The sequence below is a fragment of the Mustela lutreola genome, chromosome 4 (genome assembly GCF_030435805.1).
Source record: "Mustela lutreola isolate mMusLut2 chromosome 4, mMusLut2.pri, whole genome shotgun sequence".
NCBI lineage: Eukaryota > Metazoa > Chordata > Mammalia > Carnivora > Mustelidae > Mustela > Mustela lutreola.
Window position 1 is genome coordinate 168,078,040 of NC_081293.1, and position 144,179 is coordinate 168,222,218.

General features: G+C 36.8%; 1 long non-coding RNA gene across 8 annotated transcripts; it reads left to right on the forward strand.

Moving 5' to 3' along the window:
- The first annotated feature begins 38,733 nt into the window (after positions 1 to 38,733).
- LOC131830430 (uncharacterized) lies at positions 38,734 to 105,262 on the forward strand. Of its 8 annotated transcripts, XR_009353156.1 has the most exons (9): positions 38,734 to 38,891; positions 42,100 to 42,150; positions 46,469 to 46,542; positions 50,116 to 50,211; positions 53,206 to 53,320; positions 56,804 to 56,933; positions 58,949 to 59,016; positions 87,890 to 88,031; positions 105,013 to 105,262. It is a non-coding gene; the product is annotated as an uncharacterized LOC131830430 (long non-coding RNA). The 8 variants fall into 8 exon arrangements; XR_009353157.1 differs by lacking the exons at positions 58,949 to 59,016; positions 87,890 to 88,031; positions 105,013 to 105,262 and adding an exon at positions 46,857 to 46,901 and having other exon boundaries at positions 56,804 to 57,572; XR_009353155.1 differs by lacking the exons at positions 58,949 to 59,016; positions 87,890 to 88,031; positions 105,013 to 105,262 and adding an exon at positions 51,566 to 51,669 and having other exon boundaries at positions 56,804 to 57,572.
- The last annotated feature ends 38,917 nt before the right edge of the window (positions 105,263 to 144,179 follow it).

Below are 144,179 nucleotides of genomic sequence, written 5' to 3' on the forward strand. Positions count from 1 at the left end.
TTTCTTAATTCAGGCCACTGTCTTATTTGTATCTTTCCAAGCTTCCTAAATGTTCTCATCACTTCCCTTCTTCATGCTCCACAGTCATGTCTTTCAGCTTGCTATCAGCTGCATCTTACTAAAATGTAAATCAGATTGTATCACGCTCTGCATTTTCAACTCTCCAATTTATTTCCCATACACTCTGAACAAAATGAAATGTTCTTACCTTGGCTTACTGGACCACATATGCTTTTATCTTCATGGCTAGATCTTCAGCCAAAATCCCTATCATGATGTTTTTTGCTTATTCTGTATGCTGTAACTGTACAAATCTCCCTGCTGTTCACTGAACAAAGCAAGGTCACTTCCATCTCAGGGCCTTTGCACTTGCTATTCCCTCAGGTTTGACTGTTCTTTTTTAAGATAATCACATAGAATGTCCCCACACTTCATCAAATGTCTGCTCAAGTGTCACTTACTCAGAGAGGTTATTTCTGAGAACTCTGTCTGAAGTAGGACTACCTCCATTATCTGCATCCACTTACCCTGCTTTATTTTCTTCTTTGTAGCACTGCTCACTGTTTGACATTACATTATGGATCTATTCTTCTAATTTTTACATTTTTCCACTAGAATATAAGTTTAATATGAATGAAGATTTTATTTTCTCATCCATAAAATTGTTTTGATGAAGGACCAATAATTATATAATGAGTCTGAAAGAAAATTATTCCTGAATGTTTAAAAATTAAATAGTGTTATAGAAAAATCAAATACAATATCACAGAAAATTTTCTTCAGGCCCTATAGAGAATGGCTTCCCCAGACAGGAAGGTGAGTGGAAGCTTCTACCGGTTTCCAGATTCCCAATGAGCTTCTGTCAGTTTTGGAAGAATTACGTGTTTGGAGTACACATTATAAACCACTAGTGCCTTCAGCTTATTTTTTTCTATGGATCTGTGAGAATTTAAATGATATAACATGGTGAAATAGTGTTTTGCATTTTTGAAACTGTAGTTCCTTAATTTTATTTTACAACAAATACCCCTTTTTAAAGACATATCATTTTGCAGAAGCTTATTCAGCTCAAGTGTGCTTGCTTGCCTTTTCTCTCCACGTTTCTCTCGTCTCTCTTCACAATAGCCTTTTTTGAAATCTTGAGATATAAGGAGATAATGGGCTTGAAAAAAATTAATGTTTTTATTCATAATCTAGATCACTATTCAGAGGTTTTCCTGTGGGGCACAGTGGCCTATGCCAACCACCTCTCCAGCCCCAAGTTAATGAAGGGAAATGTTCTCTCAATGTTCACTCTACTTTCATTTAAGAGCTTTAAATATTCCTCCCAAACATATAAACACATTTTTATAGTATATTTCTGAAATCTATTCTCTGAAATATTCATTAACAGACTTCCTGAAATATTCTCAAGTAATCCTGAGGTCTTCTAAAACTAATCACTAAAATGTTTGGCCTCTTAGCAATAATAGCAGTAGCAGCAAACACTGGCTTAAATATAGAATTCAACAGTATGTTGAATCTCAGACAGAAATAGAGAAAGGAATACCAAGCAAAAATGTTTCTCATTTTCACTGTTGCCTCAATAATCATTAAGTGTGATTATAAATAACCACAGTGTTGGCTGCATTCTCCAAGCTCTGGAGATCTGGAAATACTGTCCCTACTTTCACTCTTAGAGCTACGCAGTTCATATCCTTCCAAAGAGTTTCTTGGAGTGACCCAGATCTTACTTCCCATGCCCTTTTCTGGCCACGGCTCTCTGCACGCAAGGGTGCTGGCTAGATTTTACCTCAGAGGAAACAAAGAAATTGCTCCTCAGCCTCTTCTTCATTTCCTATGAGAAATCCAATGACAGACAGTATTTCATGGTTCTAGTAGCTTTACTGAAGTGCTAAGAAGTTATAGGAGTCGCTGTATTAAAAACGTTGCCTTCCAGACCCCACACTCCTGTATGTGAGCCCTCAGACAGAGCAACTGGTGAGTGAGAAGTCCACCCTTTTCCTTCCTATTCTCAGAGAAAGCACCCTCTCTAGGCTCTACTGACCACTCGAGCACAACCTAAAATTCCAAAATTGTTTCTCCTTATTGTTGCGCATAACTGGAGACTTCCATTACTTGCGTACTTGATAATTTTCCCAGTAGAATAAGAGATACAAAATAATGCTAAGTTTTTGCTCACTACTGAAAATATACACCACAAACATCCTTTCCTCATCACCATCATCCTACAACTTTCTAATGCTATTTGTAGATGACCAGCCAGTTTTTCTTGGCTGTGTCTATTTTCAATTTATCGGCCAGTTCAGTCCAAAGCAGTCATGCATTCCCCTCTCTGTGTGGTAATTTTCTGTGGGAGGTCAGGTAGTTTATTCATTGGAAAGAAAAAGTACTCTGAGAATACCATTCGTGTGCTCAGTTCTCTCTTGCTTACTGTTAGTAATTTAGAAAATTAGTAGCTGAAGACTGGGAGCCATAGCATGCAGACATAGTTTCACTCTTTTTGGAGTGTTCTTTCCTTCTCTCATGTGCCTGGAAAGATGGTATATACTCTTTACTATTCCGTTAATGGGTAAATATTTCTATAAATGGCTTTATGATACTTAGAAGTACAACTGGCTTCTTTATGTTCTTTTGGTTTAACATCTCTCTCCTCATCCAAGAGACAGCTCCTTGAGAACCAGGATTGTATCTTTAATTATACAGACTCAGATTCTCATACGATAGTCTCAGTCAATATTCAGGCAGTGGCTAAAGGAGTAACAACAGTATTCAACACATCATACAGACTAATTGAGGGCTACATATGAAAATGAAGGTGAATACTGCATGTACTTGAAGAAAGTTTCATTAGAAAAGACTCTAGAATTGAGCATTAAAGACTACATTAAGATGGAGGAAACTTCCAGGGCATTCTGGGAAAATAAATATACATGGATGCATAGGTAGAAATTGGAGTATCATGTGGGATATTAAGGAGATGGAATCAATTTGGTCAAAGACCTATTTTGGATAGTTTCAACAGATTCAGACATTTAGATGAGATAAATTATCCAGATCCCTAAGTCGGTAGCAAAAATATTTGGACTTAATGTTGTAGGCAATAAAGAACTGGTAATATTATGATTCAATTCTTGCATCCCTGTCCTTTTCTCAGCCAGGAGTAGGACTATCTTGAAAAACCTAACTTTATTCTTTATTTTGACTCTAACTAGTAGCAGAAATGGCTACAATCACCAGATGATAAAGAATTGGGAACATTGCTCATTCAAGTCTGCTCACTAGTGCTTTTCTTGCAGTAAGAATCTGAATGCCTGGTCTCTGGACCTGTCCGCCTGACCTGATTCCATCCATCCCCTGCCTCTTCTGCTCTTGTCTACATAGACTCCTAGCCCAGAAGAATAGGGGCTTGAAGTCCAATAGGAAAGCCATAAAAGTACTCGAAATGAGATAGAGAAAGCTTAGATTATATTCCTGTTACTGGGAGGAAATAATAGCTGGCTAAGAGAGACAACTGAATGGAAGAACAGACAAGACTTAATGATATCACTTAGGACATTTGTGAAAAGAAAACTGATGGTGTAACTGGTAGAGATAGTAGAGTGAGGACCAGTTTGAAGTGGGTAGGAGAGAATGACGAGTTAGAGTTTGCAGATGTTCAGTTAATGGTGACTCCAAGAGGAGCTCAGTATAACACAATCAATTGAAATAGAAATTTCTCAAGAGAGAAAAAGTGCAGAAGAGAGACTTAAAGTCCAGGAGGGAGGACATATACTTCTATAGAGATGATGACAAGGTTATGAGAAAAGATGAGCATTCTGTGAGAGAATGTAGTTGCAGGAAAACAGGGAACCCATTTTGGTATTTTTAAAAAACACTTTATTTACTTATTTGCGAGAGAGAGAGAGAGTATGGGAGAGAGTGAGACCAGGAGAGAGTGAGACCAGGAGAGAGAGAGGGAGACCGGGAGAGAGAGAGAGGGCGAGAGAGAGAGCAAGAGAGAGAGACAGGGGGTGAGAGAGAGAGACAGAGGGCAAGAGAGAGAGAGAGAAAGAGAGAGAGGGCGAGGGAGAGACAAAGAGAGCGAGCGAGAGAGAGAGGGATAGAGAGACAGAGGGTGAAAGAGAGAGAGAGGGCGAGAGAGAGAGAGAGAGACAGAAGGTGAGAGAGAGAGAGACAGAGGGCAAGAGAGAGAGACAGAAGGCGCGCGAGAGAGACAGAAGGTGAGAGAGAGACAAGGCAAGAGAGAGACAGAGACAGAGGGTGAGAGACAGAGACGAGAGAGAGACTGAGACCAAGTGGGGTGAGAGGCAGAGGGAGAAGCAGACAGCGAGCCCTATGTGGAGGCTCAAATCCTGTATTCCAGGATCATGACCTGACACTTAACCAACTGAGCCACCCAGGTGCCCCCATTTTGGTTTTTTATTATCTAATACATCATTGATTCTAAACAGAAGTCAATCAACTCCATATTGATTCTCTTAATGGAAAACTATTCTCTGAAAGGTAATTATAGGAAAAACACTGAGGCAGAGACTAGGTAGTCCTAGGCACTATGAAAAAGAAGAAAATCAGTCCCTATTGGTAGAGATCTTAATACAGAAACAGTAAGTACCAATCACTTTTGCATCCCCGTGACACTGAAAATAAGCTATGTTCTATACACAGACATCTGCCCCCAACCTGAATGCATCTGGGGATAAGTGAAAACAATAAGAGGAAGAATATATTTCTGGAAATAAATTTCCACAAAAATATTCCTTCTTATTGCCATGGGACTAAGGTTTTGCATACCAGTGGGGAAAGAACAGATAGCCAGGAGACAATCTGTACGATTTTCTAAGACCAAGAAATCTGCAGGCTTGAGCCACAAAGAGTTTGCTGTCTCAATATCCCGTGAGTAAGGTCTCTTTGCTAAGGCTGGTGGCAACACACTTTGCAAGCTTTTCTTGAGAGTGTAGTAAAAATGGTAGGGATACTGATATTGCTGGAGGCAAAGGGCCAAGACTGCCACACTGCGCCTGCGCTTCAAGGAACGCTCTCATGTGGTCGACGTAAGCCACCTCGTTCATGGAATAGAATGTATGCCAATCCACATAACCCAAACTATTTGTAAGTGAATGACGCTTGTGGGCTATATATACTCACAGGGAGATGGAAAAGAAATTTGATAGAATGTCTCCTAATAAAGAATCCAAAGCTCTAGGAATAGCTCATTGTTGGAAACGTCACCTAGTGGAATAAATGTAGTATTTATTTCATTTCATAAGCATGAAATTCTCCACGATGAACACCAAGTTCTGCTTCTGGAAACTGCATTGTAGACACATACAAATTCCAATCGAAATCACAGATTTTTTTTTTTTTTTAATAAGGAGAGATAAACTGGACTCTTCCCAGTCACAAATGGTAGGAAGCAACAGATCAGACTGCCCCAAGAACAAACCTTTCATAACACGAACGGAGCGACCAGGAATGAATAACTACTCTTCATTATGGCCACAGTCTTTGGGGGTTTGACTGTAAAAAGGCATGATGAAGGAAAGGAAATTGTTCTGAAAGTATTTAATTTGTGTATGCTTTTAATTATCAGCCATCACCATATGATTGATTTTCAAATGCAAAGACAATTTCCATTTCCTAACTTCTATAGAATTGTGAAAGACAGAGGAATTATAAGTAGGTGACTCCTAGCCTCACGCTTTTTAACCACCGAGAAACTGAATCAAAGTAGTAAGAAAAAAAGTGGTACATGGAACCTAAATACACAGAAAGGCCTATTTCTTTCATTTCTAAGGCGAACCAGGTAAAATGTTGCTGAAAGGTTGAAGATTAATGCAATGGGAAGATGTTGATTTCTGATCCGTCTCACACTGATGACTTCCATTTTTCTCAAAGATTCTCCTAATAAAGACACCAACTACTGCTAATAAAATATCATTATAAAATATGTAATACACACCTAAGAGTTCATAAAACATGTAAACATGATCTATGAAATAATAACTCAGTGAGTTCTTGTGTACCTATCAAGTGGCTTAAAAAATTGACGATGAGCTTCCAGTTTCCTTTCCTTATGTAAAGGGATTGGAAGTTTTACTTTATCCTCACAAGTTAAAAACAAACAGAAAAATCAACAACTCTCCTCTTAGATCTAGAAGAGAAACGAGATCACAGGGCAAACCACTGCCTCCAGAATTTGAGTGCCATAGAAGTCGGCACAGAGAATTAAAACTTACCGGAGTAGAGACTCACAAGCTAAAACCTCTTAGGAAACCAGCAGAAACCAGGGTCTGGGTGAGAAAGTCAGAGATGCATCAGCTAAAAACTCCAGAGGAAACCCATCATAGAAGGATCCCCTCACTTTTGCGAGTTTCACATCTGTGAACTTGACCAGGTTTTACAGTAAACACTGGAGGAAAATTCCTCCGGGCTTTCAATAGGACAGAGGGAAAGGAGCCATCTTGAAACACTGCAGAGCAAGCTGTTCTTACCTCTGTTCCTAGGGTCTGCCCTCAGGAGAAATCACTTCGCCAAAGCCTAACCAGCTGGGGCTTTATCAGAGTCTAAGTGACCCGGGGGAAGAAGCAGATCCAACTCCAGCCAACGGTAACCTTTCAAGTGGGGGAAGGGAAACACCCAACTCCAGCTAGTCTAACCTTCTTGTCCTGCTTCAGGGGGAGAAAAAAAAAATTGACAAACACTTATTTAGTTTACAGAAGCACAGGCTTCCTCAAAGACCCAGAACAGCCAAAACAGTATCGCAGGAGAAGAATAAATGCGAAGGGCTGATACTACTAGAGTTCAAGACTTTCTACAAAGTTGTCGTGATCAAGACATATATTCTTAGAATGAGTTGAGGATGGGTCCCTCTCCCCACCCCCCCGCCCGAAGAGTTATTAGGTGACTGACATGATCTCTTCTTTGCAAGTCTGGTATGCCTTTTTAAATTGTTGGTGGGAGTGCAAAATGGAACAACTCTACTGGAAGGCACATTGAAGTAGCTAAAAATCTATACCACGTGCATATTTATGCTTTGCTTCAGCAATCCCCTGCTAGAAATTTATTCCTAAAATATACTTCTAGGGGCTCTTGGGTGACTCCATTTGTTAAATGTCTGCGTTCGGCTCAGGTCATGATCCTGGGGTCCTGGGATTAAGCCCTGAGTCAGGCTACCTGCTCAGCGGGGAGTCTGCTTTTCCCTCTATCTTTGCCCCTTCCCCTACTCATGTGTTTTCTCTCTCTCTCAAATAAAATCTCAACACACACATACACACAAACACACTTCTATAAATCACAATGGCATATGTACAAGATTATATGTACAGCAAAATATTGGAAACAATATAAATTCCCACCCACAGGTGACTAATTGGATAAATTATGCTATATCCACACGTCTGTGTTGCTATGTGAACATAGTCCATTGTTTCTAATTACTGCATGATTCTCACCAACCTATCTATTCCTGCTTTAAAGGATAGATGCCCAGATAGCAGCCAATTTCTCATCACAACTAATAATGCTGGAAGCAGGCCTGGTGTTGAAATATTTACAGCTGGCACATCCCAGTGCTTGTCCAGTCACTGCAGTCACCAGTCTTAGCACTGGGGCAGGTTCCCAGAAACCTGGTTTGGTTCACCAAGCAATATGGGGATATCTCAACATTTTAAAACCAAGTGTGGGGGTGCCTGGGTGGCTCAGTCAGTTAAGAGACGACAATTAATTTTGGCTCAGGAATGATCTCAGGGTCATGACACTGAGTGGTGTGGGCGGCTCTATGCAGGGCGTGGAGTCTGCTAAGGATTCTCTCTCTCCCTTTTCCTTCTCCTCTGCCCTCACCCCATTGCTCTCTCTCTTTCTAAAACAAAACAAAACAAAAAACACACACAACAATAACAAACCAAACAAAAACAAGTGTGCCATTGTGGTACGTGATGGCCGATTAGTAGTTTTAACTCTGAGGAAGATCCTTGTGCACATCCCTGCTGGGGAGACTTTTTGGAGATCTAAAATCTGGAGTGGGCTTGGGACTTAGGGTGTGCTCTCTGGAGTGTCTGGACCAGTCGACACACCCCCTGGTGGTGGCTTGTGTTCTATCCCCACATTCTTTTCAGTGCCTGGGAGTTTAGAAAGTGTCAAGTCTATCCTCTGGTTCTGGTTACATGTCTCTACTTTTTTTTTTTTTTTTTTTTTTTTTTTTTTAAGATTTTATTTATTTATTTGACAGAGAGAGAGAGAGAGATCACAAATAGGCAGAGAAGCAGCCAGAGACAGAGGGGAAGCACGCTCCCTGCTGAGCAGAGAGCCCGATGCGGGGCTCGATCCCAGGACCCTGAGATCATGACCTGAGCTGAAGGCAGAGGCTTTAACCCACTGAGCCACCCAGGTGCCCCTACATGTCTCTACTTTTTAATAATCTTGAGCATCCTCTGGGTTTCATTTTCTGCAAATTGCTCCTTCCCTTTGCTCCTTTTCCTATTAAAATTTTTGTGTTCTTTGTTGATTGTCAGAAATTTCTTATAATCTGGGTATTGCTACTCCATTGTTTTTAATATGACAAATATTTTCTCCTCTGTCACCTTTCCAACTTACTATGTTGTTCACTGAAGATAAATCTTGAATTTTTCTGGATTTAAATAACATATTCTTTTTTGAACCCTCTTATTTATAGTTTTGTAATTTCTGTCTCTCCACATACACTCAAGACACAGAGTAGCTGCTTAGATTTTTCTCCCAGGTTTTGAGGCATGTGGTATAAGAATGTTTGATTCTTCTTTTACAAAATATCTACTTTGGAACAAAGTGTTAACCCACAAAATGTCTCAAAAATTCTTGGCTTAGTTAATGGTCATAATCTGTTTCCAACATTTTATTATGAAAATTTTCAAATATATGGAAAAAGTGAAGTAATTATTACAATGAATATCCATAAGCCCATGGCTGCCCAAGAAATGTAAACATTTTTGCAGTACTTGTTTTGGTTCTATCCACATTTTCACTACTGAGTATATGTGAAGATTTCTTAGAATCCCTTTTTCTCTATTGAGTATCTCCCACTAAGGATATAGATTCAGAGCATTGTTTAAATGCCACTTTGAAGAATCTTTTTTCTTTGCCTCGTTGTGGTCATCTTGCCAGTTTGACATACAATGAGGATTTTATTTGTCTCAATTTGTTTTCAGTTTTTAGGTTTGTGTATGGTTTAGGAGTCAAAGCAATGTAACACAATTTATGAGTGAAGTCTGCTATCATTCCTGTCCTCTCCACCCTGTCACCTCTCTTCCTTATAAGTGTCAACTTTTTATTACATTCTGTATATATATGTTTTCAATTTTTAACCCAAAAGTGTCATAATCTGCTCATTGTTCTGTACTTTCTTTCCCTCTATAATAATAACAGATATCACCCCAATATCAGTATATAGAAATCTTTTCCGTTCTTTCTAAAATAATGCTCACATAATACTATACTGTGTCCTTGGAGCATAGTTTTTTTTGTTATGTTTTGTTTTTTTTTAAACAGGACAACTATTAATGGACATTTGTATTATCTCAAATTTTGTTTAATATGTGTAGAGGTAGACAGAGCCAATTTATTTCTTTGGGATGGCATTTCCTGGTCTACTGATACATATAATCATTCAAGATATTGCCAGTTATACAGAAGTTGTAACTATGTGCACTCTGACCAGCAATGTATAACAGTTACTGATTCCCCATAGCCTCACTGTCAAACTTTTGGAGTTTTGCCAATCTGATGGGTGAGAAATTATATCTCATTGTAGTTTTAATTGGTGTTTCTCTTATTACAAATGAGGATGATTATCTTTTCATATATTTAACAGTTCATAACTTTTGGGAACCACCTTTCATATGCTGAGCCTCTATGGTAGAGGAGGGCCTCATTAGGTTAAGTGAATCTGCATATCCTATTCTTTTTGCTACAATGATCGGCTCAGAGATGGTCACTTCGCACGTCTGGAACCAATAAAGTCAAGACTAGAACAGCATTGTGCTTTTTCTTGCAGATGGTAGAATTGATTCCTATTTCATTTATATTCTTTGTCACATGGGAGCAAAATTATTACTTCATCTTATATTGTCAAAAACATTTATGTAATAAGTAAGTTATTGTATTTAAGTATATATGTAATTGTTGCATTCCTTAATGAGTTTAAACTACATGGGAATCAAGCAAGTATATGAAATGTAAAGACTGACCAGAGCAAGGAAATAAATTACTTTGTGTGTGTGGTTTTGTTTAGGTTTTTATTCTAGATGATGGTCTCTGTTAGAGTGATTTAGAATATTATACTTTTTATCACAGGGGGTTTATTTTGGGGAAAAAAATGACTTCTGCTGAATCTCTCCTGTGAAATCTAAGATTAAACATCCAGACATGGTTTAATTCACCCTTCAGTGATAATCAGTTTAAAGAACATTGAATATTTACTTAAAAGAAATAAAAATGTATCCTTCTTGAAAATAGAAAATTTGGGGCACCTGGGTGGCTCAGTGGATTACGCCTCTGCCTTTGGCTTGCATCATGATCTCAAGGTCCTGGGATCGAGCCCCGCATCGGGCTCTCTGGTCTGCGGGGAGCCTGCTTCTCCCTCTTTCTCTGCCTGCCTCTCTGCCTACTTGTGATCTCTCTCTCTCTGTTAAATAAATAAATAAAATCTTTAAAAAAAAAAAAAAACAGAAAATTTTACAAAATCCTTAATATATTTGGCATGGATATCCACTCTTGTTGATCATTGTCCTTCATATCAGTTTCTGTCATATATAAATGAAATGATGCATGCAAAATGTAGGCTTTTTGATATAAAGTGAATTAGGCATTCTGGAAAAACCTTAAATCCAGCAAAATTGTACTTACAGAAAAGGGAGGAGAGGAGTCAGCCACTCAAAATTCAGGCATCTCTGTTGCCAGATCGCTGACAAAGCACAGTAAAAAGTGATAAGACATTAATATAACTTAACGGATATATCCGTGTCCAATACACTGAAGAAATAACAGCCATGGGGACTTTTATGCGGGCAGTATCCTTCAGCTTATTTTGTATTTAGCTGTGCTACCTGTGGTGTAAAATAGTCACGTGCCCCCCCAAAGTCACATATGAACTAACTTATGTTAATATCATTTTCCTATTTACTGACCCACCTTTGAACTAATCTGCGTCACAGAAGCCCATTTTACATGGCAACAATTTACTTAAACCCTCTGAAACAAAATAATCACTCAACTGTTAAAGCTTCTATTTTTCTCATCATCCCTATCATCATTACAAATATGTACCATTTTGATCGTTTATTGTTTACTAAATGTTAAATTGCATATATCTAAGAGGTTTCCAGAACACGGTGCCATAAGGCCAGCTGAAGTTAGTACACTAAAATATTATTACAATCCCTATTATTGTCATTATTACCATCATTAACTTACATTTAGGACTCTGGGAAGAGCTTGGCTTCCTGAAGAAAACTTAAACATGAAGACGAATACAGTTCCTTTCGTTCAGTTTCACCAAACTTTCAAAAGCTTACCAAATGCTCGGTGTCGTCATATTTCTAAACACAGAGTATCTATCTTGACGCCAACATTTCCAATGCAAATCTTATGAGAGAAAAACTTCAGTATATTTAGTAAGTTTAACCTTCTGAGACACGCTTCAAGGATGTATCTAGTTCTGTCAACTCAAGCTAAATTATAAGTGGTCTTACACCTAGAAAAACATACATGTAATAAATGTCTTCACTCCCCCTCTCTGTTTTTTAAAGACTGTAAACATTTCTTTTTTTCTGAACATAAAGAAATGAAAGACTCGTACTTTTCCTCTGGGAGCTTATAGACTGGAAGGGGAGATATGATTTCTATACCATGTGAGGAATGTTGTGATAGAAATACTACGCGGTGCCCTGAGATGAGAGGTGGGGAGGGTATAAGCCTACTAGAGCAGGACGCAGCAGAAGCACTCACTAGGAAAGTGGGTGACAGAAGGAAAAGGTAGAGAAGGACGGGAGTCTAGGAGGCTACCCTAGGCAAAAGGAGAGGCGTGCATGATGTAGCTGGATGCTAGTTCCACGCAGATCTAACATGAAATAAAAAGGAGAGAGGACCAGTAAGTGATGAAATATAAGACGTAAAATGAGATCATCAAAGACCTTTTGTGCTAAGCAGTTTTGAATTTATCCTAACAGATTTTAGGCAGAGGGATGATATGCTGATAAGATCCCTCTGGCAGGTATGTGGAAAATGGATTTTGGGTGAGAGACAGAGTCTGAGAATTTGTAGCATTTTATTTCTGTTGCCATTATGTAGCTGTTAGTGACTGATAATCTATGTAAACGAATAGCATTTATATTGCTTTTATTAGGCATATTGGTTATGGAAGTAGCCATCTCTTTCTAGACCCATCTCCCTGAGGGAGGCTGTCTTACTCATCTTTAGAGGAATAATGACAACCATTCAATAATCACATTCTATTCTCTAGATAATGTGTTAAAGGACTTTAAAAATTTCATCTCAAAGAATCCTTGCAATGATATCAGTAGGTATGATTTGCCCATTTTTTTTCTTTCCAATGAGGAAACTGAGTTTCAGAAAAATTAAGAAAATAAATAAAAGTGTTTTGTATCAGTCAGGTTCCCGGCAGGAAACAGACCACACACAAAGCAGGTAACTGAGGAGAGTTGAATAAAGAGACTATTTACAAAGGAGAGAGCAGGGTTAAAGGAATCAAGGGACAGACGCTGAGCGCCCCGAGGTTAGCCATGGTCGAAGCAGCTGGTCCCCCAGTCCTGAAGTGGCAAAGGCCTGTGTATTTACAGGAACCCGCAGTGAGGCTCTCTAGTTGTAAGAGACAACCACCTGACAGGAGGTGAGGCTTTCAGGAGAGAAATGAACTCAACCATGAAGAATAAATTCTCTGAACGCATTCTTCTTTCTCCCATTAGCCTCCAGCCAATGTCACCCAGAGGGCAAGTGAGTCCACTAACCTCCAAGGCAAGGGAGTCTCTAAACGGAGTTCCCAGAGCCCAATCATTATACTCCGCCAGCGCAGAGCAGAGCAAAGAAGACGGAGAATGTGTCCATATGAACAATGGGGAAATGTGCAACCCAAGATCAAGAACAGGACTCTTGCCCAAAGCCCATGCACTTTCAAGGTTTCCCAAGGTCTTGACAAGTGTTCAGAACAAGTGCTTGTCACTAAACAACGACTAGGTGTCTGCATTCATGCCTAGCTCCTTCATCTCTTCTGGCTCCTTATTCAAATGTCTCCTTGTCTGTAAACTCTACTCCTGGCCACTGCAATAAGCACGGCAACCTCACCCATATTCAAGAACTCCCCATTCCCTTTCCATGTTCATATGTTTCCATAAATCTTCTTATTCTCTTACTAGTATATTTCACTAATTGATGGTTTTCTTATGTATCACCCACTCTTTCCACAACTAAAACGTAACCCCTCTGAAAGCAGAGAGCTTTCTCTGTTTTGTTCACTCCAGTAGCTAGAGTAGTGCCTGCTACCTAGTAAACACTGAGCGATAAAATAAATGAATAAATGAATTAATAGATGAATCACATGAATCGAACACCACCAAATACTTCAGAAAACATCAACAGTTTTGGTGGACAGGATTTTAAATGTGGTTCATTGTCTATTCCCTGAAAACTGGATTTGTATTCTTATATGGCATTCTATTCCCACCAAGCCCAATGGGTCAGCTCATTCATATGGACATTAACTAATGCCTCAGCGAAAGACAGAGCACAGTATACTCTTCTACCTCATGGTTACTATTTTTGATTGAAATGTTGCTCATCACTGCTAGTATTTCAAGTCATTGGAAAGCTCCATGCCTGGACTTTCACAAAAAAAAATCATAGAATTATGACTGAATATTTCAAACTGTGTCTTTAAGTTGTTACTCATAAAATATCATGTTTTCTTGGGGCACCTGGGTGGCTCAGTGGGTTAAAGCCTCTGCTTTCAGCTCAGGTCATGATCCCAGGGTCCTGGGATCAAGCCCAGCATCCGGCTCTCTGCTCAGCAGGGAGCCTGCTTCCTCCTCCCTCTCTGCCTGCCTCTCTGCCTACTTGTGATCTCTGTCTGTCAAATAAATAAATAAAATATTAAAAAAAATCATGTTTTCTCACTGCTTTTCTCTTCTTCTGCAATTTCTCCTGTTTTCTTAATTTTTTTATCGTTAGCATTTTTTCAAGTTGCAAGAAACCGAGCGGGGTTCCAGTTGCCACAGGCCTGGGGAATTGTGCTCAGCTTACCTCTCTTAGAAGCACCGGATGCCGCGCAGGAGGCACAGAACCCCACGGAGGTCCATCCCATCTTTCAGCTTGCAGCAGCTTGCAACAGGGCATCTTGCTTTCCTTTCAAAATCTAACTTCATTTGCTTCCTCTAGGTGGTATTTCCATTTATTCTTCTTAAGGAAAACTTTCTTTCTGTTGATGTATAACATACGTACAGTTAAGCGAGCAGCTCAAGGAAATTTACAAGAAAACATGCCCAGATGACCACCATCCTTATAACAATAAGGAATAGGATTAGGACTCCAGAAGCATTATTTTGTCCATCCCAGTAAACATCCTTTCAAAGGTGAGCAACCTTCTGGTCTATGAATACAGATTAATTACTTTATAGTCAGATGGGTTGAGATATAAGCTACATACCAAAAATTCATCCTTTTCAGGTATAACCAGAAATCAGCTTTGTCTGTTTTTGAACTTTATATAATTCAAATCATATCCTATGCAGCCTTTAGTGTCTGGCCTTTTTCAGTTAATGTTAGGTTTGTGAAATTCATCCATGTCATTTTGTGTAGCCATAGTCACTGGGTTTTTATTGCCGTATAATGTTCCATTTCACAAACATATCTATCCTATTGGTAATGGAATTGGTAGTTTCCAGATATGGGCTATTATGAGTAATACTTCTATAACCATTTTTATACATGTCTTTTGAAACATTGTATACATTTCAGCTAATAAATGTCAAGGACTGGAATTTCTGAACATAAACTAGGCATACATTCAGCTTTAGTAGATACAACCAATGAATGTTCTAAAGAGGTATTAGCAATGTATATTCTCATTGGTTGCCCCACTTTTCTACCAACACTTACATTATGATTATTGGAGCACCGGGTGATGCATGGAAGTGTTGAATCACTATATTGGACACTTGAAACTGATATAACACTGTATGTTAGCTAATTGGAATTAAAATAAAAACCTGAATAAAAGAAAGAAATCAACATGTGTAGAAGCATTAAAAAAATATTAGCCATTCAGGTGGCACCTCATTCTGGTTTTAATTTGCATTTCACTGGTAAGTACTAAAATTAGTCTTATTTGCCATTTGGGTAACTTTTCTTAAGTGCTTGCCCTTGTCTTTTGTATATTTAAAAAATTGAATTGACTGCCTTATTATTGATTTATAGCAGTTCTTTATTAATCCTTAATATAGAGCTTTTGTGTACACAAATTCATATATATATACACACAATATAGTGTGTATATGTACATATGTGTGCGTGCCTATATATGCACATATGAGTATGTTTACATATGCATATACACACATACATATTCTCAGTATGTAAAAATTTTTACAAACTAACTCCATTTGTAGCAGCAAGTCTACCACAGACAGAAGCAGAATTGCTTTTCCATTTTTCTGTCGTAGCTATTCTGCATAATTTCTTCTCTGTTGCCTAAATATTATACTACATTTAATGTATGTATATCCTCCATTCAATGACCTCGTGACAGATTGTATTTTCCAAAGATAGCTGTTAAAATATCTCCCATTCCACATAATCTTCTTTTTTTTTTTTTTTTTAGAATATTTTATTCATTATTTAAGAGAAAGAGCATGCACACAAGATGGAGGGGCAGAGGGGCAAGCAGATGCTGAGCAGAGAGCCCGATGCAGGGCTCGATCCCAGGACCCTGAGATCATGACCCCAGCCAAAGGCAGCTGTTTAACTGACTGAGCCACCCAGGTGCCACTCCACATAATCTTCTTCTAATATGACTTTGCCACTCCACTCACTGAGAAACAGAATCTTTGTTTCCTCCCTTTAAACCTGTCCAGATTCCAGACTGCTATGTCATGTCCAAGGCTAAGTTAGGAAAGTGTTCACCTATTTCTCTTTGAATGTTCGCTCTTGAACTCCAGCCACTGTTCTGCAAGGAAGCCTAAACAAGCCTATGCTGAGAGGCTACCTGCAGTCCACATGATGGTGTTCTGGCTGACAACCCAGCTGAGTTCCCAGCTGACAGCAAGCATGACCACGGGCCATGAGAATGAAGATGCTTCTAGATGCTTCTAACCTCTTGCAGCTCTGTTGCTCTCAGCTTTCTTATCTTTCTATCTGGAATGGTAGGCACTGTAGAACAGAGAAAACCTACTCCTTCTGTGACTATTCAAATTCCAGACCTCATAATTCATAAGCATAATAAAATGGTTGTTTTATGACACTAAGTATTGGGATGATTTATTACATAGCAATAGGAACTGAAAAAAAAACCTTCTCTAATGCTTTGCACTTAAAAGTAGTCAAGGAGAATCTATATAGTATGACTAATATTTAGATACAAGTTAATTTTCTTTCTGTATTTCCACTTACTCTTCTCTCTCATTCCTCCGCATGACTGGTTTCTTAGAGCAGAAGCTTAACAACAATGTCTGTTCTCCATCCAGTCAGTTATGGTCAGTGGAGTATTATCTCAGAGACCGTTGTTCTCAGAAGAGAGCTGTGGGAATGCCTTGTGACAATTAAACCTTCATGGACTGTCTATCACAAAACACGCACCTGTATTTATTAAAACATAAAAGTTTGTTAGATAACTTGAAAATAAAATTCAAAATTGGAGGTTAGAGGTAGACTAACTCTTGGCACTAGTAGACCCTGACATGTAGGTCAATGGCAGACTACCAGTTATAACAAATAGAGCCCAAATGTATACCAGTACAAACACAATGGACATTTACTGCAGGCTAATGTAACTATTTTGGTGAGTAAATAGGTCAAAGCATGGTTCCCTTCCACGCAGTCATTCAGGGGCCTAGACTGTTAGAGGCCCAAAAGTTTTCAACACGTCTTTCAAACTGGAAGTCAAGACTGTGGGGAATGACGTGAAGGGAGGATTTTATGGGCCAGATATGGGTCTGAAAGTGGCACACATTACTTCTGGTTGCATTCTGCTGGTTAGAACTCAATATTATGAACTTACTTAACTGCAAGGGAAACTGTAGCATAGTTATATACCCAGGAAAAAGCAAAGAACCTGGACTTTGGTGAGCAGCCAAAAATCTCTTTCTCAAACACAAATAATGCATTAAAATTAAATTTGGTATATTTATTAATAGTGATGATTTAGGAAACAAGAATAGAATCAAGTGCTACACAGCAACTATTCTGTTGTTTTCCTTCTTATATTTGCTCTATGACAACATTGGCAAAAGTCTGGACTGATTCCACTCCTAACTACACCCTTTCCAGGATGTGAAACTGAGAACATTTCTTTAATCAGAGTCTCTCATAGCATAGGAAGATAATTCAAAATGTGATCACAATAAAGAAAGGCATAGGTACTCAACTTGAATGGTCATTCTCTGGTTGACTAGTTAGCTAAGGGATTATACCGACATGACATTTTATCTCTTTCTCCACTGCATTTTTTTTTTTTTTTTTTTTTTTTGTGGATTGGGGGGGAAAAAACCCTCTATATATTTCTCTTCTGTCCTTGTGCTATATTCAAACCCTTCATCACTGAGATGATTTGAGTTGAATGATATGTATGACCACAAATCAGCACAAGGCATATCTGTATTGGCTGGAAAAAAAAGTGCAGAAATTTCTAAATACTGATTCATGGCAAAGTAAAACAATCTGGTGACTTATTTTTAAAGTTAGATGTTTTCTGTTTTTTTTAATGAAAATGCTTATAGAAATATAATAATATATAAATATACATATTATATATATATAGATATTTATATATAGGTAATTGCAAACCATATGCATTTAAACCATATAAATGTGCATTTAAAAGCATAACCTAAATACACAAACAAGAATTTACAGATGTATGATATACTCCCAAAGTTTTAAAATAATTTCCTATAAAAACCAAAATTTGTAAACTAGTGGCATCTAAAAAGCAAATTACCAAAAGGGCTCACCCTGGGCATGTTCAAGCCTTTGCCTCATTTTTAATATCATGTACTTAACCTTCCATGGAATTTAATTACTCAGTAATTTGGAATCCAAATTTTATTGTTGTACTTATTTTTATTTTTACGTTTTTTAAAGATTTTATATATTTGAGAGAGAGAGAGAGACGGAGAGTCAGAGAGTGCACACGCAGGGGGAGGGGCAGAGGAAAAAGGAAAGAGAATCTCAAGCAGACTCAACACTGAGCACGGAGCCTGACATGGGGCTCTATCCAAGACCCTAAGATCGAGAGTCGGATGCTTGACTGACTGAGCCACCCAGGTGCCCCTGGAATTCAATTTTTAAAACTTTTATCCAGAACATCACTGACAGGAAAAATACCACATTCACATCTCTTTAGTAACATCGTTTTCATTCTGTTGTAAGAAATACTGATGTTTAACAAAAGTAATGCCAAGTTACGTTGCTGATTCAATTTTATTCAAATTTATTGTGGTTATTGGGTTTTGGGGGTAAAGAAAAAGGAAAGATATACACTGTATTACTTGCTGCAACTCTGAAATTTAAGTAGAATTTTTAAAAATAAAAATCTCTAGTTTTCAAATACTCTGTATATAGTATTTATCTTGAATGGAATTATCTCTTTAATTGATGTCAAGGACAACTATTAAAGTTAGAAATATTAGAAGATTCTCTTGGTTTGAGAATGTTTAAAGCGCCTTTTTACCTTTGAGCAAAGTAACTGCGTGTTGAATAAAAATCACATTTTGAATGTCTGAATGATGCTGAATTCTTTGCAGCTGAGTTCAAATCTGAAACCACCACACAAATTACCTTTGGTTTTAAAGTTAGCTAAATTCAGAGCTCCTGATGCATATTTTAATAATACAATGTTGTGACCTTAACGAGGACTGCATTTGTCTTTAAGTCCACATGATAGTGAAAGCTTAATATTAAAAAAAAAAAAAAAAAAAAACTTTTGTCTAGCAAAAGTGATTTGAAGATGTTTTGCTCCATGCATGTGAACTCAGCAGGTGATTCTTGCCTATCTTTGATGTCAAACAGCACAAAACTTCAGTGAGTAGTGGCTTCAGAAATGCAACAGACATAGCTGAGTCTTCATATGAAGCTCATGCTTGAACTACATCAGAAGAACTGACATCTATTATGGTGAGCAAAGACAAGTGTTTGAAAAGAGATTCAAACGGAAGTGTCAGAATTTACAGTGCATAGTTTTATATAAGTTGATTTTAACCAAGCATAGCTCTATGAACTCTGCAGGATAGAAAAGAAATTTCAAAAGGCAGAGAAATTGTTGTCATCTAAGGGCATGGAATGTTTTAATAGCTTAAGGAAGAACATTTCTGTAAGGTTATGTGGTGATCCATTTACTTTGACTGAGTAATAAGGCTTGTCATTGTGATAGTGCAGTTTTTAACCCTTAGAACAATGGAAATGTACGTGAGCCGGGAGCAGGAAGGGCCACTTAAAAACTCAGAAGAAACTTGTGGTCCATTTTAAAGTTTCAGTGTCTAGTCAGAGAGACTTACTAAAAATTTTCTGAATATCATCAAGCCATGAAAGAGAATACAAACAAGAAGCAACAAACAAAAACCCCTTTTAGACCTAGTGGGTTACATATTTGCCTTAAAAGAAAGAAGGCAGAGGTAATTCCGTGGTGTTTCTACATTAGTACTTTTCAAAAGAAAACAAACATTAGATGTTTGTTCTGTTTCTTCATGGGTGCTTACTTGTATTCCCGACAACACACTGGCTTTGCACACATTATTATTATTATTTTGTTAAGTCTATGTTTGTGTTTGTGAGTGTTAAGTGTGCCTTGTAAGTTGCAGGGAGGGAGTGGGATAAATGTTTGAGATCACAACTGGAGAAAAGCTTGTTTGAAATTGTGTCCTAAGGGCTTAATCACAGCAGTCCTCTGAAACTCTCCCTAAGGGGTCTAGTGTCACAAACTAACTTAATTGTTTTCTGAGCAGTGCTTCCCCACCCCGCACCCAAACAGACTCAAACAAGAGCAAAACTCCTTCGCAAAAGCACAAAACCACAATTCCTGTGCAGCAATTTCCAGCTTGTAATCAACATTTAGCAGTGTGAGATCTACCTCTTCTTAACCTACAATTAGCACAATTAATGCACCACATGTCAAACCACTTGTTTAGTTATTATATTCTAATGTTTGCTTTTAACAACAAATTTCCCTCCCTAGATTAGCTGCTAATGCTTCCTCCAAGGACAAACAATCTGGCTAGTCAAATTCAAATTTGTCACTCCCTTGAGCACCACATCTCAGTTCTCTGAGATTTAATTACTGAATTTATTACATTGCATTTAAGCAAATACTTTCTCCCTTCTAAAATAGTCTAGACCTTTGGAAGGGAAAGAGTAGCAGATGCCACATGTTGTGCTGGGCCAGGCAGACTATGGACATACCACGGAGCCCATAGCCCTTTCTTTCATATTATTATAAGATTTAGTTAATGCAAATTAAGCAACTAGAAAGTATGTTTAGCAAAAGTTCATTAAACATATGCTTTCTCCAAAGCATGGGCGTTAGTGCTGTGGGGAACAACAACAACAAAAAATGCTATACTAATAACAAAATAACCACCATTCATTGAACCGTAACTGAATTAACTGCTAGCCTGTTAATATTTGTGTATTTCCTCCATAGCACTTATGAAATACAGAGCAATTATGTTTGTTTCTTTACTTATTTAATGTCTCCCTTCTCTCATTTATGAACTCCCAGGAAGCCTGGGACCTTACAAGGTCCTTACTGCTCTATCTCTAATACCTAGCAGAATGCCTGTTCCATAATGGCTGGGTGGTCCAAACATTTTGTAGAATAAATTAACAAATGTGCTAAGTGCTTTCTATGCATTATTTCATTTAATTTTCACAATTATTATTATTATTGCAGTTTTATAGATGTGGAAGTGGAGACTTAGATGAATTAAGTAGGATTGTTGGACGTATAAACCAAACACAGGTCTGCTAACTCCAGTGCCCAAGATGGCAACCATTTCCCAGTGTTGCCGATCCCGCAAATACTAGGTTTCTGTTGCTGGAAGATGATATGTAATGAATGATGCCAGGAATTATAATCAGAGAGTAAGAGATGTACATAAATAAATCACAGAAGAGAGACCACAAATGGCAATAATAGGAGGACAAATACCAATCTGTGAGTGAAGTGAAGGTTAATTTTAACTAAAAGATGAGAATCTAGGTAAGTTTACTGGAAAGGCATAATTGATTTCATATATTTTGTTTTGTAGTTTAAAATCATCCATTTGGTTCTTTTAAAATAATTCTTTATAATTTAATTCATTGGCAGACATATTTTTCTTCATGTTCTCAAATAGCATTACAATAGCTGACTTAAAAATCTGGCCTGCCAATTTCAACATGTAAATGGTCTCAAGCTCAATCTTTGTGGATTTCTTTTCTTTTGAGAAGGGGCCCTATTTTCCTGTTCTTCCTATCTGAGCAATTCTGTATTATATCCTGGACACTGTGAAGGTTGTTTTGAAGACTAAATTTGATGATACTCCCCTGAAAAGTACTGACATATTTTTGTCTGTTTTTGCACACAATTAACCTGGTTGGATTCAAACAGCAGACTCAGACTCTTGGCAGCCACTCACGGTTCCTTTCCTCAGACTCAGCTTCTTCATCCCACCCAGTAAATGAGTTGTTTGTGGCTTAGTCAAAGACTAGAGCAGAGTCAACACAGAGAATTTGGAGTTCCTATTCTCTGGCTCTCTTCTTTCTGGGTTCCTTCTTTCTTTTGAGTGACCATGGTTTCCCTGAATTCTCTATCCTGGTTCTTCAAACCATACAGACTGTAGGTCTTCTCTCAGAATTTTGACACCTACCAATTTTGGTGCAGACTGCAGCCTCTTCTTTGGCTGGAACCTATAAAAATAAAAACTCACCAGGTGCTATTTCCTTTCACCAAGTGTCAATCTCAGAGTCTTCCTGCTTTTGGTTTTTGGTGTACATATTTGTTGACAGTGAAGAGCTCGTATCTACAGGAGGGTTGGTTTGAAAGCTCACTTGGCCTTCAGTGGCAGCAGAGCCTCTTGGAATAGTAAGATTTAAATGACCTTGATGACCCTGACAAAAATCGGGCTGCGGACGGGGTGCCTCAGAGGACTTCTCTACCAAAGGCATTCTTTGTACAATGTTGGTGAGAACAGTCAAGACATGTTGAGTTTGCAGCACTGGAAACAGCCATTGTGGGAACTTGGTTCTTTAAGTGGCTGTGAAAGAGAATGTGAGGATACCTGACAGGTAAGTCAGTTCGATGGGAATGGGAGGATGAGAAATTACTTTGCGGATGCCAGGTAAACTTTTGGTAATGGGGAGCTCTTAAAGGTTCTAGAGAGACAATCCCATGTATCTGGGAGACCCAATGCAGGGGAGGGCTACCGTGGAGCAGATGAACATGGCGGTGTTGGCTCTGTAGTCAAGGAAAGCCGCCAGGAAGTTACTGCAGGAACCTAGAGAAAAGGCCCAAGTTGAGGCAGTTGCAGCATATATCCATCTGAACTGAGCAAATATAATTAAGTTTGGAGTATCTTTCCATACATATGCTCTCAAATAGTGAAAGAGATATCTAAAATGAAATCTTGTCAACATGGGAATCTACTGGTAAGAATATTTTGATTGATATTAAAGTGGTTATAAAACATTTATGAATCATGATTTTAACTTGTAACTGAAAAACACTAAACTCCTATGCAAATTTAAACATTAAATGTACTTAATTGTCAATTAATGGAGTGAGAGTGTGAAGAAACTGACATTTATAAATTGCTTACTACTTGCCAGGCACATTATCAACTTCAGTATCTACTGGATCACCTGAGAAATAGTTATTTCTTTTTCCATTTTACAGATGTGGAAATTGAGAAGCATAATAATTAAAAGTAACTCTTCCAGGGTCACACAGTGAGTAAGTAGACGATATTGTGTTATTTAAGCCCAGGTCTACCTGATTCTAGTGTTTATTCTATTTTTAGCACAATTCTACTTTTTAAAGCGAATGGTGAAAGTAGCAGACAAGCTCTAACTCATGTTTTGGGCAACAACTTCCAGATTTTTTCTTCTTCAGTGTCCTCTGACAAATTACAAAGGTATTATTTCAATAATAGTTATAAATTCCTTAACAGCACAACACAAGGAGATGGTTCTTAGTAACAGTTGTTTAAGCCTTCTTTTTCCCCATGAAAGAAAATTATTAGAATGAGTTCCTAATGGACTAAAATGTGAAGGGACAAACATCTTGATTAACATTAAAAAAAAAATAACATTTAAAAAGTGATCTTTATCCAGATAACTTACTTGTTTTGATTTTTTTTTCTTTCTTTATGAGTTAACACAGGGACAACAAAGGCTCCCCTGGGGAAAAGATAGCAAATTTTTTAGGATAAGATTTTTGTTTTTGTTTTTGCTTTTTGATAATGACCTTTAAAAAAAAAATAGTACAGTTGACACATCATGTTACATTTAGGTGTACTACTTAATGATCTGACAAGTTTACACATTATGCTATGTTCACCACAAGAATAGCTTCCATCTGTCCCATTCCATCACCAGTAGAGTATCACCATTACAGTATCATCTGCTTTTCATTCCCAGGACTTACTCATTCCACAACTCATTCCCATGACTTACTCATTCCACAACTGGAGGCCTATACCTCCCTCTCCCCTTCACCCATTCTGCTCAAACTCCTACCCCCTCAATGGCAACCGTCAGTTTGTTCTTTGTATTTACAGTTCTGATTCTGCTTTTTGTTCATTTATTCTTTTTTTTTAACATTTCATTCATGAGTGGAGTCATATTTGTCAATATCCATCTGATTTATTTCACTTAGCCTAAAGCCCTCTTGTGCCTCCATTTTGTCTCCAATTGGCACGATCTCATCAGACAAGTGTTTCGAGTTCTTGAGGGCAAGTATTTTTAAGGTTATCTTTCCATACGGAGAATAAGAGAAATCACTTAGTTCTTCATAAAGCCTTCAGATACTATATGTCTCTGAATGATCCTTAAAGACATATCCCCAATTTAACCATATGCTCCCTTGTAATGATTTCAATATTTGGTTGCTGACATTTTTTGTACCTGACACTCTCCCAGGCAACTGGATGTATTAAGGCGGGTGGGAGGCAGGAGACATAGACAGCACTATGATTTTTCTACAACAGAAGACACCAGGAGCATGGGGAAGAAATGTCACTATGTCTTAGAAAGTCCTGACTAAAGAAGGTGGCTTTGATTATTATTAACTACTTTCCAAATTTTGGGTTGCTCTATATTATTTTTTAGTGAAACTCTGCTAGAGACTAAAACTGGAAACTCTGGCCATTTTCTTATGGCGATTTATTACAATTATCTGTATTATTTGGGAAAGGAATCACAGGAACTAATTCAGATTTTTAGTTAGTTAATACTAGCAGCACACATAATCCATGAAACAACGAGTCCCAGAAAAATCAGGTCATGGTAGAGCTGAGGAGGTTAGGTGGACGTAAAACAGTGTACTATAAAGAGCTAGCTGAGGAAACACTTGTGAAGGTCACTTTGATGTGGATCCTGGGCACTTGAGAAGATAGAATCATTGATAGAGGAAAGACTGGTCAAGAACTGAGCATAACTTCTAGCTCATGGCTGGGATTTCTGTCTTTATCCCCAAATGATCTTACTTACCTGTGAGCAATTCTGTGGGCTATTCTGTTTTACAAATTAAGCTCTACAGATTAACCACAGACGGGGCTCAAATTTAAGAAAAATGCTGGAGATTTCACACTCATAATTATAAATATAAATATGCCATCTTCACAGTTTTAGAAAGATTCCTCTAGGCTCCTGGGAGTAATAGCATGTCAGTGTTCAGTTTCCACAAGAGTTAGGTAAGTAACTTTGTGAAAGTGGCTCTCTGAGTTTATGGAAAATAGTAATATATATTGACTCAAGCACACTAGGTATTTTTTTTTTTAACTTGCCTTTTTCTTTTAAGAAGAGCAAGTGAAAATTTACTTAGAGCCATTTTTTTGTTCTCTTTTAAAGAAATAACTATATAATTTGAGCATACTATATTCGTAAAGAAATATTTGGGGCTATTATGATATTAAGCTCATCTTGAAACTTGAGAGTTTTCTCCTTCCAGCTTAAATGGGTGCTTAACACTTGGATCAACAAATGCTCTTCTCTAGTTGTGCTCCTGCGAGACATTGCATTACACGTTGCATTATAATGTGACGCGACAATACCAGCCACCTTCACCAACTTAATGAGGACCTACCTTATGCCTGGCCCATACGAGAGTCATAAGATAGATGAACCAATTTAATGCTCATAAGAAAGCTTTACTCTCTCCTTTCTTTCATTGTTGAGGAAACCTATGTTCGGGGAAGTTAGATGAACTGTCTAAAATCATACAGCAGGAAGGAGACCTATGTATCTGTCTTCCTAATTCTTAGACTCCCTTCCTAAAGTATTAATAACGGAGACCATTCAAACTGACTGGTCACCAGAGTACTCAGGTGTTCCAGATGGGAGTACGGAAAGCATGTGACAACTCACATGATCTCCAGGATGAATCTGTTGAAAGGTATCCCTATTCCATGCAGAGTACATAAGAAGAGGTCATGTGAGCCAGTCTCTGTGGGGCTTCCATAGAAAAAATAAAAATCAGACTTCTTTGTCCAGTGATGCAAATAAAGCTTACTTTCCTGGAAATAGATTTTAGTTTAATACAGTTTTTTTTTTTTTTTCCCAGAAATTGGATTGGATATACTCAATACCTGTGATTTCTTTTTACATATTTATTTATTTATCTATTTATTTATTTGACAGACAGAAATCACAAGTAGGCAGAGAGGCAGGCAGAGAGAGGAGGAAGCAGGCTCCCTGCTGAACAGAGAGCCCAATGCGGGGCTCAATCCTAGGACCCTGGGATCATGACCTGAGCCAAAGGCAGAGGCTTAACCCACTGAGCCACCCAGGTGCCCCTGTGACTTCTTACTCTCTGAAAACACCATATACATTGGAACTTGTCTAAGCAATTCAATAAAACTGGTTAGAGAACTTGCTGCCTTCAAAGGAAAGAAGAAACAAATTATTTGGATGCTAGCAAGCACTACATTTATATAGATCTATAAAACTGATGGTTATATTTACTAAATAGTCCAATATAAAAGCTAAAGACATTTTGACCAAATGCCTGATAACTTTATTATAGGAAACGTATATTCAATACAAGCTAATATACTCCTTCCAAAATTTTATGAAGTGATGACTAAAAACATTCTCAATTTGTAACTGTTTGAAAGCCCCATTTAGTCATAGAACCCCTCCTTTCCCCCAAAACAGATAACTGCTATATACAGCAGATATCTAATATATAAAACATACACAAATGGAGCCTCTGAAATGTGAAATGGCAAATGTCTTTAGGCCAATCTGAGACACTGATGCAAAACCTTGAGATAGAACAAATGAAAAATTTTTTAAAATTTATTTTTTTCATTATTTTAGAGACAGAGAGAGAGAGAGAGAACACACACATGCATAGGTGGGGGGCAGAGGGAGAGGGAGACAGAATCTCAAGCAGACTCCCCCCCTGAGCCCAGGACTCCATCCCAGAACCCTGAGATCATGACCTGAGCTGATATCAAGAGTCAGATGTTTAACCACCCAGACACCCCATAGGAGGAAGTTTTAAACAAATAAGACTTTTTATTAATAATAGCAAGAAGATGAGTTTTTTTAAAAGACAAAACAAAACAAAATACAACCAAGAAAGGTCAAGATAAAAGTAAAATTTACTTGCTAATGGATTAAAACTTATTTTCAATTATAACTTTAAAATTTCTAACAGCGGCTTAACATAATTTTTAAATTTATGCTTGTGCAGTAAGGACAGGCTTAATTTAATTAGGCTGTCTTAGCACTACACTTAGATCTGCCCACAACAGTAGATAATATTCTTATATGTAAAGAGAATCTGTGTGATGCATTTGGTACCCAACCAAGTGGAAAAGGACCTTGATTTAAAAACTTGGAAGCCAAATGTGTTCTCTATCAAAATTAGAAGCTACGGTTCTGATATATTATTGGGTCATTTCACCAGCAGTGGACCACAGACACAAGCTTTATTAAAAAATAGTGGCATGTTTTAAATGTCCATTAATATATGTTTAATTATAATGGAATGTCCATAAAAGTCCATGTGACATCTACGCAAAGATCAAAACAATCAATTTTAATCAGCATTAACTTAATGGATACAGAGTGAATTAGAAAGAAAGGGATGTCCCAAAGGAAATAAATAATACATAGGGAAAGCTTGAATATAAGTAATAATAGTGGGTTTATTGTTAAAGGAACTAAGAAAATTCTGATTTCATATAGATATGAATTAATTAATAATTATTCTCAGTGTATATTCTTAACAGTTGCCAAAAATTCCAATTCACTGAAGTACATGAAAAGAGAATGTACATTCATTCACTTGTTTATTCATTAACCTAGCAAATATTTACTCAACATTTGTTAGGTAGCAGACATAATAGTAAAATACGCCACCTAGCCACAAGTTGCTCATAGACAGATCAGAGAGGAATATAATTGCATAAATATAATTCAGTGTAAATAGGAACTATTATAATAAGAGTTATGTACACAAAGAAGAGAAGAGTCAGAGAAAATCCTTAATGGGTGCCCTTAAGAATGTGTGGTAATTTATAGGTATAAAAAAGAAGATTACTCCAGAAGGGAAGGGGACTGTGTGCAGCGTCTTGGGGTATGGAAGAACAGAGTTTCCTCAGGGAACTCTGCATTGTCCATATTAAATGAAGAGTAAGGTTTGGGTGGACACTGCAGGGGACGAGGTTAGCTGGAGGCAAAAAGCAGAAGTTTTTAAAGCTGAGACAAGAAATTTGGACTTCCAGACCCTGGGAAGAACAGAAGAGTTCAAAGAAGGTAACATTAATATCTTTTACCTTTTTCTAAGACCATGATGTTTACATAGGAAGTAAATATCAGAGAGGTTCAGATACAAAGACAGAGAACCCCTTACAGAAAGCTAAAAAAAAAAAAAACCCAGAGGATGAGATCATCATACCACCCCCCCCCCCGCCCCCCGCCAAGACAGCTGCAGGGGAGCACCAGTCAAGGGTGGAATTGACAGAGTAAACACTGACTTGAGGCTGGGCTGTGGGGAGGGACTTGAAGGGGTTGGACTGTCCAATGACTCCCATGATTTTTACTTGGTAACTTGTTAGATCAAGGTATCTTTGACTCAAATAACAAATACAAGGAAATAAAGGTCCGGGAGGGAATAATGAGTTCAGTGCTGTACCTGTTGAAACTGATGTGCCTCCAAGTTATACATGAAAAGATCTCAGACATCAGTTGCATATACAGAAAGGTAAGGCTCAGAAGAAAAGGGCAGTATCAGAGTTTTTGCATTAATCAAATTATGTCCATGGTTTGAAATGTTTGATCAGTATACATATCTATCTGTTAGGCTGTAGTGTTTCGGATGTGTAAATTATGCCACCATGGACAAAGTTGAAAGGAGCACCTGTGGCAAGTTTCAGAGCAGAGAGCTACAAATGTGGCAATCAGAAGTTTGAGGCAAAATACACCTGAGCTCAGTGGGCATGGACAAATGGTTCTTTAGCTCAGTGTTCTCAGAGAAGCCAACCTAATATGTCTGAAAAAATAAAAAAATATATCAAATCAGAGATTAGCCATTATCATTCACATACCTGTTCCTTTATTCTCATTGTCTGGGTACTATCTCAGATGCTAGGAAAATCGCAACAAACAAGGTGGAGAAAGTCCCAGGCTTCATGGAGCTTAGAGTGGTCAAAACTCACCATGAACACACAGAAATAAATAGCATAATTCCAGAGAGTAATCCACATAATGAAGAAAAAGAAGGCAGGAGGAAGAAACAGTGTGAAAAGTGACATTTAAAAAGGGGTGGACAGAGACGAATTCTTTGTTGAAGGGAAGGGAACAGGGAGTCATGGAAAACCCTATGAGTGTCATTATATTTAAACAAAATGCATTTTTTTTCTCCAAGGAATCCCAGCAGAGGACACAAAAGATGAGACATAGTCCTGATGTCTATCTCTGATCCTTGTCTTAGCTTCGTCATGTTTCTCTATATGTGAAAAAGATGCAGGGTAGAATCCATGAAGTTTGGGAGGGAGGGAACTAAGGTATTGTATTTCGGGAAACAGCTTGACGAATAATTTTTAAACTAGTCTTCACTTCAGAATGAAGAAACATTTTGTTCGCTTAATGTATTTTTTTGTAAAAAAAAAAAAAAAATACACACACACACACACAGAGACACATACATTCATTTGAAGGCCAGTGAGCTCCTTGCTGTAGCTCAGACCAGAGGAGTCTTATGGAAATAAGTTTTACACTCAAGAAAATTGGAGTTTACTCAGGAAATACCGCTAGCGTCTTAATGAAAGTGCCATGCGTGCCCCTTCTGAAATTTAACACATGGAATGAACCTTTCCACATCTGTAGCAAATGCAGACTTTGCTGCCTTAAGCGCTTGGCATTTTCAGATAAAAAAGAATCAATGTCATTATACAGTATCTCTCTAGAGCATCGTAATTATTCTGCATGCATACAATATTTATTTAAAACTTAAAATTAAACTTCAAGAGGTGGTCATTTGAAAGCTGGCAGTCAGTGAACGGATCCTGTATTCATGAAAAAGAGAATATTTCTTCTAAAAGTTGAGAAATAGATCAAAACGGTCTTTCCAGTAACTGGCACTTTAGTCATATAGATGCTTTTTATGTGTCAGATTTATTAATCAAGAAGGTCCATGGGAACGAGAGAAGGAAATCTGGAGGATGTGACTGTCGGGTTTTGATATGTCAGGTATAATTTTGTAGCTGTGATTTTTGGATTGCAGTACACATGCAGCATTGTACTGATGTTTGTGTATCTCTTTATCCTCATCATTTGCGATGACTGGAAAAGAAGATAAGGCGGAGATGTTTTGATACAGGATTGAAACTTGAAACTACAGTCCTTCAATTTGAACAGTATTCCTGTTTCATCTTTCTTTTCATGTTACCTTTTTAACTTTTGCCACTGATGTAAAAGGAAAAAAAAAAAAGAAAATTTGAAAAGATGCCAGGTGTTGGTTCTTATCTGGGTGAAGGATCACAGAAGTACAGGATAAAATACAGTTTGTAGTTTGTCCCAGCAGCAGACTTATGAAGATCAAACACTTGTCAACAACAACTGTTTGTCTTCCTCTGGCCGTCACAGAATTATTAAGACGGTGACAGCTCTTCATAGTTGGTACGTTTGGCCAAGATTGTAGTGTCTAATGTTCCAATTAGTTGAACAGGATGCATTCTGCTGTGATGAATACAGTCTTCCTTAATTGCTTTTGGCTGCTTCCTGAAATAAAAGGGGCTCGTTGTGTTACAAATGCGCTGGTCACTGTGAAATTTGGAATGGTATGCTCCCTTTTAAGTTGTCAAAAATAACACGGAGCAGGTATCTCCAAAAGCTGAGGTAGAGCAGTTTATTTTTATGATGTTTGAACTGAGAAGGCAACAAAACTGTCCACAAAGTAAAAGAACCACGCCAAACTTTTCTTTGGTTATTATTTTATTCGGCCTGCCAAATCACCGGTTTGATGTTTTTCTCTATTGGATATCACGAATATGCCAAATGCATGTGTGTTACTTCTGTTTTATACTGTATCATGCAATTCTTGGTGAAAATTCTTATTTGCCATAAAATCTGACTGTTTTTACACAGACTTACTTTTTTTTTTTTCTTTTTGACTCCTGCGGACATCAGTCCATACCAAATGTCTAACAGTCTTTGTCCATATTTGACTCAGATTATTTCTGGGAAGTTTATCTTCCTGAAGTCTAGAGCCAACAGTGCCTTTCAGCATTTGTAGGAATGGTGTTTTGCAGCCATTCTTTTTGTTGTTTTTAGGATTATTTATTTATTTATTAGAGAGAGAGAGAAAGAGTACAAGCAAGCAGGGGAAGGAAGATGGGGGATGGAGGGTGGGGGGTGGGGTCAGAGATAAAGGGAGGAGAGCCGACTCTGGCTGAGCGAGGAGCCTGACATGAAACTTGATCCCAGGACCCTGAGATCATGACCTGAGACAAAAGCAGACACTTCACCACCCAGATATCCCCTTTGCAGCAATTCCTGAAGCCCCTTTCAGGTTAGCCTCTCTTAGCCTTAATTGCTCTCAGTGGCTACAGGAGGTCCTAGAGAGCCTGAGGGGCTGGTAGAAATTTTGTTACCATGTGGGGAAAGAGAAACAGTTATCAAAAACGAGGAAGGAAATTTGAACAAGAAAGCCTTGAGTAGAGATTAGAAGCCCTAAGATATAAAGACAGAAAGTTTTAGATGAAAAATATACTCCTCTAATACCTTCAGGGATTTTATGTGTGGTTTTAATTCTTACAGTGAAATCTGTACCTCCTGTATGCCAAACAAAATCACTGGAGAAAACCAAGCTGAAAAATAAAATTATGTGCATATAAATAAAATGACATCTTATTTATAAAGAGCACTTTAGAAATAGTGGCCTAATCTATGCACCTTATTGTAACTGCAAATAAGTCTGAATTTGCCCGGAGGGTTCACTCCCAGATATTAAAAAAAACAAAAACAAACAAACAAAAAAACCCAACAAAAAACCCCCACAAAAGAACCAGTCCAAAGATCAAGGTCACCACTACACTACTTAACCTGAACAGTTTGACTGATGTGGAGAAAACTCAGCACAATCTTCTCAACCTCCTTCTTCCAATTAGTATTAATGAGTATGTGTTCAACTTTCTGAAATACATGAATATAGGGCTAAAAAGGCTTATGTCACAATCCAACAGTCCTTACTACAGCCCTTAGTTTCTCTGCTCTATAAAGACAACCACTTTCAATGCCATTAACATGTTTCTCCTTGGTATGGTACTTCTACGGTATTCATAGAGATGTGTCATATATATGTCCATAAGTGTCATTTATATCTTATGTATCCTATATATGACATATATATTCTGGGATTCATAGATATATATCCCCATATATCACATGTATATCCATTTCTTAATTTAACAATTATAGAAATAATATATTGACTTTTTGTTCTGGAAGTATAGAATTTACCTCTCTTATGCTTCCCATCACTTGCTCTCCCCAGTCTCTAGATAGAGTTAAATTATAATTTTCTGGTTAAGGTAATAGTGTTTATATAAATATAAACTATTTATTGTTATGTAAATAGTTTTCACTCTGGGATAACAATTCTTTCCTAATAAAGCTTTTCTCCCCCTGAAATTAATATTCTCTCATTATTTCCTTGTTTGTTTTTCTCTATTTTTTATTTATATTTCCTATGAAGTAGTTTTCAAAATAAACCTATTAAAATAAATACCCCAAAATATGTCAAAGGGCTATTAACACCTTTTTTTTCTTTTGGAGAGAGTAAGAGAGTGAGCAAGAGAGCACAAACAGGGGGATTGGCAGGCAGAGGGAACAGCAAGCTCACCGCTGAGCAAGGAGCCCACTGTGGGACTTGATCCCAGGACCCCAGGAGCAGGACCCCTGAGCCGAAGGCAGATGCTCAACTAACTGAGCCACCCAGCCATCCCTAACATTTTTTTTTATTTAATGTTGAAACACAGTTTTAAGCAGTTTCCCCATCCCCACACCAGTTCTCTGTCTCTTGCTCTATTCGATATTCTTTCTAGGTGTGTAGAGCCGACATAGTGGTCCTTACCTCTGAAAGTCTCCAGTTCTTGAAACCTGGATTCCTGGATCTTCATTAGTGGTGCTTTTTTTTTTTTTTTTTTCTTCTTCTCTTGTATTTTTAAAGCAAATCTTCTAGTATCTTCCTAAAAAAGAGTGCACAGGAAACACATTTAATTTAGATATTGAATATCTGGTGACTCCTTTATTCTACTGTCATACATGACTGATTAACTTTAAAATCACTTTATAATGAAATTTTATAGGCACCGAACCACAGTCTTCTGGAACTCAGGGTTGCTCTTAAAAATTCGAATATAATTTCTTGCTCCTACGTATTTCTCCACAACTTGCTTCTGCTCTTTCAGGAATTCTTAGAATCTTTATCCACCCTTTTGTTTCGGAAAGTTCGTAACAATCTGCTTTGGTGAGAATCCTTCTCCATTGTGCTTGGCCTTCAGTAGGCCCTTTCCATGTGGAGACGTATGACCTTCCGTTCTGTGAAATGCTTCTGAACTGATTTTTGATAATTTTGTCGCCTCTGTTTTCTTAGTTCTTTATTTCTGGATTTTGTAGCTTTTCAGTTCTCTACTTCCTCTTCTGTAGTGTTTGTCTTCTCCCCGACCCCCAACCCCCGCTGGGACACTTCCTTCCTTGACACTATCTTTTATATCTTTTGAGAATTTTCTTTTTTTCTGTAATCACATTTTAAATTCTAAGTGTTATTCTTTGCTTTCTGATTAGTCCTTATTATTATTACAACCTGTTTCTTTTAGGTACATTATCTTCTCTCATTGATCAGGATAATAATGGTCACTTACACAATGTTTTAAGTTTTCTTTTGTGCTTTATGTTGCCTCTGTTTTTTTCTATTCTATTTGTGTCACTCTGTATTTTAATATTTTCCTCAAATATTTGGTCTTTCTTGACTGTTCATTCAAATTTGGGAGTGAGACATGTTTATACATTGAAAAAGGAAAACTGGATAACATCTCTTGGTGTGTAGGAAAAATTTTGACATGGATATTTATGTGATGGGAACTTTAAATGTCAGAGTCTATGTTTTTTTCCACCAGGGTTCTTAATTTTCTGCAGAGGAGAGTCCTGTATACCTCCTGGGGGGGTGTGGGTGGGAGGGCTGTGAGGGCGCAGGACTGGTGTGGGCGCCATACAATGGGCGGCCAGGGGAAGGCAGCTGGGGTGTCTTGTCAGGCATCATGTGCATCTCCCTGGCCTCTCCCACATTATCTTTACCCTTTAAAGTGCCTGATGTGCTGGACTTTGTAACATTTCCGGTGCCTTTTTTTTCCCCCTTAGAGACTCAAGGTCTGGTCTTTGAGGAGAACGTCAATAAGGAAGAACTAGCCCGGAGGTATGTGGCAGGTGTCACCTTGTTCTCTGAACACTGATGCAAGCCCAGTTTTCATATTTCCTTGCCTGATGTTAGGCTTCAAATCTTTGGTAAGCACTTTATTAGGTAAAAGGTTTCACTTGTCTCCAAAGTTATACTTTTTTCATAAGATAATTTGAATTGCATTTTGAGGTAAAACTTTACTGAAAGCTTTAGAGCTGACCAGGTGCATTAAACTAAATACTTTCCCTTCATCTACTAATTTTGTAATTTTGTTAAAGAAAGGAGGACTTTAGTGTTTTGAGTGACTTTTTCTCCCTATAAAATCCCATGCTGCTTATTGTTCTTGTTTCTATTATCCCATAGAAGCTGTAGGGGTCTTTTCTTTTTCTGCCCCAGGGACCTCACATTAGACTTGCCCAATTGTAATTATCACGGCAAATCTCTTTGTTCTGACAAATAAAACTTACATGTTTTATTTTATCCCATTTTCTGGAGCTACCTAGTTCAGCCTAAATTTTCAAAATTAATCACCAGTCTTTTTGAATCTTGGGAGTGTATTTCTTTAGACCCTGTAACGTGTATAGTGTAAGACCATTTAGAGTTATATTAATTTTTTCTTAGAAATAGTATTCAAGTAATCATGCAGAGAAAAAAAAAAAGTGAAAATGACCATTTGTATCAACTGAGGACCTCAAGGAAAGTTGTGTTGTTAAAGCGTTGAGAAATAGGAGCTACAAAGGAAAATTCGAGGAAAGGAACTTGGATTATTTAGCCAAGAGAAAGGTCTAACAGTATCTACAGTTCAAGAACAGTATGGTAAAATAATCACCTGCTGTTCTCTACATCTAAAGAAAGCAGAAGAAAAGGAATTAGACTTATAGTAAAATGTGGAAATTGTGAAACTTTGTAAGATGCACCAACTCTGTCTTTCACCAACACTCTCATAAAAAGGAATAAACTTACAAAGTAAGGCCAACTGGGTACTCAGATTTAGAAGGTATGGGTCTGAACAATCCCTTCAACTAACTCATTGTTTAGGACCCTAAGACTCCCCCCCATCAAAGGTATAGAGACTTCCATTTATTCAGAAGTATCAAATTTAGAATAAAGGATAAAGGAGACCAATGAATTCAGCTGGCTTGGTAAAAGTATTTAATTAATGTTCCTCTCCATTTTATAGTAACACAAGAAAAAAAAAAAACAAGGAAACAAAATAAAGAAGATATGTGTGTGTGCATGTGTGTGTGTGTGTTGGACCCACTATGTGAGGGACCCCTCAGAAGGCAGAACACAGATTATGCAGGTTCAGAGACCCCAGCATTATGTGTGTCTTATCTTCTTGAGAATGCTTATTTAATTCAGTGACTTTTGAAGGAAAATCCCTGGGCATGCTCATGACCCTGGTATGCAGTCTAGCTCCCATGCATGCCAGAGGGCTCCTTCTGTAACTGCTTTTCCACAAACACAGAACTGTTTGGTTCCACCAGCATACAACATACAAAATAACTGTGTGCAGAGCAAAGGATGACTTGACTTTCTAAGTGTCCCTTACACGTGGTTATCCCTCAAATACAATACTAAGGCTATATGGTTTTTTTACTTAGCTTTTCCCCCTTGACCTTCCTTCTTTTTTTTTCCTTTTTTCAATCCAATTTTTTGTTTTGAATTTTGGCTACCTTATAGAACCAGGAAACACTGGATATAGCCTGGATTTTTTTTTAAATTTTATTCATTTATTTGACACAGAGAGAGATCAAGATCACAAGTAGGCAGAGAGGTAAGCAGAAAGAGAGGGGGAAGCAGGCTCCCCGCTGAGCAGGGAGCCCAATGTGGGGCTCCATCCCAGGACTCTGAGATCATGACCCGAGCTGAAGGCAGAGGCTTAACCCACTGAGCCACCCAGGTGCCCTTAGCCTGGATTTTTAAAATAGTAAGAACTTACTAATATATATTAGTGTGCTAATATATATACTAATATATATTAATATTTAAAATATTACTATTTTAAAATAGTAAGAACTTACTAATATATATTATTATATATAATAATATATATACTAATTAGTATATATATACACACACACACATATATAGGGATGAGATACATGTATACATACACAAAAAGATGGATGATAGATCTGTGTCTTGAGCTGTCCATTTATATATTAGAAGCTGTCTCATGGGGATAAGCATTTGTATTGTCACACTTGGTGATCAGTTCTAACCACTACTTATTCTAATAATAAATAGATTTGTCCCTGAGGGAGATTGTCTTGAGGTTGGTTCAGGGCAAATGTGTCATTTTTAGCTTACTGATCTTTAAGGAGAAATGTAGGACCTAGTGCTGAAGGCTGGATATGACATGGAAACTGGACCTCCAGCGGGCTGCAGTTACTGGGGGTGGCCTGGGAATTGAGCCCTGAAGAGAAGAATACACACATTTCTTAAAAAGAGCCTGGGGGTGGAAGGTAGCAGAACATACATACACACACAAACACACACACACACACACACACACACACACACACACACACAAGTGTATGTTCTTCCAACTCCAAAATCCTATAATTTCACAATTATAATTCTCTATCAATGTTCAAATATTCTGTGACAATTTGACACACTGTTAATTTAATTCTATGTTTAAACCTGATACAGAAGATCCTTCTCAATCACTAAATACTTCCCTCAATAAACAAGCCACATGGGATCTCCCTAGAAATATATATTACATATCTGTTGACTAGTCAAGGGGATGGACTTGTAAATGCTGCAGTGGAAAGCCAAAAGCTATTAACCATCTCCTTGTCCCCTTTCCTCTTGCAGAGTACACCCTGGAAAGCTTCCTTTGAGGTTTCTCACCATCTTGGGCAGTCAGGAGAGGCCACATGGCAGATTTCTGCACCAGAAAGGATAAATGGAAACTTGGGTCCAGTCCTTCCCTTCTTCATGCTCAGAGGGCAGAGCTAGGGAAGGAAGAACTTGTACCACAAAGTGCAATGACAAAGGAAAGCCTGTGGGACGAGGACAATGGAGCGTGCCGGTCAATACGAGTCTCACGATGGCCCTTGCTGAGTTGCTGGGCGAGGCCTGGACGCCCTCCCCTTGGGCTTCTTGGATATGGTGTGTGAAACTTTTAAATAAGCCAGGAAAGCAGGGGTTCAGAGTGCTCTATTATTTTGGCTGAGCACCCATCTCAGCTGCAAGAGGTTACGCAATACAGTGAGTCAGAGTTAAATAATTTCAGGAAGACCCTGGGTAAGCAATGTTATATGGCTTTTTGTTTCTTTGCTCTTCCAGCACTGATAACTCTTCCTAGGGTGGATAAAGTAGGGAAGGTTTCTCAATGTGTTTGGCCATATACTTCCTACTTCTACTTTTTTTTTTAGCAGCTTGATTGAGATACAACTCAATGCTACATGAATTCACCCATTAAAGTGTACAGATCAGTGGTTTTGTTAAGTTCAGAGAGGTGTACAACCGTCACCATTTATCGATTTTTAGAATATTCTACTGTCCCTAAAAGAAACCCAAGAACTCCTCTGTTTTCTCAGCATCCTAAAGAAGGCATTTACAGAATGTACTTTAATTTCGTGGCAAATAATTCTATTTTTACAGAGGTATGCACTTTAAAAAATGCGCACTGTCTTTTAAGTTTGGCAATGTGAACTTGGCAAGAAATATAATTAAGCCAATATCTAAATTTATACCTTTGGTATCCTCACATCTATCACAAAGTAGGACCAAAACGAATTCCACTGCCACAGATTAGATAGAGTCGTTATATAAAAGATGAGACTCTGATTTCTAAGCATTTGCCTATTGGGATGTAATTAGATTAGTATTAAATGGAGTCAAAGCACATTCAAAAAGAGATTCAGATAAGAGGATGGATGACCTGTTCTCATTCTCTCTCTCTCTCTCTCTCTCTCTCTCTCTCCCTGTATGTGTGTGTGTGTGTATGGTTTCTTTTATGAGTAGTTCCCCAAGCAGATTTGTGAAGAGAAGGTTCCTTTTGGCTCTCCTCTTTCACACTCCACTAGGATACAGCTGCTATAACAAACACATCCAGAACCCAGAGGCTGAGGAAGAACAGCCCTGAGAGGGGCAGGCAAGCAGAAGGTTTCACACCTCCTGCTGTCAAGAGTCAGCCAGACCCACTGGTTTCTTCCACTGTTGTGCTCTGCTGTGGCCTGGGGTGGTGTCCTTAAAACCGGCTGTTATGAATAGAACTGTGTCCCTCCCAAAATTTCTATGTTGAAGCTCTAATCCCAAATGTGACTGTATTTGGAGGTAGGGCCTAGAAAGAGGTCATAAAGATTCAGTGAGGTCATAAGAGTGGGGCCTTAATCCCACAGGATTGGGGGCCTTGCACAAGGAGGAAGAGATAGCAGAGGTCCCTCTCCACGTGTGCACCAAGGGAAGGCCACGTGAAGACACAGTGAGACGGCACCATCTATAAGCCAGGAGAGGCCTCACCAGAAACCAAGCCTCATGGCCCCTAGATCTCAGATTTCTACTTGCAGAGCTGGTAAGAAAATCTATATCTGTGATGTAAGCTACCCATACTGTGGTATTTTGTTATGGTGGCCTTAGCTGACTAACACCCTAGATAGCTAGCACCATTCTCAATCTTGTACACAGGAAGGAGAAAAGAGACATACTGGAAAATAAGCAACTTCCTTTTAAGGATATGATATAGAAATTGCAAATATTATCTCTTCTAACTTCTCCTTGTCCAGAATTTAGACACATGGACACGCCTAGCCATAAGGAAGGTTAGAAAATATCTAATGGTTTACCTTGCTTCTTGCTAAAACTCTGTGTGTGTGTATGTGTGTGTGTTAGTTTATTTAAAAGGCAGGAGGGGGAAATGTACACTGGGGGCCTAGGCCTAGTAGTCTCTGCAACAAACAATCTTCCTCCCAATTTTAGCATCTCTTTCATAGGTGTCTCTTAGTGACTCATAAGCTTCCCAACTTTGTAGAACTCTCCTGTAGACAGTTCCTTATATTCTGAACTTTGATATTTGATCCAGCTCTTCAAAGTTTTTTGCCATCCTGTTTCTCTCTCTTTTTTTTTTTTTTTTAAGATTTTATTTATTTGACAGAGATCACAAGTAGGCAGAGAATCAGGCAGAGAGAGAGAGTAGGAAGCAGGCTCCCCGCTGAGCAGAGAGCCCTATGCGGGGCTCGATCTCAGGACCCTGAGATCATGACCTGAGCGGAAGGCAGAGGCTTAAGCCACTGAGCCACCCAGGTGCCCCATTGCCATCCTGTTGCATTCCTCAGCTCTATATTCTTAGTGCTGAACTTACTGGTTTATACTAAAATATTAATAGATGATAAATTAGTGGCTACTGGGTAATAATTCTCCCAAATAACTTATTTTATTTTTAATATAAACCTTTAGGAATTGCTAAATCTTGACCTAAATTGGTAAAAATCTACATGAATCATGGAGATAGGTAAGGAAGAAATGTGGGGCCATTGTTTTCAGTCTCACTGAGATACTGCAGAAGTTGTTGCCTAGACTTAGGATTTACTCCTTCAAGATAACACAATGACTAACATCTTCAAGTCTTAATATTTTTTAACCAATTGTCCCCTTCCCCCTCCCATTTATTCTGTTGAGAGGAGCCTTCCTCTTGCACACTTGCATCTATCCCACATTCAGAAAGACTCCATGACATCAACAGATGGTCTAGAGACAGAAAGAACTGCATGCTCTAAGGAGAGATCTAAGAGAAAGCCCACTTACGACCCGGCCAGGGCATCTTCCTTTAGTAAGAAAGATGTGTTGGCTACGTACTATGCCAAGGTGCGGGGGGTACCTAGAGCCATGAGCGAGACAGATCTGGATCCATTTTCACGGTGCTTAGAGATTTGCAAAGACTATAATAATGGGCTAATTTGTGTCTCTGCATCCAGAAGAAATGAACTCCTGTCTCTAGCAAGTTGTGCTGTTGAGAGTAAAAGGGGGAGAACCCAGAACACTAGAATGGATACATGTGCTTTCTCTATCTCTGTGCCCAGGTTGCTCCTCTTCAAAGGCTGCTTTCTGTGTCCTATCAGTGACCATACCCACGTCCAGGGGAACACTAACAACACTGCCCTGATGTCAGATACCCTCAGCCTGTGTTGGCTTCCTGCCTGCTTGTCGTGCTTTGTGATTCTTTGTAGTCCACTCTAGTGGACAAGTGAAAACATGTAGCATGTAGCAGATGCGAATGAGGAGAGGATCTTCAGAACCGATAATCCTTAATTAAAAGCATAACACTCTCTAGATTTACGTCTCAGGACCACATAACACATAAAGTATTTTGATAATGAAATTCAGCTGGTACTCTCTCTCTATAATGGCTCTTCTTGGATAGAAGCCAAATGGATTAAAGTTGTACCAAATTTGATCCTGTACCAGGAGGTATTATCATTAAGCTTTAATATATACAATTCAGCTTATGCATTTCTACCAGGAGAGCCAAAATTAATTTAATTTTATGAGGGTCAAGGGACAACTGCCGTGTGTGCATGTGAGGGGGCTCAGGATGGGGTTTGGCTTCCTCATCATAGAGCATGTCAGCAGTGATGATGTTCAGGTTTCCTAATCCGCTGAGAAGAGGGGCAGGAAGGCGTGAGTGAGGGCACGGGACAATTGGGCTCCGCCAAAGCTCCTCACAGCTGATCCTTCCCACAGCAGCCTTGTCTGGGGGCCAGCACATTTTTGTGTAAATGGACAAACAATAAATACTTTAGGTTTTGTGCACGTAAGAACCCCATTACAACTACTCAATGGGGCCTCTGTAATGAGAAAAGACTTATGGACAAAATATGAAAGAATGAATGACTCTGGATATGTGCCAAGAAAACTGGATTTATGTACATGGGAACTGCAATTTTAGGTAACATTAGTATGTCATAAAACAATCTTCCTTTGATTTTTATTTTCAACCATTTATAAATGTACAAACATCTTTGCGCATAGGGCAAAGCCAAACCCTGGCCTGGTTCTCACTCAAGGAGAAACTACTGAGTGTCTGCATGTGCCACGCAGTGTTCTCAGAGCAAGGATCTCTGCAGCAAACAGAAAACTTCCCTGCCTGCACAGAGCTTACATTCTACATTTGTCCCCTGCCATCGCTTATCATCCGGGAAAAAGTTAACTATAGTGATGATGGGTATGGGTGCAAGTCCCAGACCCTGTTACAGAACATCAGGGCCACACCCACACAGGGCCCTGACTTCAATGGCAAGCATGTTCTTTGTACAGACCTTTATGATAATCCTTCTCGCATTACATTACATGTCATTTATTCCTCATCCCTAGCACAGTGTCTGGCACAGAAGAGACATTTAGTACTACATTTAAAGGAAACCAATGTGCTAGTAGCATTATTTTATGTACTAAAGAGAAAAACTGTTGCAAATTAACTGTAAGATGGTCATCTTGGAGAGAGGCACCCACGTTTCAGAGATGTTAAAATGTGAAAGAAAGAAATGTGATACACTCTATGGAACAGGGCAAATGTTTCCTAGCTAAATTGTTCTCTATCCCAATTCATTCTGAACATGTAGAATAGAAATTTATAAGGAGGCGCAGGAAGAGTCAAAATCCTCACCTTGGGTGGCCCTGCGGAAACAGTCACGTGACCGCGGTCCGCCTGCACTCCTGTGACCCTTTGCATCTGTGTGCTGAAGATGCTCCCTCCCTCCCTAAAGGCTTCCTTGCTCTCCCTGCAGGTTCCTGGGCTGCCTCTGGAGTAGCCTTGCCTCCTTCTTGCCAGTCTGGTGGTGAGTGGTGCAGAAATGTTTTAATTAATGGTGAACTTCTCCAAGTTGAAGTGCAAACAATTACAGCTCAATTTTACTTTCGGCCTCATTTTCGGCATTTCCATTCTCTCCTCCCTCCCCATTAGATGATTCCGTTTCACAGTCTGTAAAGCTGGCTAATGGCTCTGCTTGCAGAAGAGAGGGCATTGTTTCTCTCTCCTGCAATTAAAAGCTGCTGAGCGACAAAGCCAGAACTCTGGGGCTCACTCAACATTGCTAGGGGAGTCCTTCCAAAAGGTGGACACCGCACACTTCTCTAGTTGGGGCATGATTTCTTTTTCCAAGAAGGGATCACGTCTTCTCCAGAACAACTGTTTGCACACAAGACTCCAAGAAAGTTCATAGCACACATCACAAGTACATCTGATACGTAAGTGAAGTGATCTGTAGCACTGCTAATTAGACCTAAATTCTTGATTTACTATTTATAAAACAAAATTGATTATTACTTCATCAACAACATTTAAAGCATCATTAAGAGAGGTCTGCTCCAGCAGCCTCAGGTTAAATTTTTTAACAAGCACTTTAGTTGCTAATCTGTGTTATTGCCAACATATGTAAACTTCCTAATGCTAATTGCATTCAGCTGTGAATCAAACAATGTCTAATTCTCTTCAGGATTAATTATGCACATGTGCTGCCTGCATTCCTAAACATGGTTCTCATAAATAATAAGAGATATATCTAAGCAGATGGGATTTTTCCAACTAAATGATCTGTTTATCATGAATAAAACAAATGACACATTCTAGACTTCAAATGCAGAGTCACCGCAACTTCACATATTTTTAGCATTAATAATTACCCCCACAATTGTTTGTGTGAACACAGTTTTGAACAATTGAGCAGCAAACCATGTTTGCTCACAAGCTATATTTATCTCTTACCACACTGAAAAATTTTTTTGAACTGAGAACTGGGAACAGAGTAGTTATTTCATGTGCTGACTGGGTAAAGATAATTGTACACTGTAAAGATTCAACTTCTGTGATCCCTAGGGAGTTATTTTTAAATGGACTTTGTAATTAAACTGATAAAATGTTATACGGTCTTCTTACTTTAGAGAACAGAACATGTTTGTGGGCATCTTTTCTAGCGTTGTAATTTCTAGAATCATTTCAATAGTTCCATTCAATTCTTTGTTCCTGCAACAAAGATAATTTTGAAAGAAAATGTACTTGTATAAAAAAGAAAAGAAACATAGGAAAATGTATAGAACTGTTGCTAATCTATTCTATTTCTATGGGGTTTTATTCACTTGTGTAGTGTACCCATAGTATTTTCATAGTAATATGAGCCAAAGTTGAATTGGCATGCATTGGCATTCCAGAAAAAATAAAAGTATTTTCCTTTGAGGAGGGAAATCTGTAACAGCTTTTTCTAAGTGTAGTTGAAAACTTAATACCAAGTCCATGACTGTCTCCCTTCCTCTCTATCCTTTTTATCCCTTAGTGACCAAAATTTATCTGCCTTGTCCATGACCATTTTTCCTGGATTTTGCTAGGTAGCTAAGCTAGTTGATATACTAGTTGATTTATTATTTAAACTACAGCTCTAAAGAGTACATAAGTGTATATAAACCTTAGGATACAAAGAGACCTGAGTTTGAATCCTGTTTCTACTACCTAACAGCACTGTGAACTTACAAGTTATTTAGCTTCACTATGAAATTTATTTTCTTCACCTCTGAAAGATGACAGCACCTCCCTTTTGGTTCATGTGAGGATTTACGGAACCTTCACTGTTCCTGTGCATAGCTGGTAGAAGATGCTCAGCTAACAGGAATTCTTTCCCTTTTTCTTGTCTTAATTCTCTCTCAGCAGTCACATCCAGAGCCTTCACAAAAAGGAGACACATGGAACTTTCAGTGGAAGATAGACCTAGCAGGAACAGAATTTTCTGGAACTTCTCAACCTCACCTAAGTCCATCGTTTACTTCCATGGTCTATCAAAAAAAAATCATTTCTTGTCCTAAATTATATAATTCTTACTTAGCTTAATCACAGTACATGCACTCCTTAAAAGCACAGACTTTGTGATTATACCAGTGCAATAATATAACCCTGCCGTGGTTTTCACAGGAACACTTAAAAACATGACCTATGTGATGTAGTCATAAATTAAAACATTGGAGCAAATATTAATTCAAGCTGGCAAACCTGGTAGCTTAGGTTATTTAACTGGGGCAGTGACTATTTCAAGCTCTTCTGATGGCCCATTTTTGGCTAAGCAATCAGCCAAGGCCCTCCCTTCTAGTTTTGTGAAGAAATCCTAGGATTCTGGTCTCATGTTGCTGGTTAGTAGGTGATGGTGTGAATGTGGTTAACGGCAGACGTAGAATGTGGAGGGAAGTATTCTCTGGCACAAACTGCTGTTTCTCAAACATTTCAAGGGCAGACATTCTCGCCTCTTCCCTTTACATCCATGGAACAGCCCTGGAACCCACCTCTCACCTCTATCCAAGTGAGGTGTAATCTTGCCCTCATTCAACATTTGACTCACCTCGATTAGGTGGATACCGCTCAGATTCTTCAAGTATCGGAAAAGGTTTTTTCCTTCTTTAATCAAATTTTTAGATTGAGAATTCAATTGGACACTAGAAAATCAGAACTAAAAGCAAAGGCAAAATAAAACAAAACAAACAAAACTCTGGACTTGGTCCTGCCAATAACTTCCTTTGTCTGCGGATAGTCTCAGTACAATTCGTGTTTCTGTTACACGATAACTGAGGTATTTTCGATACTGAGACATAAAAGCACAATTATATCCAACAGCTGCATTTCCCAAGCCAGGAAAGTAGGTATTTGAGATGGTTTCCCATCAAGTTAAAACTGAAATGGTTACTGGGACGCCTGGGTGGCTCAGTTGGTTAAGCCGCTGCCTTTGGCTCAGGTCATGATCCCAGGGTCCTGGGATCGAGTCCCATATCCGGCTCCTTGCTCAGTGAGGAGCCTGCTTCTCTCTCTGCCTCTGCCTGCAACTCTGCCTGCTTGTGCTCTCTCTCTCTCTGACAAATAAATAAATAAATAAATAAAATCTTAAAAAACAAACAGATGGTTATTGAATTTCACCTTGCCTCAGTCTCCTCATCTGTAAAGAGGAGACAAAAATAGTAAATCTCTTTTAAGATCCTTTGAGGATTAAATAAAATAATAAAATGCTTAGAACAATGCCTAGCAGTAAGTGCTTAATACTTGTTTTCTTCTATTGTTGTCATTAAGAACTTATAAATTCAACCAACCCAAACTCTCCAACACATTTTTGGCCTTAATATGACTTTCTTATTAATCATGAATTTGAGTAAATAATCTACGAAGTAAATGATGCACGGGGATTTAAAAATGTCTGTCTATCCTTAAAACTGACAAGCATCCAAAAATACAAAAGGAAGAAAAGGAATAAAACACTGGATTAATGCAGGAAATGGTGTGATTGGAAATTCTGGTGGCTGCACAATGTATCTGCCCAGGGCACTGAGCCCGAGGGTGTTTTTATGGTTTTTTTTTCCCCCTTCACTTTTCTCTGGGCTCAGGCCCACATGTAAATGCAAGCATCACTCCATTCTCCTCCCCATTAGTGTCTTTCCAGACTTGATAAGGATATTCATGCTGTTCCCAAGGGTTTAATAATTGCCAAAAGATGCATTAAATGATAACACTGATTGTGGAGTACTTTAAGTCACTAAATTCTCTTTCTAACAATTAATTTCATATCCTTCCAAAAACAATTTTAACTGCTTGGCATGCAGCTTATGGTACTTAATATTATACTGACATTTAAACAAGTCTAAATTTGCTAGTTTCATTAACCAGCTTTACGCTAAAATTTATTTGATTTCTAAAACGTACGTTTGGCAACGAATGCGCTATCTCATATAATGTAAAGGGTACTTGGGTAGGAGGCTGCCGTCCAAACATGTTCAACTGCTTGCTAATGGATGCTAAAGAAATTTCCCCTGTTCAGTGTCAAAATTTTAAGTCTGGGGACTTGAAAGTGAAGTGAACTTAGATGAATAAACAAACTCATTTCTATATAGTTTATTTGAAATATAAAAAGGAAGAGCAGAGAAAATTGCCTGTACACCTTCAGCTTTCACTATCAAAAATATTACCCCACTGGTCATAGATATTACTAAATTTTTACACATCAGGTCCCAGCTTAAAAATAACAAGGCTAAAATGAAACATAACAAGGAAAATTATCATCAGTGTAATCTGTCATCAGATAAATACATATTTTCTTTTATCTTCATAATTGGACTTTATCCTCTGATTTCTAGGGCTCCTTCTGGTTTAGAAGTGAACCATTCCTAGTTCTTCTAAGATTTTTGAATTTGCATATACATTTATTCTGGTGAGTTACCAATAATTAGTTACCCTAATTATTCTAAATACTTAATTAGAAAGATGAAAAATATCATCACAAGGCTACATTATGACTTTTGTGGGCCCTAGGAAATTTTGTCTTCCTGGGTGCCTTCCTCCATTAAAAATATTGTATGAAAAATTATATTTTACAGTTGCACTTGTATAAAGCTGAATATATTAAGATCATGTGTTAAAATATTTTCTTCTACTTAAAAGTTTATTTTAAAATTCTTATTTAATTTTCTTTAAATTTTTATTCTTAACCATTTTTGTTAATTTTTATTTTTAACAATTTCACAGACCCTGTAAATTATCGTGGGTTCTAGCCACTGTCTATTCTAATGAGTAAGTTGGCCCTGATTCATCTACTCGACTTGGTGTATCTGCAGGCTCCCAAAGTCATCTAGGGTGGTGTTTTCTCAAATTTTAATCAGTACAAAAATCAGAGAAATGTTAAAATGCAGGTTCTGATTCAGTAAGTATGTAGTGCGGCATGAGCTTCTACCTCTCTGACAAGTTCCCAGGTTATGCTAAGGCTGCTGTTCTGTGGACCACACTGTGGTTCACACTCTATTACATATATATTATATAGAATTATAATCCCCATACCCAGACCCATACTTGTATCTGAATCTGTATCTGGAAGCAGATATGCCAATATATTAGCAGGAATCATTTATTTATGGTGGAAATCTAGAGGATATCTAGTATAATCTGTGTAGTTCACTGTTCATCAATCCTCTTCACTGAGCATGTGTCAATTTTCTAAATAAAATATTTTTTATCTTAGATGGTTAGAAATAATATATACTACAAATATATCCATGAAAAAAGGCAACATACACCAGTCAAGGTACAATACACAAAATGTCATTTTGATTGTCGTGTAAGAAGAGATGGGGAAAATAAAACCTGGCTATTAAGGAAGTAAAATGATATTTCAATATGAAAGTATACTTAATAGAACTCAGAGTTTTGCATTTTTTACAGTGAAAGACAATTAAGTTTTAAAAACATATTCTTTTAACAGACTATATTATTCTCCAGATTTTTTATTTATCTTTTCATCTATGTGACCAATACATTCTAAACACTTACTGTGTAATTGCTAAATCTTGCTTTTTAGTGAGTGAATAAATACATAAAAAGTCCATTTACTCTAATATTCTTAGCAATGTGCAACATAATCAATAATGAGCAAATCCAAGAAAATGGCTGAAAATTCAGAGACTATTACACAGGTTGTTATCATAACTTGAAAGACACCTACCACGCTATTCATTCCAATTCTTAAATATCATTGGCACTTAAACGTTAAAAAATTTGCCTTTGGGGATCTACAACACTACCCAAAAGTTTACTTTTACAATTTTTTTAGAAGTTAAAACATTGCTCATGAAATATGTTAAGTTTATCTGAATAACATAAAGTAGTATTACTTCACTTTTTCCATGAAATCTTAATGGACATTCTTTTTATCACCTTAATTTATTATAAAGTAGTGATTTTTTTTCTTTCAAAATCTCATATTTTAACTTATAGTATGTGAACATTTTTTTCTAAGTCTTTTTCTAATCATCCATCAGGCTCTAATAGTTATAAATGCTAGCTTAAATCCAAATGATGTGAACAGAAAAGAAAATAAAAATCCATAGTTTGAGATTGGACAAATATATTTTGCTTGGCAGTCAAGATCTCATATAACTGAATAATACAGTATGTCATCGCAACATAACAAATACAGTATATATGTATATATATATAATCTTTGAAGTTTTAATGTTCTCTTTGTGCTATACCTTTTAAAATTTTATTTATAACCAGTATATGACATATAAACAATGGAAAGCTTTCAAAGTTGAATTCATTACAGGTATTAAATGCACCCATAATTATACCTTTCTCCATTCACTTGAGGTGACCTGTTATTTGGCACTTTTTGGATGGAAATATTCTTATTCAATTCATGGAATGTTTTCAACTATATTAGTGCAGTATGTAGTAACTGCCTTATCCAGACATATAATTCTTACAGAAATACTGGAATGGAACTCCATGAAATTAATATTCTGTGTTTCCCCTGCAGACCCTTAGAAAGAGGAATTTTATATGATTTTTGCAGAAACCTGATATAAGCCTGTATAACTTAAGGATCACATTCAGGTTATTTCCCATAATTACTTAGCACCAGGCCAACACCCTGTATACAATGCCATATTTATTTTAGGTGAACTATAGTTTTGAGGTTTTATAATTTCTTTGCGTAATGTGTATATTTAGAAAATATATACATACGGTTGACAGACGTTATAACTATCCCTGCTATACAATAGAGCCATTGAGCCTTTGTCTCTGATTCATATAAACATGATCTTATGAACTGTTTTAAACTTCAGGAAACAGATTACTTTATCCCGTATGCCAAATTTTAAAATTTTTATGGTGATATGTATATATACAATATTTATACATGTTAAAGAGATTCATAATTGCCTATGTAAGTCTGTCTAAATTAATTTATTCATGTATTTCCCCTGAAAGGCTTCACAACTGGTCCTTTGGTGGTGAGAAACATGATGTCATGGAGAACCAGTGACCTAACTACTAAGTAGAGTCGCTTCTAGAAAACTAAATCATTTAGGGATGCAGTGATATTTGTAATTATGTAAAATATGAAATATAAAAAGAACATATGAAACATCTATGTGACTTAGGAAGCACAGTAAGAAAAGATCCTCACGATTCTACCACACAATCTAAGAACTAGAGTTACTAAAGGTGTTTCATCTGTTCCTATTTTCCCATTCCTTTTCCTCTAGAGGAATCAGAGGAGGTAATCGCTACATTGAATTTTGTGTTTACCAAATCCTTTTAAAACTAGTTTCATCACAACAAAATGTGTTATTTAGATTTGGCTGCTATGGAGTTTTACAAAAATGATGTACTACGTGATCATTAGTTTTCAATGTTCTAGAGAAGGGACTGGCCACCTACAGCCATGGGCCAAATCTGACCACGAGTCAGATGTATTTTATGCAATGTCCAATTTTTCCACAATGGCAGGAAGACCTGGCAGAGTACCTGGTGTGCCTTACTGTCTGAAACAAAGCCTCCAATAATCACTTCAATTATCAGAGATTAGTAATTGGAAGATTACATCACAAATCTCTGAAGGACTAAAAATTCCTCCTAAATTTTAAAGGACTAAAATCAATTTGTTTCAAACTTATTATCTTAGTCAGCTAGAGCTGCCATAACAAAATTCAAAAGACTGCTTGGCTTAAACAACAAACGGTTATTACCTTCTAGTTTTGGAGGCTAGAAGTCCAAGATCAAGGTGCCAGCATGGTTGGCTTCTGTTAAAAGCTCTCTTCCTGACTTGTAGATGCCTGCTTTCTTGCTGTTCCTCACCTGGTGGCAGATGAGGGAGGAAGGAAAGCAGGGAGGGAGGAAGAATGAGAAAGGGAGAAAGGCAAGCAGGGAGGTAGAGGAAGAAAGTGGGAAGGGGAGGAGGGAGAGAGAGAGGGTGAAGGGTGACCTTTGTTTCTCTTTTCATTAGGGCACTAAGCTCCTCGTGAGGACCCCAGCCTCAAGACCTCATCTAAACCTAGTTACCTCCCAAAGGCCTTATTTCCAAAACTCATAATATTTGGGGGTAAGAGCTTCAATATATGAATTTGGGGGAAAATAATTCAGCCCATGGCACTTATGTTTGAATTTTATATTTTAAATTCAATATGTGTGTGTGTGTGTAATATATGAATATACATATATAATTATAATGACAATATAATTATATATTTATAATAATAATTATGATAATGACAATAATGACCATTGACAAAGCAATGGAGTATTTCTGAACTTCCGTGGCTGGTTTTCTCCCTTTGAACATATAGAACTGCAAATCAACACACCCAATTTCATGAAGCATTTCTCAGAATACTGAAGTCATGACTGACTCTGCTATGGTTGAGCAGATGCAATCTTTTAAAATACAGCTGTTGGTGTTGTGTATTTTTGTTTCATGCAAAAGCAGAACCAACTACACTCAGGATCACATAGTTTTGTTATGAGTCACCTAACCTATCCCCCTTCACAGTCTTTTTATCACTCCATTCCTCACCTTCTCTACTAAGTACTTAAGATTTCCTAAAATAACAACTCTTTTTCTGAAACACCCTCTAAATTCATAAATTCTTTCCTCTGTTCATTCAGTTTCCTTTGACCAAGTCATTCGTTTCATAGTATATATTCCAGAAACACTAAAAGCTATATGTTGTATAAACATGTTTTATTTGCCTTTTTCAACTATAAATTCACCTTGTTATCTTTCTCCAACGTGCAATTTAATAGATTAATTGCTGGGCCTCACTCCCAGAATTTCTTATGCAGAAGGTCTGAGGTGGAACCTAAACATTTGTGTTTCTAGTAAGTTCCCAGGTGATGCTAATGTTGCTGGTCTGGGGACCACACTTCAAGAGCTACTAATTAAAATATTTTTAGCCTTTCCAAAATCCAAATGATGTCCTTGGAATAATCCAAGTCATGGAAAACTAAACGAGATTATTTTGACTGGTATGTAGGCTTAGGACAGCAGGCCATACTGAAACATTTTTTTAAAAAGTCTGGGAGAACCTGTCTTTAGATTTATTGTAAAGATGCTGGGCACACATGGTTCACATTAATTGGCTTCTTTTATACCTTGGCACATTGTTAACTATCCTACACGTGTTCTTTCTGCACGTGAAAACCCTCATTTTTCTGCATGTGAAAAAATTCATTTTTGAATTGTGTGTTGAGTAACTGACCATATTTCTGTCTTTGGGTTGATTCTTAGGAAGCCCAGAGGCAAATGCATAGCCAATTTCTAATAAATCATGTGAGGAATTAAATTATTTGTGCATTAATTTTATACTTGGCTCTACCTTCTATTATTTATTCTGATTTTTCCTTCCCCCCATCAACCTCCTCTTATTTTTATGTTTTTCCTTTTTGTATTCTTATAGGGTTGCTTATTTTGGAAGAGAAGAATGATAAAGGTTATGAAATTAGCAACCAGCTTAGCCATCAAACAGATAAATGCAGGACAACCCAGATGATGTCAAAATTAGTAAGATGAGGTTCAAATAAATTCCACTGAGTATAACATAGAGAATTTGGGGATCTATTGCATTTTCCCTGGAGTGTTACCCTTATTACTTGGTTAGAGTCCCACTATTCTTCAACAGTGAGGTTTGCAGTATTTCATTGCTAATTGAGGTTTACCTTGAGTTTCACAGAGTATAAACTGGGATTGCTTTCCAGGAGAGCACAACCCACCAGGTCCAGGATTCTCTCTTTTGCAAGGAAATGGAGGTGGGGAAGTACCTCATAAATCTAAGTGATTGTGCTTCCTGTTATACATCTGGAATGTTGTATTTATTATTGTATAGAAAACTAAAAAAAAAAAAAAAGGTGGAGTAGTATTCACGGTAGATTATTTTTACTTGTTCCACTATACCGTGTTTAATTAGTGGGGGGTGGGGGGAACGCTGCCAAAGCAAATGAGGAGGGGCTTGTTTTCTGGTGTTGTTGTTCAAGGTCTTCTTGCTCACGTGTCAGTGAAATAGTCCCCATATATGGCTGCAATCTTGTTGATTCTTTTAAACAAACATTAAGTCAGACAGAGGGAAATCATTTCCATATTTCATGCAGAAAATACATATGTTTTCTATCAAAATTTTGGGAGATTTTTTTGTTTAATTGAGGAGATTAATTTACTAGCATGTTTCATGTTTCTCTACACTGTAATTTGTTTTTAATTACACATGAATACCATATGTAGTTCATTGACACTCTTTATTAATTCTTGAAAGTAAATTTACTCACCACTCATGTCACTTGTATCATGGGGTGTGTGTTCCTTGTTAAGTGATTCCTTTCTAATTTCTAAATAATTAGCTAATTAAGGGCACGATCCTAGGGTTCTTAGGCAAGGATAACACCCACTGGCTTGAAGACAGCAGGATTTGCTTTTATTGTGGATCACAGTGCTGAGTATCCTTATCGTGTTGTTTTTTCTAATTAAAGTCATATTCATATTTGCAAATGTTCACCTGTGAAAATAAACTTGTTAAACAAGCTTCTGGGTTTCTGTATTGCGAAGGTGGTTAAGTCACTGATGGTAGATGCTGGAGAATCTCAGTGGATTCTAGTTAGCACCACTGATCAACACTGCACTGTATCTAAAACCCGGGCTAGCCACCTTGCAAACATCTGTAGCTGATCATAGGAACGCAATAAATCAGACTAAACATCCTAACCCAGGGACACTAACCTTACTACTGCAAATAAAAATGATAATGATGATAATAGCTTATAGTTTTCTAGCACTTACTATATGTCAGACACCGTTACATATATTATGTAAAACTCAGTTAATCATCACCAAAAACTGTTGGAGTTTGTATATGTCCCAATAAGAGCCGTTTAATAAGATCATTATTTAAAAGACATCACATTTCTGCAAATAACAGAGAAGTATTTAAATGCACAAGAAATACCAACATTGACCTACCAGAGTATGTTTGACTCTGACCTGTTCTTTGACATAGAATTTGAAAAGGAATGGTGTGATTCCTTCATCTATCACAATTTATTTTATTAGTTGGTGAGATTTTCGTGGGAAGAACACCTAATGCTGCATTGGGCCGAGTGAACCAACTGTCCATCAAGTCTAATGGGAGAACATTTCCCCTAGTTCAGCTGGGCTGATACAGAAGGTGAGATTCTCTGTGTTTATTTCCTGTGTGCTTTTAAAGTGGAAAAGAACCACCGGGCTATTTAACTTTCTATTCCATACTCTATATTACTCCCATCCTTTACTGAATTCAAGCTATCGCTGCTTCTCATTTAAATCAGTATGTTAACGTGGGAGCTGGTTCACTTTGTCTCTGGCCTTCCACCTTTCCTGTTACTCCTTACCAGGAGTCTTTCCACAGCACTTCTCTGAGCAAGCAGCCTCCTGACAGGAGAACCCCAGGTAAACCCCATAGTTTCCAATAAAAGACACAAGGCATTGGCGAGGCATTATAATGCCTTTGCAGCATGGCATGATTTTGATCTCCCACCCCTTACTTACCTTTTCACACTTGCCCCCCACTTGCGTGGGTGCTGTTCTGACAGCCGTTTACACTGGGCCTTACAGAAGCACTGAGTACGTGCTGGACAGCCATCTCCTTCACTTTGCTTCTGCTCTTACTCTGCCTGGTGTTCCTCCTCTTCCTCCCATTAATATAGAATGAGATGCTACCAACTCCATGTCTAAACCTCATCACCTCCTCCAGGATGTCCTTCCTGACTATCATCATTAGTAAAACTCCTGTTGCTCTAGGCTTCAATTCACGTCTCCCAGGACTTATTCTGATCTGTCACATAATTATTTTTTTACATGAACGACTCACTGTCGGATTAGGAATTCTTTAAAAACAGTAATTGCCCCCGACTGTGCATCTCCCCCACCACCACCCTTGTATGTATGTACATCTCACATGCCTGTGCTTGGCCGGGCAGCACTCTGCAGCTACTGGAGGCCACAGGACCATGTGTAGGTGAGCAGAGTTGTTCTTCCATGTGAACAGTATCTTTATTTTATCTTTGTATATCTTTTATCTTTAATTTGCCTTTACTTGTAACAGTGCTTACATAGTATATTAATAGGAATGCATCATTCTGCTTTTAGATTAATAGCCATCCCTCAATCAAATGTAACTTCTTTAACATAGAGTTCTTGTCTTTTTCATCACTTATTTGTCCTGGGTACTCCGCATCCAGAGGGGCTACAGAGCACCTCCGGAGCCAGACTGTCTGGCTTCGCATCTCCACTCTGCCTGCACCTAATGCTGTAGCCCTGGGCAAGTCAGTTCACCTCTCTGACTTTCAGAGGACGTCTGTAGAATGAGGAAAGTGACCATGTCCAACCTCGCCAGGTTGTTGTGAGGCTTAAATATTATGTGTACAATGGCTAGGGTCATGCCTTGCCCCAAGCAGGCCCTTGAGACCTGTCCTTGGTTCTTGTCGTGCTGGGGGTGCCTTTCCCATCTCTCCTGGACCCCACATGCTCCCACACATTTCCCCTGGCCTTGGGTCCCTCATGGTCCAAAGGTAATAGAGACTCTCCTGAAGGTCTGACTAGAAGCTCCCAGAAGACAATTCCTGATCAGTTCTAGAGGAAATGCCTCTTGCGTTAAATAGATTCCTGCCAATGTTCAAAAGGGCTTCTTCTTCTAATTATTTCTTTAACTACCTCTGTCCCATCTGACTATATTCCTTCTGCGTTGCTCAGGCAAACTCTAAGAAGAGCCTGAGCAAACAGGTAGGCCTTTCAACTTGTACCCTGAATGCACAACTAAATCCAGAGCTAATGAAGTTCATTCAGATTAAAAGCACTTCATATGCCTACGACAGCTCTTTATATAATGCAGTTAGGGGTAGAAAATTCATGGTATTTCATGCCTACTTATATGCTTTTCATGTGAAAAGATACAGTATAATAAAAGTCGAGGATTACTCATGTTAATTTATTATATTTTGCTGATATAGTCACATCAAGGGCTTAAGGAATATACTTCCACAGCAGTACAAATGAAGGAAGGATGGTTTAAGACATGGTGCATAAATGCTCTCCTTCTTGCCGCTTTTAATGACACTTCATTTAGAAATACACCCTCTTTCATATGGCTAACACTATTTTCAAAGTAGACTTCTTTAGGAAAAGACACTATAAAATGCATTGAGCTGATTGTTTAGTAAAAAATTTGAGAAAATTATCCTCATATAAACGTACTGAAATGTAACAAAAAATGAAAGGCAGATGCCCCATAATTATCCTCAGTGTTAATTTTTAGAAGAAATCTATTGTATATACCAATTTAGTTTACTTAACACATTTTATATGACATGTAAATAAAAAGAACTTTATTTAATCTTAATTGGGTGGGTTTGGTGCCTTTGGAATTATAATTGGAGCAAATTACATTTAAATAAAACAAAAACATTTTGTACTCTCTTTCCACTAAAAAAAAAAAAAATCTTGGAAATATCTTTGATATGAATCAACAAACAAAATAGTGAGCACCTACCTACACAAAACACTAAGTTGGGGTGGGGTGGGAGTTGGAACAGAACCAATTCCCAGGGAATCAGTAATCAAATTAGACATCTTGTAAATTCACATACACATATCAACGTAAGTAACTGTGTAAGTCAGTATGCAATGCAGTCTAAGTTAAGAGCGCAGATAATAAGTGCTAGAAGAATTCAGAGGAGGAAAAATACTGCAGTGGGCGTGAAACACTTGGCAGTCTTCAGAGATGAGGTACTATTTCAGTTGACAATAGATTATATTTAATAAGCAGAGAAAAGGGAAAGGATGTATCTGATCAAAAGGTGCAATGGGCAGAGGAAGACTGAGTAGGAAGCAAATGAACTTTAAGGTGCATGGGTCCCTCTCCAAATCTGTACTCTATGTTGTATTCATAATTTCCCCCCCTCCCTCCTTCTGATCCTTCTTAAAGATCTCCCAAGTTGCATGAACTTTAGACCTCTGTTTATTTGATAAAGAACCAAAGTTGATGGGGAAAAATGATTTCCTGTTAGGACAATAAATGGACTAGTCTTCATTTAGCAGAAGGTCCTTGATCAAAGTGGCCCAGGGCAATGACTAGAAGTCTCTAGACTGTTTATTTCCCCTCAAAATTCATCTGTTGAAACCTAATCCCCAATGTGATAGTATTTGGAGGTGAAGGGTTGGAAAGTGATTAAGTAATAAGGGTGGAGCTCTCATGAATGTAATTAGTGCCCTTAAATATAGGAGAGATCATAGGGATCTCCTTTCTCCTTTTTACCACATGTGGACACAGTGAAAGGAGTCATCCATCAATGAGGAAGCAGATTCTCAGTAGACACCAAAACCATCTGTGCCTTCATCTTGCTCATTATACCTTCAGAATCACGAGACATAAATTTGTTATTTATAAACTATCCACTCTGTGGTATTCTGTTGTAACAGCCCAAGATGACTAAAGTCAATAGGTTAGGACCAAACTGCTTAAGTCATTCCTTTTCACACTAAATACTAAAATACTAAGTCACTTGAAAATTTATCCAGTGTGCAAAGGGAAACCACCAAAAGATTTTAAAAGAATGAATATTAATTGAGCTCTTAAAATATATATCAAAGACTGACCATCATGAATCTCTTATAGGCTGTGTCAAGGTTGTAATGGAAGTAAGTGGTGGTGCTGGGACTCTAGAACACATCCTCTGACTCTATGTAACATCGTCTCCCTATCCATGCAACAGAGGAGTGGGAAGAATCTGGCAGTGACAGCCAAAGTAAGATGAGTGTGAGAAGAAGAAGGAAGAAGGGAAAATGAGGAAGTAGAAGAACAGATCACCAGAGATGGGAATCTAAAGAACTGAATGCTATGAAGTGTCAAAGCCTTTCCTATTGTCTGGGGAGCAATGAAATAGGCAAAAGAAATAACCACTCTGGGTTAAAGACACCAAAATCACAGGGGAAAAAAAAAGTTTAAATCTTAGTTATACTGAAAATATCTTCTTGATTTCTTAATTTTTAACTACAGAAGATGCGGTGGTCTCTTTTTAATAATAGACTACTATATCCAATTCTCATTAGATACTTCTTGTACTTGTAATTACTTTTGAACATGTTTTACTAGATTATAACCTGTGGAGGGCAGGGTCTGTGGCTGCATTAGCAGAACTAAATACCTTGCTATAAGTGTTATTATTTACTTGTTAATGTTAATACTCACTGAAAACATATACACACACTTCTGTGCATGGCCAATCCCATTATAGTCATTTTGATCTCTCAAGAATGGCTTTCTTTTGGGGCACCTGGGTGGCTCAGTGGGTTAAAGCCTCTGGCTTCTGCTCCAGTCATGATCCCAGATTCCTGCGACAAAGCCCTGCATCAGGCTCTCTGCTCAGCAGGGAGCGTGCTTCCCCCCTCCCTCTCTGCTTGCCTCTCTGCCTGCTTGTGATCTCTGTCAAATAAATAAATAAAATTAAAAAAAAAAAAAAAGAAAGGCTTTCTTTTCCAAAATCATTTTTGCAATATAAAGGTATTGAGGAAGAAGACAGTGGCTTTAGAGTCAGTCAACAATCAGGCCAAATGATTTTAGAAAAGAGAAGCATACGGAATATGCTAAAGAGAAGCTACCTGGCAATCACATGACTGAGAGCCGTCAAATGGGACCTTCAGTGCTTTGGAAAGTTTTGTCAAAAAGACTAACTCATGATTTTTAAACAATTTCTTTGGTCTCCAATCTTTCATCTTGTAGGAAGATGATCTTTATCATACTGAGTATATCGTCCCCCTTTTGAATATTATGTATTGGTTCTTGGCAACTAAGAATCTTTTTTTTTTTTTTAAGATTTATTTATTTGAGGGGAGGAGTGTGTGAGGGGGGGGGGGGGGAGAGACAGGGAGGGGCAGAGGGAGAAGGTGAGAGAAAATTTAGCAGACTGTGAGGTCAGCACAGAGCCTGATGCGGGGCTGGATCCTACCACCTGAGATCATGGCCTAAGATCATGACCTGAGACAAAACCAGGAGTCAGACGCTTAACCAACTGTGCCACCCTGGTGCCCCTCCACAGCTTAGATTCTAAAGAAGCAGTATAGTAATTATAAGTGAAGGTAGAGTCACACAAAACAGCTGAAATCACAGCTCTATCACTAGCTGTCATAGGCAAGTTTTTTTGTTTTTGTTTTTCTTTAAGTAAGTCTCAGTTTCTCTTTGTCTTTACCTCACTTAAATGGCTATAATGAGAAGTTAACCAAATAAGCAATGGATATGGGCAGAACACAACCAATACTCACAATGTATTAGTATTTGTATCAGTAAAGAGTTTTCAGAGAAAAAGGCCAATAGGAGTGAAGGCGGGAGAGAAGGAGGAAGGAGGAAGCGGGGGAGGGGAAGAAAGGAAGAAAGAGAGGAAAAGAGATTTTAAACAATTGTTTCAAGTCTGAAATTTGCAGGGCGGACCAGCATGCTGGATTATAGGGCAGAAATATAGGCAGCATTATTATGTTATAATCTTGAGGAAGAATTCCAGCATTCTGTCTTCTCTAAGAAACCTATTTTGGTCTTAAGGCCTTCAACAGATTGGATAAGGGCCACCCACATTATGAAAGATAATCACATCCACACACCTTCATAGCAGCATATAGACTAGAGTCTGACCAAACACCTGGGAATTCTAACCTAGCCAAATGACACACAAAATTAACCAAGATGGTATTATTTTACTAAGGAACAAAACTGACTTCCTTATAATTGCTTGAAAATGTATGCTTTCTCTTGCCTGTGTCTCCTTTACAGACCACCTTCTGCTTTATCTGCCCCTACTCCTCTGCATGGCAAACTTATACTAATCTTCCAGGTCTCAGGTAATTTCTTAAATTCTTTGCTCAACTTTCATTATTATTCCACACAGAATCTAGTGCATCTCCTGTGTTCAAACAGTGCTTTGTATAATCCTCTTGAAAGCAAACCATATAAAATTGGATTGTCCCTTTCTGTTTTTATATTCTTGGCACACATTTAGTTAGTATAGAGTAAAAATTTGAAGATTCAAATGAATTTTTCAATTATAGAAAGAAAAGAGGGACGGAAGCAAAGGAAGAACAGGAAGAGTAGAAGGAAAGCAGAAAAGGGTTATTAATTTCTTTCTACAACCTGTTCTTGGACATCATTAGCTGCCTACAATCTTTTTATCCTTCCCATTTGACTCAGAGGATGAAACATGATAAAGTATTTACCTACAAGCTTCTTAAACTTGAGAACAATGTGATATATGATATATATATATATATACACACAACATAAGTACTCCCCAAAAAACTATCACAGAGCTGAAGATTTTGTGGTAGGACCTGAGATTAAGATAAAAACTGACCGAGCCTTTAAATTTTTAAAAACATTTTTTTGTTACTACTTTTCATGAAAAATTAGGTAACTCTAAAATATTTTAGTAGACATCCCATCATGTGTTACATGTCTTTATCATGTTTAATGTGAAAATCAAGCCTGAGCCACCATAACTATCTTTTTGTCAATGCCTTCATGCAGATAATTCCTGGATATCCTACAAGTAAGAGGTCATGAAAACCATTTTCTGGGATGATGTTATTATGTGTCACACGAAAAGACATCACTTATAGGTAGATAATTCATGTTGCTGCCTTCTGAATGGTTGAGTCATCTCAGCCGGTTTATCTCCTGGTCACCTGCTCTGCAATCAGTTTCAAACATGATTTGCTATTGGACCCTTTGTATTGGACCCTATGTAGTTGATTGTTGACACCAGAGAAGTCAAAAAAACTCCTGTATTGTTTCTACTTACAAAAGAGGCGGCACATTATGCAAAACGTGGCCTCTGGCAGTGAGAAAGCTCAGAACACCCTTCATTCCCCATCTGCAGACAAAGGATGGACCAAACACTTTTGGGCTCTATATACTGCAGTATCATCCAAGAAGCACGCTCAGTCTTAGAGAAGAGAGATAAATGAGCCTAATGACTAGTCAATGAACAAGGAGAACTTTTTGTTGTTGCTTTACTTTAAACTTAGAATTAAGCTTTAGCTTCTAGCATTAATTTCATCTCAGTGACCCTATTTCTAAAAACGAAATACTGCTCTCTCTTTAAGTCTTTGTTATTATCTTTGAATTCTGTTGAGGTGAGTTAACAGAATTACGATACGGGGCTGTTATGACAGGAGGTAAATTCTGAGCAGTCACTGAAGACCTTGGAGAAAACAGGACACTGAGGAGTAGGGGTGGAGAGAGAGAATCGGATAGGGAGATTGTTTTCCTCTCTGGGCCCTTGAAACTAGCATCTTTCACACATTACTTTTATTTTCATTTTTCAGTCATCAGCACTTAACCTTGCTTTTCTGAAATGAAGATGTTGTTTTAATTAATGGTTCTGTTAACTGTGGATGGTGTTGTCCTCCTTTAAATGCAATTTTTTCAATTGTCTTAGATATGAGTTTTAGGGTCATTATGAGTTGGAGGGTTTTTTGTTTTGTTTTGTTTTTTTGGTTGGCTGGTTTGGTTTGATTTCATTTTGGGTTTTTCTTTCTCTTGGCTTAGTTCTGATCACAGGACAGTTCTTTATCCTTCTGCTTCCCTAAGCCCATAATTTGCATAAAACCATAATTCGGATACTCTGAATTTTAGCTTCTTTCATGAGCTCAGGGCCCTAGGCATCCCCTTGCTTCAAGCAGTAGAGCTGGAACAGAGGAACTGAGCCCCTACCCCCACTACCAGCTTCTGGCTCAGGGGCCCAAAAGTCATTTATATTCAGCCACACTTTCCAATTTTTCTAGTCCAAGGAAATGTTTGGTTTGTTTTTGAACCAGGCTTTGTGTTGGGGTGTTTTCTTTTTATATTTTATCTTTCACTTTTAAGTGATAAGAGTGGAGGAATGCTTCAAAATAGCTACTGACAGAGCCATTGTGACCAGATGTCCCCAGGGTCCGTACATTATCAAGAGTTCTTTGATATTGAGCCATAGACTGAAAATAGGTTAACTATCCTCTGATGATTCAATGGTTCTCAAATTTTCATATGCCTAAGGGTCACTCAGGTCTTTGTTACAAAGCAGATTCCCAGACTCCATCTCTAGAGATTCTAATTCAATATGGTTGGGTGGGAGGAGGGGAGTGGAGCCTACACTTCTACAGTTTTAATCCACGGAAGTGATTTGGTCTGTTCCAACAGTGGATAATTGATGGATTCTCAGAAACCAATAGCTTGAGTATATTACAATTCCAGCATGAAGAGGGCTGGTTACAGTGGCAGAGAACTCTATTCTTCTGCATTGGACAGCTATCTGTGTGACCCTCCAAGAATCAGGACATCCTGTGAAGAAAGGGAAGAAAGAACACTAATGACTATAGCTCCAATGGGAGCAACAGAGAGGAGCGTAGCCAGCACGTTCAGTCAAATTCTGTGTCGCGTGGTTAACAGAAGGGTATCTTAAATCAGAGATGCAACACAAAGGAAAAATTTTATAGAAGTTTAATGTACTCCTATTTAATATCTTAATATAACTGTAGTAAGAATGTTTGTCTTATATGCTAGAAATGCCCATGAGTATGGAAAAACAGAAAGAGATTACACTACTCAACGATATTCTATGAAATAATCTTTTATGGGGATTAAAATTGGATGGATTAAGGTGTTATATTTATGCTGAAGAGAACTTGACTAATAAGTGGCTTAATGACAGTGATATGAAACAATGAAGAAACAGTACATAACAGGTAGCTGATGAATTCTTCACTATACTGATGTGAAAGTTCCTCACCACCAATAAAATGGCAAAGCCTTTTTATCTATTTGCATGTCAAATTATAAAACGAGTGAGTGACTAGTCTCAGGATCTTCTGGCTTGCAGTGGCTAAATGGCTCCAGGCCCATCTTGTGAAACGTTAGTGCAAAAGAACAGACCTAACCTTGGGAAATGACAATTAGATCATTCTACATGTTTATGTTTGTGTGTGTGTGTGTCCCTCTGCCAAAAGATGTGTCAGAGAGTTCTAAAATTGAACGAGTTATGATAATGCCTTAACAAAACAGACCTTAGTTGCTATAAATGTTCTCTATGCCTTCTGCTCTCCAAATCGTTTTATATATAAATGGAAGAAAAGGCCCCAAACTTACTTGGTTTTTCTATTTTCTACTACAATCTAAATGGGCTGGGGTGGGGGGCATGGCTGGACGTTTAATTATGGAACACAGACCAGTTCTTCCATAGCTTTAGCTCGAGTGTCTCCTGGTGCACAGGCACATTATCTGTGATCCTGCCATAGAAGTTTAATTCTGAGGAAAGGCTGGCTGACAGGTGTTTTATAAAACTTGGCTATGGTTTTCTGGTTCTCCCAGCTAACAGAGAAGCTGAAGATACCTATCTGCAAAAGGAAGATCTGACTGGAAAAAAAAAAAAAAAAAAAAAAGTGTGTGTTGGGGGGTTATTTAGTGCATCTCCATAGGAAAATTTCAATTCACAGAAATAATAGATTTTGAATACTGCTCTCCAGGAATACACAGTCAAAAAAGTGATATGAGAGATTTCAGACTTTTAGTATAGTCATCAGAGTCCTTAAGACTGGCGAATTTATCTGAAGTATCAAGAAATGTATGCCATCCTTTATGAGCAAAATACTGCACACACTCCAAAATTTCTTTTCTCTTTTCCTTTTCCTTTTTTTTTTTTTTAAATCAGTAATATACTTCTGATAACTGTCATTTATTTTTTATAACTGTGGCAATGTATATGGAAATTTCTGCTGACTAACCAAGGAAGTGAAAAGTAAAATGAGGAAACAGAGCATGTCTTTTGACAGACTGACTTGAAAAGTATTGTGTCTACATATAAACGTGCCAGATTAAAACCCTGACCTTCATGGATGTGGTGTCTGAGTGACTTCATGTGGAGGCAACATAGTTAGTTCAGTGGCTCATATATGGGATTTACAGACAGATCTTGGATCTGCTGGGTTTAGGCTGTATCTTTGTACTGAATGTATGACCTTGAACTTAATAGGATCCTCTCTTATCTGAATAAAGGAATTATGCAAGATGACTAGCACAGGGCCTGCCCTCTAGCTCCCCTGAAAGTGTGTGCTAGGTGGAAAAGGGAGAAGGAGTGGTAGTGGTATAAAGGGGGAAAGGGTGAAAAGAGAGAAACAACTGAATTCAGACTGTTCAGAACACAAGTGATCAGTTGTCTGAAAACCCATAGTGGCAGACCAGGACATTCACTGCTTGTATTTGCAAGAAGAGAGTTGCTGCCCAGTTGCCAGGAATGTTGTCTTTACACAGCCTCCCCTTGTCAAGGCCAAGCTTCACCTTTCCTGGGATGGTCCATATCCCACCACTGATGAAGGCAGAAGTATGAAGTCCAGGTTTGCCAGCTTATTGGGACATATATTCTAGCAGTTGACCAAAGCTTCTTGGGCTTTTATTATAGTTCAATTTGGCCCATCATCCAACCCTACTTCCCTCTACTCCCTTCCATAGGTATGGACCTCTAATAAACACCCTCTACTCAAAACAAGTCTCCATCTCAAAGTCTGGAGAACCCACTCTGTGACACAGAGTACAAACTCTGACACAGCTGTAGAGCATTAAAGTTTTAGGAAGCAAGCATACTAGACGTTGTCTTTTATATCTCCACATTCCATGCCACTTTGGAGCAGAAAGTTTGTGAGATTCATAAAACAACGTGGTTTTACAAAACCTCTGTGAATGCTTATCTGACTACTACTCATTGTGCAGAATTCTTACAAAGTAATGTCTACATATCCAAGATACACAAATGGTGGCTAAAACTACAAACAAAAGGATGGTTAGGTGACAGAGATAAATGGTTGCTATTGTTGTGGCAATCATTTTGAGAAATCTTTCCCAGTAGCAGTGATAGATTTGCATGGGTTCATTACATCCTCTCTCTCTCTCTCTTTTTTTTTTTTTTTTTTTTGGTCTTTAACATTGCATTTTTCTTCTTCTTCTTCTTTTTTTTTCTTGTCTTCTGCTTCCAAGTATAGACATTTGCTAGGTGGCATGCTGGGTTGGGGCTATAATCCCTGACCAAGGAATTTAGTGACAATTGATGACCTATTTTGGGATTATTCTTCAGGGTGAGCTAATCATAACTGATGGCACAGCTGTGTCAAAAATATCTCCACTGAGACCTTTTATCTAGAGCTTCCCTGCTAGGTCTGTGGCAGAATATAGTAAATGTTGTTATTATTATATAAATTATGGAAAAGCTAATAAAACATTCATCTACCAGCAAATAGTGTGAACCAGAAGGACTTGGGCCTCTTCTACTTGCTTAGTACAGCAGAATTAATTGAAGTCAGAGGGTAAAATGGTCAAAGAGTACCAAGGTATCAAGGTTGGGTTGTCAAGGTGGGTTTGGTAAGATATCATTTTCTTATAGAGCAGAAGATAAAATAAAAAGATGTCATTTCAACAACGTAAGAACTAAATCAGGTCACCAAAGTAAATTCAAGGTTGAGAATCCAGAGATATAAATAAAGAGGTATAGGAGAAACCACAGAAAGGTCATATTAGTAGCACAATAATAATGACGTTTAATGAGCATTTGGTATATGTTGTCCACTGGGCTAAGCAGTGTACCTGGATGAGGCAACTATTATTATTACCTTTATTTCACTAGGCTTGGAGAGGTTAAGTAACTCATTCAGTCACACAAGTAATGAGGGATGGAAGCAGGATTTGGTTAGAACATATTTGGAGTCCATGATATTAAGCATTATGCGTCATTGCCTTTACATGGAATGACCCAAGAAATAGATTTGTAGGACAGAAGGGAAGTGTCTTACAGGACTTCTCATTTTAGTGTATGTGCTGCTGAAACAAGCACAGGACTTCTAACAGTTCATTCTACTTGGTAGTGTTTTTGTTAGGCCTTTAATGCTGAGTTCTCTTGGTTAGAAAGAGTATTGATCTAAGTTAATCAACCTGAATAACATTTTAGTCTGCATGTACAGTAAAGTATCACTTTTAGAAAAAGATCATCGTTGATAAGTTTTCATTACACAAAATTGCTATTTGCTTGATCCCACTCTGTCAGTCGAGGGCATTTCTATAATAATATAGGATAATTGTATATAATATTATATATAAGATATACTATATAATATAATATAGAACCTCATAAGCTTCAAGAAGATAATAAAAATATTCATTATAAATGATCTAGCCAAGTATACCAAGAGATAGGCATACATCATCCATTATACAATTACCATAAGCATATAAAACAAATTATTTAGAGTGGGATCTATTATGAGTTTTTAATACCAAAGTGGATAAAACTTTTCACCAAATATAGTTAGAGAATTTCTCTAAAATAAATCTATTCTAGATCTCCTCCTCCCTAGCCTCATCCTTGGATCAACTGTGTTCTGCTCATCTTCTCCCTTATAACCCCTAACGTTTTTTCCTCGAACATCTAACTCTAGCTCTGTTCCTTCACCATAGAAGGAAGTAGTTGTACAGTCCCAAATGAAATGGTCCATCCATAAGCCAGCCAAGCACTCACTCAACACACAAGGACAATCTTACTTCAGATTCAAGTGATAATTCCAACTACACTGAGTCTTTCTGAGCATGCACGTAAATGTGCGTGTGTGTTTCTGAGATGTGTTCACTATTTGACTTCACTCATCCCCTCAACTTTGTTTGGACTCTGGGGTCCGCCTGGTGACCACCTCTTACAGTGGTAAACAAACCTGTCCTTATCCCGTCTCTTTTTCCCTACCCTCCATGGTCCCTCAGTTTGTCTAAACCTATTGTCTTAGGCCCTGCCCTCCCACATAACATACACCTTTTCTTCTCCTCGCTCACCTCTGAGAGCTCTTGATGTTCTACTGCTTCTTAGCCGTGGAAGTTCCAGATCCTAGCTAGCAGTTTTCTGAGTGGACCACCTAAGACCCAAGTAGGTAACGCGGCTCCCACACACTACTTATGGGAAAAGAGCCTCTGTTGTTTTATGCTCAGAGATGATAGGCAGAGGCAGTTTCCTGTGTCTCTGCCTGAGCTGTGACTATGATGTAGGTGTCTTAATTACTATCTTGAGTCACTATAAATAGAATATTCACTAACCCAAAACTTTTCATAATACTTGCTCAAAAACAAATGAACATTCTTTATGAATAAAAACTCAGGTAGATGACTGTTTAATCATTTTATGTTCACGTGGGTATGTGGGTGGGGAAGGGGTGAGGTCCATACTTGCCCAGAAATTGCAAACTTTCTGTACAAATTACCTTTAAAAACAAATTTCAAAAGTGAAGTGATGTTTTTAGAACCACATATTCATAGAAGTTTTTTAATTAGGAGAAAACATATTTTAGTCATTTTCTCAGAATTCATTCATCTGCAAATGGGAAGAAAAAGGAAAAGTTGAACTGTGAGGTCATTGATATTCTTTCCAGGGCTAAGATCCTATGATAATAAAATACCTTGTGAGTGTTGCTTAAACAGTAACAAAAAAATCCAGAGAGCCTAATGTATTCGGCTTATTCATTTTTTTCAATCATTTTCTATTCTGAAACTGTTGAAATGAATTACTATGTAATACCTTTTTGTATTATGTAATAGCTGACTTTATTAGAAACCACCTTCTGGTTTCTGGTGAACATTTGCCCATATTGTGAAGTCATCATACAATCTGGCACAGTGGACACCTTATATGTAGAAGAAATTTAGGACTACAGTCATATTGCAGGTCATAACTAATATATTTTGGCAAAAAAATGTTTAAATGTTTATTCTTCTTTTATTAAAAATCATATATTTACAGTAGGCCAGCAAGGTGCTGAGACTATATTTGTTTTGTAACGAAAAGTCATCACACTGCCATATGTTTCCCAAACTAGAGCTCTGCATTAGAAGGCTGTATTCAGAAGGACACAAATTAAGTATCTTAGTGCATGATTTCTCATGCAAATGTACATCTAAAAGGATATTTTTTTCCTATTAAGACAATGCTATCTTGTTAGAATCAAATATGGTTAAAAGAAAAATGTCCTAACAACATCCATTGAAAATTGGGTCTTTGTGCTATCAAAAAGCTAATGATAGCATGATGAAAACCCAGCTATAATGGTACAAAAAAGTTCATAATTATGCTGATATAAACATGATAATGTTTATATGTCTAGAAAAAGTGTACCGTTTTATTACTTACTAGCATTAGTGACAGAACACTTAGAGATATGTTTTAAAAGAGGTATATGTGGTTTTAGCTGCATGACTCCCATTAAGGTCAATGAGAATTACATGGTTAAAGCATGGTACACCATTTTGAAAAATTATCCCAGAGGGCTCTAATATGGCTTTTTATGACTTACTCATGCAAATCCTTTTATTTTCCAATAGCTCTTTGGTGTGGCAGAGTAGGTTATAGGCATTATTTCTTTTAAAAAAATAAAAGCTGTCCCTTTAAGAATCTAAGACAGTTGACTTACCGCAGGATTTCCCCCCACCCCATTCCTAAGTAGGAGTGAAGAAGTTTTTAAAATATTTAAATGACAAAATAAAGTTCTTTCAATGGATGAGAGTTGCTAAGGTGTTTTAGAAATGGAAATAGCATCTGTTAATTTTACTTAATTCTGTGTATTCTTTCTGAGCTTTTACCGGATACCATAACACTTTTCTATGTCTTTGAGTTTAACTATGAGTAAAACAAAGTTCCTGTTCTTTAAGTAGCTTATATTTAGTGGGGGAGAGGGAGATATAATAAACAAATTAAAAAGAAAAATAGATATTGTTTGAATATTCCATTTGTCACAAAATCATAAATTTCCTGCTGAAAAGAGATGTAATAAGTACTTAATAAGATATACTATTTCATAGCCAATTCTTCTTATAATATTTATCCCCAAATATTCTTCTTTTATAGGAGAGGTGCTAAAGCTCAGAGAAGTTACAGTACTTGATCAGAGGCAGAGGTAGAGGGAGAGACAGAGCCAGGGCTTATATTTCCCTAATATCACCTAGTTTGAGGCCAGTGTTTTAGAAATAATTTTGAAACAATAATATAATATAAAAGTACAAGTAAAAATGTATAAAATAAGATGCTATGAATGATATGACTAAGAACAAGAGTGAAGTAAATATTAATAAAATTCAAACAGGAATCCATGAAAGAGAAGATGAGGAATTAAACTATGATAATGAAATAAACGAAACACATGACATGTTGAAGAATGAAGGATTCGATTTAAGTGAAAGGTTTTGATTCATAATTCTTCTTCTGTTCACTGGTCCAGAAATTATTTGCGGTGGTGGAACTTTCCATTTCACTGCTGTGTTTGTTTACCTGCTTTGGATATTCACATTTTAAGAGGGCTTTAGAAAGGAGTCCCTGATTGAGATTGCTTTACACTACAAAAAAATGGGAAGGATCAGCGCTGGTGACAAAACGGGAGTCCAAAGTGACAGGAAGGTGATATCCACACAAATTTGATGAATCTAAGTAGGTGGATGGAGGTGAACATTTATTAAGAAGAAAAGCAGAGAGATTTTTGTAATGAATAGGAACTACGGTTATACAATTAACAATCATTGTCTCTGGTTGCTGAATGTATCAAATCATGAGCCCAGGATTAATAAAACCCTTTTTTGTTTTTATTTTTTATTATTCTTCACGATTGAGTGCAAATTTTTGTAGATATAAGAAGCTGTACACTACACATCTATCACTTTTTTTTTCTTTTTTGAGAGCATTGCTCATTTTTAAATGACTGATAAAAATTGTTAAATAAGGCAAATACTGTACCTGCTGCAGTGTAATGAGGTCTATCAGGCAGGGGGGATACTGCTCCTCACGATATTAAAATTAAATGTAGCATTTTTAAAATCTTTGACATAAATAAAGAAGTTATTTCTCTGGACCACTGCTTTTTCCATAAACTCAATGTTCTGTATAAGTCATTGTCTTAGGATATATTTTATTTTGAGGCAACCCAGTCATTTTCCCCCCATAAATAAGTATCAAATAAAGTATCATTTATCTAAAAATTATGTCTTTTAAGGTCTATAATATGCCAAAGATACTAGTTAGGGGAGGTTGACTGTGCTTATTTTTACCCATCTTTTAAGATGATTCTTACTTTCCTTCAAATATATAAATGAGGCCTTCTGTTTAAAGGTCAGTTGAGATGGTACAGATTTACATCTATTCTTAGCAACAACTAAAATGTTATCGTTTGGAACTCAAGATTCTGGCTAGGATTATCTAAAATATTTCTTTGGAAACATATGGGAATTATAAATAAGATTTCAGAGTCAAGAAGCCAAAGAATAACGATAAGATAGGGGAAAACACTGTTCTTGGTCGTAATCATATGCAATATTTTAAGGGAGCATTCTCTTATGGATGATGATTTGACATTATGTCTCACACTTCATTTGAAAACAAAAAGTTCTGCAGGCAAATAAACTATTAATGAAACAGGTAAGACTACATGGCAGTGTCTTTTGAATCTTTTCTCTTGATTCTATCATATCCACAAAGTAAGGAAGATAGAAATGTTTTAATTACATAGGTAAGACTGAACCATACAATCTTAGTGAGCTAATCTAAGGAAATGCTTTTATTTATTTATTTTGGGGAGTGGGGATTTTATTTATTTATTTATTTGACAGACAGAGATCACAGGTAGGCAGAGAGGCAGGCAGAGAGAGGAAAGCAGGCTCCCGGCTGAGCAGAGAGCCCGATGCGGGGCTCGATCCCAGGACCCTGGGATCATGACTGGAGCCGAAGGCAGAGGCTTAACCCACTGAGCCACCCAGGTGCCCCTAAGGAAAAGCTTTTAATAAGTGATGAGGGCAGACATCAAACTCAATTCATCTAGTTCCCAGCCTAGTGTTTTTTCAATTGCACTCTCGCTAAGGACCTGTGTTAACAGTATTTTATCATGCTATAAGTTGAGAACCACCAAATATTAAAGATAATACTTTAAAGAGCTCACTTAAAAATTACCATCACTATCATCAGTTTCTGAATGTATCCAGTAAATAGAGAACTTGCCGAATCGCAACTAAGAAAAACTCCAGTTGCAGATAATTTTGCTTACCTGCCTTCACAAAACAATTAAAATTATACTTGTTCAGTTTGTTTTGTCTACAAAAATGTTACAAATTTATTATTATTTCAGAGCAATTCAAAAGTATGAAAAGAAATATAAAAATCAATTATCTCATCTCTGTGAATTATTTCTTAATATATATTGGATGGACATTGTAGTTCTTTTCCTTTTTTCCATGTATCCACATATATACATACTTTTAATATTAGGAAATTTATACCGCCTGTATTTTAAAAATTACAGGTAAAATAGAGCCAATTTAGAAACTTTAATATGGTCAATTTTATCAATCTTTTATTTTATCTTCCTCTTTTCTTTAGAAACTCCATTCACAAACTGAATAAAAAAAAAATTAAATATCCCTTCCATCATCACCCAACTCTTACCTGACATCATCCTTTCTAAACTGCAACCAGCTGAATCATCTCACTATTCTTTGCTCCAGTTTTTTCAATTTCAGACTATTTTTATACTACCGGAATGCTCATGGGTAAGTGCAGAGCAGGTGTTCTCAAATGGGAGGGGGACTTTGTCCCACAGGTACATTTATCAGTGTCTGGAGACAGTCTTGGTTATCACAATTCAGGGGAAGGGATATGTGCTCCTGGAATTTGGTGGATGAAGGCCAGGGATGTTGCTAAATATCCTATAATACACAAGATAGCTGCCTACAGCCAAGAACGGTTCCTCCCAGAATAGAAATAGTGCCAAGGTTGAGAAACCCTGGTTTAGATTAAAGATGTACCAAATAACTCCTAGTTTAGGTATGTTTTTCTAAGAACAGAAGGAGATAATAGGTTAATAGGTGAGAAAAGGCCCATGTAGAGAATTAGTTTCTAGTTTTAATGGTACAGGAGCCAGCTAGTGAGACCCATTTAACAAGTATGGACCACAGGGGTGACTGTGATAATGATGCACTGTCTAGGGTCCTCTTATGAAGCCTACTTGTCATGGATTTTATTTTACTCCTTTTTTGTGTTACACAATTTTTTTAAACCTAAGCAGGATTGACTTTGAAATAAAACCCAACATGTTTTCCAGTTGATCTTGATTTAAAGGAAACCTTTGGTAGAGTGCCTCAGGGTATGCTGGATATGGCTATTTATCTTTATCCTAGTAGTTTATATATTTTAAGAAAATGATGAATGGAAGCTTTAAAAAAACTCATTATGGTAATTGATTATTATAGAGAAACCTTGGGAACTTTACAAAAGAGAACTGTATTCTCTTGGTATCTTAGCTTTAAACCAGACGTGTAATTAGAAGAATCCATAAACATTTGTCATAGTAAGAAAAGCCTGATCGCTAAGTTTAGAAGGAAACTCTAGAGTCACTTTATTGTCCTGAACTGAGATGACACACAGTAGTGGTTGTCACATATAACAGGAGATTAATATGTCCTGTGAAATAAAAGACCACCCACGTGGAACCAGTGTAAAAAGTAGTGATAGCAAAGCTTGGTTCATTTCTTTAGAAATGTTGAATTGTGGTGCTTTTCTTAGAATGTCTCAGCATTTGTGAATTGAGAACAGTTTTAGTTAAAATGCCTTTTATAGAATTACTTTTAATTTTTATCTTGTTCTTCACTTTCTCTAAAATTTTAAAGGAACAACAAAAATATGGACTGAGAGTACCATGTAAATATACCTATGTCCACATACTTTGCTCTTCATACACACCCCCCCACATAATCACTCACCCATTAAGAAAACGTGAATCCCTATGCCAACCGACCGTATAGAGAGTGCGAATGATTTTTTTTTTTTCTTAAAAATACGGTACAACAGTGATCCTCTAAAGGATTAAGAAATGACTACGGAAAAGGGCAAACTATTCCAGCAGTAGGTAAAAAAAAGTGAAGTTTGCAATGGTTATGTTAACGACACATGGTAATACAGTATTGTGCAATATTTATTCTTTAAAACATATGCTCTGTAAGGTGGGTTGAAGATCACTGCTTCCACTTCCAAGCCATCTTGAACTAATGTGACTCTTCCTAATGTGGGCAACTAAGGCCCCACTTAATCCTCACCTCAGCCATTGGAGGAAAATTCTTTCAACACCTCATTAGGGCTTCCTAGTCATAAGACTCAAAGCCTTAGGACCTGTCCTCACTACATACTGTTATAACTCCAGCAGGTAAGAGGCATATGGAATCCTGCAAATCTTATCTCTGACCATCTGTGTAGAACTCTATCCAATGTGCATTTACTCCCAGATCTAAGAAGCACTTCAAATTTCAGCACTTAGAACATTAGGCCTCCTAGCAAACTGAACACTTGGTTAGATTTGGTGTAGAGAATTCTGGAATCCAAATAATGGCCCAAGTTCAAAGGTGAGCAAATATAAAAGACTCATATTTTGCCCTCTAAGACCTATGGCAAAAAGCATGGATTGGCAGAACTATCTTCAAAAGATGCCAAGAGAACTCAAGAACATGTCCGTTTGAGTGCTGAGCAATTAACCCAGGGATTGACATCATCAGGAGGCATATATAATTCAGCTTCTTCGATCCACTAGTTTCAAGGAAAATCATCATAACCATGGTCCTTAAATCTTATCATTTTGAGCTATTTCTCCAGATGTAAAACCCACTGGCTAGCTATCATGTCATGGACTGATAAACCTCTCCTACAGCTACTTAGTGCCCTAATTTTCTTCCTTTCACTACTGACCTCTTTCCAGTGACTATTTCCACTGACCTTTCTGAAGTCATCAGTTCATTAAAAACAAGTGCCCCTATCTCCCATACCTCTTCCTTTCATCCATCCAGGTCTTCTTTTTCTAAGTTGAAAACCGGCTCTAAATCAAGACAGTATGTTCTTTGAAGCCTTACTAAGCACAGCCTGATTATTACCCCCAAAACTACATTTTATGGGTTTTGAAGGTGGTAAGGGCTATCTCCTACATTGATGATACTCACCTGGCCTGTTGCTACTAATGAACTCCCCCAAACCTTCACAGGTTTGTGGATCTTGATTGATTTTTGTAATTCACATTTTCTGTTGTTGAATTTTTTTGGTTTGCTTGTTTGTTTTGAAGAACAATTTCTGTGAGGCTTTTCAGAGTGGCCAGACATTTGGGATTAGAGCACATTACAACTTTCAATCCTTTGTACGACTAATGTTTAGTAAGTGCCTAGTAGATGCTGGGCTAGGTCGAGCATGTAGTGGAAACAAAGCAGAAAAAATTCCCTGAACTCACGTAGCTTATATTCTGATGCACTTGCTGGGAAGGGACTGACATCTGGGCCACCTTCCTCCTGCCTCATTCATGGAGACTTGGAAATGTGCAGGTCCATAAAGAGTTCTGCTTATGTTGTGCACAGTGCTGAAGGGCAATCAAAGGAAAGTTCCATGATTTTGGAAGCTTTTGTTAGCACTGTGTGACATAGCTCTGCCACAGGATGATGGTGTTGCTTTGGTCTCTGACTCCTGTCAAGTTTCCTGCCAGAGATTTTAGGATTCAAGAATGGGCCAACATTATACCCAAAGTTGAGAACCACTGTGCTAGCTTTCTCTCTCTTTAAACTTCTTTATTGTGACATTTTTAGGAAAATCTCCTCTTTTTTTAAGGTTCCTGTCATAAATCTGTATCTCAATTTGGATGAGTCATCCTAAGAGGCAAGAGAAAGTATTGCTTGAAAATACAGACTCTGAAGTCAAACAGCTGTGTGACCTTTAGTCAGGGGTCACTCCAGGGTTGTAGTGAAGGTTAAATGAATTAATACATATCCAAGTGCTAATAGAAAGCACTGGCCGATAGAAAGTACTCAGTGAAAGGCAAAAAAAAGTCTTGATTTTCAATTCACTTTCCATTTTCAGTCCTTTACTACAACTCACTGTCTGCCTTCAAACTGTGATCCTTGTCTGGTACCTCTCTCACTGACACCACCCCACTGTCACTGGTATGTTCCTAAGAAATACTATGCCCTTATAATCCATACAACATGCACAGCAATATTTTTAAAGTATAAATTAAGTTGCATCACTCTCTTCTTCAAAACTCTACAGTGGTTTCCAGTTATACTCAAAATAAAACTCTAACTCCTTATCATGGTTTTCCTTCTTCCAGAATTTTATCCTTCTACTTCTTCAAGCAAAGATCTATTAGTGGTACACTCTTATTCTGCAAATACTCTCTCTTTGTAGTGGGTATTCTGTAGTTTCACTATGATGTGTATTTCTTTTCATTTATCCTCCTTGGGATTTCTGTTTCTCAAATTTGAGGAATCACATTTTCAACTGGGGAAAACATTTCTCTCCTTATTTCTGTATAGGTTTATTGTCAGTATCTCTTCTCCATTCTATTTTCTCATTCAGGAAGTACATTTGTGCACAGAGTGGACTTCTTGTTTTGCATTCATGTCTCTTAATTTCTCCTTGACATCTTCTATCTCTTTTGCTCTCCATGCTGCATTCTAAGTAATTTACTCAAAAATAGTTTTTAGTTTACTCTTTTCACTGTGTTCAATTTATTGTTAAGGTATATGTTGAATTTTTCAATTCCTATGATGGTATTTGTTCCTTCTAGAAATTCTAGTTGGTTATTTAAAATATCTGTTCTTTACCAAGAGTATCTTAGTCTTAGAATTTTGAATTTTTTGAAATATTTTAAAGATTTTATTTACTTTAAACTCAGTTTTTGTAGCACCTTCCCAATAGTTTTATCAAGTTTTTGGGAATCTAATTCTGCCATGGGATATGCCTGCTATTTTATCCTTGGATATTCTCTAATTTCAGATTGTAAGTATATATTCAATTGGAGTATCCATAATATAAAGCCAGATTCCTCCAAAAAGTATTTTGGTGGTTTCCGCTAGGTGCCACAGGGTTCAGTAGGGCCCTCATGTACTTTTAATATAAAATTTATATAAAGGAGTTTGGATACGATACAGGTAATATAAAATTTCACCCCAAAGCCATGAGGGGTACTGTTCCAAGGTTATATATTCTCATAGCAATTTATCATCACTCTGAGCCCAGGTTGAAAGAGAGAATTCCTATTGTCTCCCTGTGCTAATGATTTTTCCCTCTAATTTTCTATTTTCTAAAGGATTGTAGAGCTTTAAATTTTGGATCTCAGTGCAAAGGGCCTTTGTCATAATACTCACTTTTGCAGGCCCAGGGTCCTATTGTCTGTCCTTTTTTTTCGGACATTAAACTCAAGCCTCTGGGCTATCATGTACAGGATATACTCCAAAGACGGGCACAATGTCAGCTCTAATTTGCTTGCTCCCTCTCATTTTTGGTTTTGGAGATTTTTCTTTCTTTCCTTCCCAGTCACATTTTTTTTTTTTTTTTAAGTTTGTAATAGGCTATCCAGCATTTATAGCTTTTCACGATAGAGGTTTTTGCATGGTACACAGAGCATTTCCAAAGTTTGAATTCACTTGTTTATAGATATTTTTCCTTCCATTTTCCACATTTTCCACATCTTTCACTCACTGTAAGTTACCATTTCATTTGCTTTACATACCTCATCTGATCTCAGAAGGAGTTGAGTTTGTGTCTACCATTATACATTCTTGGTCTTCACCTTTCTACATATTTTTTTTTAATTTTTTTTTTAAGATTTTATTTATTTATTTGACAGAGAGAGATCACAAGTAGGTAGAGAGGCAGGCAGAGAGAGAGAGAGGAGGAAACAGGCTCCCTGCTGAGCAGAGAGCCCGATGCGGGACTCGATCCCAGGACCCTGAGATCATGACCTGAGCCGAAGGCAGCGGCTTAACCCACTGAGCCACCCAGGCGCCCCTTCACCTTTCTACATATTAAAGAAATCTTTATCTGGCATTCCTTCACTTTTTTCCCTTTCTAGGTCATATTATTTATAAAAATGTAAGTAAAAGATGATTTGTACCATATTCAAATGAGGTGAATGCTTTTAATTTCACTTCCTGTGTTCATGAGTTTTCTCTCATTAAGTGAATTATTAACATATACTTTGTAATTTCAGTATAGTGTATGAACTGGAGTATCTTTTAGCTATTCTTATTTGTCTTAGAGCATGAAGTAAAGAGTTACTAAGTCTGGAATCTGAACTATTTCCTATGTTATAGCTCATAAATCTTTATTCTATAAGACTCTTTTGTTCTTTAGATTGAAGTTTCTTGAGGACAAGAATATAGTTTTTATTAGAGCAATTAATGAGATCATTACAACATACCAGCACTCAAAAAGAATTTACATTTAAAGTAACCTTTTTGTATAGAAATATTATGGAGAAAGAGAAATCAAATCCTCGTCTTACTGAGCTGTGGGCTTACTGCAGGCTCCAGATATTCAGGCCATCTCTCCCCTGACAGTTACTGGCTCGATTTGCTGCCATCTCTCACTTCATCTTCCCTGTACTCATTACATTGTATTATGTTATTTTTTTGAGTCTACATACTTGGGAGATTTTTTTTTCTGCCTTCGCTCAGAAGCTGAAAACTATAGTTGAGAACTATGAATTAAAAATTATGTACTGAAAACTCTATATTGAAAACTGAGCTTGAATATGTATTCAGCCCTTACTATAACAATGAGATATACCTGCAACACATTCATTCACATGCAAATTCTGTCTACTCACAAGTGCATGCTCTCATTTGCTTTTGACAATCAGAAGTTGTAGGGTGAAGTGGATAGGACAGGAATTCTCCCATTTCCCTGAATGAGAAAACTGATCCTCGTAGGGCTTGGGTAAGCATGGGAAATCTCCCAACATTCTTCAACGGCAGAGCTAATGAATACTTACACCCAGATGTCTGACTCTAGCTTCAGTGGTCCTCTCACTTTTTATTTTTTTAATGCTGTCTCCTTATGCGGAAGCCATAGAGATGAATGCACTGTGAGCAAGACAAAAACAATGCTGACTCCTTTTGTTAAAAGGGTTTGAATATCTCATTGTGAGACACTGGCTGGCCTGATTAAGATTTAAATAACAATATATGTCAAACAATACAGGACAGTATCTCAAATCTGCAATACAACAATGAGTGCTTGTTTATGCCAATAAGTAAAAATGGAATAATCAGAAAATGTCTCATAGAAGTGGGATTAAGACTGGGCATTGAAGGAAAATTGAGTTTTGAGTACACAAGTAGGATGGAGGGTAGCATAATAGGAAGGAGGATAAGAAAGGCAAAGGTAGAAAATATGGAAGAGACAGGAATATTTCGGGAAAATGAACCTGTGCAATTGCAGTGAAAGGTGTGCTGGCAAGTAATAGCTAATTGCATGCCCTCGGTTCTGCCCCTGGTTTGCCCACACAATTCTGTGCTCTAAATGCTATTTCCTGGATGGTCATCATGCTCACTGGACAGCTTATCCTGCACAGTCAAACTAATCACTGAACCCAGGAAATCTGAAATAACAGGAATAAATTCAGAACTACCATCACATACAAAAAAAGCTCCTTGTTTGGTTAGAGAAAGGACAGGAAAGGTTACATTTTCATACTATATATTATCTGTGGGATTGTTGATTTCTTTATGCACGGAGAAAACCAGTGGCATTTGATACTCACTAAGAATAGGGGTCTTTCGCAATTTCAAATCAGCAGACCAGATTATCATTCTAGACAGCTCTCAGGGACCCTGTGCACAATTAGCAGGTGATCACTGCCATTTTCGGGGCACCAAAGTCATAAGAAATACACTCTTGCAAATACATCTGGAGTCATAATTAAACCCCTGTTGCCACAATAGGCTGTGCCTATTTCACATTACGTACATGTGATTAATACAAAGAAATGGAAAATGTCAACATAAGAGTCAAAACTCACACTTACGGCTTTTTGCTATTCTGAGATGACATCTGAAAACGAGCAGGTTGGTGGGAGAATTTTCCATTAACATTGCTGATCAGCATGTGCTATCAATTCTGTATTGACTTCAACTATTAGCAGTTGCTTTGAATTTTCCATTAGCTTGAATGACTGGCATTGGCTATGAAATTGTAATGCTTTCTATGACCAGGATTTGCTACAAACTTTCCTCCTAATTCTCTGGTCACTCTTTGCTATGATTTTGTTTTGGGTTCTATTTGCTGTTATTTTACCTTTATTTTTAATGGTTAGCTAAAGATCTAAATTCTTGCCAAAGGACAGTATTCAGCATTTGCTGTGAAGTCTCTACTTTTTTGTTGTTTAACCCAAATGAATTAGAACCTATAAAACAAAGGAATTCTAAATGCATGATGTATGTGTCATGGAAGACATTAAAAAACCCACAAGGTTAGATAGAATCTTACAGCATTTTTGATGACCAAAATTTCAGCTCCCGACTAATGTTAAATGCTCCTCTATTAGACTTCAGCTATCAAGCAGTGATTTATGATCAACAAGTTGTAAGAAAGACCTCTTTTTTTTTTTTTAAAGATTTTATTTATTTATTTGACAGAGAGAGAGATCACAAATAGGCAGAGAGACAGACAGAGAGAGAGATGAGGAGAAGCAGGCTCCCTGCTGGGCAGAGAGCCCAATGCGGGACTCGATCCCAGGCCCCTGGGATCATGACCCGAGCCGAAAGCAGAGGCTTAACCCACTGAGCCACCCAGGTGCCCCGTAAGAAAGACTTCTAAGTTATTTTACTGTTTATTCTCCAGGGCAAAAGATAGACTAGGGGTGTGATGATAAAGAGGAATGATCGTTTCTCAGACTGGTCAGGCTTTTATACTTCTACACAATAATGAACTAAATGCCCCAAATGATTTCCTCAATGGGTAACTTTCATAGATTTTTCTTTTTTGAGCAAAACAATAAGACAAAAAAAATTCCATTTCCCTGTATTCTAGTACAAGAGAGCATTCTAAACATAAGAGTACTATTTTATTTTTTATTTATTTATTTTTTTTAAAGATTTTATTTGTTTATTTGACAGAGAGAAATCACAAGTAGATGGAGAGGCAGGCAGAGAGAGAGAGAGGGAAGCAGGCTCTCTGCTGAGCAGAGAGCCCGATGCGGGACTCGATCCCAGGACTCTGAGATCATGACCTGAGCCGAAGGCAGTGGCTTAACCCACTGAGCCACCCAGGCGCCCCAAGAGTACTATTTTAAAAAAACTCTCAGGACAAATAACTTAAGGGTGTAATCACCGTTCTTGACACCCATCAGCCCAGCCTCAAATAGTTTTCTCTGTTATTTCTCTATTTCTGCTTGGTCCATAGCATGCCCATCCCAGCTACCTTGCAGACTCCTCTCTAGAAAGACCAGCTCTGCTGAACTGGCTGTGCTTTCTTCTCTAGGCTGCAGCAACTTTTTTTTTTTTTTTTTCCTTTGATAATGGCATATATCTGGTTAATTGCAGAGGGTATCACATGGCTCATTTTTCTGGGAGGTTCAGTAGGGAGAGTTTTTTTGTTTTGTGGTCCCTGACAGGTATTTATAGCACATAACTCTGATAACCAATAGTCAGTTAGTTTAATGGTGCATGTTTGTGGGTGAAATAATTTTTCTTCTGCCCCATTTGACTGACCCTTAAGGTGTAGGGTGTGAGAACTGAGTGGCTTGGAGATTTGTCATTAAATGCTTTGTGAATCTTGGTTACAATATCATAAACTGCTGAAGTCTGAACTGGGATCAGGTGAAGCTCAGGATTAGGGTTAATTCTGATTTTGTGATTACCTTCAATAATAAACATTATGTGCAAAATATTGCAATACACAAAGTATTTCAGTTATATTATTTTGATTTACAAAGAGATTAGTTTCCTTTAAAAGTTAAGCTGTCTTGGGGCGCCTGGGTGGCTCAGTGGGTTGGGCCGCTGCCTTCAGCTCAGGTCATGATCTCAGGGTCCTGGGATCGAGTCCCGCGTCGGGCTCTCTGCTCAGCAGGGAGCCTGCTTCCTTCTCTCTCTCTCTCTCTGCCTGCCTCTCAGTGTACTTGTAATTTCTCTCTGTCAAATAAATAAATAAAATCTTAAAAAAAAAAATTTTTAAAAAAAATTAAAAAAAAAAAAAAAAAAAAAAAAAAAAAAGTTAAGCTGTCTTATTCTGATGCCTTTTAACAACCTTGGTTTTTTTGTTTATTGTTTTCATTTTGAATCCCATCAACTTTTCTTTTCCTAATTGGGAATTTCAGTTTTAATGTCTATATTGAGCTTAGAATCACCTTGCAAATGCCATTTCCCTAAGTTGCAGCTAAATTTAAGAGATTTGTATAAAATCATAAGTCCATGTTGTATGTGGTTTTATCACTTAAGAATGCACTCCGTTATAAAAACATTCCAAGTGAAACTTTGGAAACTTTGAACTTGATCTTGCAATCTATCTTACTCTACTTTTTAATAGTATGCTTCCCAATCAGTCATCTTCCTCATAAACCAGCTCTTTCTGAGACAATCCAGAAAGACACTCACAATCATGATATAATGGCACTTTTGTCAGGGAACTTGGGCTCCCACCTCTTTAATGCACATTTCATAAGCATTTGGGGGGCACTAAGTTGTTAGTTTTATGTTTTCTGCTTTAAAAGAACCAGAAGGTGAAGAAGATTACCTTTGGCAGTTCTGCTTCATGCCATCACTTTGTTGTCATTCTTGGAATGTCTCAGAAGGTTTTATTAGGTAAAGGCCTCTATAAATTCCAGGTGTTGGCCATATGTTCATCATGTGTCCACAAACAGAAAACTGGTTTTATTTTCAAATCTGACTTCCTTGTATAAGTACAGCAAATCCTGCAGACTTGTTAGTACATAACTGTGAAAATCTTTACATAGTGTGAACTCTCTTTGTGAGCTAAGTTTCAAGCCAAAGGAAAAGAGAACAACTATTCACATTTTCTCATTGTGGTACTGTGTTAGAGAAAAGTTTTTGTGAAATTTAGGAGGGAATGTTCTTTATCCCCTTAGTTCATTTGAGGGCAATGAAGTTGGAGAAGGGGGGTGGAATTCCTGTGCCATTAGCGTTATCATCATCTGAGAGTGGTTTTTGGTTCGCCTTTGGCGACTATCAAAAACTAATTCAGTTCCAGCAGCTGTGGTTTTATAGTTCCATCATACTTGGTAACTGGTCAACAACCTAAAGTGTGTGATGCCAAATCCAGTGACCAAGGCGGGTTAGACAGCAACTAATCCCGGATGTCCTGATCTAGTCCCAACTATGGCTTCCATTCACCTTCCTCTTAGGACATTTGGGGAAAAGAAGACAGAAAAAAGGCCAAAAAAGAGAGGGGGAGGGACTGTCCAAAAGGGGACACATGCACTGAAACATGAGCCACAAAACTCCTCTAGTAGTGTTTAGCTATGGTTTATAGCTTCTGGGCATTTCTGCTCAGGTTTGGTACTCAAAGAAATAAACTCCAAATAGTTTAATAATCTTTAAGTTAATGCCAGGTTGCTTCCAGAGCACAAAATAATTTTATTTTTGTATTCATCAGTGTCAATTTAACTAGAATTATTTAGGTAATCGATTAAAATTGTAGATGGGAACACTGGCACGGTAGAGATGAATTAACAGATAACCAAAACATCCCATTACTTTGGATAGTTTTTTTTCCCCCCTCAACTCTGGAAATGTCTTGTTTGGAGTAAAGCTTTTAGTTTTCATTATGAAGCAATAAAATCTATCAGTATGTCAAATATATCTTAGAATTCATATATGTTATATTTTGGTAGTAACAAGTTATACGCTTATATTGGAGGCACCAGGTTTTATTTAAGCTGAAACCAACTGTCCTTCAAAATGAAATTACGAACTAAATTCTGACATCTGTGTTATTAATGGTTCTTGATGCATATATTAGTTTATTATGGTCCTTTACCTATTAACATATGTACAGTCAAATCTTGAGCATATGAACTGATGGAAGAAATTTGTGAATAATGGGACAAATTATTCGAAGTGAAGGATGGGGTGCCTGGCTGGTTCAGTTGGTTAAGGGTTTGACTCTTGGTTTCAGCCAGGTCATGATCTCAGGGTTGTGAAATTGAGCCCCACCCTCAACTCCATACTCAGTGCAGAGTCTGCTTGAGATTCTCTCTCCCCTCTCCCTCTGCCCCTCCCCACTGATCAAGCACATGTGCATACCCTCACACTCTTCTCTCTCTCTCAAAGTAAAAAATAAAAGTGAAGGATAATTGTTAAATGACTCATATTTGACTTAGGTTTCATAAAACACACCAGCAAACACAGAATTTATCTCTTTGATCTGGAAAATCTATAGTACTACTGATGAAATAGCAAGACTATTCTGTGATCATATAAATGCCTTCACCATGTTTGCCCCTCATACTTGTCCTTGTGTCCCCATCTAGATACAGGAAGAAAAAGCATCACCCCTCAAGTTAACACAATATGAAACTCTTATGTCCCACAAAAAGCTCATTCATATCTTTTCTTAAGCTGTTTGTTTTACTGTTCTTCTCCTTTAATATCTAACTAATTAGAGCCATATAACATGAGGTTTATGTCAACTGAATAATTCATTAAAAAGAACGGGTGATATGGGCGATCCTTAATAGATAAACATGCATTAACTTTTTAAAAGTGAATTTGTATAGTACTGCTATATGATTTTCCTTTCATTTCATATTTTCTACTGATGAATCCTATAGTTTTATTTCTAAATAATTAAAAATATTTCTAAGGCAAGTCAAAGAATTCAAGGCAAATTCCATTTACCTTTGTTGATAAACTTAGGTTAGATGTTTTTTGTTTTTCTTTATTTAATAGAGAGAGATCACAAGTAGGGGAGAGGTAGGAGAGAAAGAGGAGGAAGCAGGCTCCCTGCTGAGCAGACAGCCTGATGTGGGGCTCGATCCCAGGACCCTGGGATCATAACCTGAGCTGAAGGCAGGAGCTTTAACCCACTGAGCCACCCAGGTGCCCTAGGTTAGATGTTTTTAAAGTTCACTACTCCTAGTCAGCTACATGTATTTTGAACCCTGTAATTGACTTGGATTTCCTTGTGAGATTAGAACATTAAACTCAAAGCAGGTAATAATAAATTGAAGTCCCTGAGACCTTCTTTTCTACTCCAGGCAATGTTCTGTTCTTTCTTCGCTTTCTCTAGAACATACGGCCGAGAGCCTGGAGGTTGCATTTACAATTTCGGGTGTGCAATGTATACCTGTCTTGTTTCTATATTCGCTTAAGCCTACTGAAGGCAAATGGCAAGGACCACACCTCTTTACATACCTAAATGCACTCAGCACAGTGGATAAGTACATTGATTAATCGGGTTTAAAAGAAAAAAACCTCACTTCACCGTTCCTTTGTTTTTTTCTAGAAAATCGAATTCTCTTTTGCAAAAAATGCTGTTTTGTTAAAATGATAACTTATTCCACAACTCGTTCTCTCACCTTTCCTGCTGCTATTGCTGTTTTTAAAAATACAGCATTTTGTTTCCACTATGATTTTGGTCGAGTCTTAAATTTGTTCTAATTAAGGCAGATTTCCTTCAACTCACTTTCAATAATCACAACTTCAGTCCTGTTAATGACATGCACTCTAAGTAACTCAAGCTGAACAGAGTCCACTGTCATAAGGAAGGAAGTGATTTCCACTGGTATTCCTTGCACCCAGAGCTAGAACTGACATTTCGTTATGCGTGGTGACACGGCCCCTCTTCGGGAGGAGAAGTAAAAAGTATTTCCTACAAATACGCAACAGGCACCTGACCTGTTGGATCAGGTTACATCAGGTTATGTTGTGTTACATGATGTGACATGCCCTGAAGTGACCTGAGGCAATGTCATTCTGTGTTACCCCGGTGGAGTGGCGCTGCTCTTCATTAAACAGCCATGGGAAGGCTCATCAGCAGTGGTCACAAACCACTCTCATGCCGCCTTTGCAAAGAAGTAGAGAATCAGCCACGGTCTGAACTCTTCCTCCCGGGAGTCATTTAAGGAAATCAAAGAACACAAATCACACAAGTTTCCATTGTTTTAAAAGAGGAATGAAAATTCTAAGGTAAGATGTGTTTCTGTGACAAGGATCATACATGGCCGAGGAACAACCTGGGCTCTGAAATAAAAAATGTTCCATTATGAACATTTCTAGTATTCTTAAAGTAATCACAAGATGCAGATCAGTTTACCTACTTTTTTCTTTTTTAACATAAAGTCTGTTCATAATGACCCTTTCCAATGATTAAAAGTGATCTTTTAAAATTATACATTGTGTAAACTGGAAGCCCCTATAAAAAGGTGGAATGAAAGTACGTCTTTAGTCTTACCCTTGGAATGATTTTTATCAAGACAGTGGCTCTCAGGAAGAAACTATCTTAAATTATTACATTATGTGATATTATGTAAAAGGAATCCATTGTGCTTGGTCATTTCTTCTAATGATTTTAATAGTATTTTCCTATTGATATATCTTGCATATAAATTCAGTTTTAATGATCTGCATAAAGAACTGAACAATATTACATAGGTACATCTATCTAGTGATTTTAGAGTAATTACTGGTGCATGGAACAGAATATAACCTTTTGGTTATATTCTGCAGTAAAAGGAATAGGTTAGAGAGGTTTTTATGCAAATTAGAAATGCTCTGTGTTGGAAGCCTAATTGTACTTTTTATTGTTAGACAAGTCAATACTGCTTTAATACACATTTTATAAGCTTCTTGCTGAAATTGTATATGAAAGGGATTGGTTTCCATAGATGAAAGGCATAATCTTAACAATGAGGCCACATAAGCAGAGTGGTTGAAGTACTGATAAAGGATTTGTTAGCTCCAACATAGAATAAGTCTTATTAGCCTTATTAGTCACCACTGTTTGACCCACTACTATTAACTGTGCGAGTCACATGCATTGCAAACTAGGTTGGAACAGCACCGTGTTTGGCCATTTAGAATAAATGTAATCTAATACGAACAGCATTCAACTGCGAAGAAGTAAGGGCCATATCTTGTCCTTTAGTGTCCTCCTCATTCCCAGGGAGTTGCTTGATTATTGGAAATCTTAATTTTCAAAAACATTTGATATTTAGGTAATCAAAGTTCAAAAATATCAAATGTAATGTTCAACTTCTCTTTGAAATCAACACAACTCATATGAGAGGAAATACAAAAATAAAAGGTCATTGATTATAACATCAGAGAAATTTAAGATGATTAAAACATCAAATAGAAGTTCTATTAAATCCAAATCATGTGCATTTATCCTTTGTGTCATTTTCATTTACAATTCATCATGTTTCCCCCTTAATTTAATGATGTGATAGATTAAGAATGGTTGTCATATAAAACTAATATTGCTAGAAAGAAAATTCTATAAATAATAAAGTTTAAAAATCCAAAATCATAAAAGAAAAGCCTATGTTGAAGCACTTATCTTTATATAATAGGGTTGTAGCAGAGTCAGAGTGGATAATGTAGCTGCTCTGCTCCTACCTACATTCAGGACCTGCTTTTCTAAACCTCTAGCCAATTTTTTCTGCCACAGGTATTTACAATAAATTTATTACTACTTAAGTCAATAGTTTCTGTTGCTTTTAGTTAAGAATTCTGACTGAACCATGTATTCCTTAATTTGCACTGAGAAGAAATATTTGTTTATCAAAGATGTATATAGACTAATAAATTAGAATTACACTATTATTAGACTAATAAACTATTATTATTAGACTAATAAATCTGAATTACAGATAAAACATAATCAAACAAAGAGAAAACCATAAACTAGCATAGAAGATAGTTATTCATGTGATCATGTTATTGGGAGGACTACACCCATTCACTAGGTCATTCATGGAATACTTAATAACATTTACAATGTTAGAAGAACTCTCATGGGCAACTAGATGTATGGAAGCAAGGTGGGAAGAAGTGTTGAGTTCTAGATATATTTTGAAAACAGAACAAACAGAACTTACTGAAAGACATGATGAGATATAAGAATATGTAAGGTATCAATCATTTCTTTTGGCAATTAACATTTCTTGACTATTTGACTATTTGCTGAGATATGAAAGGCTAAAGGGAGAACAGGTTTATGGATTATGACGATGAAGAGTTTGGTTTTGAATTTGGTTTGAGATGCCCATCAGAAATCTAAGTGGAAATACTGAGGAAAGAATTGAATGTTTAAGAGTCTGCATTTACATCCAAGAGCCTGTGATAGGCAGAAGAATGGCCCCCCAAAGCTGTCCGTGTCCTACTCCCCAGAACCTGTGAATAGCAAAGGCAGATTTAGATTGCTAACCAGGTGACCATAAAATAAGGAGATTATCCTGGATAATCAGGGTTGGCCCCCCAAAATCCCAAAGGTCTGTAAATGCAGAAGTGGGAGGGAGAAGAGTCATTGTCAGAGTGACGTGATGTGACAAAGACTTCAGAGGCCATCGCTGGCTCTCAAGATGGAGGGAGGGGCTACAAGCCAAGGAATGCAGAGGCCTTTTGAAAAGGTGAGGAAAAAGGTTTGTCCCTAGAGCCTCCCGAAAGGAATGGAGGCTGCAGGCCTCTTGATTTTAGCTCAGGAGACCCATTGTAGACTTCCGTCCTCCAGAGCACTAGATAATTCTGTGTTGTTTTAAGGCACTAAATTTGTGGTAAGTCAGACATCATGACAGCCTTGGATGTCTCCACATTAACAGTGGATGAAAGGAATAACAACAGCAATAGCAGCAATGCCTCCTTCCTAAGGCTACAGATTGGAGTCAAAGGACCAAGTCCCCAGGAGGCGATTTCAAGGAAAATAAAAAGGAACATATACATTGCTGTATAAATGGCAAGTTAAAACTTATCAATTAACCTATCAATTACCTTAAATGTTTGAGTGGGTTGAGAGATTTACAGTTTTGGGGGAAAGCTAGAGCTGTCAAATTAGTGACAAATACACAGAAAACTAAACAACACTGAAACTAAGAAACAGCAGGAAAATAGGCAGTCATATTTTCAAATTAAGAAAAAGTTATATAAAAAAGAAAATATGGTCATAATATACTTTATAGCTTAAACCTTAGCAATATTTACCTATTGGTAACACTGCAAACACCAATTCTGTAGTTAACAAGAATTGTGGGATATTAGAATAAAGATGGGAAAAGTATGTTAGCAGTGGAGGAGTGTTGTAAAACATCTAAAATAGACCAAAAAGTCTAAAATAATCTAAAATATTCTAAAATAAACAGAAAGTCAAAAATCAGCAAATTAAATATGTTATTTAAAAGCATGAAGGTAATGGCACAAAGAAAGAACTAATCAAAATTGAAAGTTATTGTCACTGGAGAACAGGAGTGCTATATTTCATACAAATTTTAGAACTTTATGATTTTTAAAAACTCTACATCTATTACGTTGATAAAAATGAAAATTAAATTTTAAAAAGAAGAAGTGTAAATAGATGCTGGGGGTAGGAGAAATATTTCCTGGAGATTAGTATAGATTCAGGGAAAAAGTGGTCTCCATAGGTATGGGCTGGGTCAGCTCTAATCAAAATTACCAGTAGGCAAATTATCTAAAGTATCTCGTGTAACAACATAAAGAAGGTTAAAATCTTTTTTAAAGCTAAGTTATGACACTCAAATGACATGAATAGGATGGGAGAAAATCCTTTTATAATAATACTGTGTTCTTTCTTACAGACATAAAACTAAATTATCTTATAATATATTTTAGGATAGTTATTTGCTTTTTGCCTAAAAGTGATTATTCCTTTGTGAAGAACAAGGTCATTTGATCACCTTATTTTAGGGTAGATGCTGATTCAACGGAAAGAAAGGCCTTCTCTGGGCATGAGCACTACCTGTAAGATAAAGAAATCAGCCAGCCCCAGAGACAGTCTATAAGAGGAAAGAGAAAGGATGAACAAAGGAAGAAAACTGGAGAATCAGAGGTGAGTTGATGAAAATTAACTCACTGATTCATGAACCTGTCTTAGGAAGCACTGGACTAAATGTAATCCATAAAGTCCTTCCATGTCTAAAATTAAAATGTTATTTTAATTTTAGACATGGAAGACAGAGGTTAACACCTACTCTGTGTATGATGTTAATATGGATTACTTGCTGCTACAGGGCAAGATCGAGGTTTAACTTAAATGTGTAGAGGGCCAAGAACAGCATGACAGATAGGTAGGATCCCCATGGGATTAACTGTCCAAATTGGGGCATTTTGAGACAGAAAAAGGAGGCGCTACTAATAACTACTGGCTTACATCATTACTGGTCGGGAGCAAATTGGAACGTATGGTCACTCGACACAGAGATGACTTCTTATGCTGAGCTAACACTATCTCAGCCACTGGATAGTCAGCATGAAATAAGCAGCTGTGTTGGTTTTTAAAGCGTACCTAATTGATGAACATCTGGTGGCAGGTAGCCAGCCCATTAAAAATCAATTATACTCAACGGCTTGCATCTGAGCCATACTGCACCAATCTCCTCACACTCATCAGATCCACATGTTCCTGAATAAACACACACACCACTCAAGCCAGTGCCTTTGAACTTTGTGTGGTTGGAAGTGAATTTTACCAGTGGCTTTCCTCTGACCCACCATGAAGAGAAGAATTCCTGTTGGTCCACTCCTGATTGTTGACAGGTCAAGAGACCTGGCAGCAGTTTGAATAAAGCTCTAAATTCAAGGGTATCCAGACCAGTCACTGCTCTTTGTAACTTTTTAGGTAGAATATATAACAGAAATACCGGAAGCTATGTAACATAATAGTAAGGAAGAGACAGTGACCAGAAACTAGATTTAGGGTATGATCAGGGAATTAAAAATTAGTAGTGAAAGCAGGAGTATAGCTTCAGAAGAGGGTGTGGAAAAGCCTGCCACACAAATCTCAGCTCAGAAGTTGGTTTTTATGTTGGGAGTTTTTATCTGTAGCATACACCAGAGAATAATTAATGAACCATCCAGCTTTTTCTTATGAGAGGCATAATCCAAAGAGTTATTGCAGCAGGGATTGGTGGGTTGGAAAAGAGGATGGACCCAGTGCCTTGAATAACACCCTGGAGCAAAACCAAACTTTCCTCATTAAAGCCACCCTTGGATCATAACTTGAAGAGCATCGGGGATGTCTGGAATGAATCCTGGATCTTCAGCAGGCCATGAGAGCTATCATATAGAGTCCATTTCTACATAAGAAAAGATCATTTTAAAAAATAACTTTACATTAATGATCATCCAAGAACTACTTCTGAATACATAGGACTATGGTTGTAACTGGGTCTGGCCATTATCTTTTACCTGCCCAATAGCTAACAGGCCAGTAACAATGAAGTGTTTTACATTTTTTGTATGTAAGATTTAGGATGAACATGAACACAATTTTATGTAATGTCATGCAAATGACAGACATAAAAAATAAGATCTCTTATAGATCAACATATAGCTTTAAACATAAATTACATAAAATAAGTGGGTTAATTATCTTGACTTTATACATAAAACACCTTTTCTTTCTGCTATTTTACACTATATGATTGTCTCTTTGTAATTACAATTTAATTTTTAAATTTGGAAAGGACCTTAGAGGTCATTTAGTTCATGCTCCTTCTTCATAGTTAAAGTAACCAAGGCCTCGAAGGGGAACCTGGGTCAGATTTACCTGAGGTTATGCACATTCTACAAGGATATTGGAGACTCGAAGCCAGATCTCCTGGCTCCTGGTCCACAGCTATATTTCTTCAACTGTTCTTTTTTTTTTTTTTTTAATGTAAAGCTTCTATTTCATATGGACATAGTTATGAAGAGTTAAGCCTGATTATGGCATAATATAACTTAAACCCATACTGAATCTTTGGAACTGAAATATAAGCAAACTACACTTGTTAAGCTGTTAACTCTTCCTTCCACTGGCCTTAATAATCCATCATTTGACCTTTGCAATTTCTTTTGATGGTCACGTATACAAATATAACACACACACACACACACAGACTTATGGGCTATGTACATACTGAATATTCATGAGTGTACATACATTTTAAATTTACACTGTAGGGGCACCTGGGTGGCTCAGTTGGGTAAGCAGCCAATGCCCAATTTCAGCTCAGGTCATGATCTCAGGGTCAGTCACGAGATAGAGCCCTGAGTCAGGCTCCTGGAGCCTGTTAAAGATTCTCTCTCCCTCTCCCTCTGCCCTTGCTTCCCATCTCTCTCTCTCTCTCTCTTACTCTAAAAAATTACACTGTGAAATATAATTTTACATTAGAGTTTAATCTAGAAAAATTAGGTCAGAACTTTCCCTTGTATTCAATACATATTTGAAAACTGTAAAAGCTACCATTCATCAACTTTTGCTAAACAGCTCAATGTTTCTGTACAGCTTTCAGTTAGTTGCGTTTTTAGCTGTGTTCTTAAAACTACCTGCCCCCTCATCAGAAGACACCATTTCAGTTTCCCTCTAGCCTAAGAAATAATCATTCAAGCACTTTATTGTGTGGTGACTTTTTCTGACAACATCTGTTGCTCTGAAACAGAAAAGTACCCAGAGTGACAAAGAGAGTGTTTTCTACGATTTTACCCATGCTGAAAAAGATGGGCCAGAGAGCTGTACGACCCATAACAATGTGAAAATCTTTATATGAAGTTGTTCACCAGAGACTCGTCAATAGGCTGAGCCATATTGGATCTGGCAGTCTTTCTACTGGGACAGTCTTTGCCTTGAAGTACTATCTTTTCTCTTTTTCAATGTCAGCCTGAAGGCTCTTAGACAACATATGTTCATTTCATGTCTTAGAGATATTGCTTCTGGTATTGCAAATGCATTACCACATTGAGCTTTTTTGTAAAACAGATGGTACATATTAAGGTCTCTGTTTCTTGTACGATTTCTGTAACAATGGCCCCGCATTCTTCACGTTGACAAAAGTATCATCAACATCATGCAGGGCGGCCCTAGATTATGTCAGGATGGTAAATGAACACTTCAAACGGAAAGATCAATGACGAAGGTGAAACAGACCCTTAGAGAACTCCGAACTGAAACTGGTCATTTCTTGAAATTGTTCCCTTAGTTAGGAATTATCCTGTTCTACTCTTTCAAGGCCCTCTGTCAAATCGTGTTTCAAGTAGTACAAAAGCATGTATACAGAGTAGTCAACTTTTAGAAATGAGGTTATGAAGTAGACTTCCCTGACCTCCTGGTTAAGTGAAATCTTAAATTAAACTGCTGTTACAGGATTTTTTAGGGAAGTCATTTAGGACTAACTGGAATCACTCTAAAAAGCCGGGCTATCATCAGGTTTGAAAATCAGGTTTGGGTTTCCCTAAATAAGCTTATGGCATTAGCTACTATTCATAATTTATTTGGAATATTCTATTTAGTTCACTAAAGGAAAGAACTGAATTGAAGAACTGAAAGCAGTTTTTGGATTCAGCAAATCTGTGAATTTGGAGATTTATATTCCTATCTCCCACATGCCTTTGTCTATAAAACAGGCTGCTAATCTATGTCTCTTAGATGGATACCAATGTTCAGAATGCTTTTGGTTTTCTCTATGGAGAGAAAGACCTTAAAATAAGTACATTTACTTGTGTAAGCTCTCATTTTGTGTTAATTTTGTTTTGTGTATTGGTTTTGATAAGAGTTTTTAACTGAAATCACACACAATTGAACACAACTGAACCACACACAATTAAACAACCAGGACCTACTTATCAAATCCCTATTATATGGCAGGCAGTTTTCTAAATACTAGAATAAAATAGAGAGAGAGAGAGAAAATTCCTGTCCTTCTGGAGCTTACATTCTAGGAAGTCAGTAGATAAACTTTTATATTTATTATGTTCTTAGAAATTAGTGCAAGCTACAAAGAGGAAGAACTATTTTTCTTTCACAAGAGAAGATAAAAAAAACTTGTCTGCTTTTTCAATATAAACATTTGACACACAATTACGCAAGTGATAGGAAGAGTCTAAGACCACATGAATGTCTGCTGATCTTACACTGTTCCTGGACCTTGCTACTTGGTAAGAGAGGTTTTGACTTCTTTCAGCCAATTCTAACCTTTTTACAAAAATAAAACATTTTGATAAAGGGGATTTTTATTGGAGGGCTTGGGGCTTCAGTGCCCTTGCAAACCACATGCAATTTTAGGGCTCTGTGATTATGCAAAATATTCAAACAATCTTTAAGTGTAAAATATTCTGTTAGACCAAAAGAAAACAGTGAGATAAGATTTTATTTAAAAAGGTCAATAAATAAATAAATAAAAAGGTCAAATCATGGGATGCCTGGGTGGCTCAGTCAATTGAGCATCTGTCTTTGGGCTCAGGTGGTGATCCCAGGGTCCTGGGATTGAGTCCCACATCGGGGTCCTTGCCCAGTGGGCAGCCTGCTTCTCCCTTCACCTGCCATTCTCCCTGCCTGTGTGCTCTCTCTCTCTGAAAAATCTTAAGAAAATAATAAAAAAATAATAAATAAAAAGCTCAAATCTAATAATAAAGCAGGATGTACACATGGAAGTTGAATGATAGAACAAGATAGTAAGTGCTAAGATAAATTAGATAATATAAAAATGTAAGCACTACAAATTGAGAAGAAGTAATGATTACCAAAGAGTTGTACTCAAGAAGACTTCTTCAAAGAAATGAGAATGAAGCTGGACCTTGAACTTATGACTGGCATGGCCAGCAGTCTCTTGTCTTCCCCTTTCATGTGAGTGTCTTGTTTGAAGGCAAGTTACATGGTATACCATTATAGTAAATTAAAAGCATTCAGGAAGTCTACATATTTGAACACAGGCATAAAGAGCAGAGAAAGAAAATTTAAATGCAGAATGCAACTTTACTCTGGAGAAGACAAAGTTCTTCTCCTTCACCATGGAATGGTCCAGTATAATTAACCTGCCATCAGGTCCTAATGCACACATACAATGCTATAACTGGTGTCTAGGATTAGACATTATGGATAAACCGTGCATTGTACGTACTCCACAATCAAGTCATCCTTTGTGTAGACATCCATATTGTTGAGCCTACGTATAACTTTTATTTGGCTTCCTTATGATACTGTTCATGAGCTCATGGAGTCAACTCCCCTAAAAAGGAGGTGTTCAATATCCAAATAGTCTTAGGGATCCTTCTAGTAAAAATTCTTATATAATGGTAATATAAATAGTACAATGCGGCACCAGTAGCTCTGTAGGAAAAGAAAAGCAACAGAGAGGACCCCAAAATACCCAAAGACATTTATTAGAAAGGGTGGTAAGCCCTTTTAAAAAGCAGCTGCAAATGGAGAGAAGTTTGCACATTTAATGCAGTGAAAACACGGGATTCATTTCAAGGTGAGCAGGCTGAGGCAGGCAGGCAAATACTTGAAACCAAAGCAAAGCAAAACAAAACAAAGACAAAAACCCGAGTTCCTTTCCTAGACAAACACACACAGATAACAAAATAAATTACTGAAGCTCGGATGTAAATCAAGCAAGAGGGGAAGAATAACAGCGAAATAAAGACAAGGTCCAGAAAAAAAGGAAGAAGGACAGCAGGGAAAGCAAATCTCAGAAAGTATTTTGATCTTTCTGCAAAAAGAACCAAAGCAGGATCTCTAGAGTCAGTTCTTCTAGAGAAAATAGAAAAACTACCCTGACCACTCCTTCTTAAAAGTTTAAGTAAACGAATTTTATGTAAGAATGTGCAATATAAAAGGAATCCCATACAACATTGCAAGAAATGAGAACAAAGAGAATAGCATCCTCTCTGATAATAAAAGCATGCCACAAAACCTGTCTGCAAAATGGATACAAAAAGTAACCAAATATGTCAAAATGAGCTCAAAAAAAATAAATAGAAGACAGGAAAGAGCACCATAAATAAGAATTAGAAACACTCGGGGCGCCTGGGTGGCTCAGTGGGTAAAGCCGCTGCCTTCGGCTCAGGTCATGATCTCAGGGTCCTGGGATCGAGTCCCGCATCGGGCTCTCTGCTCAGCAGGGAGCCTGCTTCCTTCTCTCTCTCTCTGCCTGCCTCTCAGTGTACTTGTAATTTCTCTCTGTCAAATAAATAAATAAAATCTTTAAAAAAAAATAAAAAAAAAATAAAAAAAAAAAAGAATTAGAAACACTCAGCCAGAAGGACGTCTGTAGAAAAAAATAAAATAAAAAGTCATTTCACAAAGGAAAGTTAAATGAGAAGAAACACAAACTTGAATAAACAGGCAAAACTAAACTACATAATTCAGGGAGGCATACAAATTTAAGAATAATAAGAAAGAAAGCAAGAAAATTATTACCACAAAAGTCAGAATAGTGGGTAAGGAGGATATTGTGATCTCATCTCTTGATCTAGCTAATAATTGCAAGGCTTATTACTCATTCAACTATACATTCACGCTTTTTCCCTATGTATAGAGTATATTTCACAATTTTTAAATGTGTGAAGCATTTAAAAGTTATAGTATATCATAACCTAAGTTCAAGTAAACTCAATGATATTCCAATTTTTCTTATGATGATTACATTAATCTTTCATATACAATATCTTTTCATATAATAACCTTTATATTTTTTAATATTATTTTTCTCTCTTTTTGTGAATGTCCCCATTATTGATACTATAAAGCAGCCTGATGAATTATCTAGTGTTAGATGCTGACATTTTTTTAGGTCTTCAAGACACAGCCATGAATGAGCCCTCTGAGCTCCTCACCCTCAAGGAACTGACAGTCTAATTTAACTTCCCTAAATCTAAATATGTCATCATAATCCCTTTAATACCACATGTTGGATAGGATTGCCCTAAGAATTAAATATCTGGCTTAATGCCTGGCACCAGCAACTGTTCAGTAAAATTTGGTTCCATTCCCCATTCCCAAGAAGGAATAGCAGATTTTATAGTTCTAGTTCCACCGCAGGAAAAAAAAAGCAAAAACAAAATAAAAAACAAAACCATGAAACTGTGTAGTTCCATGTATATCAAACTGTATTCTTCATTCCACTCATAGCTTTTATCAGTCCAAGCTACAAATGAAAACTCAAAACAAGATCAGAAAACCAGGGCTCGGGGCACCTGGATGGCTCAGTGGTTTAAGCCTCTGCTTTCCGTTCAGCTCATGGTCTCAGGGTCCTGGGATCAAGCCCTGCATCGGGCTCTCTGCTCACTTGGAGCCTGCTTCCCGATCTCTCTCTGCCTGCCTCTCTGCCTACTTGTGATCTCTTTCTGTCAAAGGAATAAATAAAATCTTTAAAGAAGAAAAGAAAAGAAAACCAGGGCTCAGGGGCCAAATCTGGCCCATCTTTTGTCTATATAAATAAATTTTATTAGAAAACACATATATACACACACACACAAGAGTGAATCAATAATAGATATATTAAGAAAAATGGATGGTGAAAAAGAACAATTTTAGAACCCAAAGAAAGAACACGAGGTACTGTGGCAATGGTGGCCTACAAAGGTGAATCCATTTAGCTGAATATAATTCTCAGAAAGAGCTAATCCAAGGTGTTGAAATAGACTGAAGATATAAAACAGATCACCAAGCATTAATTCTGGAAAAAATGCTTTGTCTTTGGGTAAGAACAGCAGTAACGCATGGCACGTCCGTCTGCTGGTGCTATGGTCCTTCTCTTCCCCCTCTTCTGGCTTGGCCACATACACATACACACCCTCAAACTTAGATGCTCAAGATCAATAGCTTAGTACACAACCAACAGCTTTCCTGTCAGAGAGGACAAAGTTGATTTGGAGCAGGAGGTTAAAACTTCTAGCTTTGTCAGATAAATGTGGCAATTATGGTAAGGAACAAATTTCCATAGAAAAGACATGGGAAAATCCACAGTTGGTGTGAGAGGCAAACCAGCCAGAATTGAAGGAAGATCCTAAAAGGACACAGAGCTTGGTAAGTTCTGCACACATCTCTGACTGACTGGGAAGCTGAACATCTACAGAGGAGACTCAGGGGAATGCAGAAGAAATTAAAAGGCAAGAAAGAGATGTGAGGACTGGATGAACATTGAATGTACTCTCCAACTCACACACAAATGGATCACAGAAGGTGGTAGCCTTATGAACTTGAAACATTTTAACACAACCTCTGCCCACATCATTGACTGCCTCATAAGCCATGTAGTTACAGGAGGAAGCCAGGGAAATCAGAATAAAAGAATGGAGCAGACATATCAGCACTTAAAAATAACAGGAAAAAGATTTCTGGAGTAAGACAAGCTACCAAAACAAACAAAACAAAACATCCCCCCAAATCAAAAAGCCACATACAAAAAGTTGCTAGAAAAATAAATTAAAATTTGGGGTTACTAAAATAGATTGTCTACAATGTTTAGATTTCAACCAAAAATTAGGAGAAATCCAAAGAACCAGCAATTTGTTACCCATACACTCTTCATTAGAAACCATTTGCAACTGATCTTAGATTTTGCAGTTAGCAAAGACTTCGAAGAAGCTAGGTATTTGTGAAACATCTTATAGGTGAACGATTCTTTGATTCTTGAGTTATTTACAAATGACTTGCATATTTCATATATTTGGAGGATTTCCCAACTTTTTTTTGTTCTTGATTTCTTAATTTAATTCTGATTTACTAGGATATTTTTCTTTGTATTATCTCCCTCCTTTTTAATTTCTCATGGCTTGTTTTATGCTGTAGCATAATGTGATGGTCTTAAACAGCTGATTACTGTTCAACTATATAAATTTAGTAAAAATTAAAGTGGATGAACTTTATGGTATGTAAATTATATCCCACTAAATAGGCTTAAAATGATATCAAAGAGATAGCAGGTTTTAAGAGACAGCCACAGATATATAATATAGGAAAAGACCATGAAATATATGTATCATAGTTGTCCTCAAAGAAGAAAACCAAAGCAATGGAATGGAACAATTACTGAAATGGGTAGCTCAAAAATACCTCTTGAAATTAAAAAAATATATATTGAAAGCACGCACTAAAAGAGCACAACGCCTATCTAGAAGAACTTACACAGAACAACCAACACCAAGGCATATTTTGTAAGTCCAATTATCATTGTATAAAATAAGATCAGCAAAGCAGATAGTCTCCTAGGTCACCTGATAATGAAGGGCAAAAGGGAGAAAACACAAAAATTAAAAATCATAAATGGAAGATATCTAAAGAATTTTTTAAAATTCACAAAGTAAAGATCTATTTGACTTATCTCTGTCTGTATATGCTTTAAATTTAAAAAGAAATTCATTTTTAAAGGAATCTTGTACTCACAAAACTGACCTCAGTAAAGACAAAAAGTCTAAACAGGGCAATCACCACAGAAAAAGTAGAGAAAACCATAAAGACCTCACTCTAATTCCCCACCCCTAATGCACACAGTAGATCACCAAGCCCAATATTCACCTCGGGTATCTCCCACACATTTATATCTTAGATGATGTCTGTGCTACTTGAACTATTTCAGAGTATGGAAAATGAGCGAAACGTCCAACTTCATTTTTCTCTATTAAGCACCACTGTATTGTTTTGGAGGACTACATTTCAGGTTTTTATTTTTATTTTTTTTAAATTTATGACTCTAACAACTTTAGTGAGGCTATAATTTTTCTACCATAAAATATGTTTTCATTTTAAATGTACAAATGAACAATTTTTAGTATATTGCCAACTTGTGCTATCACCATCACTACAATCTACTCTTTGTACATTTCCATCACTCCAGTAAGATCCCCTTCCCATTTATAGATAATCTTCATTCTGACTTCTAGCCCTAGGCACCCACTAATTTACTTTCCAGCTCTAGAGATTTGACTTTATTAGACATTTCATAAAATTAATTCATACAATATGTTGTCTTTTGTGTCTGCCTTCTTTGATTTAGCATACGGTTTTTCAGGTTCATCCACATTATAGTATATATCAGCATTTCCCTTTTATCAATTTAATTTTCAAAAGGAAGTATGATAGGGGTTCCAAAATATGACAAAAAAATTAACCAAAAAATAAAGATACAGATCAACCACACTTTTAAATATCAAAGTGAAAATCTCTTATGAAATACTTGCAAACAGGATCCTACCATCTTATTAATAGAGCTAAAGAGAAAGTCTATATGATTATTTTCCTGGATACAGAATAACATTTGCAAAAATGTAACTCCATTTATTTAAAACACTGGACAAAATTGGAGCTGATGGATACTTTCTTACTATGATAAAATGTATATCCTTTAATCCAAAAGCCAGGCCCTTAATGTGAAGATAGAGGCTTTCCAAGTAAAGCCAGGAATAAGACAAAGATGCCTACTGTGTTAATATTAATATATTATTGTTTTAGGGGTTATCAGCCAAAGCATTCAGAATTGTAGAGATTGGAACTGGCATACCTTTCAAATGACATGATTATATGTCTACAAAACTGAAAGGAATCATAGAGAAACCACTGAAAACAGTAAGAAAATTTAATGAATTTCAGGTGCATTCATTTCTATTGCTGCTGTAACAAATTATCAAAACATAGTAGCTTAAAACAATGAAAATGTATTACCTTAGAGTTCTCAGTCTAAGTTAGAATAAAGGTGTTGGCAGGACTACACCTCTTCTGGAGGCCCTAGGGGAAATTCTGTTTCCTTACTTTTTCCAGGTTCTTGAAGCCATCATCATTTCCTTTTTTGTGGCCCCTTTTATCTTTGAAACCGGAGATAGCAAATCAAGTCTTCCTCACATCAGATCTCTGTAAACAATGACTCTCCTACCTCCCTGCCTCCCACTTCCATTTTTGTTGGATTCTTGTAATAACATTGGCCCCACCTGTATAACTAGGATGAGCTCCCTCTGTTAAGGTCAGTTGATTAGCACCCTTAATTCCACCTGCAACCTTAATTCCCCTTTCCATTCAACCTAACAGATTCAGATTCTGAGGATGAGAATGAACATGTCTAGGAGTGGGATGGGGAGCTTGACTCTGCTTACCCCAGGAGGTTATAAAATTAATTTCCAAAAATCAAAAGTATTCATATATAAAAACCAAAAGAGGAAAATAAAAGAAGTGGAAGGGGGAGGGGGGAGGAAATATGGAGGAAAAGACTCCATTTATCATAGCAAAGAGAAAAAAAAATACATGAACATAGATTTAACAAGAAATACACAAAATATTTATAGGAAACTAGAAAACATTCATAAAAACACAAAAGTAGACTTGGAATAAATGAGAAAATATATCATGTATTCAGATAGGAATGTTCAATGTAAAAGTGGCAGTTCTTAATTTATATACTATACTTAGTGCAGCCTCAATAAAAAAAAAAAAATTACCACTATGTTTCTGTCTGGATCTAGAGAATATAATTATATGGTGCAATCTGATGACTTAACAAACAATGGTAGTCTTAAAAACTTGGGAAATGAAGAGCAATAAAAGCATACCATAAAGCCTATGCAATGAAAACTGTATGAGGTGGGCTCATGAATAGATGGAATATATTACTTATCTATTACTATGTAACAAATTTCCCCAAATTGATGAGCTTAAAACAGCATCTATTTCTTACCTCACTCTTATTCTCAGAATCAGGAATCTAGCTGGGGCTTAGCCGGGTAGTTCTGACTCAGGGTCTATCATGGGGCTGTAGCCAAGTAGTAGGCTAGGAATGCAGTCATCAGAAGTTGAGCCATGTAGCCACACAACACAGCAGCTGGCTTCTCCCAGGTTGAGTGATGAGAGAACGTGAAAGAGAGAGAGAGACAGAAAGAGACAGAACACAAACTCAAGATGGAAGCCACAGCCTCTTCTATCATCTAATCTCCAAAGTGACATATCATCATTTTTGCCACAAACCATCGTTTATAAGTAAGTCACTATGCCTGATCCTCATCCAAGGGCAGGGAAATTTAAGTTCCACTTCGTGGAATGGGGATAGAGTATCAAAAGACTTGTGGTCATATTTTTTTAAAACTACCATGAAGATAGATGAAATAGCTCAGAAATAAACACAGCTGCATGCATGAGTGAATTTAATATATAATAAATAGATACCATGTAAATAACATATGTATTATAAAATAATTTGACCTCTCAAATTGGTGTAAAAAAAATGGAAACTGGATAGCTATGTATCCATTGATCCCTCTTGTAGGAATCTATCCCAAAGATATACTGACAAAAATACGAAAATACATATGCATAGGATTATTTATAGTATAAAAAGGAAACAACTTAAATGCCTCTTACTAGGTAAATGAAAAAGGATTGAACTTTCTATGGCAGTTCTATACAACAGAAGATTAGACAGCCATAAAAAAGTATAAAGAATCTCTGTATTCTACCAAGAAGTGATCGTTAAAAATATTAAGTGATTACAAGCAAGGTGGAGGAAAGTGTGTAGTATGCAATTATGTTATCTAACAAAGGGGGTATACAAGTATTTGTGTTTTGGGTATCACAAAAAAAAAAAAAAAAAGGGATAACTTATGAAATTTGGTCACCTGAAGTAAAATAGGGAAAAAGAGACAGTGTTAAAAGCTTGTCTTCTTTGAATGTACCTGCATATGTTGGTTTAATTTTGTAATTCTTTTATACATTAGTAAAAATGTAGTATAAGTATAAAATAAAGTCTAAAATTAGTATAAAATTTAACTGAAAAATAATTCTTAACTGTTGAAAAGAATAGGAAAATCTTTAATATATACCAAGTTGCTAGAATAACTACAATAAAGAGAAACTATGATAAGTGACTTTAAAACCCAGTGATTTGACTGTATATCCTTAGTGGGATATAAGGAACTGCAACAAATTCTTAAACTGTTTTCAGTAATCATATTATGGGTCATAACATTTATACTGGCATTCTGAGACTGTTGTGTACTTAAGACAATATTTTAATTCTGTTATTCTTGATCTCATCAAGAACCAGGCTTCTTGAGTAATAAGAAAGTAGGTATAGATAGATACAAGATCAAAGAAATTTTTTAAATTCCTGATGTTCTGAATTTGAATTGAAAAATCAATATGAAGCCATGATATATTTTACCTTAAAAATAAAAGAAACAGTACACTAAATCAGGGGCCATTATACTAACGAATGTGAGTTAAAATATACATGGGCAAATCACTGAGGCCAGTGGCTTAGAGACAGGAATCAAAAAACTCTATATTTAGACAAGATGTTTGGCTTTGGTTATTATCCAATGTACTTGATAGAAAGTAAATAGACTGGAAATCTTAGTAGTAAAGAGAATTAGGAGAGCCTGGGTGGCTCAGGCAGTTAAGCATCCAACTCTGTGTGTCAGCTCAGGTCACCATCTTGGGGTGGTGGGATCAAGACCAGAATCAAGCTTGGCACTCGGTGGGGAGTCTGCTTGAGATACTCTCTCTCTCTTCCTCTGTCCCTCCCCCACCTCTCCCTCTCTCTCTCTCAAATAATAAATAAGTAAATCTTTTAAAAAAATAGTAGAGAATTCTATTAAGAATAGACTGCAATTCCAAGTTTAAAGTAATTCCTAGGCCACCAAACCTGCCCCAACAATAAGCTTCCTGCTAAAGCTGTGCCCCCTCAAAGAAGGACTCCCTTTAGGTGAGGTCAAGGAATTCAATGAACACGCCTCCCAGAGGCAGATATAAAGGCTGTGAAATTAGATAAGGGACACTCATTCCTTTGCCAGAGTATGGAGGCTTCATTAACACATGGGGATCCTTTTAAGTAAAATTTACAAACTCTAAATGGTCAATCTCCAACTCAATGTTTATGATCCTTACCATAAGAGCAATATAGAATACTTTACTATTCCTTATAGGAGAAACAACTATTTATCTATGAAGGGAAGCATATAGTGAAAATAAGAAAGCCCATGTTTCTCAGGAAATCAGAGAAACAATCCTCAACCACACAATAGAACTTACATGGTTCTGCCTGTGTTGCTGGATCAGAAGCAAACAGGAAAAAACTAAAACACAAAATGAGTAATTATATAAAAAGTAGGTTGTGTACAGAGCTATTTTCAGTGTTTGAAGACAACAATATGAACTTGGGGAACATAGAGTAGAGCCCAAATTCCCACATACTGGTAGATTCTTTTTTTTAACATTGGCCAGTATTTAACTTCAAGACAAATTATATTTGAAAAACAATATTTATTCAAACATTTGAATATTCATGCTTTAAATTTTTTACTGTCTCTGGGATTTTCTCAAGGATTCCAGATAACTTATTTTTATGTGTTTAAAATGCAAACCAAAATACACATTAATATTGCTAATGAAATTTGGGAATCCTACATTTATGTAATTAAAACTCCACAGGTCCTAAATCCTCAATTCAAAACCACCTCCTTTCCAAATCTAGGTTATGTCTCCTGACATGAATCAATTACCCTGTAACTCCCTTGATTACACAAAACCTTGTTTACCTAAATGTTTTGCTGTCCCAAAACATTTCTGATAAATAGTGTTATACAGTCGATATGCACCTTGAGTTACATGCATTATGAATCAGAATAATTTCCTGCACACCTGTCACCTTGACATTACTTGACTGCAGTCAACATTCATTGGAAATGCAAATAATTGTAAAAGACTTGATGGTGCAGCTAGTCTTTTATCTGTCGCAGGTTCTGTCACCCATGAATATAGGAGAGTTTTTACTTGGAGTTATATATTCTATGGGCTTGAACCAATCTGAAACTGGGATCCCTTAAAAAGTTCTATATTTGATCAACTACATGAAAAGACTTATTCTGTATTTTTCCTTTTCTTAGCTATGAAAGAGGGTTTTTCTTTGTTTTGTTTCCTTTTTTTTTCTTGTAGTGAGGATGCTGTCATTGTCATTACACCTAAAGAACAGTTGGTCAATAACAAAAATATATAATTGAATTGTCACTAAGAAATTTTTAAAAATATCTCCACACTTTCAAAAAATATATGAGAATTTTAATTAATGGAAGAACAGGATCTGAGTCCGGTAAGCCAAATCTTCACTTCAAAGAGATACTATAGTCAATACAACGCTTGCAAGATATTGTTTTTCATTATTTACAGCGCTAGAGATTTAAAATAAGGGATTCATAATGGTCTGGGGAGATTTAACCAGGTTTTTCTTCAACTGAGAACAAGCTAAATAAATGTACACTCTTTCCTACAAATATTATTTTTTAAAGAGTCTTCTCCATTTCTGTAACCAAGGAAGCTAGTCCACTTTACTCAGGACAGGCAGTGAGATATATTTTCTAACAAAAGAAATAAAAATAGACATTTAATCCCTAAATCATGAGGGAGTCTTGTTTATTAAGAGTAATGCGTTTAAACATACTAGAAAACTAAAAAAATGTTTATAAGCAACATGACAAATTTAAGTCAAATACATAGTTTTTAATGAAATGAAACACTCCTTCTTATATTTATCAACTTGGAAAACATTTACTGATTACTGCAGCTGGTTACTCACTTATTATCAATCAAAGTTCCAGTAGGAGATATATATTTATTTATCTGATCAGTGAGTTAGTTTATGAGATTGTCCAGGGGTGGGTAGGCAAATTCAAATCTGTTAAGACAGGCAGCCAGGAAGAGCAGGCCAAAACTCTTGGGTAGAAGCTGACACTGCAGCCCATAGAGGGAAACTTCTTCAGGTCGGCTATTAAGGCCCTTACACTGATCAGATCAATCCCACCCAGATTCTCCAGGATGATTTCCTTTAGATAAAAAGTCAAGTGATTGCAGATGTTAATCACACCTTCGAAATACCTTCATGGCTACCCCTAGATTCCTGTTTGATTGAATAACTGAATACTTAACAGCCTAGCATATAAAAATGAATAAATGTGGTCTGTGATATGAAGAAACTCAGAGTTTATTAGAAGGAAAAGCTTTTTTTTTTTTTTTTAAAGATTTATTTATTTATTTGAGAAAGTGTAAGCACACATGCATAGGGGGAGGGGGAGAGGGAGAGGGAGAGGGAGGGAATCTGAGGCTGAGCTTGGAGCCTGACATAGGGCTCAGTCCTATGACCCTGACATCATGACCTGACTAGAAATCAAGAGTCAGATGCTTAACTGACTGGGCCACCAAGGTGTTCCAGTAGGAAAACGTATTTGTGTTCTACATTCATATGAGGGTTGGAATGAACACACTTTAGATTACAAAAACTTCTAAAATTTGTATGAATTCTATGTTGTATTGAAACATAAAAGAAACATGATGTGAAAAACTCCGCTTGCCTATTTATGCATAAAAACCACTGGAGATCAGAGAACAATGAACTAAACAAGGAATTCAGAGTACCTGGCTCTACTTCCCTATTGGCTATTAGATCATCCTTTGATTTTGAGTATTCCTTTAAACCCTCTGACCCTCAATTTATCTGTTAAAACTAAAACTGGTTCACAATCAAGGGTCTACACTCTAACTCAAATTCTTTTTGTGGACTGGTAGGATGCAGGAACAGGTCATGCAAATTGGGTTTATGAGAATAGAGAGTATTTTAACAAATTTTCCAATGAACCGCATTGGGGGAATCAAGTTACCAGTGTGCTATGTGTGCATCTCATGTTCTCTCAAGTTGTTTGATCTTATTCTATAAAATAGAGATTTTCAAAATTATGCCTGCATTTATAAACATAGACAAAAATCTCCATCCATGCCAATTTTATTACCCAGTGCGGCGCAGGGAGGATTACAGAAAGGAGCATTCTGTGTGTTTACAGCAAATTGGTAGTATTTTGTAACTAAAAAGTACTTTTTAATTTTGTAATTAAAATGTAGAAGTGAGAGAAAAGAGGACTGCATTGAGTAATCTTATAAAAATTGAATTCTGTGAAGATGGAGTTCAAATGTGATGGTTTGTTATATTTATTAAACAGCGCACATAATGATGAACCTAACGCCTCTTCCGGAAAAATTAAATAAAGATATTTCTAACATAGGAAATCTTTGTTGTGGCTCCTAGGTGCCCAGCTGAGGTGCAGTGGACAGTGATATGTGCTGGGAAGGCTCAGGCAGAGGATTCCCCTGATCTGCATGTGCAGGGAAAGCCATTCTGAAGCAAGAGAACCATTGCTTATGAATCACAGATTATCTGGGATTCCTCAAGCAGCAGCAAGCAGCTACAAATCTCACCTATGATCTTTATTGAAATTAAATTTTTGTGGTCTCATCTCATACAATCCTTTTCCCAAAACCAATTTACATAATTTGGTATAATTTGAAATGATTGACACAGGTTGCTAATTGTTGGGGTAGAAACTAGACCCTCATAGTAGCTAAGTCTCGAAGGCAAAGGTTAGAATCCAGCAACTGGTAGTGTGGGTCGAATTGATATTAGTTTAATAATCTGTAAACTATGCAAGAAAATGTAATTGTCCTACATTACAAGGGTGGTCCTTCCACTGCACAGTTTATTCAAATGTATAATCTAAATAATTGAGTACCTCTGCCTACAAAAGAGCATTTCCTCATATGCAAACACCATTTAATAGGCAGTTAAATCCAAACAGATGGATAAAAGATGCCAGAACATAATTGGTTTGCTTTTGATTATTTCATTGATGCCAATTTACTTAAAGAGTAAGCCTGGACAAGTAGGATTTATTGTCACAGAATATTCAGTTTGACAGAGAGGAGTTAAGGGATTCAGTGATCCACTTTCAGCCTCCACACGTGAAAGCTTGGGGAGAACAGAAATCTTGACCAAATCACTGGCTTTGTCTTTGCTTGGAGCTAACAATACAAACTGATAAAACTAAAGTCTATCTTCTATCGTTACTTGAGATCTCCTTAAGGGTTTCTTGGTTTCATAGTACGTACCAACCTACCACAAATTCTTCGGAATAGCTGGAGAATAATAATTATAAAAACATGAGAAGTAATTATTGATGATTATTTTTAAAAAGCTGCTATACTTCCCAGTCTTCGTTAAATCACTCTATTTTAAGAGATCCTGGATGTTTTCTTTAAGTGTCCTAAATAAAACCTGAAATTTGAATTTGAAGGAGTGTAACAGTGAAATCTCTCTCTCTCTCATCAACACACACACACACACACACACACACACAGATGTAGGAAAAAGAATGGCATCATATCCATTTTATAAATAAGAAAGTTGGACTCAAGGCATTGCGTAGTTCAAAGGTGCAGAGTTAACAAATGGTGAAGCCTAGATTTGAATCTACTTTGTTTCATTGTGAAATCTGTGTGCTCTTTTTAAAGCAATGCTGCCAGCACTTGCCCTGAAGCTTCTTAAAGTCTTCTGAAATAGCTCTGTGTCATATAGATGAAGATTTTAATTGGTTTTGACTTTAATTTTTTGGTTAGCAAACTAGCCCAAAGGGTTAAACATAAGTATTATTTTTTTAAATAGCTTGTATCCTACAGAACTCTATGCTCTGCCCTCTTATGTAAAATCCACTCTTTTTGACAGTGTTTAATCCTATTTTGTAGCCAATAAGCACAAAATAAAAAGTAGGAGGATATAAAAATCGCTAAATGATTCCTTAGGCTTATTTGTTTGTTTATTTGTTTTTAAATAAGAGTTGTTACATTTAAATTCAGTAACAAGAGTATATGAAGATGAAACGTAAGAATTAAAATGATCAAAGATCTCCCTTTTCCTTCCTGTCAACATGAATTTTTCCAAAATCACATTAATAAAATTTTCATATAAATGTTTATATGAGACCACTGTCCATGCCAGATCCAGACTCTCTGAAGTTCCATGGATTGTAAGTAATGCCAATTGAAAATGTGCATTAAATGCATCTATTCATTCCTAATAAATGTCGATTTCATTGAAAAACTTGCAAAAGGAAATTCTTCACTTCTAATAGAAAACTGTTTTCTATTGAGACAGTCTTTAAATATATTTTGAAATCAAAGCTTTCTTTTAAAATAGGCATGTGTCTTTGTCATATACATAAATATTCGTGTACTAGGCTTATATTTATTGCAAAATAATATATGTTGACTGTAGGAAATTAGAAACATGCAGAAAAGTGCAAAAAGAAAAAAATTACCATATGCATCAAAAATATCATCTGATGCCTCATTTTATTTGCAAATTTCTTTATTTGCTTAGCAGTGCTTAAGAAATATTTTCTCATAATCATAAATATTTTTCTACAGCATCTTTTCAATGGAGATATATATATATATATATATATATATATATAGCTCAAATGGAACCGGTTTAACCAATCTTTTATTTTGAGATACAGAGTTCTTATTGTTATATTTGCACAAAATTATATCCTTCAGATGGTTTTTTACAAGTGGAGCTTTGGATTCAAATCTGAATTGATTTTTTATGACATTGTATTTACATTGCAAAATTATCTGCTGACAAGTTTATATGAATTTTCACTCATGAGAATATGAAAATTTCTTCAAATTCTTGTCCACATAGTCTCATATATTTTTATGTTAGTTCTAATTGATGACATGCTTGTCTGTGGGGCTGAACCATTTACTACTCAGGAAATATAAAGACATAGGCATGCTAATTTCACCTGAAAACTGAGGAAAGACGTACTTACTTGCTCAAGAGCCATTTGACTCTAAAGACTGTATGCTCCCCTTTTGACGTACAAAGAATGAAAGTATTTATAAGCTTACTTTTTAAATCTTTCTCTATCACTGTGCTTGCCAGAGAGATATGAATATCAGGCAATTGTTTCTTTACTGTATTACAGTGCAATGTTTGGGTTTTATGTGTATATGGGAGATGTGCGTGCATCCTGGTGTATGTGTGAGTCTTCAAGAACATTTGTGGACATATGATGTGGCGAAGATAAAAGGAATGGAAACTTTCCAGTTTTAAAGGTTTACTTTTTTTTTTAATTGACCTAATACTGTAAAGTTAATCAGATTTGTAACATTTTGCTGGTACACTGACAATTTTCCAAGATGATATTTTTTATCTTTGCAAAGAGTTTTATGTCTGACAACAATAAAACTAATCACTTTTCTCCCAGATTTGTTTCTGAAGTTGCTTATGAGCAATTTGTAGGGCTTTTTTAGTGAAAATGTTCAAGGGGTTTTATTACCATTAATCTTTTTTGAGGGTGTGTATAATTCATCTCACCAGCCATCAGAATTCCCAGAGGGTAAATTACTCTAGAGATCTCTGTGCCCTCACACTGTATCAAATTGACCTGCTTCTTGTTTGCCATTTTTGTGTACTACATTGCTTATTTAACAAGAAACAGAATGATTGTAATTCTGAGAAGGTCCTTTGATAGTAGTTTTGACACTCTGCCTGAATAATGACCCTCATTATGGTGCCAGTGACAGGCTCTGAAAGTCCTGATTTATGAATATATCACAGGTTCAGCATTAGAGCTCCCCCTACTCACTTACTTCTGATATAGACTGAGATATGGACAAAGTCCTTTGAAATATAGAGAGGCTGAGATAATTGCACGATTATGACCATTCAAATCATCCCTTTCCCTGATTTAACAAAGCTCTGCCATTTAATTTTGATTGTCTCTGAAGTTATTAGGAACCTTTTGACAAAATGTTTTTTAGAAGAATGTGTTTCAGAGAAACTGTGCTGGCGACAAAGGCAGAAGTTATTCTTACTTTTCTGGTCCTGAGCTTCAGCTAAATTTCTATTGCAAATACTCATTAATGGTTGATGTGATAATAGACTGTTAGAAGCAAGATTAGCTAAGAGCAAAAAGTCTGTGTCCTTGATAAAACAAATTACAAGACACTCTGTAAACACTTTTTTGTGCAGAATGTTGTTGATTTATTGTTTCCTCTATAGTGATTATTTAAATAAATGTAGCTAATTTAGTTCATTTGCCAAACTGTATAATTTTGTTCTTTGTGAAGGGGTTATATGTAAAAGCCTCAAGGAATCACATCCCCATTAATCTTTTTATAAGTGCAATAAATAAATAAAGAGACATAGTTTAATTTTGCCAGTTAGAAGATATTTAAATAGCAGTAGTGGTAAACTGATTTCTTTTTCTACTGTTTGAAAAAGCTGTGGAAGTGTACTTTTTCTTATTAATCGTTTAATGAAATACAAGAAAAACCTAACACAACTGTTTTTATTGAGGCTCTAAGAAACAAAGGTTTTTCAATCATCTGCTGTTCTGTACAATGACCTTTAAAAAAAATGCTGCTCATCTCGTGCTTTTCTTATAATTTTAAAAAAATATCTCCAGTGCCAGTAAAGTATGAAAAGAAAATTTTATTTCATAGAAAGGCATGAAATATGGTTCTGCTCCATATAAAAAAATAAATTTGTGATTGTTTTCCTACATATGCTTCGCTCACCAGTAATAAGGAGATAAAGTCTCCTCATGATTTCATTAGAAGTAGGGGAGAACTGAAGATTCTCTCTAGGTATTCTCAGCTGATTCCTTTTGAGACTATCATCATCAGATGACCCTTGAGATTAAAAATACATAGTTACTAAGGGCAGTGGTTGAAAGTTAATTTTAAATGAAGTCTGGTAATGACCTGGAGTAAATTTAATAAGGGCCCTTCATTTCATAGCAAAAGCAGTCACTTAAAACATAATAAGATGATTCTGAAATCTTTAAACAAAGTGATCAGATTGAATTCCTTTTAGCAAGCTGAAAATTTTCAAAAGCTTTTTTACATCTGCAAAGCCTTTATTCTTAATTCATTAACATATTTTTAGAGAGTCTATTTCTAAAGGGGAAAATGTTTGCCACCTCTGCAGTAGAGGTGTCATTAATGAAATGGATCTTTGAGAAACTTCCATCACCTCTTTCATTGTACATATTCTGTAAAAATCCCGAAGATGATTTCTCCTTCCTTTGCTTTCCTGCTAAAATAGGCCTCATACAGAAGTATACTGTGGTTGTACAAAAGTATTTTAGAGCATAACAAAACCTTCTAGACCTTAATAACTATACATGACTGATCTGTCCTCTCTAGCAAGGTTAACCGTTTCTCCCAAGGAGTTAAGTGGCATATAAACTACTGTTCACACCATTTGTGCTAACAGTATTGGATGACCTCAAGTGCTGTGGTGGCCATACAAGGTACCTGCACAATGCATTCATCAACAAAGGGAAAAGGACCACAGGCGCAGAGCTGACTTTAAGTGTATTAGGACTCTATAAGGATAAATGCCTAACCTCACTCCACAGCAAAAAGTAATTACAGAGTCATTGTTTCTATAGTGTTAATATTTTTTTATGGTTCTTTAGAAATATGTGCTATTTAGTTCTTGAGTTGACATCTGTACTGTATTATATTTTATACAAAGCACCCAGACGAAAGTGTAGAGCAATCAAGGGACTGTGAGATCATTTTGCTCTTACAGGAAATCAACAACAGAGAGAAAATATAGATAAAGAAATAGCTTAAATCCAGTAGTTAATTTTTATACGTAAATTATCTAATTAACAGTAGTCTGAATAGCCGAATTTTAGAGCTTTATTCCTTCCAAAATTGCATGCTCCATTTAGAGTATATCATTCTTTCACACGTATTCACAGACTCTTCTATTCGTATTTTCACAATGCCTCAATTCTCTATGTGTGCCTCCCTTCCCACTCTTGATGCATGTGTTACTGAGAAATAAAACATTTGTGTTTACACACACATGCACACGTACAAACATCATTCAAGAGCTGAGATAAATGCTAAAGGGCCCTCCAGTAAATACCATCAGATAGCACGCAAACAGGAAACTGTGAAATGAAGGAGAGAATTGGGGGCAAATCAAGGAAACACATTTACATGTTCAGGGCAAGAGTGATGCTTAGCATCACACTTACAATTATTACTAATACTCAAAGACCATGAAAGTTGTCTCCATAAATTAATCAGGTCTATCTCTGCCCCCCTCAAAGGAACCAGACATAGTCTTTACTTCCCCCTGGATGAGGGAAGAAGAAAAGGATTTGATAGCTGTGTAAGAAAATGGCATGCAGCTCCTAGACCCATAGCTGCCTTTTAAGGACCCTAGAAATTTTCAGTGTTCAACTCTATTCTTTCTTAAGATTTTATTTATTTGAGGGGAGGAGAGAGAGGGAGAGAGAAAGTAAGCTCTCACGGGGTGGGGAAAGGCGGAGGGAGAGGGAGAAGCAGGCTTCCCACTGAGGAGAAAACCTGATGTGGAGTTCTATCCCAGGACCTTGGGATCATAACCTGAGCCGAAGGCAGTCGCTTAACTGACTGAGCCACTCAAGTGTCCCTTAGTGTTTAACTCTTAAAATAACTTCTCTATACTCTGAAGTTTATTGAGAGCAAAACATATAGTTTGCATTATTAAACGCTATTGATTATTCCACTAAAGCAAAGTACTCTAGTAAGAGTAGGATGTTCCGAAGGAAACATGTATCATGTGTCATCACACGAATTTTGCCATAACCGGTATTCTTATCCAAATACAAATCAAATAATAGAGCTGTGCTTCACCTCAATTGATTATTTTAAAAACACTTATTATTGTTATAAAATTGTAGAAGTTTAGATAAGGAGGAAGCAGGGAATCTATAAGAGGAGGCAGAATACATTCTCCAAGGAGTTTTAGGTTAATTATAGGTTTTGCATCATTTGGAGACAATTTTGCTTGTGTTTCTGTTTCCTGATAAATGCCTTGGAAGATTTACACTCATTTAAGTGGATTAGAAAGACATATGACTGCTGAAATATGATATATTTTAACAGCAAAATAAGTCTTCACCAGTCTTCCTTAGAGCAATTTCCTCTCTTATTCAATGCAATTCAATTCATTTCAATATTTTACTTACAAGCTTTTTATATGCCAGTACAGTGTTAAGCCAAGAATTAAACTAGTAATTTAACTACATGTACAAGGTGCACAAATTGCATTGAAAATGGGTAGACGACTTCAGTTAACCTACAAATTCTACACATTAACAGAGCTTGGAGACAATGCCATAAAAAAGTAACCATCTGGTCTGGGTTTTGATGACTGAATAGGAGTTTGCCATTTCACCACATTAGGGGAAGAAGGCATCTAAGACAGAGAGAAACAGCACTTTCAAGAATACAGGAACATGAACAGCCTGTCTCTGGGGACTTGCAGTTAGAATACATGGGATAAAACCACAAAGGGTAAGGAAGAGTGGTAGGAGATGAGGCTGAGAATAATTAACAGGGCCTTATCACGAAGAATACTTCTTTGTCAAACTAAAGAGCTTGCACATTATCCTATAGTTGGTAGCCACTGAAAAATTAAAGGATGATTAAATTTGTGTTTTTAAGAGTGAATGGGAAGAATAATTTGGAAAAGGGGAAGATTTGAGTCAGGGAAACCAGAGAGGCAACAACTGCAAGGCCAGGGAAGAGAAGATAAAGACCAGAACCAGTGCCCAGAGAATGGCGATTAGAAATTTTTAAGGAAATAAGGACAGTACCAAAGCACACAGAGTAAATTCAGACTCATGAGACTGTCTGTCTTTTGTTGTGATCTGTCTATTCCTAATGTTTCTAAAATATAGATCTGACTCTGATGGCACCCGGTTGAAGCATGAGATCAACTCTGCAGCACGGTGAAGTCAAAGAGAGAGTGCGGCAGGAAATGAAGCATCTTGTCACTTGCCTCCTGTGACTTTCTCATATGTACCCTACATGTCACCCATGTTGGCTTACTCTCTCATATGGCCATACAATTTAAACGACCTACTTCCTGTTTTTGAAGGGTCTTCCCTTCTTTCTACTGTTTGATATTCTTGTTATCCTCAAAGTCTTGCCTCAAGCACCATTTTCTCTGGGAAGGCTTCCGTGATGCCCTGCCATCCCTTCAGGCAAAACTGGGTCCTCCCTTTTATTGGCTGCTGTTGTACTCAGTTGCATACCTTTATTGGAGTGTATAAACATATGTATTGCAACTGTCCCTCAGTCACCAGATTATACAGTAGATAATAAAGCTGAATGAATGACTGGGGTGAATGACTGAAGCAGGGTCATCACAGATTGGAATCCAAGAAAAATTGATGGCCATGTTTATTCTTCAGTGTGACCTTTTGTTATGTCCTGAGCTCTTTCCTCCTTAGCTTCAAATCTAGACTGCTTCAAGACTGGCCTTGCAAAACTCGCCTTAAGGTACAAACTTTTAGCTATAAGATAAATAAAGTCTGAAAATCTGGTGTATCGCATGGCAACTCCAGTTGGTAACGCTGCACTGTACAACTGAGGTTTGCCAGGAAAGTGAAGCTTAAGTGTTCTCTACAAAGAAGAAAAAAACAAAAGACGGATAACTATGTGAGGTGATGGGTGTGTTAATTAACTAGTGGAGGCATCCTTTTATCACAATGTATACGTGTATCACATGCACACTTTAAGTATCTTACCATTTTATTCGTCAACCATACCTCAATAAAGCTGGAAAGAAAGAATATTTTTCAGGTGGGTATTTAAATGTTAAATAAACAAAAACTAACATTTAAAAAAGAGAAATAGCTGATTAGGATGTGGTAGAGATACAGAGAATGTGCTGAAGTCACTAAAGGAGGTCTTGAGGAAGAACCTGGATGACTGACCTCCCACAATGACAGGGGAAATGGTGACAGGAGAAATTTTTTGACTTTCAAAGCAGCAAGGAGTGTGACTCTACAGTGACTGGACAGTTACCTAGAAACCAGAGTGGTAACCAATGGCACCTGTCCTTAACCCATGAGACTGCAAGACCAGGAAGATATACTGCCAACGGAGACCGTGGTGAAGATTATGGTGCTCTATGGGTGAAACAATGTATTTAATGAAGTAACAGAAAACTTTAAAGAAAAATCTGATGATATAAAAGTGGTTGTCAACACTAAAATATGGTTTACTGGAGACAGAGGAAAGTCAATGGGGGAGTGGGGATGAGAGGCAAAGGGCTCTAGAGAGAAAGTGAAAATGGGCAAGGGTGGGAATATGCAGCTCTGCAGCTAAGCTGAGGGGAAGACCTGTGGGTCTCCTATTTAACGACAAAAGTCAGACATTCTATACTGAAAGAACGCATAGAACTAACCAACTTCCAGGTTCCATCTGACTCTGCTTTACAGCACCCAGTACCATTCTTTCCTTACAGAGTTCAGGCTTTTCTGAAGTGGGGAATGGGCAGGGAGGGATGTGTGGAGAACGAAATAAAGGGAAATAGTTTAACTCTGAATCTTAAAAAGACTTCTCAAAGGGTAATAATGAACAGATAGCTAAAGGACAGTCATCACATAGGCACTTAATTGATTAAATAGTCCATCTAGATTTTAACCAAAAGCTAACTGAACACAGAAATAAATTTGATGTTTTTTCTCTCTGTTATCATGGCATGTTACGATTTTTAGATTCTAGCTGAATTTTTCTTGTGAATTTTGTATCACTTGCAGTAGAATGGAAAACCGTCTCCTTGCAACTTCTCCTCTTGCAATGTCATTGATGGAACACCTCAGTGACTCATCACTTTCACATTCTCATCTTTCATGTATGTTAAAAGAAAATTAACCTTTGTTCTCTGGAAGAAGGTTTGGTTGCTAGAAATCATGAGCTAAATATGGAATTTATTTTCTACCATCAAGAAGTGAGTTCTCTGCTCCTGCTATTCTCCGGACCTTGGATAATGGCTCCGTTACCCTTAGTGCTAACTTTGCTGGTGGCGGTGGAACTGCCCCTAGGGCTGCTGTAGGGTCAGCCCGCTGACGGCCTGTCTTTCTCTCCCAGGTGTTATTGATGAAGAATAATCCTCAACTCCCAGTGATTAAAGAGTCAGAGCTGAGATCCCTGCATTTTCCCACCTTGTCGTTGAAAACCCCATAAACTGTGTTAGAATAAGTCCCACAGCAATCACTTAAAAGGGGGGGGGATCTTTTGAATGCCTTTTTTTCTTTTTCCTTAACAATAGAATATAAATGTATTTTTAAAAAGATTCTTTAGTAATGCTGAATGTTGCACAATGCAGTACATTCTTTTCCCATTCTTTCTTAGTGTAACTTTTTCCCGTGTACACATTATTGTTATTGACAGCAGTTCTAAAGCCTTTAAAATAAAAAGAAATTAAACAGTGAATCAATAAAGATTAGCTATTTACTGTAGATTACTAGCTTATCATTCCTATAATTACAATAATGGCTGCTGATGGAAATTCTATTTATGTGAATCATTTTATTCCTGTTATTTACTATTATTAATGTTACTATTATTATCTTCTTACCCTTCAGTTCACAAGATGTATCTTCTCAGTGAATTTTAATTCCAGTGTCTTGCTATTACACTGTACATAATCCTATCAAAGACTGTCCTTCATGCAACATTTTCAGTGATATATTATCATAGAGACCATTAATGAATGAGCTTCATATCTTACTAATACTGTTTTAGATACTATTTTTATTAATTTCCCCATTGTAATTCTTCATATACTACCTGTGCCTGTCTTCTATTAAAGTTGTGTTTTCAATTTTTACATGGAGATTTCAAAGGAAAGCATTAACTTTGTGTCTTTAAAAATACATTTTACTTCACAGATTCTCAATGATTACATTATCATAATGCCCATGCTTTGTTCTCTTATACTTGTAACAAGTTAATTTTCACAATTTTCCTTTACTTTGGATTCCAATTTTATGTTAACAATCAAAATTAAAACAGTAACACTATGATCTTTCCGACATGCAACTGAAATAAGGAATAACTTGAAAAACAAACCAATTGCACTTTTGTCCTTTGACTAAGATCCAGACACTATAGTCAAATAAAGAAAATAATTATGTCGACTTTTGTACATACTATCTTTAAGCATTATTACTTGAAAGTAAATACAGTCATCGTACAGAAGGTACTGTGCTCTTTGGAAATAATTTATTTCATTGAAATTCCATATTTATTTTATTTTAAAGGGATTAAGAAAGTGAACAACAAGAAAGCTGTTTGTTTAGCTTTGTTATTGTCTCTCGCTCTCTCTTTTTTTTTTAACTGCCATATGATTTGGACTGCAAGTTGTTGCTACATAAAATAATCCGTGCTGAAATTTTTGTTATTTTTGCCTTTTTCCTCGCACTGGGAATTTTGTAGAATGGTATGGATTTCTTTTCATAGGTTCCTACCGGAAAGGTCAAACAGAGAGAATGTAGACTAAATAAGCTTATATTGTAGCTACAATCTTTTGTAATTAGATTAAAACATTCTGACAGTATAAAATTAGTAGCTAATATTAAAATGTCCTTAAAACTACGCTACGTACAGAACATGTAAATAAGCTTAGATCCCTTTGAAGGAAAATTAAATATACATGTGATATTCTGTAGCTCAGATTAATAGCTAGGGAGAAATGCATTATTATGGTAATATAAACTTATAATATATTTAACATATAGCTGTAACATTCTGCACAAACAACACACATCCCTATTACTAGTTTGTGTTGATATATCTCATTAATCTTTTCAGTGCATCGACTTTCATTTCTATACATCTCCAAATTTACACACACACACAAAACACATACGTACTAGGCTAACTGGGCCAGTGACAACCACGAAACAGGCTGAAGACAGAACACAGAAAGAAAGAAAGAAAGAAAGAAAGAAAGAAAGAAAGAAAGACAGACAAAAGCGATAGAGGAAGGAAGGACAGATGGAAGAAAGGGAGGAAGAAAAGAAGGGTAGGAAGGTAGGAGGGAGGGAGGAAGGACATTTTTATTTAAATCTAAACACTGTGAAATAAACACCTATCTGCCCTTCTAAAGGAAAAACCAAAGGAGGAGAACAATTGCTGATATGACTGTATTCCCAGGATAAGTAGCACACTTAAGATAATCTTTTGTCCAAAATGGTGGTGGTTTTGATACTGTGTCAGTGGGTTTAGAGATATCTGATGTTACTGCTTCTGCAATTATGGTGGCACTAAGGGAAGAAGAGCTAACATTTAGTGGTGGTTATTATCTTCCAATATTGTTTTGATAGTTTTACAGGTATTATTATCTTATTTAACCTTCAAAATAGCCTCACAAGATAAATACTATGGTAACTTTGCAAAAGGTCACACAACTATTACATGTGGGAGTTTGAATGGTGATAATTCGATCCCAGAGTCAAAGTGAGCCACAACAGTAAACTGAACTACTCACATGTATTATGGCCTATCACCTACAGAGGCAAATTCTGTCAAAAGATCTGTTTTTTATATAGTTCCTCAGTGAAAAAACAAAAACAAAAATAAAACCGAAGGCTGAAAATCTCTAAGCAGTTTGAGGAGTCTTGCAAGCTGAATTCAAATTTCAGGTGTTTGAAGTTCCATCAAACAAATCCTAACACATTACTGGAAAGTTCGTGATACGAGTGTGTTCTTGCATTTTTCATCACCTTTTTTGAAGACTCATACACACTTTTATATCTTTTCTAATGTGTAAAATTTACTTACATAACATATTACTCAAAGTTATGCAGTAACTTCAAGGAATAATAAATAGAAGATAAAATCTTAAAGAACAGAAATATCCCATCCTTGGCAAATAACATTTGGAAATACATTGAGAGTATCACTATTAACCACAGTTACATCATAAACAGGTAGGATTACGTTTTGTATCTATCACTAGTGATAATGATATATTAGATATTATGATCTATCACTAGTGATAATGATATATAATGATATTATAGCTTCTTGAGATACCTTGTAATTTAAGTGTCTAAGACAATACCTGGCATAGAGCTGGCAAACATGAAATGCTTCTGGAAAAAGTAAGTAAATACTGATGGTAATAAGGCAATGAAGTTGAATTTTTAAAATTTGCTCTTTTGCTTTTTATACATATCATCAACATTGAAAAAATGCAGCATTAAGAAATTAAAATTTTTAAAATTCAGAAGAGCCTCATTTAGAATCCTGGCATGAAATAAAATATGGCACCCTTATGTGGGCAATTTGAGAAGAGTCAAAGCTCAGTGTTTAGGAAAAAAAGAGATGCTATATTATATATCTTGGGCTAGCAACCTTGGGAGCCTTTACTAATGAGAGGATTTTAGAGAAAAGGCAGTGAGCAGTGTCAAGAGCCCAGAGAGATGGTTCCGTGGAGAGAATGATGGGAGTTGGGACACTTGGTGAGAGTACACAGTACAACCACCTCCATCAACAAGGAGGAAATTGTGGGATATATTCCAACTTCATTCTCCTCTTCCACCTAGTCTCTTGAGTATGTTTTGTATTGACTGAACAAAGCCCGAGGGTAACAGAGTCCACTCAAGTGGAAGACACAAGCCAGCAGAGCACAGGATTGCAAGAACAGAGGTGGAGAGTGAACCCAAAGAGGGAGACAACAGATGTTCAGCATGACACGCAGAATTCAGATTCCCTTTCCCCCCATCTCCTATCCTTAATTTTGGACTTTAGGTGTTAAATATTTTGCAATTATAAATAACACAGTAACAAAGAATTTTGTCCACATTTCCTGTGCCTGGATTATTACTGGAAGTTAAGTTTCACATGAGAAAACAATGTGCTCGCTTTTGCCCCATACCACCAAATTGTGTTCTAAGATTTTAACCAACGTTTCCTGCCACCAACAGTAAGTAACCCATGGTTATTTTGTTATTTCTGTCAGTATTATTACTTCTATTTAATGTTTTAAAGTAACATAATAAATAATGCATTTGAAGTTAGCTCTAAAAAAAAAAAGAATGTTAGCTCTGGCTCTCATGACCTCTATGAGTGTACACATGTCTGTTTTTTATTTCCTTATTAATAAGGAAGGAACATCTTAATACACAAATAACAAAAGAAATGGTGCCTGAGTGTTGCTTTAATATAACATCTAAAATATATTGATATAGCCCATGCAACTATCTGCTAAACTCATACATGGATTTATGCTTCTTAGCTCACTAACGTGATTCTATATTTTTAATTTATTAATAGTATTTTTTGTTATTGGAAATCTTTTCTTCATGTTACTTGTCCATTTAGAATGAAACAATCATTTCCTAACTAATTTGTATAAACTTCTTATATACATAGATCTTATAATTCAATTGTTATGCTTACTGAGAATACGACCTGATATATCTTTTGAATTTCTGAAAATTTAAACTCAGATATAGTAATATATGCTAAATTTTTGAGATAATATTGTTTTACTTTCAAAACTTAGTATACATCTTCATCTGCATGAGCTACCAAAACAAAAATACCACAGAATGGGTGGCTTATACAAACATTTCTTTCTCACAGTTTAGCAGATAGGTGTCAGGCCTGGTTTCTGATTCATAGACAGCTTGCTCTCTGCTGAGTCCTCACGTGGTACAAGTAGCCAAGGGGCTCTCTGAAGTCTTTTTTTTTTTTTTTAATTTTTTAAAAGATTTTATTTATTTGTTTGACACAGAGAGAGACAGATCACAAGTAGGCAGAGAGAGAGGGAGAACTCCCTGCTGAGCAGAGAGCCCGATGTAGGACTCGATCCCAGGACCCTGAGATCATGACCTGAGCCGAACGCAGAGGCTTAACCCACTGAGCCACCCAGGCGCCCTTCTGAAGTCTTTTTTATAAGGCCACTAATCCTATTTATGAAGTCTCCATGCTCATAACCTCATCACCTCCCAAAGGTCCCTAATACATCAGACTGAGGATTATTTGATTATAGCATATGAATTTTGGGGGACAAAAACTTCCAGTCCATAGTAGGAGGTATTAAATAACCATGAGCCCCGTTTACTGAACTGTAAGATCAAATTTAATAGCTTCCTCCACTTCTTCTTTTTGTTAAGTAGGCCCAGTTCAGGGCTTGAACTCATGGTCCTAAGACCAAGACCTGACCGAGATCAAGGGCTAGACGCTTAACTGACTGAGCCACCCAGGCACCCCAATAGTTTCCTCTTCTAAAAAGCTTCCTCTCTTCCTGGAAGATGGATCTATTCTGATCTCCTTTAAATTCTTAGAGCTCTTTGGCTTTACTTCATTTTGTTTGCCATGATTTTCTAGAATTTTAATTATTTGTCTTTATGTATAATCCATACTGTTCACTTATTGGTTTCTAGAAGTCATGGGTCACTTTTCTTATCTCATTTTACATACAAAACCCTGTAAGGTAAGCATTAAATCATCCACATTAATTGTCTGGATAAATATTATTTAGAAAATTCTACTGGTTCAATAAAATAAATATTATTTAGAAAATTCTACTTCAACTACTTAAAATAACATAAAGCATAGTATATACAAATAAACCCTCTTTCTACCTGACTACAGAATTATTTACTTACTCTAAATTAAGTTACTTATTTGAAAACTACTAAAAATAGTTTATATCAGAGTTAATTAACAAAAAGTTTAGGTTTATGGACTATATATACATATATATATATTTAGGTTTATGGAAAAAATATACATGCGATTTTTTTTTAAAGATTTTATTTATTTATTTGACAGGCAGAGATCACAAATAGGCAGAGAGACAGACAGAGACAGAGGAAGGGAAGCAGGCTCCCTGCTGAGGAGAGAGCCCAATGCAGGGCTCGATCCCAGGACCCTGGGATCATGACCTGAGCCGAAGGCAGAGGCTTTAACCCACTGAGCCACCCAGGTGCCCCTATACATGCTATTTTTGAAAAATATTCTGGTTTTGAGACCATAACAAAGAAATAGAGCATAATTTAAAAGTTTTTTTTATTTTTTCAGGTAAGATTACCTTAAAATAAAATAAAATAGTATCAATTACTATGCACTCACTATGTGCTTGGCCTAGAGCCAGGAGCTCTAGACATATATAATTATACCAATTATACTTGGTCTGACCTGAGCAGAGTCAAGAATAGGCAGAACAAAGAGAAAGGATTTTTCAAATAATAAAGTCAATACTTTATAAGTAAGAGACCAACAGTAACAACATAGAGTTCAGATAAGATGTCCAATACTTCCCCCAAAAGAGTTAAATATGAATTTTATAGGGTAAATAAGTAATCTTCTAAATTCTACAGTTAATTTTACTGTTTGAGGTAGAAGTAAATAAGTTAGAAAGAATTAAATAGTAACTGTAAATATCAGAAAAATGCCAATTAAATATTTTATTTAATTATAAATATTAACCACAAACACCAGGAAAAGTTATACTGTGGGACTGAGCAATTCAACTACCCAAATGATTTTCTTTGTTATATATACAGTGCAATAAATAAATATATCCATATAAATAATTTGCAGATCATTTAAAGAAATTTCAAGTTAACACAAGCTTGCCTGACCCAAACGCAGCCATTTATTATAATAATATATTCTAAAAACTGAACTGTTGACAACAATTTCCAATATAAAATGCCTACCATAAATACAATTATTTTTCACAGCTCACTCATGTACATTTAGAGTGTTGTTGTTAGGTCTTTCTAACTGGTTGTTTTGCTTAAGAAATCAGAAAGGCTGCTTTAGGCTAACTGGAGGTTATATGTTCACAATAAATCTAGACATAAAAATCAATAGAAATATTTAAACCTGTGATGTTGGAGAAGTGCCTCTCAAAAAAGATCAAATGCTAAGAATTGAATCTCATACAAACTATTGCACATTATCACTACAAGTGAGGGCTTGTTGACACTATTCTGTTTCTATATCAAGGCAGCTGCGATACAATTTGAAAAACGTGACACTATTAAAGGATCTTCAGGTTTGTTAGTGAGATCTCCCGGGCTGTGGGAGGACGCCAGCACAGCAGGGACAGGCTTCCCTTTTCACTGAAGGCATCAACAGGGTTAGTCCTTAAACCCACTGAGGACACCGAGGACCAACAGTAAAGAAGGCGAATGGCAGGAACATGAACTTTCCATATTACATAGGAAGTGAGGTCTTCAGACAGGGGGAATAGAGTGGGAATATACAGATAAGATCGAAGAGAAATAGAGAAATTCAGACTTATTGTGAGGAAACCCCCTTCATTCTATCAGATGTCTCCTGTCCTATGATAATATGTTCCTATGTCTTTCAAAGTCTTACTCCCACTAGAGTGGCCTGCTATTTTCTGGCAAGTTCATGCTGCTCTGAATGCTTCCATTTTCTCTTAGCCTGTTTTTCTCTTGGCCCCCAAATACATCTTATGCTTATTTTCAGTTTTCATAGATCTTACAGAACATTATAAATGGCAGCAGCAGCTGTATTGACTCTGTAGAGCTATTAAGCCTTATCCTAAAAAATTCTATATCTTTGAGAAATCTATGTCTTTGGGGGAAATTGTGATGCTGTGAACTGCTTTTATTTTTTTAAAATTAATTTATTTATTTGACAGAGAGAGAGATCACAAGTAGGCAGAGAGGCAGGCAGAGGGAGAGCAGGAGGCAGACTCCCCGCTGAACTGAGAGCCCGATGCGGGGCTCGATCCCAGCACCCTGGGATCATGACCTGAGCCGAAGGCAGAGGCTTTAACCCACTGAGCCACCCAGATGCCCCGCTGTGAACTACTTTATACACTTATGAAAAATAGTAAGAATTCATTACTTGTAAACTATCATGTACACACACACACACACACACACACACACACACACACACTTTCACACATACATTTCAATCCAAAGCATTCCACAATGCCAACCATTCTTAATGAAAGGTAATTCTGGTCAGAAGAGCAGTAAACAAAATTAAGCATTTAAGGATGTTCCTTAATTTGAGAGTAATGAGGATGTGTGTGTGTGTGCACAAGAGATTTAAGAAAATCAAAGAGGTCAATTAAAAAACATAAAAATGTCAAAAAGCTATGAAGAGGTATTCCACATTACTGAAGTAGAACCGGTAAGATAAACATATCAATTTTCTCAAAATGTAATGATAGGTTTAACTACAAATTCTTTATTTCAAATTTATCCAGAAATGTATGATAATACAACAGAATATTAAAAAAAAGAGGGGCAACAAAAGGGCTCTCTATAGTTAAAACTATGATGATGGCATTAAAATGTAATGACAATAAAGCTCGGTGTTTATTTGCTTGAATTTTAAATAAAAAGCAGAGAAGGAAATAAAGGTAGTATAAAATGGCAGATCCAGATGCCAAGTTATTTAAGACCCCAGTAGATACTCAAAAATAATTCAGGATAATGTAAAAATTATAAAATAATGGGAAAAAAATCAGAAATAATCTTAAGAAAACAGCTCAACATTTTCAGAGGGTGGTACTTTCTATAGCGTATAGAGTACTCCCTGTCCTTAGGAAGGTCCTTAGGAGACCCCTGACCATATTACCAAAGATAATATTGAAGCTTGGATATACTAATAAGCTACTGTTCTTCTATTGTGCCACACTATCCACACAAATAAATTCATGATATCTTAATCATTTCTAGCCAATAAGTCAAAACATTTATCCGTCTTGGACTATATTTTTCCCTAAATATTTTATTGGGTTCACAAGAATATTTTAAAATTGACATATAATTGGAAGGGCACTGAAGCTTTTATATGAAGATAAAATTAGCAGATCACCTAAAATTAGAGAACTTAAAACTTTCTTTGTTAAGTAAAGTCAGAATTGGTACAAATAGTGGTAAAAAAAAAAAGCTTAAAACCATATTAAAGATATACAAATAACCAATAATTTAGTGTTTATGTAAAACAGAAACCTGGGACTTATTCAAATACACTTATTTTACTTACAGAACTACTTTGTGTTCATCAGATACACTCAGAGATAAACATAACTAATGATTCATGAAAGTATATGAACTCTAGCATTCTAAAAGTTTTAATAGTCCAATGCTGCTTCCATCATTTTGCAGTGATCACAACAGTAAGAGAACATTTCACACTGGCCACTTCATTGGCTAAAACCACCAATCAAAACTGACCATGGGAAATTCATTTTTGAAAACTGTCTCAGTTTTTAATGTCAATTTCAAATTAGTTATACTGCCTTTATTTGCAAAACCCATCCTATTTGCATGTGTTGTATTTTATTGCCTCAACAGGATAGCAGACATTAGTTAAGGATATTATTCTAACAAAGTGAAAGAGATCCAATAACTTTGCTGAATAGAATTTAATTGAGGACTCTTTTTTCCCTGGGTGGACAAATCCTGGTAGCTTTCTTTAGAACAGAGCTTTTAAGTGAGGGTTGGAGAGTTGGAGATTAAAGGAATGGGAGTATCTTTAATTTTGTAATCCTGATTTAATGAAATACCTTTTAACAATTTTACCAAGATTTCAGGGATTCAAAATATGACTGCCACCTGTCACCAGAGAATTATTTGAAACCAAACAATTTCACATCACAAAACACCATGATTCTGATTGATTCTGATTTTTGGAATAAGAATATTAAATTGTTCTCTAATTCCACCTGATTAGCATTTTGCCATTCACAACTGTAATAATGAAAGAGCATATTCTTATCCATCTCTTGGCAAGATATAAAGCTAAAGTTCTAATCTAAGCTGTGCTTATCTTAAGTAACAGTTATGAATTATGTATCCAGCTCTTCTCTATTTTGAACAAAAAAAACAGCTTTAATACAGAAAACTTATTCATAGCAATTTCTTTAATATCTGGCCCAAGTTTTAAATATTATGAAAATAGCATTTATACAATGACTAAGCCCCTACTGCTCTACTGATGATTGTTTTCCAAAATTTTCAGATGACTGACATACTAAGAAAGATGTGGGACATCTTGATTAGATCAAAGTATCAAACTCAGGAGTCAGAGAGGTTTACAGCATCTCCTCTGTCCATCCTAGGTCTACAAGTGTGTATAAAGATACAGGCCAGGTAGAGTTAATACCAGAACCTGGCTCCTCTGACCAACAGTGTAAAAGGGTTCCCCTTTCTCCACAACTTCTCCAACATTTGTTGTTTCTTGCCTTGTTGATTTTTGCCATTCTAACTGATACATGGTGGTATCTCAGTGTGCATTTTTGTTTTGTTTTGTTTTTAAGATTTTTTATTTCTTTATTTAACAGAGAGATCACAAGTAGGCAGAGAGGCAGGCAGGGAGAGAGGGGGAAGCAGGCTCCCTGCTGAGCAGAAAGCCCGATGTGGAGCTCGATCCCAGGACCCCAAGACCACGACCTGAGCCGAAGGCAGAAGCCTAACCCACTGAGCCACCCAGGCACCCTCTCAGTGTGATTTTGATTTAAATTTCCCTGATGGCTAATGATGATGAACACTTTTTCATGTGTCTGTTAACCACCTGTATGTCTTCTTTAGAGAAGCGTCTGCTCACAACTTCTGCCCATTTTTTGACCTGATTATCTGTTTTTTGGAGCTGAGTTTGAGAAGTTCTTTATAGATCTTGGATATCAGCTCTTTGTCTGTAGTGTCATTTGTAAATATCTTCTCCCATTCTGTGGGTTGCCTCTTTGTTTTGTTGACTGAGGAAAGAGGCAAGATGCCCTTCAACAGATGAATGGATAAAGAAGATATGGTCCATATACACAATGGAATATTACTCAGCCATCTAGAAAGGATGAATACCCAACATTTGCATCAACTTGGATGGGCCTGGAGGAGTTTATGCTAAGTGAAATAAGTCAAAGAGAGAAGGTCAGTTATCATATGTTTCACTTATTTGTGGAGCATAAGGAATAGCATGAAGGACATTAGGAGAAGGGGAAAATGAAGGGAGAGAAACTGAGTGGGAGATGAACCATGAGAGACTATGGACTCTGGGAAACAAATGGAGAGTTTTAGAAGGGAGGGGGGAAGAGAGGATAGGTAAGCCTAGTGATAGGTATTAAGGAGGGCACGGATTGCATGGAGCACTGGGTGTTATATGCAAACAATGAATCATGGAACACTACATCAAAAACTAAGGATGTACTGTATGGTGCCTAACATAACAGAATTAAAAAAAAAAAATAGAACATTGATCCTCTAAATTCAAGACCCAGGCTCTTTCCATAATCCCATGAATCCCATCTCCCTAAAATGAACCAAGGACAAGGATTCAGAGAATGTTAAAGACTCAAAGCAGGTTTCATAGAACCCAGTCTGAGTGTTCACTTGTCCATTAAAATCTAAAGTTAGATAAATTTTTCATGATTTGGGATAATGGCAAAAATGAAAAAATTATTATTCAGCTACCATCACAATTCAATCTCACATTTCCTTTTGGTTCCATTTTTTTCTCTCTCCCACACATGTAAAATAAATAAATAAATAAATAAATAAACAAACAAACATCAGCCATCTAAAAAAAAATCTCTAAAACATGACGTTTTCAAAGATGTATTCATAGGAATTGGAAATTAATAGCAAGCTATTCATTTATTCATCCCTAAGGGTGCCTCCTCTCAGTTCGACTGAGGAAAATAGGTTCAGTTTTCCTTTATATAATATAAATAACATTGGAGTAAGATTGCATCTGTCATAGATGAAAATACCATATTTATGTCTTCTTATAATCCATTCATTGCTTTATGAACCCAAAGTCCTCCAGGGAGTGTCACAAATCCACATAATGTTCCTGAGTGTTACGTTTTGCATTTGGATCTATGATTTAGCTGACAGATGTGAATAAACACTTGGAGTCAGGGAACTCTCTGATAACTGCACATGTGTAGAGACCAAATTCCTTGAAGGTACATTAGCTTTTCCTTAAAATCGTCTTCTATGATCTCTTCTTTGCTGATGTCAAAATAATCTTCTGCCAATGAATCTACATATATTTTTCAAGTTTATGCTGTGCTGTGTTTTGTTCTTTTTCCATCAAATTTTTAACAAATTAATTCAGATGAGAATGTTCTAATTCTTATAAAGAGACCAAAACCTTAAACTGTAAAATTTTGAGACATATAATCTAACAACCGTGAAAAGAAAATCCTAATGTTTCCCTGATTGTTTTGGAGAAACTTTAAGCATCACACAACACTGTCTCAAAGATAAGCTTATTTAAGGATTAAAAGAAAGTTAGAATATCTCTTTGGGCAACTGTAAAAAAAATTAATGATAAGAGGACACTTTGCATACATATTTCTATTTAACATTGTTCAGTGATTTTTATAATCTCTGACCCATCAGTAACAAGTTCTCCTATAGCTCACAAGTTCAAGGAACATGTCCACCTCTCCCTCTTTCTTTTCTTGACCTGAAACTTGATCTTTCCACTGCCTCTCTTGTGGTGCTCTCAAAATGGGGACCCCTGCTTCTCTCACGTCCAACATATTACAAAGCAGAATGTTGTTGGTATTTCTCCTCCAGTTTTACATCTTTCTTTTGACATACGTGACATATACATTTTTTCCACCGTTCAATTCGACTAACTTCCAGGTCACTTCTTCACGTTCCTCTGGTATTCTGAAGCCTGTCTTACTATCTGCCAGCCAACAAAACGCATCCTCTTATCCTGTAAAGTACCTCATACATCTTTTAATACCTCAGCCTCACACTTTGCTGATTTGCTCAATAATAATGCCCTCACCCTCACTGGAGTTCTGTCATCTGTCTCCACGGACCTTGTCATCACCTGGAATTTCTCTATCACTGAGTAAACCTTTAATTCTCCCCATACTTACTCAGAAGAGTGACAGTAGCATTACATTTAGCAGGAATAGTTTATTTCAGAAATTTAAGCATGGAAAAACAGTATATATTGATAGGAAATCAATGGTAGATTAGTGTAATGTTTTTTTCATTTTTCCAGTACCATTTCTTTGCAACTTTCTAGTACCTTTTTTAAAAAATTTGTTTTGAAAAAATTTGAGCCTTTAATTAAATTACAATAGGACATTACCTAGTATATTTTCTCTTTGCTTCTGAAATATTTGCAAGTCAATCTTACAACGATTTACTTCTAAATATTTAAGTATTCACGTCCTAAAAGCAAAGGCCTTCTCTCATATGACCACAGTACGATGATCCAATTTAGTAACTTTAGCACTGATAAAACATAATTATCTAATATACGGTCTATTTAAAAAAATTTCTAATTGTCCCAATTCTGTCCTTCATAGCAATATTGCTCTAATCCAAAGTCTAATCTGGAATCCTAAATTGCATTTAGTTGCCATAATTTTCAAATACCCTTATGTTATGGGTTGAACTATGTCAGCCCCAAATTCTCATATTGATATCCTAACCCCCAATACCTCATGGGATGGCTGTATTTGGAGAAAGGGTCTTTAAAGAAGTAATTAAGTTAAAATGAGGTTATTGGAGTGGGCCTTAATCCAATATGACTGCTATCCTTATAAGAGATTAGGACACAGACACACACAGAGGAAAGAACATGTGAAGACAGAGAGAAGGTAGTTATCAGCAAGCCAAGGAGAAGCTCCCAGAAGAAACTGACTTACAACCCCAAGAACTGTAAAATTAACTTTCAGTATTTAAGCCGCCCGCCCAGTCTATGGTACTGACAGCTGTGTAAACTAATGTACCTTCCATACTGAAGGGCTACCCATTTATTATTTCCTCAACAAAGAAACCGAAATTCAATTTCCCACTGCCCTCCATGCTAAAATGCAAGTGCATCACCAGACTGCACCAACTGTGTGGGAGGGAATGGCTTCGGGTTGCGAGAGAGCCATGTGCAGCTGGAGTGCACCCTGAGTCCACTCTGCAGTGAGAATGGTGGCAGGGCCATTTGGCTTTACCAGGCAGTGGTGGCTGTTAGGCAGATGCACACAGCAAGGCAACATTTGAGTTTGTAGCAAAGTTAAATACTTGGGCATCATCAGTCAAGATAAGCTGGAAGATCTAGCTTCAGTGAGTTATGATAAAAAGACATTAGGACACATTAAAAGACATACTAGGACATTCTGCAATTTGGAGCATGCTCCTGGAAGCTTAGTCCTGAGCTTTGTTCTTTTCCCGACAAATGCATATGCTCCTGATATATAACTAATAAATGTCTCTGGTGAAATCAGCCAGAATCTGTTCCCTTTGCTCTCAAAGTGGAAAAACTCTGACTAAAATCATGTCAGCTTGCTTCCAAAACTTTCTCTAGCAAGTCTCTGTGGCACAGAAACAGAAAAAGGAAAGCAGATGATTAAGGTGATTTACATAAATTCAATATGTTAATGATTCATTCTTATCTAGGTAGTAAAGCAAAGCTAAGAAATTCCACCTGACAAAATATCCTAGCAACAATTTTACATTTTTTTTAACTAATAAAATAACTCTAACCTAATAGGAAACGTAATTAAGAAAGAAATATGTTCACCTTTAATCTTAGCACTATAACATTGTATTCCATTGCTTTCTTTCTTTTTGATCTTCAATCTTACATACTGTATTTTATATAATGGTCATAGTATATAAAATCCTATTTTCTACCTGTACACCAGCCACAGTCCCAGAAGAAAACAGAGGGCACACTCAAATTAGGTCATCTAGGGATAGTTCAATAAAGGGACACTTCAGAAAAATGTGGGCTGGAGGTGGTAGAGTACAGGAACCCTGGGTTACTAACCAGGTGAATGCTCCCAACCCAAGGACTAAAGAGACAAGGGTTGAGAACAATTACTCAACCTGCAGGTGAAAAGTGCTCTGTGTGGAGGTCTGCGTGACAGGAGCCCTCACTTTGGGTGCAGAGTATCACACAGTTTGCAGTGATGCTGCCAAGAGGGAATCTGGAGAAAGACAGCCCCATGCCCCACTCCTCTCCTTCCCTCTGATCCCCTGCCAGTATTTCTCATCGCCGTGACCAGAAAAGGAAACCTGCTGAAAAAGTCCAAGCAGGTCAGCTGCCTGGAGCACAAAGAAGGGAGGATCTGGATGGCAAAAGTAATATATCCAACACCACTTGACTGTATTATGTTTTATAAAGATGACTTACAATTGTTTGCTTAATTACTCTTCCATTATGGAGCTTTTATATTTTTTCTGTTAGAAAGAAAGAGCAACATTTTACGAACATCTCATTATATATTAGCTATATTTCTTTTGAATAATTCATAAGAAATGACACCAAAAATTGTATGATTGTTTCTCAGGAAAAGAACAGTTTAATGTGAGGAACTTCAGTTGTCCTAATTTGTGTTTCTATATCATTTTTAAAGTGGTTAAACTGTATCTCATTAAAAATGATGTTATATTTGTGTATGGTAAAATGCTTTCAGACTTCTTAGAATATGAATCACCTACAGAGAATAGAAAGAGAAGATATTTCCTTTTGGAGATGAACATACTCGGGCTCAGGAAGGTTTGCCTACAAGGCATGTGGCCAGTTAAAAAAGAACTGTGGGCAGAAGTAACTGTTTCAGGTAAAGACAAGAATTCTATAGGAGAGCTTCACTTGTGACAAATCCTTACTTGCTCAAACTCCATGTGACTTTATGTCACATACAGCAGACCTCCAGAGCTGAGAAAGGGAATAGCAAGCAACTTTCATCTAACAGCCACGACTAGAAGTTGCATTTATTACATCTACTTACAATCCATTGGCCTGATCTTAGCCATGTGCTCTCACCTACTTTCAAGGATGGCTGGGAAATGCAGCCTCTACCGAACCATTCACATTTTACCAGTGAAGGTTTATTAATAAAGGAGGAGGGTAGAAAGGATAACTAGCAGTCACTTCCATCGTGTTATACCACCCACACGTCAATACACATCTTTATTGTGATATAAACATTCTTATGCTTACTTCAGTGGAGAGAATCCAGTTATAGCCAACAAGAAGTCCATATAACTGGGTGAAGCACAGTGCTTTCCAGCATGAGAAGTGGCCACCTGTGATCCTTGACTTATAAACTAAAAGGCATGTGCCCTCCACATACATACTTGATATACGATGGGGTGGGGGTGGGGGGGTAGAAACAATCTAACTACAACAAATACTCGAATTCAGAAGGAAAAACAAGTCACAAATCCCACTCACCATGGATCTGGAAGACTTCATGCTGTGTAAATTCCTTGGTTAGCTCAGATTGCCAGGTTCTAGAAATAACGCCTTTGTCCTTTGTCCTCTTTAGTCCCTTCCTTTGTTTTCTTAGAGTTTTTCTCTGGGGTCTCAAATGAAAGTGGGGCTGAGGGATATGTCCTTGTAGCCTTATACTGCTGGTGCAGACTCTGGAATACAGGTTGTTTTAGAAGTTCAGCAAGCATAGGCCAGATTTGTGTCAGGACTGGCGGTTAGCAATGATTTCATCACTTTGATTCTGGTGACTTCCATCTGAAGTAACCAAAATGAATGTTATCTTCTCTGGTTGTAGCTTTTAGGACTCTAGGCTTTCATTCATATACTAGTTTCTGGGCTCAGACTACTCTCTCACTCACCTCAATTTAACGGCATTTACCTTGAGGCCATCTGAAACAGTAGCTTGGATGGAAGGACAGTATGTTTAAACTGCCCTTGGTTGCCAGCTGCTCTGATTTTCTGACAAAGAACACTTAATATGGCAATTTCTAGAAAGGCTCCCAGCAACCACCTTCTCTTCTGCTATTTGGGGTTCAGATGTATTTGGCTTTCAAACCTTCTAAGGTCCAAATTACTGAACTCAGTTGAGTTAGATTGATTTTTGGGGTGAGAGGGGAGTGCACGCACAGGGATAGGCAGAACGAGAAGGAGAGGGAGAATCTCAAGCAGGCTCCATGCCCAGTGTAGAGCCTGACATGGGGCTCGATCCCATGATCCTGAGATCAGGACCTGAGTTGAAATCAAGAGTTGGATGCTATGGGCTCCTGGGTGGCTCAGCTGGTTAAACAACTGCCTTCAGCTCAGGTCATGATCCCAGAGTGCTGGGATTGAGGCCCGCATTGGGCTCCAAGCTCCATGGGGAGTCTGTTTCTCCCTCTGACTTTCTCCTAGCTCATGCTCTCTCTCTCAAATAAATAAATAAAATCTTAAAAAAAAAAAAAAAGAAAAAGAAAAGAAAAGAGAAAGAAAAAAGAAAGAGTTGGATGCTAAACCAACTGAACCACCCAGGCACTCTTTGAAATTTTTTTTTTTTTTTTTTTAGTAATAGAAGGTATTTGTGTTATTTAAAATTTTAGTGATTTAACAATGGTTTTCATACACAGACACTAACATTTCTTTTTTTAAAATCAGTTTTATTTTTCACCCTTTTCTTTCCAATAAATTCACCCTTTGACAATTAAATTACTAAAAGAGCTGGCAGGTGGAAGAATGAATAAAAATTAAGCTTCCAATCAGTCTTTTCTCTCAACTGGAGATGACCTCTCTATTTCTAATCCAGATACAACCTTGACTTCAAAAGATCATTATTGTGGCCTCTTTAGTGACACTGACACTGGTTTCATGACCAAAAACACCTTCCTGTGAAAAAATATCATATCCTTATACTTTAGGATCAGTGCTTATTTTGATTAATAGGGCAGAGAATACTCCATTAGAATGGTTTTGTTACTTTCAATTTTTGCTTGCCAACTGGTTAATTGACTAAATCCATTTCTCTCCTAGTTACTAAAAGCAGAAATCATCTGCTAAAGTACACCAACACTTTTACTTTTTCTAGCCACTCTCACTGGAGCTGCAGCTCTAATAAAGATGTGGCCTACCTCTAAAACTATCACAGGTAACTCTTTACTAAATGTTTTGCCCTAGTATGACAACAGCCACCAGCCTTCTGGATTACAATACATGTCCCCTTGGCTTCCACCACCTGGCAAAGCCACATGGTGTTGGATTTATTGGAATGATACCCCACTTTCAGGTACTAACTTTTACATTAGGATACTGGTTACACTGCTGTAACAAAGACATAACAAAATACACAGTTGAAATAACATAGACTTAAAATATGTCATTTAAATAACATAGAAGGACATATTTTTTTTTTCTCATTTAGCTGTACAGAAAATTATCCAGGGCAGATAGGTTGACCCTGACATTCTCATTATATGGTTTTGATCTTAGGTCCAAGGCAATTGAACCACTTACATCCATTTTTTGAGCATGCAGAACAGGGAAAAAAAGGGCGGGAATGGGGAAAATAAGCACTTTTCTTTTAAAAGATGTGACTTCGATTGACTATCTCATTTATGTTTACACTACTTCGGTCAGAAGTTAGTCATACTGACATATTCATCCAAAAGGGAAGCAAGAAAATGTAATTTGGCCAGGCAGTCATTTATGTGGTTAAAACTCAAAAGATTTTATTAGTAAGAGAGAAAAGAATGGTTAATGGAGAAAAAGGAGAGGCTTCTGTACACTGCTATACACTACAACTGTGCTCTTTCCACTAAACCGACCTTAAGACATAATGAAATCTAAATTAAGGGAGAATTGAGTTGCCAAGGTTAAAAGAAAAAAAAAAAAGTAGCTTCTGGGGTGCAGGGTGTTAGAAAATATTTACTTCTAAATTTTTACTTGGGCCAGAAGAGCTGTGAACAAAGATACTGAATTATATAGATCTGGAAGAATTTTTCAAAATCATATTGCCTTTAATTTGGACCTATCCAAAGCATCCTGAGAAAATGTTAGCCCAATTTAGCCTTCTGAGATCTCTAAAGAAGGAAATCTCTACCTTCCTTTGGAAATATGGAAAATTTCTCCCATTTAATTCTGAGAGAGAAGGACCATGAGATCCCATTCCCCATCCCCAAATCTACATTTTTCCATGTATATGTGGTGGGGTGTAAAGATGGTGGACACAGAGCCGGTCTGCCTGGTTTCAAATCTAGGGAACTGCCACTCTGCCATGTACCAAGTTGGTGACCCTAGAACAATACTCAGTCTCCCTAAATCTATTTTTTAATCTATAAAAAGAGAATCAGGTTTGAAGCCACATGATAAGGATTTTATTCTTAAATTTAATGGTTTAGAAATGTGTAAAGTGTTTAGAGCAATGGCTGGTAGTTGGTCAATTCTCAATGAGTAATAGCTATTATAATCTCCTTGTATTTTTTCTCAGGTCAGAGATGCTCCCATAGATATAATATAATACTGTGACCTTTACAGAAGCTATTAAATTATATTAATAACTAAAATTAATCAGACAACACGAACCTACATTATTTTCTATTATTAAAAATGTGTTATACTAATACAAATTAATAGCATAAATAAGACAAAATTTTAAACTACTTAGGTGTGAAAGCCCAACAAATCTTTTCAAGTACCACCTTAACAGGAGGTTTTGCATTAGACATAAAACTATACTAATTACAAAATAATTCTCTCCTGTTTGTTAAAGCACTTAAGCAGTCTCTAAAATTACATCTCAGCTCCAACTTCCAGTGTTCTTGTTCTTGCAGACTATTACAAAATGAAAGCAATAAAATGGAATGTTCTTTTTTTTCCTGATTGTAACAGTATAATTGAAAGATCAAAAAATATAGAAAAGCATAAAAAAGAAAAATTATCCGAATTATCTAAAATTCTTCCAATATAAAATAACTACTACTTACTATTTGGTGAATATTTTCTAGACACTTCTTTGTTAAGTACTATAAATTAAAAAAAGAAATTAAACTTTTCTGCTAATGATGGGAAATCCTTCCTACAGATAAAAATTATGAATCTAAACAAAATTATTTTAAAAAGAAACTACTTGAAGGCACTGGAAAATATGAAGTTGTGAAAAATCTTGGGAATAGCTTACTTTCAACTATGACTGCTATACTGGGTAAGAATTGTGAGTCTGTAGTTTTCTCATCCTGAGTAGTAACTTCACAAGTTACTATTTGTGAACTTCACAAGTAACTTCACAAGTTACCACACCTCCTCCAACCAGGTGAAGAAATATGGCCTTAGCAGCTCAAGGTGGCTGATAATTAAGTAAAAGGCAGCAGACGAGTTGGATATTTAAGGGGGAAATCCTATAAGCAAAATAGCCACAGAAGAACTGATATTTAAACATCTAAATACAAATGCTGCCAAAGTCTTGGCTGTCTATAAACTACCCATGGACATGGGAGCTCCCTGAAGTCTATGAAAAAGCAGACAGAGACTAAAAGGGGATCTACCTTTGAAAGAGAAACCAACTCCCGGTGAGATTTCTGAGTACTCTCACTTTTGACTGAATGCATTCCCCAGCCCATTCAGGGTCCAAGGGTAGAATTCAGGACAGGAAAAGAGACTGGGCAATTTACACTTACCACTGGGCCCAGCAGCAACACATTCAAAAGACATGAAAACTGGGCACCTGGGTGGCTCAGTGGGTTGAGCCACTGCCTTCGGCTCAGGTCATGATCTCGGAGTCCTGGGATCGAGTCCCGCGTCGGGCTCTCTGCTCAGCGGGGAGCCTGCTTCCTCCTCTCTCTCTCTCTCTCTCTGCCTGCCTCTCTGCCTACTTGTGATCTCTCTCTCTGTCAAATAAATAAATAGATAGAATCTTAAAAAAAAAAAAAAAAAAAAAAAAAAAAAAAAAAAAGACATGAAAACTTATATCCATGCCAAGACTTGTAAACAAATGTATGTTGGAGCATTATTCAAACTAGAATCAACTCAAATGTCTGACAAGCAAAATAAATTGTATAGGTCTTCAAAAATGAACACTGTTCAGGAATAAAAAGAGGGAGATATGAATATATAGAACATGGATGAAAATCTACAACATAATGCTAAGTATAAAAAGCCAACCACAAAGACTACATACTCAATGATTACTTTTATAAGAAATCCTAGAAAAGGCAAAACTATAGGAACAGAATGCAGGTCCATGGGTGCCAAGGGCTGGGAATGGGGGGTTGTGATCAAGTTCAAAGTGACCCAGGATGGATTTTTCACATGACAAAAATGTCCCATATCTTGATGTGATGATGGTTTCATCACCCTGTTCATTTGCCAAAACTTATCAAACTCTATGTTTAAAATGGGTACATTTTTTTCAGATGAAAATTATTTTCCAATAAAGCAGTGAGGATAATTATACTCAGCCATCTTACAATTTACACATCAGCTTCCTCCCCAATGGTTCCCTGAAAAACAGAAGTGCTTGACTTCTCCCTAATCCTTGGTCATCCAAGGATTTGAACTAATATAACCCTGGAAAAAGACCGAGGCCAAACACTGATTTAGCTTGCATGAGGCAAATTTCAATATATTGAAAAAATTTTTTATTTGGATTAAAATATTTTTAATATCTGTTATTATTTCTTCTTATATTTGGAGGTTTTTCAGATATTTTCTGTCATAGACTTCTAATTTAGTTCTAGTTTATCACAGAAATACTCTTTATGACTTCCAATCCTTTTAAATTCTTTCAGACTTGCTTTTTATATCAGCATAAATATAGCTTAATAAATGCTACATTTGAGCATATAAAGAATGAGTATTCTGCTATTGTTGGTTGGAGTATTCTATAAACATCAATTGTCTCAAGTTGCCTTCTACATCCTTATGGATTTACACCTTTTTTTCCCTCTTCCATTTTTTCATTTATCTGAATTCTACTGTTCATCAAGTCTCTAGATTATAGCAATTAATGATACAGTGCATTGATTCTTTGTACTTGACTTATTTCCCACTATACTTGGACTCCTAGTGGACAAAACAATGCTTTTTAATCTTCATAACTTCAGTAAGAGTATACGAGTATACTGCCAGATATATAAGAAGTTTTCTACAAGTGTTTGATAAAAACACACTCAAAAGATTTTTCAGTTAAACAGTCAATTATTAAAACACTTGTCAGTAGTAGAATACAAATTAGAAATGTGTAGAAATCAGAATGCTATGGACTGAATTGTGTCTCTCTCAAATTCATATGCTGAAGCCCTAAACTCAATGTGATTGTATTTGGACACAGTGCTTTTAGTAGGTAAAGTTAAGTAAGGTGCTAAGAGTAGGATCCTTATTCAGCAGGACTGGAAGGTTTGTAAGAGGAAGAGACCTTTCTCTCATGCTCTGTCCATGCACATGTAGTAGTGAAAGGCTATGTCAGCACATAGTGATAAGGTGGCCATCTGCAAGCCAGGAAGAAAGTCCTTATCAGAAACAGTTAAGGCTGGCATCCTGAATTTGGACCTCCAGCCTCTAGAACTCTGAGAAATAAACTTCTGTTGTTCAAATTATCCAGTCTATGGTATGTAGTTATGGCACCCTGAGCTAACACAGGTTATACCACAGATATCTTGAGCAAGATTTACTCAATATGTGCTGCCAAAATTTTTTACGACATTCTGATATACAATCTTCAAAAGTTGTTTTGTGAATAAAAGACTCATAAAAGCCAATTTATTCAAATACTTTATTAAAATATTTTGTTAAAAATAAAAAGAAGTTAAAGGTTAACTTTAAGAAAACGAGATGGTTATATAGTTGAGAGATGAAATAATACAGAATAATTAAGACAAGTAATTTCCAAGGAAACTAACATTTTACCAAGTAGAACATCAATTTCTCTGCATAACCATATCACGGAATCACCAGACAAGCTCAGAGATGTTATTTTTATTTATTGAATATACAGGCAAGAGTAGCTATTGAAGAACATGATTGAGATTGTCCTACAGGTTAACCCCAGGCTACATATATTTTAATCTCCCAGTCATATTTTATTTGAAGTATGATTGATATCTATATTATCATTTAATAAGCTTAAGAGATGAAACCACATACCCCAATCTACTCTCTGCACAATAGGCAATAAAGGTAATCTTGTAAATATTATAGTAAATACCTTTACTAATGTAATGTTAGGATCCTGTAGTTCAGTGTGCAGAAACTACCATAATATCGTAACATAAAAGGAGAAAATCAGAAAGACAGGATCATATTTTTCTCTCAAAAAGATGTCAGAAAGTGAAGACTTGCAGACTCCTCCATTACTTGCCTATAGTATGTAGTTTTGGTTCAAACTCAACACAGTCAATTCACTGGAGAGATAAAGAAAAAGAAAGATTCTAAATGGTCAATCTTTTCTTCATTGAGTTGCTTTTCAAAGAAGGGTGAATAAATAGTGAACTGTTATGTCTGGTATTTATCAAATACCAAAAGAGCTTTCTATTTTGAGAAGAGAAGATTTCATATTAAATTGTACAGAGCCAAATCATACTCAGTTGTTTTATTTAACTCCTCAGTTTTTATATAAACATGGTAATATGGATTATGAGAACTTATTCAAACTTCTATGTAGAATTAAATAAAATAATCAAAAAAGGGGAAATGTTCAGATACAGCATCTGGCTTGGTTAAAACAATGTGACTGTTACATCAGATTAGCAAGAAGGGGCTGAGGTCTGGCCAGCCCCTGACTTCCATGGTCTTCCCAAATGTGCACGCAGTCCTGTTTGGGAAGCTGCTATTTATATTATGGCCTTGATGACTATCTTCCAATTTGAAAAGAGGTGAATATAACTTCGGATATCCAGGTGTTATGCTTCCCACTGGAAATGTACATATGATTATTCATTTGCCAGTGTTAACTTACCTCTGACTTGAGCAGAAATGAAAATAAACAAAACCAGTGAAACTAATCGAAAGTCCATTTAGGACATGAGGCTCAAGACAGGAATCTTTGTGAATGTTCAAAATAGTCTCTCATTGTCAAGTGTTTGAGAATTTCTTCCCTCCTGTCTGTTCTTCAATAGCATAACTTATCTCTTTTTTAATTTTTTTAAAAGATTTTATTTATATATTTGACAGAGATCCCAAGTAGGCAGAGAAGCAGACAGAGAGAGAGGAAGGAAGAGTCTCCCCATCGGGCAGAGAGCCTGATGCGGGGCTCGGCCCACCTGAGCCGAAGGCAGAGGCTTTAACCTAATGAGCCACCCAGGTGCCCTGACACTTCACCTCTTAAGATCTATAGTTCTTAACTAAAACACGATTGCATAAGAAGTATAAGTCACAGGGCGACTGGGTGGCTCAGTGGGTTAAAGCCTCTGCCTTTGGCTCAGGTCATGATCTCAGGGTCCTGGGATCAAGCCCCACATCAGGCTCTCTGCTCAGTGGCGAGTATGCCTCCCCCTCTCTCTCTGCCTACTGTGATCTCTCTCTCTGTCAAATAAATAAATAAAATCCTAAAAAAAAAAAAAAAAAAGAAATATAAGTCATAGTCATTGTCTTTAAAACACTTAAAGCATTACAAGGGAAAATAATAGAATCATACTAATAACTTGATGAAGCCATACATGCTTAGTCTCTTAAGCATGGCACAAAGTTCTAAAGGAACACTGCTCCCTCTAGGTCTAATTACACCCCAGGGGTATAATTCAGCTAAACCAGGAGGGCATAAATTCTAACTGTTCACTGCACATTCTCAAATGACAGGGCCAGTAGTCTACTCCCATTGAGATCTATGGCTTCTGCTACATGGACAAAACAAAACAAAAACCAACCAAACAAAAACCCCTCCAAAACCCAAAAAACAACCCACCAAAAAAACACCCAAAAAAGTTACTGCTGATGACACGAACTTGTGTTTGGCTTGGTTAACCTATTCTCACTTCCCTTAGGAAGATAACTGAAGTCAAGGAAGTTGCATGTAGTGATTTGGAGGTTTGCAACTAGGAAATTCTTAGATTGAGGGGCATATGTAGCCTTTCATGTACAAAGTTCTCATTTCAACCTACCTCAGGCTACCCAGCTTTACTGATTTATAGTTAATTAGGATTGAGATTTTCATTGAAAATTTGAATACTTGTATGCTTTTTTGTATGCATTTCAGATCATGTTGGCTGAAGCAAATAATTGTAACAGCACTCAAGAAATGAATGAATACCACAGGGAAGAGCTTCACCAGCCCTGCCCCTGACAACCTGTAAGTAAATCCTGCTGTGTTCTCTGTTCACAGAAATATCTTTCTGACATCACTTGTGATAGCTGAAAGATTTCTTTTCCTATCAGCTAACAAAATCCCAATACCATTTCCTCACTTTTTAACCATGTCTCAAAACCCCTAAGAAAGTTTCTGCTATTTGCTGTTAGACTTTAACACTGGAATTAAATTCTTTTTACCACATAAAGGCTTAGTTAGTGTATGTGTGTACAAGTTCACTTGTGATAAATGATCATCATTTGGGCATAAGGTTGAAAGAAGAAATCTGTATTAATTATGGTAAAGAAGGCATAATATATTGTCCTCAGAATGAGTCAATGAAGTTATATCATTGTGCATTCAAGGCATTTAATGTAGAATTAAGGTAGGAAAAGTCTGAAAGATCTATTTGCATCTTTTAAATATGTTAGTGAATCGCTGTCAGTGAGGTAAGATTTTCTTTGTTACTATAGATCAATGAACAAACAAACAAACAAATAAAATCAAGTCTAACCTACCCACACCTAATTTAAGCTGGTCAGGTTCAGGAATATTTTTTCTAGGCTATCTGATCTTTTCTGTCTCTTTGCAATTTGTTGCCTGTATGCTGTTTATGAAAACACTTTACATGCTAAAATGTATGAAGTGAAAATACTTTTGTTGTAGTTAAAATTATGTAGAAATTATAAGACTTTGCCTATTATTTCAGTCATCAATTCAGAATCTCATGGCAAAGTAATGTTTCATCTGTGACATATATAATGTTAGTACATTAACTTTAAAAAATTTACCACAATATTATATTCAGACTAACAAGGAAAGTTTCAAAATTATCTGGGTAAAAAAACAGGGTAAGCTAGAAATTTTATCTTTTGGAAGGTAAAATTAATGGGACCCCACAGAAATACACAATTTTTCTGATATCCAAACTGATCTCTTGCCGCCTTTAGAAAACTCATTTATTTTTGTTTAGCTGTGTGCAATGGTACATTTCTGAATACTCACCACTTGAGAATTCAAAATACAATGTGCTTTAAACATTACCATGTGACATAGATATTGCTAAATAGGTTAATTTTGTGTGGTCTTCTGAAAAAACAAACAAATAAACAAAACTTCAATTGTATTTAAAAACATTTTCTTCTAGTCACTTAACTCTTAATTTCCCAATGAGGAGTGACCTCTACAGATTTACCAAAATGGGTACCTAAATATCACTGAACATTAACTTACTATAGAGAATTTTCCACCTGAGGGGATGCTTTTCCTCACAAACTTGACACTTCATCCCCCCCCCTTTTTTTTTTTAAGATTTTTTATTTATTTGACAGAGAGAGAGAGATCACAAGTAGGCAGAGAGGCAGGCAGAGAGAGAGGAGGAAGCAGGCTCCTTGCTGAGCAGAGAGCCTGATGTGGGGCTCGATCCCAGGACCCTGAGATCATGACCTGAGCTGAAGGCAGAGGCATAACCCGCTGAGCCACCCAGGTGACCTGACACTTCACCTCTTAAGATTTATAGTTCTTGACTAAAACACGAAGTAATTTATAGTTTTTTACTGAAAAGTAACCTGAAAACTAAAGATCTATGATTGGTTCAGCCTCATCTAATTGATGGCAACTGAATTACATGAGTGCCTGTTACTTTTAAGTAGTTAAAACACACCATAATAACTCACATGCATACGTGTGTATGCACATGCACACATTATTTTAAATAAAACTCTGAGTCCTGTGGTCAGTCATTTCCAAGGATGAAGTTGAATACCTATGGGTAGTGGGTTTAAAACAAAGAAGATGGTAAATGACATAGGTATATTTTTACAAATTTTTTAACTCAAGATGAAGCCTGACATTGAATATGCTATGTATAATTCTTTCTAAGACAGTGGAGTTTCATGATATGTTATGGTGTTCTTTTTCTAGACTAGCAAGATAGCAGTTTGGCAATCTGTCTTCCTATTAACAGAATGAGAAGTCCATTTGATCATTACATTTGAATCCTAAGAACTAGATTCCCTTAAACGTCAGCAGGCACTACGGGGCACTGGGTATTGTTCTAGCACCTAAAATCTGACTCAGTAACTATCTTAACATCTCAGGACTACAGGGAACTCTCTCCAACAGACTCAGAAGTGCTGTTGTCACACTCTTGGGATTTTCAGTGGTCAACGTGACTCCTCTCTGGCTTTGTTGAGACCACATAGCACATCCACTGATCTCAAATTGCACTATAATAAACCTTTAGGATATCTACTATGTAGAGTGAAGAGACACTTGAAGCAAGTTATGTTAGGTCTATTTTTTAAAAGAGGGATTATAATTTATACTGCTCCTTTCTTTAAAATGTTATCTGGAGTAATAAAATCATACATATCAAAGGCAGGTAAAATTTTAGACAGTGGATATGGTGAGAATTTTTTTTCTTTGTTAGCTATCTTAGTCCTTACTTTCTCTTGTCTTCCCTTCCCTTGCCTTTTATTTCTTTATTCCATGACATAATTTTAATACTAGTGTTGGGGCCCAAGGCAGGCAGTCCCAAGATGGGCTACTTTGGCATAAGAAACATTTTGAATTAAAAGCTAAATGAAAAAATTTAATTAAAAACTAAAACCCAGCAAATTCAGAAAAAGCTCTTTACCTCCCCTTCAACTGCCTACTTATACCAGGAAAAGAGCTATTAACAGATTCCTCTTTACAAAAAAAAATTTATCTTCATAATAGGTAAATTTGTTTTCCAAACATCTATCACCTTCAATAGTTTTTCTTCCCTTTGTTTAGTAAGACCCTTCCCCTCTTCTTAGCTGTATAAGCATCATATCTCCTCACAGTCTTTGGAATTCCCACGTCTGTGTGGATTCCCCATACCTAACATGATTAAATATGATTTTCTTCTGTTAATCTGCTTCATGTCAATTTGATTCTTAGTCCAGCTAAGGACCTTGAAGATTGGAGGGAAAATACTTTATCCCCAACACTAGGTTTGTTCTTCTGCCCTGATCATGGGTTTCCTTTCTGACATTACTTCGCATGTGCTCAAGAAAAGTAAACTGAGATGATAGAATGAATCCAGAATGTAGAGTTAGACCACATGTGTACTAGTCTTTATGAACCAAGGCAAGTAGCTATCTACCTTCCCAAGCCCTGTCACTTCATCTGAAAAATGAGGTTATTGAAAGGAATGATTCCTAAGATTTTTCAATGAGCTAAAGCCTTCTGATTCTATAACCCAAGCACTGCTGTACTGTATGGACTGGCTTTGATCTGGAGAAATGTCATATATTGGATATAATATAACTGTTTATTTACTGGAGAATAAGTGAGATCTCATACATAGCACTGCCCACTCTACTGATAACCTTAAACCACATTAATATTCATATGTCCCAAGCTTTGTTGAGAAGGAAACCACGGGCCTCAAATGGGGTCATTTAGACTAAGTTCCCAAACCAGGGCTTAAATCATAATCTAAAGTTTCAACTTCCTCCAGAAAAGTAATCTTAAACCAGTCAGTCAAGAATTTTTCTATCATGCCAAAGAGTCTGCCACATTGATCCTCTCCATTCCTCTAAGCAATCTACATGGTCAAACCCTTTGCTCTTCTCCTAAAGGAAAGCCATCTTACCTGAAACAATCCTTTCCTTCTGCTAATAATTTTCTTGCCCCACTCTCCTACAAAATCCTTCCATTTTGTACAGCTCCTCAGAGCACCCTTACTTTCTGGATGGGATGCTGCTCGATTCGTGGATTGTTCAATAAAACCAATTAGATCTTTAAATTTTACTCACTTGAATTTCTTATTTAACAGATTCAATGTCATTTATACTCTTGGTAAAGGTAGTGATTATGACTGTGGGCTTTGAAGTCGGTAAATCTGGGCTCGAATTCTGAACTGGGTACATATTACCTCTGAGATTACACAACTACCCAAGCTTTTTCTGTCAAATAGGAGTAATTCCTACTTCATGATCATTTTATTGGGTATTCACATAAATACACATAAGGTATCTAGCACAATGCCTGGCATAAAATACAGATTTAAAGTGAGAATAATTATTGTTATTGATTTTACTTTATGAGTTTTTTATTCCTTCCTGAGAGCGGAATTGGAAAATATGAGTACAAATATAAGAGTGCTGGATGATAAAGAAAAGGAATCCCATCAGAGGACAAAACAATTGTAGAGTATGAAAAATCTAATCTGCTACAAAACATTCCTTAAATTTGCAATAGCAAATGCTGTATTAACACCCCCTTCCAGCTTCCGTGGTTGACATCAGTAGCCATCATAGGCCTAATGAGCTTAGGCATGATCTCAGATTTCTAATCTTAGAGTTTCAAATAGGCCCTAACAAAAACTAAAAATCTAGATAAGGAATGTACATAAACTGGGGATAAAAAGCTATGAAACAAATTTAAAATTTAAAATTAAGTCACAGTTACTGTATTTGCCTGTCTTGCTCTATTAGTTAATCTCTAGAATTCTTCTGTCAGCGAATAACTCAGAATTTGTTGCAAAATCATCCTGACAATAACACTGCAAGTCACACTATGAGGCATTCTGGGATATATTTATCAATCCAAAAAAATTATTGGAAACCTATTTTGTATAA